The 144,179-nt window shown below is 42.8% G+C and overlaps 5 protein-coding genes across 9 annotated transcripts in view; 4 read left to right on the top strand and 1 right to left on the bottom strand.

The window, feature by feature from the left end:
- LOC110518388 (FH1/FH2 domain-containing protein 3-like) overlaps window positions 1-3,040 on the bottom strand; it is a 252,091-nt gene extending 249,051 nt beyond the window's left edge. For 2 of the 4 annotated variants that reach the window (XM_036937197.1, XM_036937203.1), the window contains exon 1: window positions 2,276-3,038. In XM_036937197.1, coding sequence (XP_036793092.1) covers window positions 2,276-2,440 — 165 coding nt within the window. In that variant the 5' untranslated portion in view covers window positions 2,441-3,038. Of the gene's footprint in view, window positions 1-2,275 lie in introns of all 4 variants that reach the window. The other 2 variants (XM_036937193.1, XM_036937201.1) reach the window with 2 other exon arrangements.
- Window positions 3,041-4,321: 1,281 nt separating this feature from the next.
- LOC110514444 (sodium-dependent neutral amino acid transporter B(0)AT1-like) lies at window positions 4,322-19,197 on the top strand. Its single transcript, XM_036937187.1, has 12 exons — window positions 4,322-4,716; window positions 10,796-10,936; window positions 11,093-11,230; window positions 11,524-11,705; window positions 11,884-11,994; window positions 12,253-12,365; window positions 15,683-15,811; window positions 16,150-16,306; window positions 16,634-16,838; window positions 17,086-17,245; window positions 18,313-18,475; window positions 18,724-19,197. The coding sequence occupies exons 1-12, from the start codon at window positions 4,512-4,514 to the stop codon at window positions 18,940-18,942; spliced, it is 1,923 nt and encodes a 640-aa protein (XP_036793082.1). The 5' UTR covers window positions 4,322-4,511; the 3' UTR covers window positions 18,943-19,197.
- A 2,198-nt stretch (window positions 19,198-21,395) lies between these two features.
- On the top strand, window positions 21,396-31,763 carry LOC110516599 (sodium-dependent neutral amino acid transporter B(0)AT1). Its single transcript, XM_036937181.1, has 12 exons — window positions 21,396-21,597; window positions 21,836-21,976; window positions 22,063-22,200; window positions 22,348-22,529; window positions 26,965-27,075; window positions 27,267-27,379; window positions 28,060-28,188; window positions 28,266-28,422; window positions 30,215-30,419; window positions 30,511-30,670; window positions 30,959-31,121; window positions 31,304-31,763. Exons 1-12 carry the CDS (start codon window positions 21,396-21,398, stop codon window positions 31,550-31,552), a joined length of 1,950 nt encoding a protein of 649 aa, XP_036793076.1. The 3' UTR covers window positions 31,553-31,763.
- Window positions 31,764-40,411: 8,648 nt separating this feature from the next.
- LOC110519098 (solute carrier family 40 member 1-like) lies at window positions 40,412-53,518 on the top strand. The gene is made up of 9 exons (XM_036937178.1): window positions 40,412-40,542; window positions 43,895-44,000; window positions 46,729-46,796; window positions 47,026-47,185; window positions 47,879-47,994; window positions 48,421-48,547; window positions 48,803-49,081; window positions 49,982-50,668; window positions 51,681-53,518. Exons 2-9 carry the CDS (start codon window positions 43,898-43,900, stop codon window positions 51,944-51,946), a joined length of 1,806 nt encoding a protein of 601 aa, XP_036793073.1. The 5' UTR covers window positions 40,412-40,542; window positions 43,895-43,897; the 3' UTR covers window positions 51,947-53,518.
- Window positions 53,519-71,234: 17,716 nt separating this feature from the next.
- On the top strand, window positions 71,235-130,263 carry LOC110535184 (rap guanine nucleotide exchange factor 5). 2 transcript variants are annotated; one of them, XM_036937174.1, is made up of 18 exons: window positions 71,235-71,765; window positions 86,295-86,434; window positions 87,229-87,341; window positions 108,883-108,961; window positions 109,776-109,923; window positions 110,138-110,235; window positions 114,023-114,053; window positions 115,455-115,533; window positions 116,132-116,281; window positions 117,643-117,740; window positions 117,985-118,107; window positions 118,330-118,508; window positions 118,827-118,917; window positions 122,709-122,759; window positions 123,182-123,269; window positions 124,796-124,860; window positions 125,012-125,066; window positions 125,677-130,263. In XM_036937174.1, the coding sequence occupies exons 1-18, from the start codon at window positions 71,574-71,576 to the stop codon at window positions 125,793-125,795; spliced, it is 1,899 nt and encodes a 632-aa protein (XP_036793069.1). In that variant the 5' UTR covers window positions 71,235-71,573; the 3' UTR covers window positions 125,796-130,263. The 2 variants fall into 2 exon arrangements, with proteins under 2 accessions (XP_036793069.1, XP_036793063.1); XM_036937168.1 differs by lacking the exons at window positions 71,235-71,765; window positions 86,295-86,434 and having other exon boundaries at window positions 86,459-87,341.
- Window positions 130,264-144,179: the final 13,916 nt, after the last annotated feature.

Raw genomic sequence — 144,179 nt, 5'->3', positions numbered from 1 at the left:
ACCAAATAGAAGCACGGAATTCAGAGTTGGAAGTCAAAGTTGTGCAAAGAACCACACGATGACAAGATGTCATACATAGTTTAGCGTTTAACTGTTACATTTCTTTCTTGCTTTGTTTGTTTGTCTTTTCACTAAAACCGCACAATAATATTGTCTTTCTCAGCGACCCCGTTAGACACCAAAGGGCACATTAGCCATTGTGTGGTTGTTGCATCAGTCCTCTACGACAGTGGTTCCCAACCTTTTTTTGGTTACTGTACCACCAACTGAATTTAGCTCTGCCCGGAGTACCACTGCAGCACCCGCTCATGTGTATTTTACCAGTAGGCCTATGGTCCTTGTACCCCTGGTTGGGAATCACTGTTCTACGGTAATAGAGTCATTGTTAGGTTGCAAAGGGAGTGTATATTGCTGTAAATGTACTAGGTTTACCAGTAAACTACAAGAATTTTGCTATCGTTCAAAGATTTTATGTAATCTGTCACAAGACATCTAGTGGCCCTTTTGGGTACTTCAGGTTATCTCAGGTGTCTAATTATCTCTGGTCCTCTCTCCGGCCTTATTCACAAGTAAAATATATGAAATAATTTAATAAGATGATTTTAAAACAGAAAATACAATGACAAAGCTGTAAAACATTCTCCTAAAAATAAACCATCAACTTAGTGAATATCATTGGTGTTTAATATGAGGGTTTCAGCATGAAATATCCTCTTTTGTTTTTACACACTTGTATTTATTTGACTATGGCGTCAACATGTATTAGTTGTGAATGTTTTGCCGTTAAACTGGTGGCAGGTGTGTGAGAAAAGTCAATGGTTGGAAGAGTTGCAGAGTTAATTGAAAATAATGCCATTCTTGATTAGATGCTTTTTAAAATTTAATTAGACCATTTTTATTTAAACCATATGGTCTATTTACTAGAAACTCATGGACAATATGGACACAGATATAAAAATGAATACTATATATATATATATATCTATATTTTGTTAAGTTATTCAAGTATAAATGACAAAGGTTACAATAGATTGCCATAGATGTTCTGTTAATTACCACATTCACAGAAGGTTCCGATAACGTTGGTGAATTACTGGTAGCTTTGCAACCCTAGTTGTGGTGAAGAGATCAGGTCAGCTAAACAGAGGTTTACTGTTGTGGTCACCATTTAACTAGTCTCAGAAATGCCAGACCTAGGGCAGCAGGAACATGGTTAATGTGGGCTAGGCAAGGCAACCGATCTGCCTAGGGAGAATACCATTTAACTAGTCTCAGCTGCTTGTCCCCCTGACCAAGGCCATGGCATGGCAGTCTAGTTCACACCCGTCCAATCTATAGGCTGTGTCCCAAATGGAAGCCAATCCCCTAGGTATGTAGTACACTTCTTTTGACCTAGTTCCTCTGAGTTATGGAATGCTGAATACCCTATGGGCCGTTGTCAAAAGAAGTGCTCTATATAGGGAAAAGGATGCTCTTTGGGACAAGGCCTAGGTCTGTCCATACATTCCAGCATGGTCCTCATCAGCTGTCCATGCATGCAGCGTTCCACCAGACTCCAGTGAATACCACACGCACACCGCCCATAAAACTAGTCCTCTGGCACAGTATTCATTGGTTGTTTACATTTTGGAAATGGTTTGAATTGACTGTCAAACCAATGATGTCTCATTCTCCCAGGCCGGTAGCATCAATCAAGAGGATGTTTACTTTACACCCATTAATGGTTTCTCCATACTGATTAGAGGAAAGTATTAATGCCACTGAGCTGTGGATTACATGCAGTCATTGCTATCGTGTGGAGTCATAGCCATGGATATCCTGTGTAGGCTGACCCAAATCACTGATGTACAGTACAGTACCCATCCTGAAACCTGTTAACAGTTGACTGGACTCTTGATTGGTTATGATTGGTTACATTTGGTCCTGAAAGAGATCAATATGTCCTCCATTTCAGAAAAAAATATTCTAGTCATTAACTTTTGTCATACTGACGACTCAGTGGTGCCAAAGCCTAAAACGTGAAAGTGAACACAGTAAAATAACTATGTTGACTAACAATTTTGAGTTAGGGATATGAGTTTGCAACAGTTACAATTGCATTATTATGTCACTACCATTGACATCACTGTGCTAGGACGTCAATATTGATATGACAATACAACCCAAATTGGCTACATTCTCCAATTTCTATGGATAGAAAAATTGCAAAGCATACAACAGAATTCAGTTGCCAGAACTAATAAAGACATACAACACTTGACAACACTTGACATACCTTGTGTGGGGCTTTGAGAAGCCTGTGGACTCCAGCAATCTGATTGATAAGGGGGATATCTTCCCTGAAAGTGTACTGAGGCGGTCTGGTCGGCTCAGGAAAATTGGTGCTGTTGAATGGATCAGTATCATCTAAGAACTGTACCCTGCATACAAACGTAGCCATGATGTTGTATCCATGCAAGATGTTTTCTTAGAACTCAGGTTTCAAAAAGTAGAAGCGCTCCGTCTGGAGAAATCCTTTGATATGACGCGCAACCCCGCGCCGGACTGCTGGTCCCAACAACAAATCCAAATCCACCGAGCCGTCAGGTTTTCTGCAGCAGGCAGCAAGTCCTGCTCTGCTCTCTCAATTATCGATGCACCCTCCTCTCCATTCGCCCCATACAGGCTCACACAAATAAAGACACTGAACGCCGTCACACGGTAATATAAATCCAGTATCCTTCGCCCTGTCCTGAAGACTTTTCCAGCTATTATTCTCTCGTTCAGAATAATGTCAATTGTGTAGCGATGAGAGGGACGGCAGTATCCAAGGGCATTGCAGGCAGCCAGGCAGGCAAGGTGCTGAAGCAGACTGCGCTGAAGACGGTACTGCTAGACTTGGCGTCTGACGGTAACGTTAGTGGGATAGGGACTCCCTCCTCCAGCGCAAACTCGGCCAGTAGCAGCAGACTGCGCTGAAGACGGTACTGCTAGACTTGGCGTCTGACGGTAACGTTAGAGGGATAGGGACTCCCTCCTCCAGCGCAAACTCGGCCAGTAGCAGCAGACAGCGCTGTCAGGGCGATGCAGAACGGGACCTTCACATTATATGCGTGTTGGTGACCTCCTGTGGCCGTGTGAAGAGAGGCTTGAAATACAATGCATTGTGGCCTGTAGCCTGTGGGGACAGTACAGTAGCTTACTGACCACAGATACTGAAACTTTGGAAGATTGTTGTTGTATGAATTGATTGGATAAAGGAAATTATAATATGTTACCTATATCTATAATTATATTAATAACAATGATGATTTGTTCTGGTTTTGTGTTGCCATGTTCAAATCAAAATCAAATCAAATTATATTTGTCACATGCCCGAATACAACAGTTTGTATTCTGTTGTATTCTGTTTATAACAGTTTGTTGTATTAATTACAAATGATTCCACTAGGTGGTTATAACTTTGGTAAGTAGTCAGGTGAGTGAACAGTAGGAGCATTGGGCCAGTAACCGAAAGATCACTGGATCGAATCCCCGAGCTGACAAGGTAAAATAAAAAAGTCCTTCTGCCCCTGAGCAAGGCAGTTAACCCACTGTTCCCTGGGTGTTGATGATGTGGATGTGGATTAATGCCCCTGAGCAAGGCAGTTAACCCATTGTTCCCTGGGTGCTGATGATGTGGATGTGGATTAATGCCCCTGAGCAAGGCAGTTAACCCACTGTTCCCTGGGTGCTGATGATGTGGATGTGGATTAATGCCCCTGAGCAAGGCAGTTAACCCACTGTTCCCTGGGTGCTGATGATGTGGATGTGGATTAAGGCAGCCACCCACACCTCTCTGATTCAGAAGGGGTTGGGTTAAATGCAAAAGACACATTTCAGTTGAATGCATTCAGTTGTACAACTGACTAGGTATCCCCCTTCCCTTTCTCATTCTGCTGAGCAATCAAAATACTGACTTTCTATAGATGAGAGACGGAAGGAACATGATTAAGGCCAGAGTTTTATCCTGACCATCAGACATGATCAAAGAAACACTCTGGGCCTAAACACGATTACTGATCTATAATCATAAACCATTTACCTGGCCATGCGTTTTACTGAGCTTGTTTCTTACACCTGAAGTTGATAACCTCTCTGACATTGCATGTTGAACCATATAGCCTAGAGGTTAAACATCACTATTTGACCCTCGGGTGCCATACACATTATTATCAGAAAGAGTGGATATACAGTAGGATATGAGATACAGGATGACTCTGTGCATCCCTGACACCTCCCTCTCAGATAATATATCAATTATTGTTGAACGTGTTGTTTTGGTTGAGTCACACTTGACAAGATAACTTCTCGTGTCACTCTTCAGCTTGGTAAAGCAATCATCTACTAAACAAGTTCAGCTGAAAGGCTGTTTTGCAAAGTTGGCAACCAGTTTTTCCACACCTCAGCTAGTGTTCCAGCTACCGGTTACCTAGAGACCAGCCACACCACCTGTCACACTGCTGAACCTGGCCATCTACACCCGAGGAACCATGAGACTACAGCTGCCCAACCCAGGCCTGGAAGACAGGATCCTGTCCCATGAGGAGCTGGACAAGCTGGAGACGGAAGAGGCTGGGAGGGGAGACAGGCCCAAATGGGACAACAAGACTCAATACATGCTCACCTGCGTGGGGTTCTGTGTGGGGCTGGGGAACGTATGGAGATTCCCTTACTTGTGCCAGAGTCATGGGGGAGGTAGGTGTTGTTGTGCTGTGGTGGGGTTGGACGGGCTGTGGTGTGGTTGAATGAGGTTTGCTGGGGTGTGCTGTGGTGTGGTGTGGTTGGATGGTTTGTGGTGTGGTTGGATGGGCTGTGATGGGGTTGGATGGTTTGTGGTGTGATTGGATGGTTTGTGGTGTGGTTGAATGGGGTTAGATGTGGTGTAGTGTAGTGTGGTTAGTTGGGGTGTGGTCTGGTGTGGTTGGATGGGGTTGAATGGGGTTTGGTGTGGTGTGGTTGGATGGGGTGTAGTGTGGTTGGATGGGGTAGGATGGGGTGTGAAAACATGTTTTTAGAAATGTTTGCAAATGTGTTGAAATATACAATTTATGTAAGTATTCACACCCCTGAGTCAATACATGTTAGAATCACCTTTGGCTGCAATTACAGCTGTGAGTCTTTCTGGGTAAGTGTTTTAAAGCTTTGGTTGGGCTGTGGTGTGGTGTGGTTGGATGGGGTTGGATTGGATGGGGTGTGGTGTGGTTTGGCTTGGTTTGGTTGGATGGTGTTGGAAGGGGTGGATGGGTTGTGCTGTGGTGTGGTTGGATGGGATCACTTGTATAGGGAAAGCTCATGTTCTTCTCTGATTTGCTTGATGTACAATCTGTATTTGGTGTCCGTGGGAAAATACTGATTTTGCTTTACTTTACAGTGTTCTTATTATTGTAGGTGCAGTTTAACACATATTCTAATTACACATTGCACACATTGTTCCACTGTTATCAGGTACATAAAGTGTACTTACAATACAATAAAAACACAGAACTAATGAGAACAGTGAAAAACATGTCTGCTGTTTATGTCACTAGTTTATGTGTAGTCTAACCATGGTGTTCTGTCTCTATGGAGTCTCCATGGTGATCTGTCTCTGTGGAGGCTCCATGGTGATCTGTCTCTATGGAGTCTTCATGGTGATCTGTCTCTATGGAGGCTCCGTGGTGATCTGTCTCTATGGAAGCTTCATGGTGATCTGTCTCTATGGAGGCTCCATGGTGATCTGTCTCTATGGAGGCTCCATGGTGATCTGTCTCTACGGAGGCTTCGTGGTGATCTGTCTCTATGGAGTCTCCGTGGTGATCTGTCTCTATGGAGGCTCCGTGGTGATCTGTCTCTATGGAGGCTCCATGGTGATCTGTCTCTTTGGAAGCTTCATGGTGATCTGTCTCTATGGAGGCTCCATGGTGATCTGTCTCTATGGAGGCTCAGTGGTGATCTGTCTCTATGGAGGCTCCATGGTGATCTGTCTCTATGGAGGCTCCATGGTGATCTGTCTCTATGGAGGCTCCGTGGTGATCTGTCTCTATGGAAGCTTCATGGTGATCTGTCTCTATGGAGGCTCCATGGTGATCTGTCTCTATGGAGGCTCCATGGTGATCTGTGTCTATGGAGGCTCCGTGGTGATCTGTCTCTATGGAGGCTCCATGGTGATTTGTCTCTATGGAGGCTCCATGGTGATCTGTCTCTATGGAGGCTCCGTGGTGATCTGTCTCTATGGAAGCTTCATGGTGATCTGTCTCTATGGAGGCTCCATGGTGATCTGTCTCTATGGAGGCTCCATGGTGATCTGTCTCTATGGAGGCTCCGTGGTGATCTGTCTCTATGGAGGCTCCATGGTGATCTGTCTCTATGGAGGCTCAGTGGTGATCTGTCTCTATGGAGGCTCCATGGCGATCTGTCTCTATGGAGGCCCCATGGTGATCTGTCTCTATGGAGGCTCCATGGTGATCTGTCTCTATGGAGGCTCCATGGTGATCTGTCTCTATGGAGGCTTCATGGTGATCTGTCTCCATGGAGGCTCCATGGTGATCTGTCTCTATGGAGGCTCCATGGTGATCTGTCTCTATGGAAGCTTCATGGTGATCTGTCTCTATGGAGGCTCCATGGTGATCTGTCTCTATGGAGGCTCCGTGGTGATCTGTCTCTATGGAGGCTCCGTGGTGATCTGTCTCTATGGAAGCTTCATGGTGATCTGTCTCTATGGAGGCTCCGTGGTGATCGGTCTCTATGGAGGCTCCATGGTGATCTGTCTCTATGGAGGCTCCATGGTGATCTGTCTCTATGGAGGCTCCGTGGTGATCTGTCTCTATGGAAGCTTCATGGTGATCTGTCTCTATGGAGGCTCCATGGTGATCTGTCTCTATGGAGGCTCCATGGTGATCTGTCTCTATGGAAGCTTCATGGTGATCTGTCTCTATGGAGGCTCCATGGTGATCTGTCTCTATGGAGGCTCCATGGTGATCTGTCTCTATGGAGGCTCCGTGGTGATCTGTCTCTATGGAGGCTCCATGGTGATCTGTCTCTATGGAGGCTCCGTGGTGATCTGTCTCTATGGAGGCTCCGTGGTGATCTGTCTCTATGGAGGCTTCATGGTGATCTGTCTCTATGGAGGCTCCGTGGTGATCGGTCTCTATGGAGGCTCCATGGTGATCTGTCTCCATGGAGGCTCCATGGTGATCTGTCTCTATGGAGGCTCCATGGTGATCTGTCTCTATGGAGGCTCCAGCACCACAAACACTGCATTTTATTAGCTGATGTAGTAATCTATTACTACTACTTATGCTGACAGGCCTTGTACAGGTGTTAAAGCTTGATTTACATCACACCTCTAGTCATAATGACTTGTCAATGACTGATGGAGAGGACATGCCTGGAGTCGATAGATAGATCCCAGGAAAAATATCTAACTGATTGTCAGTTAGTATAACAGACTAATTGCACTTTGCCCATGTCGCCAAACACATGATGCTACAGTGCCTTCAGAAAGTTTTCATACCCCTTGACTTATTCCACATTTTGTTGTGTTACAGCCTGAATTCAACTTTTTTTTTGAATTCACTATTCACAATCTACACACAATACCCCATAATGACAAAGTGAAAAAACGTTTTTAGAAATGTTTGCAAATGTGTTGAAATATACAATTTACATAAGTATTCACACCCCTGAGTCAATACATGTTAGAATTACCTTTGGCAGCAATTACAGCTGTGAGTCTTTCTGGGTAAGTCTTTTAAAGCTTTGCACACCTGGATTGTACAATATTAAAGTAAAATCTGTAACTAGCCCACTCAGGAACATTGAATGTCGTCTTGGTAAGCAACTCCAGTGTATATTTGGCCTTGTGTTGAAGGTTATTGTCCTGCTGAAAGGTGAACGTCTCCCAGTGTCTGTTGGAAAGCAAACTGAACCAGGTTTTCCTCCAGGATTTTGCCTGTGCTTAGTTCTTTTAGGTTTCGTTTTATCCTATAAATCTCCCCAGTCGATGACAAGCATACCCATACCATGATGCAGCCACCACCATGCTTGAAAAAAATGAAGAGTGGTGTTCAGGGATATTGGATTTTCCCCAAACATAACACTTTGTATTCAGGACATAAAGTTAATCCACATTTTTGCATTATTACTTTAGTGCTTTATTTCATACAGGATGCATGTTTTGGAATATTTTTGTTCTATACAATATTTTAGTTATTTTCACTATGTAAATGAGTTTATCATTGTGTAATGACTACAATGTTGTTGATCCATCCTCAATGTTCTCCCATCACAGCCATTAAACTCTGTAACTGTTTTAATGACCCTCCTGTTGAGTTCGTTTCATGTTAATTAATTCTGTGTTCCCTGTCCAAAATGACCACCCCATTATAGATGATTATAAATCCATAATAATACATATATTATCACCTAATGTTGTGTTAGATCTTTTTATAAACTTAAGTTCTTGTGAACATTACAAGTTTTGAACTTCTATTTGCTTTTTGTGGTCTGTTGGCCTCATTGCCCTGGGCACATACAACTAGTTTTTGGGTAGAATAAGCATAATGTATGGATTATTTTGACTATAACAAATACTCAGATAAAACATATTGTGCTATTTATCACAGACTACTTTGTGTCAAAGTGTAACAAGGACTCTCTCCTCCTCACCAGTGTCATGATCAAAGATATGATATAGAGCCTCACATACAGTATATCATTTGGTCATTGTGCTGCCACAGAATGAATTGTGATCAAGGCCTCAAAAAAGCTTTATATACCAGAGCTGCTAGAAAAGTTCAATATATTATTAAAACAATGTTGCGATTTTTTGTGAGAATTCCAACAGGTGTGGTTCCCTCGGGGGAAAGATTCTATTGGGGAAAGGTTCCTGTGGGGGTTGCCATGGAAGCCAAGAAGGGGAGTGAGGTGTGTGTGTGTGTGTGCTCACATGCATGTGGGGGTCTGGGAGAGGAAGTATGTCCATCTGATGAATGGGCATGTGCCTGAACCTAATTTTTTTATACACTAATTGTAGTCTCACCCATTCATGTCTAATGACCGGGAATATTTGACTGGGAACACCACAGGTGTACAAAAGTTCAATAAAACACCTCAAATGTTATGAAAATCATCAAAATGTATTTTTTGTGATCAGATGCCCTATGTGGACAAAGTCATGGAACCTCATGACAATCAGATTAAATGAACTACATTTTCAGAGAGAAACCTTGTAACTCTGTCAAATTCGGCCAGAACACAGCAGGAGGGTTAAAGTCCATTGCCCTCATGGTAAAATCCCTGAGCGGTTTCCTTCCTCTCCGGCAACTGAGTTAGGGAGGACACCTACATCTTTGTAGTGACTGGGTGTACTGATACACCATCCAAAGTGTAATTAATAACTTCACCATGCTCAAAGGGATATTCAATGTCTGCTTTTTTTTGTATCTTTCTACCAATAGTTGCCCTTCTTTGCAAGATATTGTAAAAAGTCGCTGGTCTATGTAGTTGAATCTGTTTTTGAAATTCACTGCTCGACTGAGGAACCTTACATATGTGTGGGGTACAGAGATGAGGTAGTCATTAAAAAAATCATGTTAAACACTATTATTGTAGAGTCCATACAACTTATTGTGACTTGTTAAGCACATTTTTACTGCTGAACTTATTTAGGCTTGCCATAACAAAGGGCTTGAATTCATTTGTAAGAATTTCACAAAACATAATTTCACTTTGACATTATGAGGTATTGTGTGTAGGCCAGGGACACAACATCTCAATTGAATCCCTCTAAAATTCAGGCTGTAACACAACAAAATTTGGAGAAAGTCAAGGGGTGTGAATACTTTCTGAAGACACTGTATATCCATCTACTGTATTGTTGGCAAACACAGAGAAGACTATTTATAATGGTTATACACTAATGAGGGATGTAACTACAACATGGGCTCTCCTGTGCCGACCCAGGGTAGATCGGGTGCTTTAGCCCAGTAAAATCCACCCAGTGTGATAATTGTAATGAAACACCCCCGCTCTTATCTTATCTAAATACAGAGAGAGAGCCTAAATGGACTTACGGTAACATCCCATCACGTTCCATGGAAAACGTTTGACTACAAGCGAATGACAGATAAGGACTGTTAAGGCAGATAAAGACTGTTATCTACTGAAGATTGCTGATGGACAGGAAAGTGTTTGTTGTGAACTGAGGGATAATCACCTGCACATTGAACCACCAACACCATCACTATCCTGTGCCACAGTAAATCCTTTACTTCAGCCATTCCTGCCTGCAACAGGTGCATTGACTTGTCTCCGTAAAAGGACATCAGTGTTATGTGATTCACAAGTGGTTTTATTGTTTCTCTCCATCTGTTTCTCTCCATCCTTTTTTTGCCAGTATGTTTAGATAGACAGGTATGTGTATCGATGAGCCCTGTGTTTTTATCCAAACCCAAGTACAGGTGTTTCATATTTACATTTGAACCTTTATTTAACTAGGCAAGTCAGTTAAGAACAAATTCTTAGCCTATCGGGGAACAGTGGGTCAACTGCCTTGTTCAGGGGCAGAACGACAGATTCTTACCATATTAGCTTGGGGATTCGATCCAGCAACTTTTCGGTTAATGGCCCAACTCTCGAACCACTAGGCTACCTGCCACCCCTATATATGATACAGAAGACTTGTAATATACACTCCATTACATCTGCAGGTGTCTGTATGTCATGAGATGTCAGTAAGAGTCATGGATATTTACCAATGATTTAAGAGCTTTGATTGTGGCCTCTTTGTTCTCAGGTGCATTCATGATTCCTTTCCTGATCCTACTGGTTCTAGAAGGTGTTCCCCTGCTCCATCTGGAGTTTGCTATTGGTCAACGTCTAAGGAAAGGCAGTTTAGGCGTGTGGTCAACAATTCATCCTTACTTAGCTGGAGTTGGTAAGCAACACTTTCCCTATCTCTGGTCCAGGGCAAATACATAAGGTGCAGTTTGCTGCATGTAAGCAGCAGGTAAACGCCCCGGGACCAGAGCTACACGTGATGCTTCAATAAACCTTGAGTCATCATGGACTCACTGCTCTGTGTTCTTACCAGGCATAGCGTCCATGTTTGTTTCTTTGATGATCAGCCTGTACTACAACACCATCATGGCCTGGGTGATGTGGTACTTATTTAACTCCTTCCAAGAGACGCTGCCTTGGAGCCAATGTCCCCTCAATTACAATCTAACAGGTAAGAGTTCAGTACAGACACCGTCTCCATGCAAGATTGGTAAAAATGAGATATCAAATTAAATCAAATCTTATTATTCACATGTTCTGAATAGAACAGGTGTAGACCTTACAATGAAAGGCTTACTTACGTACTATGACTGAACATGGTCTGCATCCTAAATGCCACCCTATTCCCTATAATGCAATACTTTTGCCCGGGTCAAAAGTATTGCACTATGTTTGAATCATCAAGTCATGTATGTCTAATTATAATAATGTATTATTCGTAAATTCTTTACCTAAATGTCTCAGGCCTGGTGTCAGAGTGTGAGCAGAGCTCCCCAGTGGACTACTTCTGGTACAGAGAGACGCTGAACACCACCCCGGACATTGGTGCGAACGGGGGTCTGCAGTGGTGGATGGTGCTGTGTCTGGTCAGTGCCTGGGCCGTGCTCTATATCTGCATCATCCGAGGCATCGAGACCACTGGGAAGGTAGAGCAGCTCTATCTATCTGAGATGACGTTCACATTTATATCCAATTATGACCAATAACAATGGATGAACATTGGAAAATGGACAAATAAAATAGCATAAAGGTAGTTTTATGTTATCATGTCTCAGTGATACAAATGAAGGTATAGTGAAATCCCTGTCTCCCCTCTCCTCATAGGCTGTGTATGTCACCTCAACGCTGCCCTACGTAGTGTTGAGCATTTTCCTGATCAGAGGTCTGACTTTGAAAGGCTCTTTGAGTGGAGTTGTGTTTCTCTTCACCCCGAACGTAAGTCAAGTGTTGTGGTCCAAATGGCAACCTATTCCCTATATAGTGTACTACTTTTGACTACAGCCATATGGGCCCTGTTTAAAAGCAGTGCACTTTACAGGGAATAGGATGCCATTTGGGACACTGTTACACTAAACAAAAAACCTCACGCTAAAAGATATGTAAACCCATCCCTGAACTGACATCAGATAAATAGGTCATATATAAATCAGGTAAATCTGATTCATGGGACAAAACGTTGTGTTGTTGTCCCAGTTGACAGAGCTGACCAACCCAACTACCTGGCTGGATGCAGGTGCCCAGGTGTTCTATTCCTTCTCCATAGCATTTGGTGGACTCATCTCTTTTTCGAGCTACAACTCTGTGCAGTAAGTCACAATCAACCATCTAAACTACTATTGTTTAATCAATGTATTATATATTTTAGGGAAAAAAAGTGGTTTACTATGTTGTATTGGGACACTTTTGAATTGTGTTATAAAGCCCGACAACTGTGCCAAAATAGAGCGTTATGGTGTCCATATTAGGACATGCTCAGTCTCAGCAACTGGGTCTCGATCCCGCCCTGTGCAACTGGGTTCTGGACTTTCTGACTTGACGCCCCCAGGTGGTGAGGGTAGGAAACAACATCTCCATCCCGCTGATCCTCAACACAGGCCCCACAAGGGTGCGTTCTCAGCCCTCTCATGTACTCCCTGTTCACCCACGACTGCGTGGCCATGCACGCCTCCAACTCAATCATCAAGTTTGCAGAAGACACTACAGTGGTAGGCTTGATTACCAACAATGACGAGACGACCTACAGGGAGGAGGTGAGGGCCCTCGGAGTGTGGTGTCAGGAAAATAACCTCTCACTCAAAGTCAACAAAACAAAGGAGATGATCGTCGACTTCAGGAAACAGCAGAGGGAGCACCCCCTATCCACATCGACGGGACAATAGTGGAGAAGGTGGAAAGTTTTAAGTTCCTCGGCGTACACATCACGGACAAACTGAAATGGTCCACCCACACAGACAGCGTTTCTTCAGGAGGCTGAAGAAATTTGGCTTGTCATCGAAAATACTCACAAACTTTTACAGATGCACAATCGAGAGCATCGGGTCGGACTGTATCACCGCCTGGTACGGCAACCGCTCCGCCCACAACCGTAAGGCTCTCCAGAGGGTAGTGAGGTCTGCACAACACATCACCGGGGGCATACCTGCCCTCCAGGACACCTACACCACCCGATGTCACAGGAAGGCCATAAAGATCATCAAGGACAACAACCACCCGAGCCACTGCCCGTTCACCCCGCTATTATCCAGAAGGCGAGGTCAGTCCAGGTGCATCAAAGCTGGGACCGAGAGACTGAAAAACAGCTTCTATCTCAAGGCCATCAGACTGTTAAACAGTCATCACTAACATTGAGTGGCTGCTGCCAACATGCTGACTCAAATCTCTAGCCACTTTAATAATGGAAAATTTATGTAATAAATGTATCACTAGCCACTTTAAACAATGCCACTTTATATAATGTTTACATACCCTGCATTACTCATCTGATATGCACACCAATATCTCTACCTGTACATGACCATCTGATCATTTATCACTCCAGTGTTAATCTGCAAAATTGTAATTATTCGCCTACCTCCTCATGCCTTTTGCACACAATGTATATAGACTCTCATTTTTTTCTACTGTGTTATTGACTTGTTAATTGTTTACTCCATGTGTAACTCTGTGTTGTCTGTTCACACTGCTATGCTTTATCTTGGCCAGGTCGCAGTTGCAAATGAGAACTTGTTCTCAACTAGCCTACCTGGTTAAATAAAGGTGAAATAAAAAAAAGAAAAAAAATAATATGTATATACTGTACTCTATAGCGTCTACTTCATCTTGCCAATGCCGCACAGCCATCGCTCATCCATATATTTATATGTACTGTCGTGTCTTTGCTATGCCGGATGAAGTGATATGACATGCTATTTTATAAAATAATTTCTCTTTAACTAATATTACCTGATTAAACTAATCGTGTAAATGTAATTAACTAGAAAGTCGGGGCACCACGAAATAATGTTAAGAGAGCTGTTATCTTCTGAATAAACTCTTAAAGACCTGGTAATCTTTTACCTCAATAGCAGTCCATCATTATTCGTCACCTTATTCAGTCTCATCTGAAAATCGTAAATTCTTCACGAACCCTGGCTAACAAGTTGAATCAGCAATACAACATTTGGTTTAATTATTTCTTTACTAAATACCTAAATAATCACACAGAATTACATATACACAGGATGGATCATACATTGATTACTAATTATGTCATGCAAGAAAATGTCCCTGGTGGACGGAACCGGTATGACGGCTGGTTACACAAAGAAAGGGGGTTGGGTTTGAATGAAAGCAGGGGAAGACTGAGGAACAAAATGTTTGGGTCACTATCGGACCTCGTGAAGCTATGCTATCGTAAATACAGAATCTTATGCATTCTAAATAACCACTCATTTGGAGAAGGAAAATGCAAGAAATATTTACTCTGAGCTGCGCTTCGATAGATTGGTCGTAGATGGAAGGCTGGGTTGCCCAGCAGGGATCTCTTGTCCTCTCAAGAATGTCTGGTGGTAAAGTGGATACGTTGTAGGACCATCGTTGTGTGGTAGAACAAATACTTTGTCCGTCCTTTCCTAGCCCACGTTTACAACTGCTGCTGCTAACTCAACGGCTAGGAGGTAACACTTCTTTAATAAATAAGAGTTCAAAGTTCATACCAGGTTGCCATACTATACGCTCATGCTATATTCTGGCTGGTATAGTCGAAATTCATCCTTCCGGCGTGTCGATCGTCACCTCCACGTTGAAATCCACCCTTTTTAAGGTATGAACAGCAGTCCTCGCGTCACTGGGAACACGATGCTAATTTTGTTAGTTTATTGTCGTTCAACCGTTTGCAACCAGAGCTCACACTGAGGTTGGCTTAGTTCTGTAGTTGATATTAGCCCTTTTAACGTATGGACAGCAGTCCTCACATCCTTGGGAACAACAAAATTACATTTTCGTGAAGGGCCTTATGTAGTGGTGGGAGAGAAGGTTGTAGGTTCATAGTTTGAAGGTTCATAGTTTACAACCAACGTCTGTTCACTTGGGCACTGAGTGAGCAGAATTGTTACTTCATAACAACCATTCTCTCATTTTCTCATGATAATTAGGATGTGTAGACTTTCCAAGATACAGTTTATGTCATCCTGTCATCAGTAACAATGTCTCAGATGACAACTGATCTGACATCATATTCTTTAAGTACCAACGCATATTTTCAGCTGGTTGGATTACCGAAATATGATTCTGTTCCCCACCCTTTTGATGTTACCAGACTCTCTCTATGTTAACAAAGGGCTTTCCAACAGTCACATCTGTAGAGTAGAGAGAGGAAAGGGGGGAAGGTATTTATGAGGGTCATAAACCTCACCAACAGGGCAACGTCATGACAGTACACATTCTTATTCATTCCTTTACACTTGTGTACAGTATATAAGGTAGTTGTTGTGAAATTGTTAGATTACTTGTTAGCTGTTACTGCACGGTCGGAACTAGAAGCACAAGCATTTCGCTACACTCGCATTAACATCTGCTAACCATGTGTATGTGACCAATAAATTTGATTTGATTTGAGCAGGACGTTGTTGTTTTTGATCCCCAGTAACAACTGTGAACAGGATGCAGTGATCATCTCTGCCGTCAATGGCTTCACCTCCGTCTACGCTGCAACCGTCATCTACACCATCATTGGCTTCAGAGCCACAGAGAGATTTGACAACTGTCTTGGCGGGTAGGAATCTACCCGTCTCTGTAGATGACATGTTCCTACTACAGTACTCACTGCATCCGATATGATATGAGTACAGTTGCCAAAATTCGTCACCTTTCCCAAAATTCCCAGGTTTTTCAGAAATCCCAGTTGGAAGAGTTGTAGAATCAGGATGGGATAAGCAGGACATCTGGGAACCACGATTTCTGTCAAATCTGGGAATTTTGCAACCCTACATGTACCTAACAGTGCCCCCTACCTCCGATATGACAGTATGATAGCCAATGTGACATAGTTAGATGTAATGTTACCACGAAAGAGGCCATGACGTCAACTCATTTTCCACAATGATTCTGTAGAAATATCCTGGCGCTGCTGAATACATTTGATCTCCCCGAGGGAAACGTCACTGAGAGCAACTATGATCAGGTTCTCCAGAGTCTCAATGGAACATATCCAGAGGTCATTCAGGGACTCAACTTGAAGACCTGTGACTTGAACACTTTCCTCAGCGAGGTATGACTTTTAGGGCTGGTTTCCCAGACACAGATTAACCGTAGTCCCGGACTAAAAAGCATGCTCAATGAGATTCTCCATTGAAAGTGATTTTTAGTCCAGCAGTAGGCCTAATCAGTGAATGGGAAACCAGAGTTTTAAAGCTAAGCTAAGGTCTCTTACATACATGCTCCACAAGCTTTTCATTTCATCGTATAAATACTGACAATATAAGAATATTATTTTAGCTTGACTATATGGCAATGGCAATCCCAAAGGGAACTATACACTGAATATCCTAGTCCTATACAGTGTAGTAACACTCCTTCTCTATGTGTCCTGATGCAGGGGGTTGAAGGAACTGGTCTGGCCTTTATCGTGTTCACAGAGGCCATCACTAAGATGCCTGCATCTCCTGTTTGGTCAGTCTTGTTCTTCATCATGCTCTTCTGTCTCGGCCTGTCCTCCATGTTTGGCAATATCGAAGGAGTTCTGGTACCACTTCAGGACCTGGGGGTTTTCCCCAAGAGTTGGCCCAAGGAGTCCACCACAGGTGAGACAAGAGCTGGGAAAGACTGGGACCGTACATCAGCTCAGACAACACACCAGCCCATTAATTTCCTTCGGACCAAAATCCCACATTGGTCTAAAGATGGACCAGCCTATCTTTCATTTGCTCGAACTGCCCCATGGCCAGTCTGTTTCTGGACAAGAGCAATCCAGACCTATTTTCTCCAATGTTGAGAGATTGAAACCTCTTTATTAAATATCTTTAACTCATGTTCTTTATTCTGTTACAGGGATAACATGTGTCCTCTGCTGCATTGTTGGACTGATATTTGTCCAAGGCTCAGGGAACTACTGGCTGTCACTCTTTGACAGCTTTGCTGGTTCCATTCCTCTGCTGATCATTGCATTCTGTGAGATGGTCGGGGTTGTGTACCTCTATGGTATTGATAGGTGAGTAATAAATTAATTCTGTGAGATGGGCGGGGTTGTGTACCTCTATGGTATTGATAGGTGAGTAATAAATTAATTCTGTGAGATGGGCGGGGTTGTGTACCTCTATGGTATTGATAGGTGAGTAATAAATTAATTCTGTGAGATGGGCGGGGTTGTGTACCTCTATGGTATTGATAGGTGAGTAATAAATTAATTCTGTGAGATGGGCGGGGTTGTGTACCTCTATGGTATTGATATGTGAGTAATAAATTAATTCTGTGAGATGGGCGGGGTTGTGTACCTCTATGGTATTGATAGGTGAGTAATAAATTAATTATGTGAGATGGGCGGGGTTGTGTACCTCTATGGTATTGATAGGTGAGTAATAAATTAATTCTGTGAGATGGGCGGGGTTGTGTACCTCTATGGTATTGATAGGTGAGTAATAAATTAATTCTGTGAGATGGGCGGGGTTGTGTACCTCTATGGTATTGATAGGTGAGTAATAAATTAATTCTGTGAGATGGGCGGGGTTGTGTACCTCTATGGTATTGATAGGTGAGTAATAAATTAATTCTGTGAGATGGGCGGGGTTGTGTACCTCTTTGGTATTGATAGGTGAGTAATAAATTCAAATGAATACAGCTTCAGGAATGTTTTTCCAACAGTCTTGAAGGAGTTCCCACATATGCTGAACACTTGTTGGCTGCTTTTCCTTCACTCTGCGGTCCAACTCATCCCAAACCATCTCAAGTGTGTTGAAGTCAGGGGACTGTGCCTTTTAGAAAAACATTCCTCATGAAGCTGGTTGAGAGAATTACAAAAGTGTGCAAAGCTGTCATCAAGGCAAAGGGTGGCTACTTTGAAGAATGTAAAATATTAAATATATTTAGATTTCTTTAACACTTTTTTGGTTACTACATGATCCCATATGTATTATTTCATGGTTTTGATGTCTTCACTATTATTCTACAGTGTAGAAAGTAGTAAAAATAAAGAAAACCCTTGAATGAGTATGTGTGTCCAGACTTTTGACTGCTACTGTATAATAACAATCGTTTTGTGTCTCTCTCTCTCTGTACCAGGTTCAACGATGATATTGAGTTCATGATCGGCCACAAGCCCAACTTCTTTTGGCAGATCACATGGAGATTTCTCAGCCCCGCCATCATGCTTGTCATCTTTGTGTTCTACTTTATCACTAAAGTCACCGAAACGCTCCTATATAAAACCTGGAATCCTGAATCGGTACGGTTTTTGCTCTGTCAATTCTATAAATCTGTTGAAATCAAAACATCCAAATTGCAACACATACATGTATCTGTCATTTGTTTTTAGGCCTCTTAACATACTACTCACAAACAAAGATTTCCCACATGCCTATGTTTACATGTATAGCTCCACTATTCACATAATCTCCATCTGGTACAGTACTGTACATTACAGTGACAACACGGACATACTAAAAGCCTTATACCATTCATCTTCCGTTACAGGAAAACTTCCCTACATTGGAGGAGAAGCCCTATCCAGCCTGGATCTATGTAATAATCTTTATCCTGGCAGGGATACCCAGTCTAGCTGTGCCTGGCACTGCTCTCTTCAGATGTTTACGGAGGAAGAGAAGTAGAAAGTCTGAACAGCAAGAGCTCAAAACAGTCTGTAACCAAATGGACGTGAACGACAAGGCTCAGGATGGAGAATCCCGTACCTGATTACCCGTATTAACTCACCACCAATAAAAACTAAAGAAAAACAAAGCCTTTAATGTATATTAATTTTCATAAACGTATGTACTGTTATAATTTATTAATCATTGTTTCTTTCATTTCTTTCATTCTGTAAAGTGTGTTGTGATTTGATTTGAATCTGACCGAGATATTTTTAGCATAGTATTGCTGTAGAACTTGTACACTGATTTGTCTATGAATGAAAACTGTCGTATCTGAGGATGCTTCTTAGATCGAGGACTCCGGACACCCAAGCACATTTTAGTATTTCATTGTAACTTAGAATAACATTACAGGAATGTAGCTGGCACAAGCTACCTGAGGCCTCTTGAGGTTAAAGCAGACATTAAAGGGCTACGGATAGTGGGAAGCAAACTACATATTGAGTCAATACTGCCATCTATTGGTAAACATAATACTTAACATACACTGAGTGTACAAAACATTAAGAACACCTGCTCTTTACATGACACAGACTGACCAAGTGAAAAATATGATCTCTTTTTCATGTCACTTGTTAAATCCACTCCAACTCAGTGTAGATGAAGGCGAGTTGACAGGTTAAAGAAGGATTTTTCAGCCTTGAGACGTGGATTGTGTGTGAGCCATTCAGAGGGTGAATGGACAAGACAAAATATTTAAGTGCCTTTGAACAGGTTATGGTAGTAGGTGTCAGGCACACCGGTTTGTATCAAGAACTGCAACGCTGCTGGGTTTTTCACACTCAACAGTTTTCCCTGTGTATTTTTTATTTATTTTACTAGGCAAGTCAGTTAAGAACAAATTCTTATTTTCAATGACGGCCTAGGAACAGTGGGTTAACTGCCTGTTCAGGGGCAGAAGGACAGATTTGTACCTTGGACAGATTTGTACCTTGTCAGCTCGGGGATTTGAACTTGCAACCTTCCGGTTACCAGCCCAATGCTCTAACCACTAGGCTACCCTGCCTAGTGGCCTAGTTGTATCAAGAATAGTTCACCACCCAAAGGACTTCCAGCCAACTTGACACAACTGTGGGAAGCATTTAAGTTAACATGGGCCAGCATCCCTGTGGAATGCTTTCAACACCTTGTAGGATTCCATGCCCCAGCGAATTGAGGCTGTTCTGAGGGCATACTTTCATTCCGCAGTACTAGAGGGCAGAGTTAGCTATTCAACTGAAGTCATAAATTAGTCCTCTTAAAATGTAGTTCTCATTATTTCTTGCTGTAGTTTTTTATGAATCTCCACTGTTTCTGCGACTCTGTATTAGCTTGCTCTTACGAGGATTTAGGTTCAGTTGTTACGAGGGTTTAGGTTCAGGTCGTTACGAGGGTTTAGGTTCAGGTTGTTACGAGGGTTTAGATTCAGGTTGTTACGAGGGTTTAGGTTCAGGTTGTTACGAGGGTTTAGGCTCAGGTTGTTACGAGGGTTTAGATTCAGGTTGTTACGAGGGTTTGATTCAGGTTGTTACGAGGGTTTAGGTTCAGGTTGTTACGAGGGTTTAGATTCAGGTTGTTACGAGGGTTTAGGTTCAGGTTGTTACGAGGGTTTAGGATCAGGTTGTTGTTTCTAAAAGGGTAGCATGCCCATCCTCCAACTAAATATTTCCTAATACATTTCAACTTATTTGATGGAGTTGATTGCATGATTGATTCTAATATGATGCCATTTCAATATGAATGGATATTGCTGTCAGGCCTGAGAGTCAATAGATGGAGGTGACTGGTCTGACCATGGATGTGCTGTACAGAGTCCACATGGGTGAGTTGGGAGGCTGCCCTCTTGAGATAAGTGTGTAGATGGTATATTTAAGCAATAAGGCCCGAGGGGGTGTGGTATTGGGCCAATATTCCCAGGCTAAGGGTTGTTCTTAGGCACCATGGCAACGCGGTAAAAAGCAATGTTCTGATATACCACGGCTTTGAGCCAATCAGCATTCAGGGCTCGAACCACCCAGTTTATAATAATTCTTATGCGATGATCAAATCAAAACTTTGTGGATACAGAGAATCCACATGAATAACTCAGATAAAACAGCTAAAGTACTCGGTACAGTAACCAACAATAACATAATGATCCTCACCATCACAACCACCATCTAATAGGAGTTAGTTTTACTCTATAGAGAAGAACCCGACAGTATATTGGATACAAATAACAATGTTGAATGTTGAACCTTCATTGGAATTTATATCACTCATAAACGAGTCATAGAGATCGTTATCAGAGGCTAATGGCTATAGATTACCATGGTGTACTAGCAAGAGGCATACGGAATGGGGTTGTAGGCGTGTGCAATACGCCTCACATCCATCCAAGACATTGATTATAATCGGGAACAGTTTGCCCTTATTAATAGCCTCCTTTGAACAGTGGATTACACATTCATGGGACTCCATAGAAAGTAGTCATATTTTCCATTTGTATTGAGCCTGTCCATCTGCGTGGAAGGAACCATGAGGTGTTTACAGGTATCCAACCAAGGCCTGGAAGAAAGGATCCCTTCCTATGAGGAACTGGAAAAGCTGGAGAATGAGGAGGCTGGGGACAGACCCAAATGGGACAACAAGGCCCAGTACATGCTAACTATCGTAGGTTTCTGTGTGGGACTGGGGAACGTCTGGCGCTTCCCGTACCTTTGCCAGAGCCATGGGGGAGGTAGGTGTTGTTGAATGTGTTGTTGAGGAGTAGGGTTGCAGAATAGCAGTAACTTTCCTAAAATTCATGGGTTTTCCAGAAATCCTGGTTTGAAGATTCCCTTAATACAGAGGGGAATAAGTAGGAAATACGGACATTTTGGGAAAGTTACTGTAATTTTGCAACTCTGTGTTTCTTTATGTACATACAACAGCAACAGATAACCTCTCCTCCACCCTGCTTCCTGTTCTGTTCTCAGGTGCATTCATGATTCCTTTCCTGATCCTACTGGTTCTAGAAGGTGTTCCCCTGCTCCATCTGGAGTTTGCTATTGGTCAACGTCTAAGGAAAGGCAGTGTAGGTGTCTGGTCTGCCATCCATCCATACTTGACTGGCATTGGTAAGCAAAACACTCCATAGGAATTTAGACATGGGTAAAAATGGACCAAATCTCATTGGGCCACGGTGTTGTGTTGTGTTCCATAGGCATTGGTTCCATGTGTGTGTCCTTTCTGGTCAGCCTGTACTACAACACCATCATGGCCTGGGTGATGTGGTACTTCTTTAACTCCTTCCAAGAGACGCTGCCTTGGAGCCAATGTCCCCTCAATGCCAACATGACAGGTAAGGCATCCATAGATAGCTAAGTTATCATGATGGAAAATGATTCACTTTATACACACCCCTTATTTCTTTACCTGTAACTCTGTCTTCAATTGCATCATTCTATTGTATTTTGCCATGTGAATGAATGAAATGAACTTTCCCCAGGCCTGGTGTCAGAGTGTGAAAGAAGCTCTCCAGTGGATTACTATTGGTACAGAGAGACCCTGAACACCACTCCAGACATAGATAACACAGGTGGGCTACAGTGGTGGATGGTCCTATGCCATGTGTCTGCCTGGGCGTTGCTGTTTATCTGCATAAGTCGAGGCATTGAGACTACTGGGAAGGTACGGCATAACCTCTGCACAGCAAATCACTTTCTAATACTAAAGCAGCAGCAGCTGTCAATGTCAAAATGATCAAGGTTATGTTTATAGGCATTTGATTATTGAAGCGCTGAATCAAGGTTTCCTTTTTAGGACATTATAGCCATATACAAAACAATACAGAATGATTTGTTTTACTATACTGAACAAAAATATAAATGCAGCATGCAACATTTTCAACAATTTTACTGAATTATAGTTCATATAAGGAAATTAATTAATTGAAATAAATTCATTAGGCCCAAATCTATGGATTTCACATGACTGGGCAGGGGCAGGGGGCAGGGGGCAGGGGCCCAGCCAATTACATGTATATTAAGCCGATTGGGCATACTGCCATATTCTCTAAAATGACATAAAGGCTTATGGTAGAGAAATTATCATTCAACTCTCTGGCAACTGCTTTGGTGGACATTCCTACAGTCAGCATGCCAATTGCACGCTCCCTCAAAACTTGAGACATCTGTGGCATTGTGTTGTGTGACAAACCTGCACATTTTAGAGTGGCCTTTTATTGTCCCCAGCACAAGGTGCACCTGTGTAATGATCATGCTGTTAATTAGCTTCTTGATATGCCACACCTGTCAGGTGGATGGATTATCTTGGCAAAGGAGAAATGCTCACTAACAGGGATGTAAACAAAATGTGTGCATAAAATTGGACAGAAATAAGCTTTTCGTGTGCATGGAACATTTCTGTGATCTTTTATTTCAACTCATGAAACATGGGACCAACTCTTTACATTCTGAGTCTATATTTTAGTTCAGTTTATATATTGATGCAATAAAGCATGTTACCATAGCACTCAAATGACCCAGCTGTTTTTAATAACGGCTTTGTTGACCTTTCTGACACCCCTTCGACAGTGTAAACAGTTGTAGACAGTGTTCACGTTCTAATTTGAACGTATTTTATATATTTGTATTATATATGGTATTATATATTGTATATACAGTGTATGTCACCATGGTGCAATCCTGGACATACAATTGTTGTAGTTTGTAGTTTATTTGAAAATACCAACTTTTCAAACACTCGTGGTAGACAAATATGGTTTATATAGAGTTTCAGCTAAAAGACAAACACATTTAGTATTTTGATTACCTCTCAGAAAACCAAATAATATTTGAAGGTATTTGAATATATGGCTGTCAAATATTTTATGAAGAATCCAAAAATTATAACAGTTAGTTGAATTAGTCAACATATTTTATTATAAGCAAGTGGTTTGTAGGACTCTTAGATATGAGTCTTAATTTAGCCTATAACCTAGAATGAAATACACGAGGGACAAGGAATCACCTCAACATTAGACTAGACCATATTTGAAGCTTTAAACTAACAAATATATTTTCATAATGAGTAAGACATAAGGTAATCCAGTAACACATGACATTACGTTTTACTTGTGTACTTGTGTAGTAACTTTGTCATTATTACAACAAGAACATTGTTGTTAAATTTGAGTTGATTTATAATTGAATAATAATGGAGTTATGACATAAGTGGAATAAGGAACAGTCACTATTCCTCTTGTGTAAAGTAGTTACAAAAACACTCAGGTCACTGCTATGCGATTAAAATGCAATTGACAAAGTATTGTGTAACAATAAGCTAATAAAATGTTGTTCCAAAAGTAATTAAAGTTTATTACACAGGTACAAGAACAGTTTCATGTTAAATGTTACTGAGAAAGCTAACAGTAACAAAATACGTCCATATAAGTGTCGAAAGGAAACTAAATGTCCCAACTACAGACAACACAGGTGGAAAATCATGTTAGTTTGTATTCTGAGTAAACGATCCCTTTAAAGATGGTATCGTGTGTGTTTGAAAACAAGAACACTTGCCCTCAGATGGACAAAGAGGTTCGAAGTTGTTTTTTCTAAGCGTTCAACTTGCTGTTAGCAATGTTTGCAAATGGCTTTGAATTACTCTGCAGTGTTTTCAGGTGTCATAAAATGAATTGCAGCTTTCGACCTTTTCAGTGGCATGTTGAAGAATCATTCAGTGGTTGAGCGTCACCACGTATTTATTCTTATCTGTACAAAATATCATTGGTTAATTGGTTTGACTTGATTTTGTGCACCTGGGGCAATGGACATACAGGAGAATGTACATTTACAAAATGCTTAGATAGAAATGTATCGTGTAGATCAAATATATGACTGTCCGATAAATTGGAATAGTATGGGTCATTGTGTGTTGTCTATTCATTCTATTTCTGCCAAGAGTGTGCAAAGCTGTCATCAAGGCAACGAGTGGCTATTTGAAGAATCTCAAATATAAAATATATTTTGATTTGTTTAACCATTTTTTTGTTACTACATGATTCCATGTGTGTTATTTCATAGTTTTGATGTCTTCACTATTATTCTACAATGTAGAAAATAGTAAAAATAAAGAAAACCCCTTGAATGAGTAGGTGTTCTTAAACTTTTGACCGATAGTGTACGTATGTCACTATTTGGAGTCCATTTTAGCATATTTTCTATAATAGCACACAAAACAGTAACTGTCCAACTTCCTAAAAGCATTCCTCTCTCCTCCCATTAGGCTGTGTATATCACCTCAACATTACCCTGTGGTCTCCTCCCATTAGGCTGTGTATATCCCCTCAACATTACCCTGTGGTCTCCTCCAATTTGGCTGTGTATATCACCTCAACATTACCCTGTGGTCTCCTCCCATTAGGCTGTGTATATCACCTCAACATTACCCTGTGGTCTCCTCCCATTAGGCTGTGTATATCACCTCAACATTACCCTGTGGTCTCCTCCCATTAGGCTGTGTATATCCCCTCAACATTACCCTGTGGTCTCCTCCCATTAGGCTGTGTATTTCACCTCAACATTACCCTGTGGTCTCCTCCCATTAGGCTGTGTATATCACCTCATCATTACCCTGTGGTCTCCTCCAATTAGGCTGTGTATATCACCTCAACATTACCCTGTGGTCTCCTCCAATTAGGCTGTGTATATCACCTCAACATTACCCTGTGGTCTCCTCCCATTAGGCTGTGTATATCACCTCAACATTACCCTGTGGTCTCCTCCCATTAGGCTGTGTATATCACCTCAACATTACCCTGTGGTCTCCTCCCATTAGGCTGTGTATATCCCCTCAACATTACCCTGTGGTCTCCTCCCATTAGGCTGTGTATTTCACCTCAACATTACCCTGTGGTCTCCTCCCATTAGGCTGTGTATATCACCTCATCATTACCCTGTGGTCTCCTCCCATTAGGCTGTGTATATCCCCTCAACATTACCCTGTGGTCTCCTCCCATTAGGCTGTGTATATCACCTCAACATTACCCTGTGGTCTCCTCCCATTAGGCTGTGTATTTCACCTCAACATTACCCTGTGGTCTCCTCCCATTAGGCTGTGTATATCACCTCAACATTACCCTGTGGTCTCCTCCCATTAGGCTGTGTATATCACCTCAACATTACCCTGTGGTCTCCTCCCATTAGGCTGTGTATATCACCTCAACATTACCCTGTGGTCTCCTCCCATTAGGCTGTGTATATCACCTCAACATTACCCTGTGGTCTCCTCCCATTAGGCTGTGTATATCACCTCAACATTACCCTGTGGTCTCCTCCCATTAGGCTGTGTATATCACCTCAACATTACCCTGTGGTCTCCTCCCATTAGGCTGTGTATATCCCCTCAACATTACCCTGTGGTCTCCTCCCATTAGGCTGTGTATTTCATCTCAACATTACCCTGTGGTCTCCTCCCATTAGGCTGTGTATATCACCTCAACATTACCCTGTGGTCTCCTCCCATTAGGCTGTGTATATCACCTCAACATTACCCTGTGGTCTCCTCCCATTAGGCTGTGTATATCCCCTCAACATTACCCTGTGGTCTCCTCCCATTAGGCTGTGTATATCACCTCAACATTACCCTGTGGTCTCCTCCCATTAGGCTGTGTATTTCACCTCAACATTACCCTGTGGTCTCCTCCCATTAGGCTGTGTATATCACCTCATCATTACCCTGTGGTCTCCTCCCATTAGGCTGTGTATATCCCCTCAACATTACCCTGTGGTCTCCTCCCATTAGGCTGTGTATATCACCTCAACATTACCCGGTGGTCTCCTCCCATTAGGCTGTGTATTTCACCTCAACATTACCCTGTGGTCTCCTCCCATTAGGCTGTGTATATCACCTCATCATTACCCTGTGGTCTCCTCCCATTAGGCTGTGTATATCACCTCAACATTACCCTGTGGTCTCCTCCCATTAGGCTGTGTATATCACCTCAACATTACCCTGTGGTCTCCTCCCATTAGGCTGTGTATATCACCTCAACATTACCCTGTGATCTCCTCCCATTAGGCTGTGTATATTACCTCAACATTACCCTGTGATCTCCTCCCATTAGGCTGTGTATATCACCTCAACATTACCTTATGTGGTGCTGACCATCTTTCTGATCAGAGGCTTGACCTTGAAAGGCTCCTTGAATGGAGTGAAGTTCCTCTTCACCCCAGATGTGAGTAGTTTACATTACTATCATCAAACAAAAGTATTTATTCAAAGTATATGATATTTCAAGTTCAGCCACAGATCCAGATCCACAAAGAGTGCATCTAAGGCCTTTTAGCTAGCATTAATATATGAGGTAGTATGATAGAATCAAAACGACACTCCTAACAACTTTTCTATGGGTGTGTGTTTCTCCAGATGAATGAACTAATGAACCCAACGACTTGGCTTGATGCGGGTGCCCAGGTTTTCTATTCATTCTCTTTGGCCTTTGGAGGTCTGCTGTCTTTCTCCAGCTACAACTCAGTGCAGTAAGTCCATACTGCTTGCTAATAACTACTAAATGACTTGTTGTTCACAACCCAGTTGAGACATTAAATCAATTCAAAATGTATCATATCTTGTACATAACCACTGCAAACTTAGGACCCAGTCCTACCTACCTCAAAGTGTGCAAGCTTAACTTTCATCGTAAAATATTTTTAGCCAAGATTTATGCAAAAGTTAAAGTGATGGTGCAATATATCTAGTTTAGATTCAGCCCTTATGGCTGGTTTCTGATGGGGTACGACAGTTGAACTAGATTCAACCATTATGGCTGGTTTCTGATGGGGTACGACAGTTGAACTAGATTCAACCATTATGGCTGGTTTCTGATGGGGTACGACAGTTGAACTAGATTCAACCATTATGGCTGGTTTCTGATGGGGTACGACAGTTGAACTAGATTCAACCATTATGGCTGGTTTCTGATGGGGTACGACAGTTGAACTAGATTCAACCATTATGGCTGGTTTCTGATGGGGTACGACAGTTGAACTAGATTCAAACCTCATTGCTTGATTCTGATGGGTAATCATAAATGTTATTCTTCAAGAATAAAAAATGGATTTACCAATTCCAGATTGCTCCTTTAATGTGGTCTATTTCTCCAGTAATAACTGTGAACAGCCATTCCAGATTGCTCCTTTAACGTGTTCTATCTTTCCAGTAATAACTGTGAACAGGATGCAGTCATCATCTCTATCGTGAACGGAGCCACTGCTGTCTACGCTGCAACAGTCATTTACACCATCATTGGCTTCCGAGCCACAGAGAAGTTTGATGACTGTATTTCTGGGTATGTACCTATTCCAGAATTAAACTAGAGTTGTTGCATGAAGATATGAACTACCCTCTAAATACATGTTTTTGCAGAAATATCCTGACCCTGCTGAATACATTTGATCTCCCAGAGGGCAACGTCACTGAGAGCAACTATGATCAGGTTCTTCATAGTCTCAATGGAACATATCCAGAGGTCATTCAGGGGCTCAACTTGAAGACCTGTGATTTGAATTCTTTCCTTAGTGAGGTGATTCATTCATTTTTATGAAATGGTACCTGAATGTAAAATGTTACCAATACAGTTGAAGTCGGAAGTTTATATACACTTAGATTGGAATCATTAAAATTCGTTTTCAACCACTCCACAAATTTCTTGTTAACAAACTATAGTTTTGGCAAGTCGGTGAGGACATCTACTTTATGCATGACACAAGTAATTTTTCCAACAATTGTTTACAGACAGATTATTTCACTTATAATTCACTGTATCACAATTCCAGTGGGTCAGAAGTTTACATACACTATGCCTTTAAACAGCTTGGAAAATTCTAGAAAATTATGTCATGGCTTTAGAAGCTTCTGATAGGCTAATTGACATCATTTGAGTCAATTGGAGGTGTACCTGTGGATGTATTTCAAGGCCTGCAAACCCAGTGCTTCTTTGCTTGACATCATGATTGACATCATGATTAAATCAAAAGAAATCAGCCAAGACCTCAGAAAAAATATTTTAGACCTTCACAGGTCTGGTTCATCCTTGGGAGAAATTTCCAAATGCTCCACGTTCATCTGTACAAACAATAGGACATAAGTATAAACACCATGGGACCACGCAGCTATCATACCGCTCAGGAAGGAGACGCATTCTGTCTCGTAGAGATGAACGTACTTTGGTGCGAAAAGTGCAAATCAATCCCAGAACAACAGCAAAAAACCTTGTGAAGATACTGGAGGAAACCGGTACAAAGTATCTATATCCACAGTAAAACAAGTCCTATATCAACATAACCTGAAAGGCCCCTCAGCAAGTAAGAAGCCACTGCTCCAAAACCGCCATAAAAAAAGCCAGACTACGGTTTGTAACTGCCCATGGGGACAAAGATCGTACTTTTTGGAGAAATGTCCTCTGGTCTGATGAAACAAAAATAGAACTGTTTGGCCATAATGACCATCGTTATCTTTGGAAGAAAAAGGGGGAGACTTGCAAGCCAAAGAACATCATCCCAACCGTGAAGCAGGCAGGGTGGCAGCATCATGTTGTGGAGGTCCTTTGCTGCAGGAGGGACTGGTACATTTCACAAAATAGATGGCATCATGAGGAAGGGGAAATTATATGGATATGTTGAAGCAACATCTCAAGACATCAGTCAGGAAGTTAAAGCTTGGTCACAAATGGGTCTTCCAAATGGACAATGACCCCAAGCATACTTCCAAAGTTGTGGCAAAATGGCTTAAGGACAACAAAGTCAAGGTATTGGAGTGGCCATCACAAAGCCCTGACCTCAATCCTATAGAACATTTGTGGGCAGAACTGAAAAAGCGTGTGCGTGCAAGGAGGCCTAAAAACCTGACTCAGTTACACCAGCTTTGTCAGGAGGAATGGGCCAAAATTCACCCAAATTATTGTGGGATGCTTGTGGAAGGCTACCCGAAATATTTGACCTAAGTTAAACAATTTAAAGGCAATGCTACCAAATACTAATTGAGTGTGTGTAAACTTCTGACCCACTGGGAATGTGATGAAAGAAATAAAAACTGAAATAAATAATTCTCTCTACTATTATTCTGACATTTCACATTCTTAAAATTAAGTGGTAATCCTAACTGACCTAAAACAGGGAATTTTTACTAGGATTAAATGTCAAGAATTGTGAAAAAATTATTTTAAATGTATTTGGCTAAGGTGTACGTAAACTTCCGACTTCAAATGCATTTGTATAAGATTTGGTGAGATGGATACAACACAAGTGGAGTATATGAAGCTTAAATATATCTTAGTTGCTAGGCTTCTGATTCATTCTCTCCTTGTCTTGGTACAGGGGGTTGAAGGAACTGGTCTGGCCTTTATCGTGTTCACAGAGGCCATCACTAAGATGCCTGTATCTCCTGTTTGGTCAGTCTTGTTCTTCATCATGCTCTTCTGTCTCGGCCTGTCCTCCATGTTTGGCAATATCGAAGGAGTTCTGGTACCACTTCAGGACCTGGGTGTTTTCCCCAAGAGTTGGCCCAAAGAAGCCATCGCTGGTGAGATGAGACAAAGACATATGTCCCTTACACCATTTTGAAGGATGGAGATCCCTTTGTTAAATATCTTTATCTTCTTCTTCTGTTACAGGGATAACATGTGTCCTCTGCTGCCTTGTTGGATTAATATTTGTTCAAGGCTCAGGGAACTACTGGCTGTCCCTCTTTGACAGCTATGGCGGGTCCATTCCTCTGCTGATCATTGCATTCTGTGAGATGGTCGGGGTTGTGTACCTCTATGGTATTGATAGGTGAGAATCAAATTCATTCAGTGAGATGTTGGGGGTTACGTTACTCTATGGCATTGAAAGGTGAGTAATGCATTAATCCAGTGAGATGTTGGGGGTTACGTTACTCTATGGCATTGAAAGGTGAGTAATACATTCATTCAGTGAGATGTTGGGGGTTACGTTACTCTATGGCATTGACAGGTTAGTATTGAAACAAAATTCTGTTGATTAACATGGTCCTTACATTCACCGTAGATTCATTAGAGTCTGGGCACTAATGAATGTTGACTATGTATGTTATTCAAACAGGTTCAACGATGATATTGAGTTCATGATCGGCCACAAGCCCAACCTCTTCTGGCAGATCACATGGAGATTTGTCAGCCCCGCCATCATGTTTGTCATCTTTGTGTTCTACTTTATCACTAAAGTCCAAGAAACACCCATGTACAAAGCCTGGAATCCTGAATCGGTAACGTTTCACTTTGTTGTCAGTGGCCAAATTAGTTATGAAATGAGGAGATTTCCCCTTGCATAATAGTAAATCAACTTGCATGCACATGTTCTCTATTGGGTGTTTGAAAGGATCTCACTAGACATTGGCATCAGTAGCCTATAAACACACTTAACAAGGTTATTACTGTTTCTTCACAGGACAACTTCCCTACATTGGAGGAGAAGGAATATCCAACCTGGATCTTTGCTATAATCTTCATCCTGGCAGGAATCCCAGGTCTTTCTGTACCTCTTACGGCTATTTACAAATGTTTGAGGAACCGCTGCTGCAAGAAGGATAATGAGTTTAAACAAGATGACTTAAACACTATTGCCAAGCAAGTTCAACTGACGGATGAGGCTACCAAGAACAAACCAGACATCCCAGAGACAGCAGATGGAAGATAGTGATCAAATCACTAGCCAATTGTTGTTTTCATGACAGGCCTCCATTTATTTCCTTCATGCCACTGATAGCTGAAAGGAGTAGATACGTTTGATAGTTTTACAAGGTTGTATGGATGAGGTATGACAGAAAAGCCATCAGAGCTTACATTGATTGACACATTGTTGTAATTTTTGTGCTGAAAAGTCAACATTAAACTAAATTATATCCTTTGTTCTTGTTATGTTCTTGTTATAGTATAGTCCACGGGGATTACCATTCAGTGTGTAGTTCTGGTCTTGCTATAGCATAGTCCTCGGGGATTACCATTCAGTGTGTAGTTCTGGTCTTGCTATAGCATAGTCCTCGGGGATTACCATTCAATGTGTAGTTCTGGTCTTGCTATAGCATAGTCCTCGGGGATTACCATTCAGTGTGTAGTTCTGGTCTTGCTATAGCATAGTCCTCGGGGATTACCATTCAGTGTGTAGTTCTGGTCTTGCTATAGCATAGTCCTCGGGGATTACCATTCAGTGTGTAGTTCTGGTCTTGCTATAGCATAGTCCTTGGGGATTACCATTCAGTGTGTAGTTCTGGTCTTGTTATAGCATAGTCCTCGGGGATTACCATTCAGTGTGTAGTTCTGGTCTTGCTATAGCATAGTCCTCGGGGATTACCATTCAGTGTGTAGTTCTGGTCTTGCTATAGCATAGTCCTCGGGGATTACCATTCAGTGTGTAGTTCTGGTCTTGCTATAGCATAGTCCTTGGGGATTACCATTCAGTGTGTAGGGCTGGTCTTGCTATAGCATAATCCTCGGGGATTACCATTCAGTGTGTAGTTCTGGTCTTGCTATAGCATAGTCCTCGGGGATTACCATTCAGTGTGTAGTTCTGGTCTTGCTATAGCATAGTCATCGGGGATTACCATTCAGTGTGTAGTTCTGGTCTTGCTATAGCATAGTCCTCGGGGATTACCATTCAGTGTGTAGTTCTGGTCTTGCTATAGCATAGTCCTTGGGGATTACCATTCAGTGTGTAGTTCTGGTCTTGTTATAGTATAGTCCTCAGGGATTACCATTCAGTGTGTAGTTCTGGTCTTGCTATAGCATAGTCCTCGGGGATTACCATTCAGTGTGTAGTTCTGGTCTTGCTATAGCATAGTCATCGGGGATTACCATTCAGTGTGTAGTTCTGGTCTTGCTATAGCATAGTCCTCGGTGATTACCATTCAATGTGTAGTTCTGGTCTTGCTATAGCATAGTCCTCGGGGATTACCATTCAGTGTGTAGTTCTGGTCTTGCTATAGCATAGTCCTCGGGGATTACCATTCAGTGTGTAGTTCTGGTCTTGCTATAGCATAGTCCTCGGGGATTACCATTCAGTGTGTAGTTCTGGTCTTGCTATAGCATAGTCCTTGGGGATTACCATTCAGTGTGTAGTTCTGGTCTTGTTATAGCATAGTCCTCGGGGATTACCATTCAGTGTGTAGTTCTGGTCTTGCTATAGCATAGTCCTCGGGGATTACCATTCAGTGTGTAGTTCTGGTCTTGCTATAGCATAGTCCTCGGGGATTACCATTCAGTGTGTAGTTCTGGTCTTGCTATAGCATAATCCTCGGGGATTACCATTCAGTGTGTAGTTCTGGTCTTGCTATAGCATAGTCATCGGGGATTACCATTCAGTGTGTAGTTCTGGTCTTGCTATAGCATAGTCCTCGGTGATTACCATTCAGTGTGTAGTTCTGGTCTTGCTATAGCATAGTCCTCGGTGATTACCATTCAATGTGTAGTGCTGGTCTTGCGACTTTGGGCTAATAAATATTCCAGATAATTTACTGATTATTTATGGAATAACGAATGGATCAGATTTATTTGATTCATCTGGTTATCTTGTTCAAATGAATCTGAAAGGGGCACCATTAAGGGTTGCTTATAGAGAGACTTTTGAATGAACTCCATCAGTAGTTATCATTAAACTTTACAGTGTTAATCCTATCAACAATATAATCATTTTTACCATGTTCTCATTCTGAACAGTCGTCGAGTGTCTGGAACCTCAAGAACTCAATAGCTCGTAAAGTAACACAATGCCACAAATAATTCATTTAAGGTTTTATTTACTAGACTAAATCAGGTGGAAAATGAGGTAGTTAAAGATACAATATAAAAGCAGGGTATAAGGAGATACAACACAGTTATTGAGGTGAGAATCTCCACAGGTCGATATGAATGAACTTCCATACTCAAGTCAGGCAGTACAACAGAATATTCACAGGATTTTTGAGAATGACTTGATCTTAGTAATTGAAAGAGACAATGAGAAAGGGGTTCACCAACACATTCTTTCACAACCGTGACCTTATAGAGAGCTTCACCAACCAGGAATAGACAATGAACTGGGCAATCAGTTAGCATCCGAATGTGGACAATGCCGGGACAGTATTGAATATGGGCTCGTAAATTCGACCAGCCGTCTTACAATTACTCAATGACTTCCACCACGTCACACACAACGCCACTTTCAGAGGAATTTGTGAATGCAATTGGTTATGTACTTGAATGCCGATGTTGCCTGACCAAGTGGATTCCTCGAGGATGTGATGGAGAAAAAAAACGTCCATTGTCCTCTTCTCTTGACAGTAGTGATATGAGGCCAACAGGCCAAAAATAGCTCACAGCCAAAGGAGTGAGTCCCACTTCTCTCTCTCGCGCAGTCCTCCGTCCTCAGTCCCGGAAGGTAAAGTCTATTAGAGTTGTTTTCATTCTTTCTCTGATCCAGGTCGGGATGTATTGTGAAGTCAGTCCTCCGTCCTCAGTCCCGGAAGGTAAAGTCTATTAGAGTTGTTTTCATTCTTTCTCTGATCCAGGTCGGGATGTATTGTGAAGTCAGTCCTCCGTCCTCAGCCCCGGAAGGTAAAGTCTATTAGAGTTGTTTTCATTCTTTCTCTGATCCAGGTCGGGATGTATTGTGAAGTCAGTCCTCCGTCCTCAGTCCCGGAAGGTAAAGTCTATTAGAGTTGTTTTCATTCTTTCTCTGATCCAGGTCGGGATGTATTGTGAAGTCAGTCCTCCGTCCTCAGTCCCGGAAGGTAAAGTCTATTAGAGTTGTTTTCATTCTTTCTCTGATCCAGGTCGGGATGTATTGTGAAGTCAGTCCTCCGTCCTCAGCCCCGGAAGGTAAAGTCTATTAGAGTTGTTTTCATTCTTTCTCTGATCCAGGTCGGGATGTATTGTGAAGTCAGTCCGTTGGTCTTGAATGAGAAACAGTGCGTTTCGCAGGATGCCCTCGGGGATGATTGCTTCCATCTGCGTAGGATACTTTTTCATTGATCGGTATTTGGTTTCCAAGGAGATGGGATCATTCGTCCAATGGGCCGCACCTCGCAGAAACGTGGTCTTGTCGTCTGTTAGTAAGTCCTATAATTTATAGGGATACTCACAGAGTGCGTGCTTATGATAGGCATCATGGGACCGCCCTGTGTATTCTAAGGATTCAGCATATCCCTGTTCTCTGTGAAAAACCTGACATCTCCTCATAAGTGCCCACAGCATGTTCCTACTGCACAAAACACAGTTCACCAATCTCTAGGATAACTGCATTATTCAAGATGGTGGGAGTATTGATAGGGGAGTTCTAGATGCAACATGCCATTGATTACTATGACAAAATGATAACCATTGTCATGTATTTATTATACCACAGAGCCTGGCCCAGTTGCAACTTCTACTGGCAGATAAAAAATAATATGTTTTATTGTCACATACACCGGATAGGTTCAATGAATGTCTTGTTTTACAGGGTCAACCATAGTAGTAAGGCACCCCTGGACTAAATTCAGTTCTAGTGCCTTGCTCAAGGGCACAACGACAGAGTTTTCATCTTGGGTATTCGAACCAGAGACCTTTCAGTTACTGATGCAACGCTCTAACTGCTAGACTACCGGCCGCCTTCATGGAGGCTGATCAGTCCCTTCACGTTCGTAATTTTTGTCTTCTACTTCGATGACACAGTCCCTGAGGTATCCTGAATTTGTAATATTCCCTCTAAACATAATAAGCAGTTAAACTACAGGGTTTTGAGATGTAGAAACTGATTGAAAACACATTAAGATATTGATGTCACAATCGACAATACCAGATTACATTCACAGGTTATGTTAGATACACAAGTCAGTGCATTGCTCCAGTTCATGTTGATAGACTAGCTCATACTGAGACTTTCTTTGTAGGAAAACTGTACCTATTAATGATTTTTATTTCGTTTCCCTTTCGGTAAATTTGTCTTGCAAATTTGGAGTTGAAGCCATATCCAGACTGGATCTACAGTGATCTACAGTCAGTGGTGTAGAGAGGAGTAGGCAGGAGGCAGTCACAGGTTTAGAACTACTGGTCCTTAGTTTAAGGACCATAGATCAAAGCAGGACGAAACCCAAACGCTGTTGTGCTCAAAATCTATCTTCATAAACAAAAAGGCACAGGGCGAACCCAAAGTGCAACATATAAAGTACTCAGGAAATAGTAGGAGAAATTCCTCTCAGGAAAACAAGTAACATTTACAATGACCCACAAAGACAAATGGCAGAGGGAGTATATATACAGTCATAGAGTGGGGATTGGAACCAGGTGTGTGTAATGATGACGAGACAGGTCCAGGGTTGATGAGTGAAGGATGTTTGCCAGCAGTAGGTTCGGCAGAAGCTAGAAGGCCAGCTACGCTGAATGCCTGAGCTGGACAGAAGGGGGAGCCAAAGCAAAGGCTGGTGTGACAGTACCCTCCATCCGAGGCGCTGCTCCAGCAGCGGGGCACTGCTGACCTCGGGGACAACCCCGGAGACGCTGTGCGCGTCGGTCAGGACGACGCCTGTGGAAGTCCCGAATGAGAGAACGATCCAGAACGTGATGTGCCGGAACCCAGCATCGATCTTCGGGACCGTACCCCTCCCAGTCGACCAGGTACTGGAGAAGCCCTCCAACAGGCTGCGGATGGAGTATGCCGGGGCCCCCTCGACGTGCAAGGGAGGGGGAGGTGCGTCGTGGGGTCCAGCACTAGCCAAGGGCCCAGCTGCTACCGGCCTGAGGAGAGATACATGAAATGAGGGTGAGATACGGTAATTGATGGGGAGTAGTAATCTGTACGTCACCTCATTGACTCTCCTCAGGACTTTGAATGGGCCCACAAACCCATGGGCTCAGCTTTTGGCAGGGCAGGTGGAGGAGCAGGTCCTTCGTAGAAAGCCAGACCCTGTCACCGGGATGAAAGACCAGGGCCCCACTGCGGCCTGCGCCCTCTGCTGGAGACGGGTGTGCGCGGTGTTCCATTCCTCCTTGGCAACAAAAAAAACCATTGAATGAGTAGGTGTGTCCAAACTTTTGACTGGTACAGTACATATTTTCAACACCTAGCAAGTCCAACCCAGTTTACTATGGATGGAAATTAAGTTAGTATTTTTCAGACCGGGCTAGTAGAAAATGTGCCAAACTGGCACACTGGCGAGTGACATTTTGGACCCGGGATAGTAGAATTTTAGGTCTACTAGCCCTGCTGGCCAGCACCAAAAATACTATAAAATTCCATCCAATCACAGTTTGTTGTGGTAATTGTGTGTCTTCTACTGTACAGAGGGTAGTGCGTACGGCCCAGCTACAGTGCCTTGCGAAAGTATTCGGCCCCCTTGAACTTTGCGACCTTTTGCCACATTTCAGGCTTCAAACATAAAGATATAAAACTGTATTTTTTTGTGAAGAATCAACAACAAGTGGGACACAATCATGAAGTGGAACGACATTTATTGGATATTTCAAACTTTTTATATATACAGTATATATATATATATATATATATATATATGTATATATATTTTTTGTCAGGGACCATGTACAACATGCCATCGCACCAGATTTAGCTAGATACAGTGCCTTGCGAAAGTATTCGGCCCCCTTGAACCCTGCGACCTTTTTGCCACATTTCACACAGCACACATTACTAGTGCTTTTCTGATTAAAAGTTAAGTCTGCTTTCAAAGATGCTTTCCTGGTCCCTTATATCATTGGTGTTTGAGGGCCTTGGAGCTGGCGATTGTAGTTTATGCTTCCAGTACTAAATTCATTCTCTGATCCTTTGATTGGTTGGACAACATGTCAGTTCATGCTTCAAGAGCAGTTTGGAGGATGTCCTCCGGAAGTTGTCATAATTACAGTGTAAGTCTATGGAAGGGGAGAGAACCAAGAGCCTCCTAGGTTTTGTATTGAAGTAAATGTACCCAGAAGAGGACGGAAGCTAGCTGTCCTCCGACTACACAATGGTGCTACCCTACAGAGTGTTGTTGAGGCTACTGTAGACCATTGCAAAACAGTGTGTTTTAATCAATTATTTGGTGACGTGAATACGGTCCTCCCCTTCCTCCTCTGAGGAACCTCCACTGGGTATATTAAACTTGTGCTATTGATCCTACTTAAACTGTGTCAAGGGGTCATCTCTTGCGCAACTCAGCATGGGGGAATGTGAGTTTAGATTAAAGCCACAATCTGGAGTTACTGAGGAAGATGGTCCTCCCCTTCCTCCTCTGAAGAGCCTTCACTGCTATAGACATACCATTCAAGCTCCTTCAGACTCCAAAACAATCTACCGAATGTTCTCAGCTTTTCTAATATCTGGTGGCCTAGCTGGTCTAGCGGTAATGCCAGTGTCAGCATAGGTTACAAATCTGGCCTTTACTGCCCTGTGACTCAAACTCTCTCTAGCATTCCCCACTGTCGTCCCCTCTCGCTCTCTCTGTTTAATACATTCAGAAAATACATACAAATATACATTTAAGAAAATAGTAATAAAATAGAACCAGTCATGGATAATCATGTATTTATCTGTTTGTTTTATTAGGGTTGATGTGCCTCCTTCACTGTGGCTCTGATCTTTACCATGGGCTCAGGAAACTACTGTCTGGAGATCTTCAACAGCTATGTAGGATCCCTGCCTCTACTCATCATAGTCTTCTTTGAGATCATCGCTGTGGTTTACATCTATGGGATAAACAAGTGAGGTCTACTCAATTTATGTGTTTTTTCCATCTATAAATGATCTCACTTCTGAACAAGCTCAATCTCAAGCGCAAAGATAACAAAATAGTATAAAATCTTCAACTCATCTGAGAATGTTTCTTTGTTCTCAGGTTCAGTGATGACATGGAGTGGAGGACGGGGCGAAGGCCCAACATTTTCAGGCCATGTGCAGAGTGATCAGCCTTCTGATGCTGCTGATGGTCTTCCTGGCTTACGTGGTTGTCCAGGCTGAAACTCAACCCACTTACGCTGCATGGAACCCTGACTATGTAAGAGACATCTTTTGTTGCATGTTGATGCATGTTGCAATGTTGCATCACTTCATGCTGAACTAGGACAAGATACAGATAACAATACATTATGATATTACTTCATGTTTAATCCAGTCATTTTACATCCAATAAACGCGATCGATGCAAACTTCACATATTTTTAGATGAACTGGGTAAAGAAACATCCTCTCCTTTCAATAGGTCCACTTCACCATGGCTGAGTTGCAGCCCTATCCCACTGGGTGTCTGCTGTGTGATGCTGTCTGCTCTCCCCTGTGTCTCCATCCCTCTAGTGGCCCTCTACAGATTCACCCTCTTCCTGAAGAAACATGTCATGGACAGAGGCAATCATAACCCCCTTTTAGAATGACACTTAAGTTCAGAGACATGTAGAACAACGAAGGAGAAGAATACTTAATCCATATCAGGCAGAAGTGTGTCTTCTGCAGTACTCAACTCCTCTGATACGCATACGCACACACACACACACACACACACACACACACACACACACACACACACACACATTCCCGATAGGGTACTTAGTGGTGAATTAAGGGTCATAATTTTGACCTGCACTCTACAGTAAAACAACACTCACTATCATAATCTTTCTGTGGAATTATTTATCCCTTTCAGTTTTTAATTACCTTCTCGCTTTCAAAACATAATTACTTATTGCTACATGGTCAGAAGGCCAATGATATTGATCAAATTGATAGGTTCGTTTTAAGGAAATAAACCTTATGTAATTGTTATGATTCAACAGTGTTTGAGCACTATTTTTTACTCCCACAGCTTCCTGCTTTTTGCATGGCATGTGTGGCTTGTTATTGGTGAGACTGATGCAAGAGGACCAGTAGGCAGCCAAGTTCATCACTGCACAATTATGTCCATGTGAAAAGACAGAGGCCGACTGTATCTACTGTAAATAAAGAAAGACACAGAACGGAACTAAATACGGAAAGCTCCTTACATCCTCTGTTTGATGTGCCAATATTTGTCATAATGAAAATGTGTAATGTGTAATGATCATGCTGTTTAATCAGATTATTGATATGTCACACCTGTCAGGTGGATGGATTATTTTGGTAAAGGAGAAATGCTCACAAAGAGAGATGTAAACACATTTGTGCACAACATTTGAAAGAAATACGATTTTTGGGAGTATGGAACATTTCCGGGATCTTTTATTTTAGCTAATGAAATATGGGATAAAGACTTTTACATTTTCTGTTTATATTGTTGTTCCGTATAACTTACATACTGTAAAGAACTTTTGCGTTATTTGTTATGGCTTCATGTTATCACTGGTCAAGTTTTGTCAGAACTCAATTGGTCTCTTGTGTGCGCGTGTGCGTCTGTGTGTGGGTTTTTGTCTGTGTGTGCATGTGTCATACGAGTGACACGGTTATCCTTTCTGTGGTGCGGGGGGACAGAGATATTGTCCCCTCATTGTCACGTGCTTTGGAATACTCTGGCTGCTTTTGTTGTCCCTCGTTCTGCTTTTCTGGCACTTTCATACAATGGTGCATTTTTACACACTGATTCTATCAAGCCTTTCATACTACTATAGCTTGAATTCCAGCTCTCCGGAAAGAGGAGCATCTCCATGTAGGATACATGGCAAAAGACACCTCATCAAGGAGCACCAGCAAGGATTCACCCTAACATCAGAGCCAAGGTGATGTTGGGATTGTTTGAGAAATGTCTTGAGATATGTCAATATATTTTTTTTACATGTAGGATTGGAAATGTTGGCTTGGTTTTGCTCTGCAGTTTAGTACAGCACATCGATGCACAATGCTAGAAATGCTCAAATGTATTTGTTTTCAGGGCTTTAAGTTGTGTTTAAAATGTGTGTTTAAAATGTGTGATCCTGTCTTCCTGAGGTAGAGTATGTTATTGCCAGATTTGAGGTAAACAGAATGTGTACCCTGCTGCAGATGATTTGACCTGATGACCTATGGGAGCCATCTCATATGTAGGCCTCAGAATCTGAACTGCAAGTCATGTTCAATAACACTGAAATACTATTTGAATTCATTTCAGACGAGCAAAGCACAATTAATTTGAGAACAACATTTGCGGTGTGATGTACTTTCTGGTTGACAATATTTTGTCTGAGACGTTTATCTGAGATGGTTTCTGAGTTATAAAGGATAAGGTACAAGATGACTGGTGGCACTAAGATAATTAACATGAGGGTTTATGAATCAGAATCCATCCGGTGTCTGTCACTGAACATAATCTGATCTGGTCAAATGCAACCAGATACTGACTTCAACAGATGAACATGTTAGACATGGTTGAGGCTTAATAAGATGCCCTTTAACTTCATGTCAACAAACCTTTCTTAAATCTGTCATTTAAATGCTGATGTGATGTTAAAAGGAATTGAACTTCTAAAGCAAGGGTGTCAAACTCATTCCATGGAGAGCCAAGAGTCTGCTGATTTTTGGTTTTCCTTTCAATTAAGACCTAGACAACCAGATGAGGGGAGTTCCTTACTAATTAGTGACCTTAATTCTTCAATCAAGTACAAGGGAGGAGTGAAAACCTGCAGACACTCGGCCCTCCATGGAATGAGTTAGACACGTGTTCTAAAGAATATGTTCAATGAGTTTCGGGTTTTCTATTACTAGTGAATTCCCTTAGGACTCTGAAATGCACCCACACACCTTTATTAAACAGACTATTGAGTTGAATAGACCCATTCTTAATACTACTAGTTATATTGAGTTGAGTAGACCCATTCTTAATACTACTAGTTCTATTGAGTTGAGTAGACCCATTCTTAATACTACTAGTTATATTGAGTTGAGTAGACCCATTCTTAATACTACTAGTTCTATTCTAGTTCAATTGAGTTGAGTAGACCCATTCTTAATAATACTAGTTCTATTGAGTTGAGTAGACCCATTCTTAATACTACTAGTTCTATTCTAGTTCAATTGAGTTGAGTAGACCCATTCTTAATAATACTAGTTCTATTGAGTTGAGTAGACCCATTCTTAATACTACTAGTTCTATTGAGTTGAGTAGACCCATTCTTAATACTACTAGTTCTATTGAGTTGAGTAGACCCATTCTTAATAATACTAGTTCTATTGAGTTGAGTAGACCCATTCTTAATACTACTAGTTCTATTGAGTTGAGTAGACCCATTCTTAATACTACTAGTTCTATTGAGTTGAGTAGACCCATTCTTAATACTACTAGTTCTATTGAGTTGAGTAGACCCATTCTTAATAATAATAGTTCTATTGAGTTGAGTAGACCCATTCTTAATAATACTAGTTACAATCGGAAGTTTACATACACTTAGGTTGGAGTCATTAAAAGTCCACACATTTCTTATTAACAAACTATAATTTTCATGACAAGTAATTTTTCCAACAATTGTTTACAGACAGATTATTTCACTTATAATTCACTGTATCACAATTCCAATGGGTCACAAGTTTACATACACCAAGTTGACTGTGCCTTTAAACAGCTTGGACAATTCTAGAAAATGATGTTATGGCTTTAGAAGCTTCTGATAGGCTAATTGACATAATTTTGAGTTAATTGGAGGTGTACCTGTGGAATTATTTCAAGGCCTACCTTCAAACTCAGTGCTTCTTTGCCTGACAACATGGTTAAATCAAAAGAAATCAGCCAAGACCTCAGAAAAAAATGTGTAGACCTTCACAAGTCTGGTTCATCCTTGGGAGAAATTTCCAAACGTCTGAAGGTACCACATTCACCTGTACAAACAATAGTAAGCAAGTATATTACACACCATGGGACCACTCAGCCGTCATACCGCTCAGGAAGGAGACGCGTTCTGTCTCCTAGAGATGAACATACTTTGGTGCGAAAAGTGCAAATCAATCCCAGAACAACAGCAAAGGACCTTGTGAAGACGCTGGAGGAAACAAGTTCAAAAGTATCTATATCCACAGTAAAACGAGTCCTATATTAACATAACCTGAAAGGCAGCTCAGCAAGGAAGAAGCCACTGCTCCAAAACTACGATTAAAAAAAAGCCAGACTACGGTTTGCAACTGCACATGGGGACAAAGATCGTACTTTTTGGAGAATTGTCCTCTGGTCTGATGAAACAAAAATAGAACTGTTTGGCCATAATGACCATCGTTATATTTGGAGGAAAAAGAGGGATGCTTGCAAGCCGAAGAACACCATCCCAACCGTGAAGCACGGGGGTGGCAGCATCATGTTGTGGGTGTGCTTTACTGCAGGAGGGACTGGTGCACTACACAAAATACATGGCATCACGAGGGAGGAAAATTATGTGGATATGTTGAAGCAACATCTCAAGACACAAGACAGTCAGGAAGTTAAAGCTTGGTTGCAAATGGGTCTTCCAAATGGACAATGACCTCAAGCATACTTCCAAAGTTGTGGCAAAATGGCTTAAGGACAACAAAGTCAAGGTATTGGAATGGTCATCACGAAGTCCTGACCTCAATCCTATAGAAATTTGTGGGCAGAACTGAAAAAGTGTGTGCGAGCAAGGAGGCCGACAAACCTTACTCAGTTACACCAGCTCTGTCAGGAGGAATGGACCAAACTTCATCCAACTTATTGTGGGAAGCTTGTGGAAGGCTACCCGAAACGCTTGACCCAAGTTAAACCTTTATAAGGCAATGCGACCAAATACTATTTGAGTGTATGTAAACTTCTGACCCACTGGGAATGTGATGAAATAAATAAAAGCTGAAATAAATCTCTACTATTATTCTGACATTTCACATTCTTAAAATAAAGTGGTGATCCTAACTGACATAAGGAAGGGAATTTTCACTAGGATTAAATGTCAGGAATTGTGAAAGACTGAGTTTAAATGTATTTGGCTAAGGTGTATGTAAACTTTCGACTTCAACTGTATGTTCAAGTTCAGTTGAGTTGAGCAGGCCCATTCTTAACTCTACTAGTTCCATTAAGTTGACAAGACCCTTCTGGATTCTTGTACAGTAGTTGTATGACCTCTGACCCCTTACCGGTGACCTGGTTTGGACTCTGTACAGGCAATGTCCCTGCGAGCAGACGCAGCCCAGTGTGGAGGGGTGGTGGTGGAGCTTGAGTCTGATGACATCAGGGAGGCTCGAGCCAGGAAGGCCAGGAGTACATCAGGTCAGCTCGTCTATTGCGGGAGTGGAGAGAGAGAGATGACCAGGAGTTTACCCTGACCTCATGACCTGACAATACAACTACACAGCTATTACTTAATGATGATGTAACAACACGTTGTGATTGTCGGAACCACAGTGTTACATTTATATAGGTATTAGAGCAATTCAATATAAAGTGCTAGGTGTAAGAGCAACTTAATGTAAAGTGCTAGGTGTATGAGCTACTTAATGTAAAGTGTTAGGTGTATGAGCTACTTAATGTAAAGTGTTAGGTGTTAGAGTAACTTAATGTAAAGTGTTAGGTGTAAGAGCTACTTAATGTAAAGTGTTAGGTGTTAGAGTAACTTAATGTAAAGTGTTAGGTGTTAGAGTAACTTAATGTAAAGTGTTAGGTGTATGAGCTACTTAATGTAAAGTGTTAGGTGTACGAGCTACTTAATGTAAAGTGCTAGGTGTATGCGCTACTTAATGTAAAGTGTTAGGTGTAATGAGCTACTTAATGTAAAGTGTTAGGTGTATGCACTACTTAATGTAAAGTGTTAGGTGTAAGAGCTACTTCATGTAAAGTGTTAGGTGTAAGAGCTACTTCATGTAAAGTGTTAGGTGTACGAGCTACTTAATGTAAAGTGTTAGGTGTATGAGCTACTTAATGAAAAGTGTTAGGTGTATGAGCTACTTAATGTAAAGTGTTAGGTGTTAAAGTAACTTAATGTAAAGTGTTAGGTGTTAGAGTAACTTAATGTAAAGTGTTAGGTGTTAAAGTAACTTAATGTAAAGTGTTAGGTGTATGAGCTACTTAATGTAAAGTGTTAGGTGTTAAAGTAACTTAATGTAAAGTGTTAGGTGTTAGAGTAACTTAATGTAAAGTGTTAGGTGTTAAAGTAACTTAATGTAAAGTGTTAGGTGTTAGAGTAACTTAATGTAAAGTGTTAGGTGTATGAGCTACTTAATGTAAAGTGTTAGGTGTATGAGCTACTTAATGTAAAGTGTTAGGTGTACGAGCTACTTAATGTAAAGTGCTAGGTGTATGCGCTACTTAATGTAAAGTGTTAGGTGTATGAGCTACTTAATGTAAAGTGTTAGGTGTATGCGCTACTTAATGTAAAGTGTTAGGTGTAAGAGCTACTTCATGTAAAGTGTTAGGTGTAAGAGCTACTTCATGTAAAGTGTTAGGTGTACGAGCTACTTAATGTAAAGTGTTAGGTGTATGAGCTACTTAATGTAAAGTGTTAGGTGTATGAGCTACTTAATGTAAAGTGTTAGGTGTTAAAGTAACTTAATGTAAAGTGTTAGGTGTTAGAGTAACTTAATGTAAAGTGTTAGGTGTTAAAGTAACTTAATGTAAAGTGTTAGGTGTTAAAGTAACTTAATGTAAAGTGTTAGGTATAAGAGCTACTTAATGTAAAGTGTTAGGTGTTAAAGTAACTTAATGTAAAGTGTTAGGTGTTAAAGTAACTTAATGTAAAGTGTTAGGTGTTAGAGTACCTTAATGTAAAGTGTTAGGTGTTAGAGTAACTTAATGTAAAGTGTTAGGTGTTAAAGTAACTTAATGTAAAGTGTTAGGTGTTAGAGTACCTTAATGTAAAGTGTTAAGGAGAATGAGCCACTAAACGTAAAGTGTTAGGTGTTAGAGTAACTTAATGTAAAGTGTTAGGTGTACGAGCTACTTAATGTAAAGTGTTAGATGTTAAAGTAACTTAATGTAAAGTCTTAGGTGTTAGAGTAACTTAATGTAAAGTGTTAGGTGTACGAGCTACTTAATGTAAAGTGTTAGGTGTTAGAGTAACTTAATGTAAAGTGTTAGGTATAAGAGCTACTTAATGTAAAGTGTTAGGTATACAAGCTACTTAATGTAAAGTGTTAGGTGTTAGAGTAACTTAATGTAAAGTGTTAGGTATAAGAGCTACTTAACATAAAGGGTTAGCTATAAGAGCTACTTAATGTAAAGTTTTAGGTGTACGATCTACTTAATGTAAAATGTTAGGTATAAGAGCAACTTAATGTAGCGTTTAGTTGTAAGAGCTACTTAATGTAAAGTGCTAGGCATAAGAGCTACTTAATGTAACGTGTTAAGTATAAGAGCAACTTAATGTAACGGGTTACAGTAGGTGTAAGATAACTTAATGTAAAGTGTTAGGCATAAGAGCTACTTAATGTAAAGTGTTAGGTGTAGGCGCTACTTAATGTAAAGTGTTAGGTGTAAGAGCTACTTAATGTAAAGTGTTAGGTATAAGAGCTACTTAATGTAAAGTGTTAGGTGTACGAGCTAATTAATGTAAAGTGTTATGTGTACGAGCTACTTAATGTAAAGTGTTAGGTGTTAGAGTAACTTAATGTAAAGTGTTAGGTATAAGAGCTACTTAATGTAAAGTGTTAGGTGTACGAGCTACTTAATGTAAAGTGTTAGGTGTACGAGCTACTTAATGTAAAGTGTTATGTATAAGAGCTACTTAATGTAAAGTGTTAGGTATAAGAGCTACTTAATGTAAAGTGTTAGGTGTAAGAGCAACTTAATGTAAAGTGTTAGGTGTAAGAGCAACTTAATGCTTTTGTTTTCTGATCAGAACACATCCTGGTCCTAAATATGTTCAGACATACTCTGATGCCCAGTGCTTAATGTTAGGTGGTTTTCCAGCTATAGATGCAGAATGTGTCCTGTAGACTCATAATGATGTTATCTCTGGTTATTGTTCATGTTACTGTGTGTCTCTGTTGAACATACTCACCAGGGTCAGCCCTCATCTACCTCAGGGGCCCTAAATTCCTGATCTACGTCAGTGGGGCACTGTCCATGTGGGTAAGAAGCCTTTTCATGTAACAACAATGGGTAAGGGAGCTACAAAGCCATACCGGCTGGACACTATAAGGTTTATGTCATCAACCTGGTAGTGTCTTGCAAATCAATGAAAGATGGACATACTTTACATTTCTCTATATGCCCTTTACCCCTAGAAAGAGTAAAAAGCTAAAAGCCAAAAGCTGAAAACGTTCTTCTCCGTCATGATGACTATTTGTCTTCCTAATAGGGTGACCGTATGTGGCACTTTGCCATTTCGGTGTTCCTGATCGAGCTGTATGGACGGAACCTGCTGCTGACCGCAATATTCGGCTTGGTGGTGGCGGGGTCAGTGCTGCTGTTAGGGGCGTTGATTGGAGACTGGGTTGACCGCAACCCCAGGAACAAAGGTTAGACTAACAATCATTTATATTTACAGCTATAGGGACTGACATCTAGTCCCAAATGGCACCCGAAAGGTACTGCAATATAATAGGGAATAGGATGCTATTTGGGATACAGTCCTAATTGCCTGCCTCCCTGCCTCACATGGGCACTCTGCAGTTCAAACAGTAACAAAGTTGCATCCTACCACTATTTGGGTAAATTGCTGAGGGATTTGGCTGGATAAATGTAACCACTCACAAATTCATAGATAGAGCTATGGATGCAAGTACTGACCATCCATGAGACGAACATTATAGTTTGAATCATGTTTTTAAGCTATACAGAGTTAGTTTACAATTACAAAGTAAAACAAGCGTATATTTGGGGATCTAATGGGGTACAACAGATGATCTAAGCTCATGAGTCATTTATAAGTAATAGTATTTTAGAATCAATGGCTATATATCACTACTTTAAAAGTCCATAAAATGAATGTACTATGGCCACTGCAGAATGCCCCTTTAAGACCAATCATACATTTATGGTTCTGTAGAAGTCTTTATGGTTCTCTGAAATGAATGTACTATGGCCACTGCAGAATGCCCCTTTAAGACCAATCATACATTTATGGTTCTGTAGAAGTCTTTATGGTTCTCTGAAATGCATTGTCCCAGACTATTTTAGAGTCTTAGTTTCTTCTCCTTCCTTGGTTTTAGTGGCGCACGCATCCTTGTTGGTTCAGAACATTTCAGTGACGGTGTGTAGCATTGTGCTGATGTTGGTCTTCTTATATAAACAGTGGATTGAGAGCATTTGGGATGGCTGGTTAACTGTGAGTATATTTTTCATTTTCTCTCCCATACTGTCTAAACTCTCATGATGTGAACCAACAGTATGTTTTGGAATCAGATATGGATTGAAATAGTATTTGTATCCTTTCAAAGACTTTATCTGCACTTGATTGAGTTTGCCCGGTGCAATGGAACCAATGGAATAGTCCTAAAATGACAAACCCCACCCATCCAGTGCTCCAGGCATGCTCCATCAAACGCTCAATGTATTTGAAAGAAAATGAATACTATTTAAACCCAGGTCTGTTGAGAATCAGGCTAGATATATTATTGCAAACTGCTGTGACGGTTGCTGTTTCACCTGCACTGTTCTGTGTCCATGTTGTTGTTGCTGCTGCTGTTCTGAGCCTCCTGCTGCTCTGTGCTGTCATGTGTAGTAACGTGTTGCATCACAAAACTTACACAAGGTGGTTTGTTATACGGTGGTGATCGTCCTGGCAGATGTGGCTAACCTAGCAAGCACAGCGCTGACCATCGCCATCCAGAGGGACTGGATTGTGGTTATCACTGGATACAACCGGGGGCACCTCGCCGGTGAGACTGGCAGACCTGCCACACGCTATTACATCACGAGGGATTGTTGTTTCTGTTTCGGCTGCTGAACTGGCTGCTGGTTAAAGCACTTCAAGGTTATCAGACACTCTATGTATTTAGTTTATCTAGGATGTATCACATGCATTACAACAGAGGCCGTTTGATAATGTAGCCATTAGTAAAGCTGGTAACACAGATACCATATCACCACAACCAAACTAAACCCTGTACCTTTTGGTTGATTCTCATCTGAAGGGATGAATGCTACCATGCGGCGCATCGATCAGGTGACCAACATCCTGGCACCGCTGGCGGTGGGACAGGTCATGACCCTGGCCTCCAACGTGATAGGCTGCGGTTTCATCCTGGGCTGGAACCTGGTCTCCCTCATCGTGGAGTTTATCTTCCTGTCCCGGGTCTACCGCATTGTCCCGGCGCTGTCCGTCAAACCACCTGCGCCCGAGGACGGCCAGGCCTCCCTAGAGAGACCAGCAGAGAGGACGGAGGGACTGGTGGAGAGGAGGGGGTCACAAGGTCAGTGTCCTGTTGTCCTGGTCACTGTGTGACTACTTCAGTAGTTGAGTTGGTAAAGTCAAGAATAGTGGATCTTCCAACCTGTTTCATCCAACTTTACAGTGAAGCATAGCTTTACTTTACAGTAAAATTGAATGAAATCGGCTGTTTCCAGCTACAATTGTCAGTAGAGTATTGTTAGTAGCATGACTGATGCTTGTCCTCTCAGTAGAGTATTGTTAGTAGCATGACTGATGCTTGTCCTCTCCCTCTCAGTAGATCATTGTTAGTAGCTTGACTGATGCTTGTCCTCTCAGTAGATCATTGTTAGTAGCATGACTGATGCTTGTCTTCTCCCTCTCAGTAGAGCATTGTTAGTAGCATGACGGATGCTTGTCCTCTCCCTCTCAGTAGATCATTGTTAGTAGCATGACTGATGCTTGTCCTCTCAGTAGATCATTGTTAGTAGCATGACTGATGCTTGTCCTCTCAGTAGATCATTGTTAGTAGCATGACTGATGCTTGTCCTCTCAGTAGATCATTGTTAGTAGCTTGACTGATGCTTGTCCTCTCAGTAGAGCATTGTTAGTATCATGACTGATGCTTGTCCTCTCCCTCTCAGTAGAGCATTGTTAGTAGCATGACTGATGCTTGTCCTCTCAGTAGAGCATTGTTAGTATCATTACTGATGCTTGTCCTCTCCCTCTCAGTAGATCATTGTTAGAAGCTTAACTGATGCTGGTCCTCTCAGTAGATCATTGTTAGTAGCTTGACTGATGCTTGTCCTCTCAGTAGATCATTGTTAGTAGCATGACTGATGCTTGTCCTCTCAGGAGATCATTGTTAGTAGCTTGACTGATGCTTGTCCTCTCAGTAGATCATTGTTAGTAGCTTGACTTATGCTTGTCCTCTCCCTCTCAGTAGAGCATAGTGAGGTGGTGACATCAGCCCCGGGCCTCAGTGATGACGACATGAGCCTGAACCTCAAGGAGGTCACCAACCTGCCTCTGTGTTTTGGACGCTTCCGCTGGCTGCTGAGCACCTGTAAGGACGGCTGGAGGGCCTACTACCGCCAGGATGTCTTCCTGGCTGGGATGGGCCTGGCCTTCCTCTACACAACTGTCCTGGGCTTCGACTGCATCACCACGGGCTACGCCTACACCCAGGGCATCAGTGGCTCCCTGCTCAGTCTGCTGATGGGGGTCTCGGCTATAACAGGCCTCATGGGCACCATCATGTTCACCAAGCTGAGGAAGGCCTACGGTTTAGTCAACACAGGCATCATCTCCAGCTGTCTCCATCTTTGCTGTCTGCTGCTGTGTGTGTGTTCTGTGTTCGCCCCCGGCAGCCCCATGGACCTCCGCCTGCTCAGGCCCTTCCTGGACGCCAACTCAACGTTGTCGGCGGCCGGGGGGATGGTGGAGGGCCAGAGGCAGAAACACACCTACCCGATGCGGGGTGGCATTAATCAGCCGCTGCTGCCCGACCGCTCGTCCATCCACTGGACCAACAACACGGTGCTGTTTGAGAATATGCCATCAGGCATGGAGCCAGACTCCTACATCTCTATAATCCTGCTGTTCTTGGGGGTCATCACAGCACGCATCGGTGAGTAAGAGGGACGAGCAGACCCAGGCCCTTCACAATTGGATTGAGTTGCTGATCCACAGCTTAACAATAGCTACTGTATTATGCATGTTTCTAACCTAGGCTGTGGGTATTCAGTTATTTTGAAACTCAACAGTAAATTAGTTCAAATAGTGTTGGAAGATAATCATTTTTGTATTATACCGGAATATTTTTACCAGTTTTGATGACAGAGTGTGGGGGTCTATCTATATAGACTATAGTTTTTATTTATTTATTTTTATTTCATCTTTATTTAACCAGGTAGGCTAGTTGAGAACAAGTTCTCATTTACAACTGCGACCTGGACAAGATAAAGCAAAGCAGTTTGACACATACAACAACACAGAGTTGCACATGGAATAAACAAAACATAGTCAATAATACAGTAGAACAAAAGAAAACAAAGTCTATATACAGTGAGTGTAAATGAGGTAAGATAAGGAAATAAATAGGCCATGGTGGCGAAGTAATTACAATATAGCAATTAAACACTGGAGTGATTGATGTGCAGAAGATGAATGTGCAGGTAGAGATACTGGGGTGCAAAGGAGCAAAATAAATACCAGTATGAGGATGAGGTAGGTAGATAGATGGGCTGTTTACAGATAGGCTAAGTACAGGTGCAGTGATCTGTAAAATGCTCTGACAGCTGGTGCTTAAAGCTAGTGAGGGAGATGTGAGTCTCCAGCTTCAGAGATTGCAATTCGTTCCAGTATAGTATAGTATAGTATAGTGGTCAATCTGTATAGATCATAGTCTAGTAGTCAATCTGTATAGACTATAGTATAGTGGTCAATCTGTATAGACCATAGTGTAGTAGTCTATCTGTATAGACTATAGTATAGTGGTCAATCTGTATAGACCATAGTGTAGTAGTCTATCTGTATAGACCATAGTCTAGTAGTCTATCTGTATAGACTATAGTATAGTGGTCAATCTGTATAGACCAAAGCAACCACTGACCATTGTCTGTGTATCCTGTGTGTTCCAGGTCTGTGGTCCTTTGACCTGACCGTGACCCAGCTGCTTCAGGAGAACATCTGTGAGTCAGAACGTGGTGTGGTCAACGGGGTCCAGAGCTCCATGAACTACTTGATGGACCTTCTCCACTTCATCATGGTCATCTCTGCTCCGCAGCCCCAGCACTTTGGCATCCTGGTCATCATCTCTGTACTGTTCATCACCACAGGACACACAATGTACTTCCTATACGCACGCAAAGCCAAGAGGAAACCTGCTGGATGCCTGGACACGTAGGGAGGCGGTGCGGCTTTCCGCGACAAAGCATGTGCCCAAAGACTCCACTCTGCCTGCGCCTGCCTGTGAAATGAATGTCTCTTCTCTCTTGTTCCCTCTGCGCTCTCATTGCTAGGCAACAATACAATACTGTAACACTCCTTCCCCACCATCCAGCCATTCATTCATTACAGCACAACACAGCAACTGTCTGTCGTGTCCTCCCCAACCTGGTTGCTATCTCCCTGCATGGTCAGGTGTAGTACGGCCAAGTGCTAAGGTACAGTAACAAACTAGAACTCAGGTAAACTAAAGTAAGATCCACCTTTTCCCTTCTGTACATAGGTTGAGGTGGTCGCAACAGATGCGGTGTTGGTCCCCTACCGTGGTAGGTTCTCCCACCTTAGTGTTGGTCCCATACCGTGGTAGGTTCTCCCACCTTAGTGTTGCTCCCATACCGTGGTAGGTTCTCCCACCTTAGTGTTGGTCCCCTACCGTGGTAGGTTCTCCCACCTCAGGAAAAGGGCACAGAGGGCAGGCTGAGGCAGCAGCAGCAGAACACGCCTTTCCAGACATTTTGGATTACTGCAAGACCTTCATTATGGCAGTCTGTTGACCGTCTCAGAGTTGGGATGGGAATTGGATGGATGGATGGATGTATTTTTCTAACCCTCACACAGTAAAGAACTGGGCCTGGTGAAGCAGGTGACAGTAACAAAAAGAAGAAGAAACGAGACTTAACAACTTTAACAAGTGGCAAACATGTTACTGCTCCGTCCACTTGGAAATCCAGGAAGTCCAAAAGGAAAACTAAAGGGAAGTTGGTGTCAGGTTGTGAGATACTGAACATTATAAAGGAGACCCCCTTGATGGACAGAAGAGAGAGGCTGTAGTGTCTTCTTCTCCTGGTCTGTTTCTCTGTGGATGAATCAGGCAGACATGTGCCTATTGATTAACACATGACATCATTAAAAAAAGATAGAATTTAAACCGGATCGCAGGAACATATCATAAGAACATAAAGATAGTAAGAAAAAAACAACATGCATTGAAATCAGAGGAAACCAAACGGACCATAATTGCTTGTGTACTTAGATAACTGAAAATAGCTTCCAAATTGTAAATGCTTTCCCTTCACATAGAAACAGAGTGATTTAATGCAGTTTGACAAATTCATAGCAAACAGATTTAGACTTCCTCTTTTATTTTGTGACCTGTTTTGAGATCAGTGTTTAGTAGATTGATAGGTCTATATGATTCTGGAATAAGGCAGTGTTGTATTACACTAGAACACCTACGCATCCTGTTTCCTTGTTGTTCTCATGAACTAAAACCTTACCTCAGTACAGTACAAGAAAACCGTGTTTGAAAAACTGACTTGGACATGTCTCTCAGCTATGTACAGCCATCTCCTTTCTGTACAGTGGTAATCCCATCAAAGTTGATCTCGTTGCCATGCAAACAGCACCACATCACAATTTATTTGTTTTTCTATCATATTTTCCTGTGGCGTATTGTTCACTTACATCTATAATTTGTTGTCCCTTTCTGTTTCAGACTGTTATTTATGATGACAATAAACACGGATTAAGATGTCTTGGTATTTTGACTTGAAATGTTTTGTTACCAACATTTCCCTCTTCACCAAAGCTCATTACGAACTGATTTGGATGTCTAAAAGTCATAGTTATGACGAGTCCAGGGGGTTTCTGGGAGCTTTTCAGTCACGAGTTCCGTAAATTTCCAATAATTCTGAGAGCACATGAATGCAGCATCATAAACGACAGTCAGTATACAGTTCATGTACTGCACTACGTTTCATCCAGGAAGAGGCTCCAAAACGCCCCTCACTGCCAAGCACCAAACAGGTCTGCCTCTGACCCTACCCAGTCCCAGTTAATCCCCTCCATAAATAAAGAAGAATAGGCTGCCTCATGACTCTAACAATATTAATAAAGGCACCATTTCAACCTTCCTGAGTTAATGTTCTAGTTGGATCCTTTCCCAGATCATAGGCTACCTCATGACTCTAACAATATTAATACTGCCTGTCCCTTGTGGATCTTGTGCATATTTAATGGTGACATTTCCCAGATCTTGGCTCCCATACTGGCATAAGGCATTAGAGATTCTGCTGACGGGATCTTACTGAGCATTTTGACCGCTGGAGAGAAGACAGGATGTTCAGAAATAGAACCACAGGTGAAGCCCCGTCCCCAATTAATCAGGAAATAGGACGTAGGCCTAGTGCCACCGCTTAGTGCCATCTCTCGCTCTATATCACAGAGCGAGAGAGAGAGAGGGAGAGAGAGAGGAGAGAGAGAGAGAGAGAGAGAGAGAGGAGAGAGAGAGAGAGAGAGGAGAGAGAGAGATGAAGAGCAAAAAGATAGAGAGAGATGAAGAGGGAGAGGGAGAGATAGAGGGAGAGATAGAGAGGGAGAGATAGAAAGATAGACAGAGAGAGAGGGGGAGAGAGAGGAAGAGGAAAAAGGAAGAACAGGAGGAGATCAGGCTGTGGCAATTATCTCAACACTTTTCTTTGTAATTTGCCTGAGGCAAATTCACCTGCAATGACTCTCATGGCCAGCAGAGGTCAATGTCACTCTGGGATGTCAAGTACAAAAAATCTCAAAGTAAAGCTGTCAATTGGGATTGCTTCAGGCAGTGTGCAATATCACCCAACAATATACCCAATTTAATGCTGGAGTGGATTCTCACAGGTGCTAAACTCTCAGGGGCTGTCACGAGCTGTCAGAGGTGATTATTCTGGTCAGGGATGGATTTATCTTCGGGACACAGACTAACGAGGCCTTGCATGTGGACTATCCAATAGCCTATGTTCTGTTCAGTTTGAGAAGGAGAGTGTGAAGATCATGAGGAGGACCGGAGGTCAACTTTTATAGCTTGCCATTACTATAAATGATTTTATTAAAAACAATATGTTTCTTACCCATGATGTATTTATCGGAGTTATTGACCTCACAATAAGACAGATTCAAGTAACTCACATCGTGGTGCTGAAACTTGAAGCAGCAGCCGCAGCACAATCAATCAGAAATGGACAGCTCATAGTGCTGAAAGAAGGCAAATTCAAGCAGTCATAATTCATTTAAACCATCTTCATTTGAATTAGACTTTACTAACAACAAGAGGGCTTTGTGTTGAAGACTATTTCTTCCTATTTAAGAAAAAGGAGGTAGGCCTACCTGTTTGACAAACAAAATTAGGCTTTTGACTGCTATATCCATTAATTTGTAGGTCAATTCCTCCACCAACCATGCACTCTTTAAATAGCCTACCTGTCAGTTGAAGGGCTGTTAAGATAAAACCAAGACACCAATTGAGAGGGTGTGAGAGGGTATGAGAGGGTATGAGAAGGTATGAGAGGGTATGAGAGGGTATGAGAGGGTATGAGAAGGTATGAGAGGGTATGAGAGGGTATGAGAGAGTATGAGAGGATATGAGAGGGTATGAGAGGGTATGAGAGGGTATGAGAAGGTATGAGAGGGTATGAGAGGGTTTGAGAGGGTATGAGAGGGTATGAGAGGGTATGAGAGGGTATGAGAATGTATGAGAGGGTATGAGAGGGTTTGAGAGGGTATGAGAGGGTATGAGAGGGTATGAGAAGGTATGAGAGGGTATGAGAGGGTATGAGAGGGTATGCCATAGGCCTACTTTTTGTTAAAGAAAATGTCAAAAAGCACACGCCTCCACTTTTTATCTTACGGATACGATTATGTAAAGTGATCTATTTGATCCGTAATGCTTTATGATAGAAATATGTATGTGACTCCAATGCATATGGGGATATCATTGTTTACTTTCTTTGACATTCAGAGTCCGAGCTACAACCTTCTATAACCGAGGAGACAAAAAATTGACTTTGTTTTGGAAGTAATCTAATTCTGTTACAATCAAATTTTTTAGTTATTCACTTTCTGTATGTAAAATAGAAGATGTTTAAACCCAGACAGCTTTTAGAGAAACACTTGGGACCTTCTCTCATTGTGTTAAACCACAGAAGAAGAGTAGCCAGCAGTTAAAGCTTACATTTTTCTGCGTCGGTAGGTTCTACTCTGTCCGGGGTGGAAAGGTAAGCCTAACTTTTGAAAGTACCATGTTCAGATTCCTAATGGCTTCTCAGATGTAATTATTTGCAAACAGGAACAGTTTCATTGCAAACAAGACACACTGATTTGGCATTGGAGAAATATGACAAGATGAACACACTCTGTCCATTCTTGGCCTGTAATTTGGGTAATGTGTGTGGGCAATCTTCTGGCCCGCAGCCTGGGCACAATCAACATTCCTGGGCTGCCATGTAATGCTTCCTGGATGAAGAGCAGTTTGTAAAACTGCATATCTAAGACTGGCCTGTCCAAGAAGTGAGGGTAAATGGTGAACATGTTCTCTGCTATCCACTTTATGCTTGGTTTATTGTTTTGGATACAGACAAGGGCATTTTGTTTCAAGCGTTCGTTCGGGGAGGGTTTAGGTCAAATATATTTTTGCTGAAGGGAGGGCCAATCCACTTTCATTTCAGAGAGATCTGACTTTCTCCATGTAACGCTTATTCTAAATAACTTCAACAGCAGGGTTAGATTACGGTCTTAGACCAATGATGTACTGTAACCAGTGAACACAGCAGGGTTAGATTACGGTCTTAGACCAATGATGTACTGTAACCAGTGAACACAGCAGGGTTAGATTACGGTTTTAGACCAATGATGTACTGTAACCAGTGAACACAGCAGGGTTAGATTACGGTATTAGACCAATGATGTATTGTAACCAGTGAACACAGCAGGGTTAGATTACGGTTTTAGACCAATGATGTACTGTAACCAGTGAACACAGCAGGGTTAGATTACAGTCTTAGACCAATGATGTACTGTAACCAGTGAAACACAGCAGGGTTAGATTATGGTTTTAGACCAATGATGTACTGTAACCAGTGAAACACAGCAGGGTTAGATTACAGTCTTAGACCAGTGATGTACTGTAACCAGAGAACACAGCAGGGTTAGATTATGGTTTTAGACCAATGATGTACTGTAACCAGTGAAACACAGCAGGGTTAGATTACGGTTTTAGACCAATGATGTACTGTAACCAGAGAACACAGCAGGGTTAGATTATGGTTTTAGACCAGTGATGTACTGTAACCAGAGAACACAGCAGGGTTAGATTATGGTTTTAGACCAGTGATGTACTGTAACCAGAGAACACAGCAGGGTTAGATTATGGTTTTAGACCAGTGATGTACTGTAACCAGTGAAACACAGCAGGGTTAGATTACGGTTTTAGACCAGTGATGTACTGTAACCAGTGAACACAGCAGGGTTAGATTACGGTTTTAGACCAGTGATGTACTGTAACCAGTGAAACACAGCAGGGTTAGATTATGGTTTTAGACCAATGATGTACTGTAACCAGTGAACACAGCAGGGTTAGATTATGGTTTTAGACCAGTGATGTACTGTAACCAGGGAACTTGAAACTGCACTTGCACACTAGCACTGTTGTACTTTGTGTAGTTTATTTAATGATCTCGAGGATTATGTGCTGATGGTTTCGGTTTCTCTCTCTCTCTCTCTCTCTCCCCTGCCTTAGAAACTGTGTCAGTATCAGTATATGAAGTCAGTGGGGACGTTCCAAATGGCACCCTATTCCTTATATAGTAGTGCACTTTATAGGGAATAGGGTGCCGTTTGGGATGCACAGATTGCTGTCCTTGGTGCTTTGTCTCAGGGAGGAAACCTTCACCAGGAGGGATAAGGAAGGGAAGGTGAAGAGAATGGATAAGGAAGTCAGTTTGGTTTTAGATTCCTTTCCCTCTGAGTGACTTCACCAGTCCTGACTAGCCTGCACCCACGTCACATGATCACCCTGACATGTCTCCACCTGTTCTATGCTTTTCTGTTTTTAAATCATGAATAATAAACAATCATTTTAAATCATAAATTAGTACTTTCTGGAATCTGGTGTTGCCTCAATATTCATGTCAGAGTACAGCAAGTGTCAGGATAAGTTCAAAGTGGTAAGCTACTGAACAGACAGACAGACTGTAATGTCTTTCGTTCTCAACCCTCAATTCGTTCCCGACCCCCAGGTTGTAGATGTGAAGTCTTAAAGAAGCGATGTGCTGCAGAGGGTGAGGACATTCTCTCTCTGTGTCTCAAAATGGCACCCCAGTATAAACACAATACAACGACTAAACACATGGACCTATGGTCAAAACAAGTGCACTACATAGGAAATAGGGTGCCATTAGATATGTAGTGTCTGTCTCTTTAGATTGTGTTTGTCTCCAGACAGGCCTAAGGAGAAGCTCCACAGGGAGGGGGAGTGTGTCCAGGGAGATACTTCACATGAAGGTCCCGGAGAGACTCCATCCACAGTGAAAAGAGGCGTGCTAGGATGTATTGAAAATTACGCCGCACAGCTTCCACAAAATGTCACTTTCAAACTATGAATTTGTGGCTAATTGAGCTTAAAACATTAATTTAGCTCATAAATGATGTATGTATGAGCTACAAATTGACACATCCAGCCCAAAGCGAGAGGTTAAAAAAATACTTTAATCACTGAAATGTAATTATTCACTGGAGGAAAGATACAGTCTCACATTCACTCCAATACTAACTGTTGAGGAATGGCTTGGCGTATCTAGACTCATGCCATTGCAGGGATAAACACTTTATGTTAGAATGCTTGGTATGTCATTTTAGGAACATGTATCCAAGATGGATGTTTTACACCCAAAAATGTTCACACGGAAATCTATTTTAACTCCCTAATCTGATTTTGATTCAATCATCCTCACTGCCATTTTAACACACAGTTATGGTATAGACTAAATATACAAAACATTAGGAACACCTGCTGTTTCCATGACACAGACTGACCAGGTGAATCCAGGTGAAAGCTAGGATCCCTTATTGATGTCACTTGTTAAATCCACTTCAGTCAGTGTAGATGAAGGGGAGGAGACGGGTTAAAGAAGGATTTTTAAGCCTTGAGCCATTTGAGATATGGATTGTGTATGTGTGCCATTCAGAGAGTAAATGGGCAAGACTAAATATATAAGTGCCTTTGAACAGAGTATGGTAGTACAGTAGGTGCCAGGTGCACTGGTTTGTGTCAAGACCTGCAACACCGCTGGGTTTTTCCACACTCAACAGTTTCCCGTGTGTATCAAGAATCGTCCACCACCCAAAGGACCTTCAGCCAACTTGACCCAAATGTAGGAAGCAATGGAGTCAACATGGGCCAGCATCCCTGTGGAACGCTTTCAACACCTTGTAGAGTCCATGCCCCGATGAATTGAGGCTGTTCTGAGGGCACAACTCAATAATAGGAAGGTGTTCTTAATGTTTTGTACACTAAGTGTACTTATGGTACTTGATTAAGTCAGCACATGGTCTACCACATCTAAGACATACAAGTTAGACTGTGTTAATTAAGAGGGTAGTAATGATATCATTGTGGCTCTATAGTTAGACTGTGTTAATTAAGAGGGTAATTATAATATCCTTGTGGCTCTATAGTTAGACTGTGTTAATTAAGAGGGAAGTAATGATATCCTTGTGGCTCTATAGTTAGACTGTGTTAATTAAGAGGGAAGTAATGATATCCTTGTGGCTCTATAGTTAGAATGTGTTAATTAAGAGGGTAGTAATGATATCATTGTGGCTCTATAGTTAGACTGCGTTAATTAAGAGGGTAGTAATGATATCATTGTGGCTCTATAGTTAGACTGTGTTAATTAAGAGGGTAGTAATGATATCATTGTGGCTCTATAGTTAGACTGTGTTAATTAAGAGAGTAGTAATGATATCATTGTGGCTCTATAGTTAGACTGTGTCAATACAGAGAGTAGTGGCTCTATAGTTAGACTGTGTTAATTAGGGGGGGGGGGGGGGGGGTTGTAATGATATCCTTGTGGCTCTATAGTTAGACTGTGCTAATTAAGAGGGTAGTAATGACATCCTTGTGGCTCTGTAGTTATACTTGGTAAGGATCCGACCCTTTTTTTCAATCTTCGCCTAAAGTTACATACCCAAATCTAACTGCCTGCCTTCAGGCCCTGAAGCAAGGATATGCATATATCCATATTTAAAAGGAAACACTTTGAAGTTTGTGGAAATGTGAAATTAATGTAGGAGAATATAACACAATAGATCTGGTAAACGATAATACAAAGTTTTTTTGTTGTACCATCATCTTTGAAATGCAAGAGAAAGGCCATAATGTATTATTCCAGCCCAGGTGCAATTTAGAGTTTGGCCACCAGATGGCAGCAGTGTATGTGCAAAGTTTAAGACTGATCCAATGAACCATTGCATATATGTTCAAAATGTTGTATCAAGACTGCCCAAATGTGCCTAACTGGTTAATTAATACATTTTCAAGTTCATCATTATGCACTCTCCTCAAACAATAGTATGGTGTTATTTCACTGTAATAGCTACTGTAAATTGTTAGATTAACAACAACAATTCTTAGATTACTGTAAATTAGATTAAGAATTTAAGCTTTCTGCCCATATCAGATATGTCTTTGTTCTGGGATTTTTTTAGTTACTTACAGCTCCATTCTAATCACATTAGCCTACGTTAGCTCAACCGATCCCAGGACACCGATCCCATAGAGGTTAATTAAGAGGTGGTAATGATATCCTTGTGGCCCTATAGTTAGACTGGTCAAAATGAGTGCACTATGTAGGGAATAGGGTGCCATTTGAGACAAAGGGCTCTGCATTTGCATGAATACCTGGGGGATATGGCATAGTCTTTTCCTCATCCTCCACTGAGTCTGCTCACAGACTACTCCTCCTCTTCCTCCACTGAGTCTGCTAACAGACTACTCCTCCTCATCCTCCACTGAGTCTGCTCACAGACTACTCCTCCTCTTCCTCCACTGAGTCTGCTCACAGACTACTCCTCCTCATCCTCCACTGAGTCTGCTCACAGACTACTCCTCCTCTTCCTCCACTGAGTCTGCTCACAGACTACTCCTCCTCATCCTCCACTGAGTCTGCTAACAGACTACTCCTCCTCTTCCTCCACTGTGTCTGCTCACAGACTACTCCTCCTCATCCTCCACTGAGTCTGCTCACAGACTACTCCTCCTCATCCTCCACTGAGTCTGCTAACAGACTACTCCTCCTCATCCTCCACTGAGTCTGCTCACAGACTACTCCTCCTCTTCCTCCACTGAGTCTGCTCACAGACTACTCCTCCTCATCCTCCACTGAGTCTGCTAACAGACTACTCCTCCTCATCCTCCACTGAGTCTGCTCACAGACTACTCCTCCTCATCCTCCACTGAGTCTGCTAACAGACTACTCCTCCTCATCCTCCACTGAGTCTGCTCACAGACTACTCCTCCTCATCCTCCACTGAGTCTGCTAACAGACTACCTACAACATTGTAGAACATTGTTCTACTGAGGAAACACTTGATGAGCAAAGTGTTTCCTCAGACAATCTATTGGGTGGGTAGTGTTTCCTCAGACAAACTATTGGGTGGGTAGTGTTTCCTCAGACAAACTATTGGGTGGGTAGTGTTTCCTCAGACAAACTATTGGGTGGGTAGTGTTTCCTCAGACAATCTATTGGGTGGGTAGTGTTTCCTCAGACAAACTATTGGGTGGGTAGTGTTTCCTCAGACAAACTATCGGGTGGGTAGTGTTTCCTCAGACAAACTATCGGGTGGGTAGTGTTTCCTCAGACAAACTATTGGGTGGGTAGTATTTCCTCAGACAATCTATTGGGTGGGTAGTGTTTCCTCAGACAAACTATTGGGTGGGTAGTGTTTCCTCAGACAATCTATTGGGTGGGTAGTGTTTCCTCAGACAAACTATTGGGTGGGTAGTGTTTCCTCAGACAAACTATTGGGTGGGTAGTGTTTCCTCAGACAATCTATCGGGTGGGTAGTGTTTCCTCAGACAAACTATCGGGTGGGTAGTGTTTCCTCAGACAAACTATCGGGTGGGTAGTGTTTCCTCAGACAAACTATCGGGTGGGTAGTGTTTCCCATAGCACTCGATCTTGCCGAGAGACTCAGAGAGCCCTTAACAGTTTAATTCACATAAACCCACTTGTTTATGTCACAAACAATATGAATGACGTAATAACATGATGCCTTGTCAAAACTGTGGTAAACACACATTACTTGACTCATAGTGAGACCAGTACACTTAGCATGCATCTGATGTTATCCTCTGCTTTAGTAATGTTGTCATTTTATGGGATTTTAGCAAGTTATCTGCTTATGACAATAGCCATTTGTTACTCTCAGCAACCGGCGATGCAGCCAACCTGACACACATGATCACCTTTGGCATAAAGGGCCACAACAGCAAACCAATACCTATGGGGATATAGGAGTTAATGACAGGTGTCTGCTGCTTGAGGATACCTCAACACCCCCGTTCCCCTTCCATTCCCCTTGGACACTCTGGCCTGACTGAGGTGACAGCGTATCTGACTTCCCATCTGGAGGAAAATGATGTATGGGATGCATTTGTATTCATTGTGCAGCTGACGTTCCTCCTCAGCCCGTAACCGCTGAGGGACAGCCCTTCTAAAGACTAGCTGATCTGTCTGGTTAAGAAGGAGACTTTAAACCAAGGCTCTAGCGATGAAGTCCTTGTTTTGTTCCTCCAGTAAAAAGCAGATAAATGAATGTTTCAAGTTTTTATTTGTCACATGAACCAGTTCAGTGAAATGCTTAACTTGCAATCCCTGCAGTATTCAATATCAAAATAGTATAACTAACAAAACATATACAGTATAAACATTTTAAAAAACATTAGAAATTAGAGAAGAGATGAATGTGCTGTGTAGTCTATCTGTGCGTCCCAAATGGCACCCTACTCCATATACATAGCACTATGAACCCTGATCAAAAGTAGTGCACTAAATAGGGAATAGGGTACAATTTGAGACACAGCCTATAAATGTAGTAGAAACGTCCAGTTATGGATTCTCAAAGAGAAGGATGGGAGGACACCTGCCAATTCCTCGTGGCTTTGGAAGAACAAAAAGGAACATATCCTCATGGAACTCAACTGAAGCTCACATGGTGGAGGATGCAGGGAGGATACCCCTTCTGATACTGGAGACCAGAGAAGAGAACAGGGGTATTTCTCATTTAGCTTTTGTGTGCATCAGCAGTTTTCTTCCTGTACAGTTGAAGGGCTTTGCTACGACCCAGTCAACTATCACAGTACAGTTGAAGGGCTTTGCTAAGACCCAGTCAACTATCACAGTACAGTTGAAGGACTTTGCTAAGACTCAGTCAACTATCACAGTACAGTTGAAGGGCTTTGCTAAGACCCAGTCAACTATCACAGTACAGTTGAAGGGCTTTGCTAAGACCCAGTCAACTATCACAGTACAGTTGAAGGGCTTTGCTAAGACCCAGTCAACTATCACAGTACAGTTGAAGGGCTTTGCTAAGACCCAGTCAACTATCACAGTACAGTTGAAGGGCTTTGCTAAGACCCAGTCAACTATCACAGTACAGTTGAAGGGCTTTGCTAAGACCCAGTCAACTATCACAGTACAGTTGAAGGGCTTTGCTAAGACCCAGTCAACTATCACAGTACAGTTGAAGGGATTTGCTAAGACCCAGTCAACTATCACAGTACAGTTGAAGGGCTTTGCTAAGACCCAGTCAACTATCACAGTACAGTTGAAGGGCTTTGCTAAGACCCAGTCAACTATCACAGTACAGTTGAAGGGCTTTGCTACGACCCAGTCAACTATCACAGTACAGTTGAAGGGCTTTGCTAAGACCCAGTCAACTATCACAGTACAGTTGAAGGGCTTTGCTAAGACCCAGTCAACTATCACAGTACAGTTGAAGGGCTTTGCTACGACCCAGTCAACTATCACAGTACAGTTGAAGGGCTTTGCTAAGACCCAGTCAACTATCACAGTACAGTTGAAGGGCTTTGCTAAGACCCAGTCAACTATCACAGTACAGTTAAAGGGCTTTGCTAAGACCCAGTCAACTATCACAGTACAGTTGAAGGGCTTTGCTACGACCCAGTCAACTATCACAGTACAGTTGAAGGGCTTTGCTAAGACCCAGTCAACTATCACAGTACAGTTGAAGGGCTTTGCTAAGACCCAGTCAACTATCACAGTACAGTTGAAGGGCTTTGCTAAGACCCAGTCAACTATCACAGTACAGTTAAAGGGCTTTGCTAAGACCCAGTCAACTATCACAGTACAGTTAAAGGGCTTTGCTAAGACCCAGTCAACTATCACAGTACAGTTGAAGGGCTTTGCTAAGACCCAGTCAACTATCACAGTACAGTTGAAGGGCTTTGCTAAGACCCAGTCAACTATCACAGTACAGTTGAAGGGCTTTGCTAAGACCCAGTCAACTATCACAGTACAGTTGAAGGGCTTTGCTAAGACCCAGTCAACTATCACAGTACAGTTGAAGGGCTTTGCTAAGACCCAGTCAACTATCACAGTACAGTTGAAGGGCTTTGCTAAGACCCAGTCAACTATCACAGTACAGTTGAAGGGCTTTGCTAAGACCCAGTCAACTATCACAGTACAGTTGAAGGGCTTTGCTAAGACCCAGTCAACTATCACAGTACAGTTAAAGGGCTTTGCTAAGACCCAGTCAACTATCACAGTACAGTTGAAGGGCTTTGCTAAGACCCAGTCAACTATCACAGTACAGTTAAAGGGCTTTGCTAAGACCCAGTCAACTATCACAGTACAGTTAAAGGGCTTTGCTAAGACCCAGTCAACTATCACAGTACAGTTGAAGGGCTTTGCTAAGACCCAGTCAACTATCACAGTACAGTTGAAGGGCTTTGCTAAGACCCAGTCAACTATCACAGTACAGTTGAAGGGCTTTGCTAAGACCCAGTCAACTATCACAGTACAGTTGAAGGGCTTTGCTAAGACCCAGTCAACTATCACAGTACAGTTAAAGGGCTTTGCTAAGACCCAGTCAACTATCACAGTACAGTTGAAGGGCTTTGCTAAGACCCAGTCAACTATCACAGTACAGTTAAAGGGCTTTGCTAAGACCCAGTCAACTATCACAGTACAGTTGAAAGGCTTTGCTAAGACCCAGTCAACTATCACAGTACAGTTGAAGGGCTTTGCTAAGACCCAGTCAACTATCACAGTACAGTTGAAGGGCTTTGCTAAGACCCAGTCAACTATCACAGTACAGTTGAAGGGCTTTGCTAAGACCCAGTCAACTATCACAGTACAGTTGAAGGGCTTTGCTAAGACACAGTCAACTATCACAGTACAGTTAAAGGGCTTTGCTAAGACCCAGTCAACTATCACAGTACAGTTGAAGGGATTTGCTAAGACCCAGTAAACTATCACAGTACAGTTGAAGGGCTTTGCTAAGACCCAGTCAACTATCACAGTACAGTTGAAGGGCTTTGCTAAGACCCAGTCAACTATCACAGTACAGTTGAAGGGCTTTGCTAAGACCCAGTCAACTATCACAGTACAGTTAAAGGGCTTTGCTAAGACCCAGTCAACTATCACAGTACAGTTGAAGGGCTTTGCTAAGACCCAGTCAACTATCACAGTACAGTTGAAGGGCTTTGCTAAGACCCAGTCAACTATCACAGTACAGTTGAAGGGCTTTGCTAAGACCCAGTCAACTATCACAGTACCGTTGAAGGGCTTTGCTAAGACCCAGTCAACTATCACAGTACAGTTGAAGGGCTTTGCTAAGACCCAGTCAACTATCACAGTACAGTTGAAGGGCTTTGCTAAGACCCAGTCAACTATCACAGTACAGTTGAAGGGCTTTGCTAAGACACAGTCAACTATCACAGTACAGTTGAAGGGCTTTGCTAAGACCCAGTAAACTATCACAGTACAGTTGAAGGGCTTTGCTAAGACCCAGTCAACTATCACAGTACAGTTGAAGAGATTTGCTAAGACACAGTCAACTATCACAGTACAGTTGAAGGGCTTTGCTAAGACCCAGTCAACTATCACAGTACAGTTGAAGGGCTTTGCTAAGACCCAGTCAACTATCACAGTACAGTTGAAGGGCTTTGCTAAGACCCAGTCAACTATCACAGTACAGTTGAAGGGCTTTGCTAAGACCCAGTCAACTATCACAGTACAGTTGAAGGGCTTTGCTAAGACCCAGTCAACTATCACAGTACCGTTGAAGGGCTTTGCTAAGACCCAGTCAACTATCACAGTACAGTTGAAGGGCTTTGCTAAGACCCAGTCAACTATCACAGTACAGTTGAAGGGCTTTGCTAAGACCCAGTCAACTATCACAGTACAGTTGAAGGGCTTTGCTAAGACACAGTCAACTATCACAGTACAGTTGAAGGGCTTTGCTAAGACCCAGTAAACTATCACAGTACAGTTGAAGGGCTTTGCTAAGACCCAGTCAACTATCACAGTACAGTTGAAGGGCTTTGCTAAGACCCAGTCAACTATCACAGTACAGTTGAAGGGCTTTGCTAAGACCCAGTCAACTATCACAGTACAGTTGAAGGGCTTTGCTAAGACCCAGTCAACTATCACAGTACAGTTGAAGGGCTTTGCTAAGACCCAGTCAACTATCACAGTACAGTTGAAGGGCTTTGCTAAGACCCAGTCAACTATCACAGTACAGTTGAAGGGCTTTGCTAAGACCCAGTCAACTATCACAGTACAGTTGAAGGGCTTTGCTACGACCCAGTCAACTATCACAGTACAGTTGAAGGGCTTTGCTAAGACACAGTCAACTATCACAGTACAGTTGAAGGGCTTTGCTAAGACCCAGTCAACTATCACAGTACAGTTGAAGGGCTTTGCTAAGACACAGTCAACTATCACAGTACAGTTGAAGGGCTTTGCTAAGACCCAGTCAACTATCACAGTACAGTTGAAGGGCTTTGCTAAGACACAGTCAACTATCACAGTACAGTTGAAGGGCTTTGCTAAGACCCAGTCAACTATCACAGTACAGTTGAAGGGCTTTGCTAAGACTCAGTCTGCTCTGGCACATATCATACTGAGAATGAATGTCCTTGTTTTAGTCTGCTCTGACACATATCATACTGAGAATGAATGTCCTTGTTTTAGTCTGCTCTGACACATATCATACTGAGAATGAATGTCCTTGTTTTGGTCTGCTCTAGCACATATTTGCACATCAGTCTATATGTAATTACACAGGGCTCCAGACAAGCTTCATTTGAGCAGTTAAAGTCTGATTTGACACATCCATGAATCTGAGGCTAGGGGGTCTTTTCAATCATGAAGCTGAAGGGTTAAGGATTCCGCAATAGAAAACGTTAAGGTAATTTCCTATTGACTGTTGAATTTCCGTTTAACCTGAATGCAGCCTCCGCTAAAAAGTGTGAGCGTTGCCTTTCAATTTCAATCACGCCGAAAAGCTGAAATTCCGCGACGCGGATTGAATAGAGCCCTATATATTTATATAATGTCTGGTAATAGGAGCAGTAAGCAAAGACATTCAAATGAAGTTTATTAATAAATGTCATGGTCTTTTAAACGGGAAATATGTCCATATATCCTACCACACTCTATCAAGGAGCACATCTTTCTCTGTTCCCGCTACGATCAAATTATAATTTGTCCTGTCACTTTTGTTTTTCAAATGTCCTATGTAGAGTTAATTCAAACATTTCCCAGGACATAGACATACAGTGCCTTGCGAAAGTATTCGGCCCCCTTGAACTTTGCGACCTTTTGCCACATTTCAGGCTTCAAACATAAAGATATAAAACTGTATTTTTTTGTGAAGAATCAACAACAAGTGGGACAAAATCATGAAGTGGAACGACATTTATTGGATATTTCAAACTTTTTTAACAAATCAAAAACAGAAAAATTGGGCGTGCAAAATTATTCAGCCCCCTTAAGTTAATACTTTGTAGCGCCACCTTTTGCTGCGATTACAGCTGTAAGTCGCTTGGGGTATGTCTCTATCAGTTTTGCACATCGAGAGATTGAAATGTTTTCCCATTCCTCCTTGCAAAACAGCTCGAGCTCAAGGAGGTTGGATGGAGAGCATTTGTAAACAGCAGTTTTCAGTTCTTTCCACAGATTCTCGATTGGATTCAGGTCTGGACTTTGACTTGGCCATTCTATCACCTGGATATGTTCATTTTTGAACCATTCCATTGTAGATTTTGCTTTATGTTTTGTATCATTGTCTTGTTGGAAGACAAATCTCCGTCCCAGTCTCAGGTCTTTTGCAGACTCCATCAGGTTTTCTTCCAGAATGGTCCTGTATTTGGCTCCATCCATCTTCCCATCAATTTTAACCATCTTCCCTGTCCCTGCTGAAGAAAAGCAGGCCCAAACCATGATGCTGCCACCACCATGTTTGACAGTGGGGATGGTGTGTTCAGCTGTGTTGCTTTTACGCCAAACATAACGTTTTGCATTGTTGCCAAAAAGTTCAATTGTGGTTTCATCTGACCAGAGCACCTTCTTCCACATGTTTGGTGTGTCTCCCAGGTGGCTTGTGGCAAACTTTAAACAACACTTTTTATGGATATCTTTAAGAAATGGCTTTCTTCTTGCCACTCTTCCATAAAGGCCAGATTTGTGCAATATACGACTGATTGTTGTCCTATGGACAGAGTCTACCACCTCAGCTGTAGATCTCTGCAGTTCATCCAGAGTGATCATGGGCCTCTTGGCTGCATCTCTGATCAGTCTTCTCCTTGTATGAGCTGAAAGTTTAGAGGGACGGCCAGGTCTTGGTAGATTTGCAGTGGTCTGATACTCCTTCAATTTCAATATTATCGCTTGCACAGTGCTCCTTGGGATGTTTAAAGCTTGGGAAATCTTTTTGTATCCAAATCCGGCTTTAAATTTCTTCACAACAGTATCTCGGACCTGCCTGGTGTGTTCCTTGTTCTTCATGATGCTCTCTGCGCTTTTAACGGACCTCTGAGACTATCACAGTGCAGGTGCATTTATACGGAGACTTGATTACACACAGGTGGATTGTATTTATCATCATTAGTCATTTAGGTCAACGTTGGATCATTCAGAGATCCTCACTGAACTTTTGGAGAGAGTTTGCTGCACTGAAAGTAAAGGGGCTGAATAATTTTGCACGCCCAATTTTTCTGTTTTTGATTTGTTAAAAAAGTTTGAAATATCCAATAAATGTCGTTCCACTTCATGATTGTGTCCCACTTGTTATTGATTCTTCACAAAAAAATACAGTTTTATATCTTTATGTTTGAAGCCTGAAATGTGGCAAAAGGTCGCAAAGTTCAAGGGGGCCGAATACTTTCGCAATGCACTGTATCTGATATTGGCAGAAAGCTTAAATTCTTGTTAATCTAACTGCAGTGTTCAATTTACATTAGATATTACAGTGAAAGAACACCATGCTATTGTTTGAGGAGAGTGCTTAATTTTGAACAAGAAAAGCTATTCATCAACAAATTAGGCACATTTTAGCAGTCTTGATAAAAAACATTGAACAGAAATGCAATGGTTAATTGGATAAGACTAAAACTTTGCACATACACTGCTGCCATCTAGTGGTCAATATCTAAATTGTACCTGGGCTGGAATAATACATTATGGCCTTTCTCTTGCATTTCAAAGATGATGGTACAACACAATACAAAAGAACGGTTGGCTTTTTCTTTCTATTATTTTTATCAGATCTATTGTGTTATATTCTCCTACATCCCTTTCACATTTCCACACACTTCAAAGGGTTTCCTTTCAAATGATACCATAAATATGCATATCCTTGCTTCAGAGCCTGAGCTACAGGCAGTTAGATTTGGGTGTGTCATTTTAGGCAAAAATTGGAGAAAAAAAGTTGCGGATCCTTAAGAGATTTTCTACGGCAATTAAATAAATATCAATTTACAAATGAGACCTACTCAGCCATCATCACATGCATCCCGGTGGGGTTCTGTAGGAGCTAGGGTGTGGAAAGGACTTTCAATTTCACTCACACCCAACTCTTCAGTCTGGCCCACCTATTCAATAACAGAAAGTACAGAACGGAGCAAGGACAGGACGAGCAAAACGGCAGACCAACCTGTGACAGACCAACCTGTGACAGACCACCCTGTGACAGACCAACCTGTGACAGACCACCCTGTGACAGACCAACCTGTGACAGACCACCCTGTGACAGACCACCCTGTGACAGACCACCCTGTGACAGACCACCCTGTGACAGACCAACCTGTGACAGACCACCCTGTGACAGACCAACCTGTGACAGACCACCCTGTGACAGACCACCCTGTGACAGACCAACCTGTGACAGACCAACCTGTGACAGACCACCCTGTACAGACCAACCTGTGACAGACCACCCTGTGACAGACCAACCTGTGACAGACCAACCTGTGACAGACCACCCTGTGACAGACCAACCTGTGACAGACCACCCTGTGACAGACCAACCTGTGACAGACCAACCTGTGACAGACCACCCTGTGACAGACCAACCTGTGACAGACCACCCTGTGACAGACCACCCTGTGACAGACCACCCTGTACAGACCAACCTGTGACAGACCACCCTGTGACAGACCACTCTGTGACAGACCACCCTGTGACAGACGCCCCTGTGACAGACCACCCTGTGACAGACCAATCTGTGACAGACCACCCTGTGACAGACCACCCTGTGACAGACCACTCTGTGACAGACCACCCTGTGACAGACCACCCTGTGACAGACCAACCTGTGACAGACCACCCTGTGACAGACCACCCTGTGACAGACCAACCTGTGACAGACCACCCTGTGACAGACCACCCTGTGACAGACCAACCTGTGACAGACCACCCTGTGACAGACCACTCTGTGACAGACCACCCTGTGACAGCAGCACTGAACGTTCTATCAACTAAAATGTCTTGCTCTGTCGGTCATAGTTGGAAAGTGAACCCAGATTCGTCCACTGTGTTTACCTCTGTGTTCTCTCAGGGGGTCCAAACCCCCCCTACCTTCCCCTGTCTACCCCCCCCCCCCCCCACCCCCCCAGTGTTCACCCACCCAGGCCCAGTCCATCTCAGACAGCATGGACAGGGGGAGGTAGAGATAGTGGAACTTCCTCTGCAGGGGCTGGTCTTGAGTGGTTTACCAGATGTTTCCTGATCCCCTCTCTCCCTCTCTCTCTCTCGCCCTCCCTCTCTCCATGTCTCTCCCCCTCTCTCTCTCCCTCCCTCCCTCTCTTCCTTCCTTACTTCCCTCCCCTCCCTCTCTTTCCCTCCCTCTCTCCCCTCCCTCTCTCCCCTCCCTCCTTCCCCAACAGTGAAAGGGAAGGGAAGGAGGCAGTAGCAGTCAGTATCTCTCTCCCTCTGGATCTAAGCATATAGAACACAGGCACCTGGAGTCCTTGCTGTTTCACAGCCCTCTCTATCTCTCTATTTCTATATATCTGCAGGCCAACCAGAGAGCCAGCCGGAGCTGTTGTTGGTGCTTCTACAGGGATCTGCTTTGGCTCAGTGAGAGGAGGCCGTAACTCACCTGCGCTCACAGACACACACACAGAGACAAACAGCCAGACAGACACACACTCAAGGTTTCCTGGCCCATCCCCCACACACACACCTTTGGAGTGCACTGTGAGAGAGGAGGAGAGGAGTACACCGTGCTGGTTCTACTCTATAGTAATGTCGTGGGACTGTGGCCTGAAGTACATGTTCTCTGTGTCCCCGGCGCTGAAGCCGGGGGGTGTGTGTGCCCTGCACGACAAGGAAGACCTGTCCCATCTGGAGATGGTCCAGAGACTGGCCAAGGACGGATGTCGCTTCCTCCAGAATCACAACAACAGCAGCAAGGCCGCCCCGGAGAGGACAGCAGAGGTGAGAGACAACGTCGCGCTGCATTCACAGAATATTAACACTGTGACAGAGCTAGAGAAATCATCACACTCTCAAACACTGTGACAGAGTTAGTCTAGAGAAATCATCATACTCTCAAACACTGTAACAGAGTTAGTCTAGAGAAATCATCACACTCTCAAACACTGTGACAAAGTTAGTCTAGAGAAATCATCACACTCTCAAACACTGTGACAGAGTTAGTCTAGAGAAATCATCACACTCTCAAACACAGTGACAGAGTTAGTCTAGAGAAATCATCACACTCTCAAACACTGTGACAGAGTTAGTCTAGAGAAATCATCACACTCAAACACTGTGACAGAGTTAGTCTAGAGAAATCATCACACAGGGAGTGGTGCTCTATAGGGAGTGGTGCTTATAGAGGGAATGGTGCTCTAGAGAGAGTGGTGCTTATAGAGGGAGTGGTGCTCTAGAGGGAGTGGTGCTTATAGAGGGAGTGGTGCTCTAGAGAGAGTTGTGCTCTAGAGGGAGTGGTGCCCTAGAGGGAGTGGTACTTATAGAAGGAGTGGTGCTTATAGAGGGAGTGGTGCCCTAGAGGGAGTGGTGCTTATAGAGGGAGTGGTGCTCTAGAGGGAGTGGTGCTCTAGAGGGAGTGGTACTTATAGAGGGAGTGGTGCTTATAGACAGAGTGGTGCTCTAGAGGGAGTGGTGCTCTAGAGGGAGTGGTGCTTATAGAGGGATTGGTGCTTATAGAGGGAGTGGTGCTTATAGAGGGAGTGGTGCTCTTCCAAGATGGCGTAGCAGTGAAGACGCGTTTTGTTCGTGTCTTGTGCACTTTTGTATTTTTCGTATTTTTTGTATATATATATATTTCAATTTTATTTTCCATCTATTTTCGATTTTTAATTCAACTATACCTTCCGGTAACCTGCCTCACCCAATGTGATACGGTATCGCTATTATTTTTTATTTTAGAACACATTCAAGAACCTCCAGAAGCTAACCAGCTAATTAGCTATTCAGTCATTGTTAGCCACTGCTAGCGGCTTTTACCTTCTGCACAGATACCAGCCCTGTTCTTAGCCTGGATAATACTTGCCAGTCTACCAGTATCGTACTGTATCTCCACAACAACGCCGGATTCCTGCCGTAATCCCTGGACCACTACTTCTGAACTTCACAGCTAGCTTGCAGCTAGCTAGCTCACCGTGGCACCCAGTACCGAAGCTATCCCTGAGGCCCACCTCCCGGCCTACTCAGCTGTTCACCCGAACCCCACTCATACACGGCTAGAGCCCAATACTCCACCGGATCCTTGCTGTAAACTCTGGACCTTGGCACCGGATCACCGCTGCTACCGATTGGCTATAGTGACTAACACCACTGCCACGAAGCTAGCACCAGTTAGCCGTGAGCCAGGCACATCTCCCGGCCAGGCAAACTAAATTCTACAATACCTCTTTCGCCATCTGGCTTGGATTCTCTGTCGACACGGCGCCCCGCCGCACCACCACGACTGGTCTGCCGATGAATACTCCCTCTATAAGCACCACTCCCTATATAAGCACCACTCCCTCTATAAGCACCACTCCCTCTATAAGCACCACTCTCTCTAGAGTACCACTCCCTCTATAAGCACCACTCCCTCTATAAGCACCACTCTCTCTAGAGCACCACTCCCTTTATAAGCACCACTCCCTCTAGAGCACCACTCCCTCTAGAGCACCACTCTCTCTAGAGCACCACCATTCATCCAAATGATCTTAACTTGTCATCTGGTATTATTGGATGGTTCATATCCGGTAATGCCTCTGCCCGGAGGATCTCTCCAGGTACAGGGTTGGAGTGAAAACCTCCCGGAGGGCATCTCCAGGAACAGGGTTGGAGAACCCTGCCCTAGTGAACCAAGCCTATTGCCTGCCCACTCACTTGTTATTCTGAGAACTAGAAGGATCTAGAGGGGAGTATTATTAAGTCCTACGTAACACTCCATTCAGTTACCTTGGAATACACCTACTGTAAGAGCTATATGGCAAATGATTGACAAACGTCTAGCTAGCTACTGTGACTGCCTTATTAACCTGTTAAAAACAAATAGATTCATTTTGTTCCTAACTACCGTTTACTTAGAACCATCATAATGTCAATACCGTTAACTGAATCCAGTGTTATTGGGTGGTTAAGAGCGCTCACTCAATTTTGTGTTAAAATCCAACAGCCTATTAGAACACCTGAGAGGAGGTGGTGTCCTGATTGGCTAGCTCGGTGTAGAGTGAAGTTGCCACTAGATGCTGATCTCAGGAAAATGTAGCATTTTGCCCACTCATGGTTAAGGTCAGGACTGGGGGAGCGAAGCTGATCCTAGGTCTGTACCTAGAACCACCCTGGAGCGCTGAGTCCATGATGGCCTCAGTTCTTCCCTTCCTGCCTGGCCAGCTGTGTTTCTATCAGTGCAGCAGAACGACACAGCAACAATGGCAGGAAGAGTTGACGTAAGTTCCACAGGCCCCTGGCTGGCCCCACCGTGGGCTGGCCCCTCAGTCTCCCCACCATGCCAAGACATTGTGTTGGTTTCAGGGTGGATTTCAATGCTGTAGGTCCCTGACCTTTTCTCTAAAACACTGGGGATGAGTCCCAAACTGCACCTTTTCCCCTATATAGTGCACTACGATTGACCAGAGCCCTATGGACCCTGGTCAAAGTACTGTAGGTCACTATATAGGGATCCATTTGGGACACAGCCTGGAGCAGGGTTGGTTACTGTAACCCTGCTTGTCATAATTCACCACAATGAATGTGACTCTACTGTACACCGTAGCATGGCCTTAAATGCCATCTTAGATGTGATAACAACACCTCCTTGTCGTTGTGTCGTTTCAGTAAATGTCACCTTCTTATTCAATAGGACTAACTCTTCTACGTCAAGTGGGTGTCTCAAGTAGGGCTGTGCCCTCAAACCTATTTTTATTCTCAACCTTATTAATATAGCCCACATCAAAAGAAAGGAGAAAATGTTTTGTTTTGTTGGTGGGATCTGAGTATGACCAAGAGGCAAAGATCTGAGTTGGTTTATGTCATTGAAAATAAGAATTTGTTCTTAACTGACTTCCCTTGTTAAATAAATTTTAAAAAGTGATGTGATGCTTCTTGAAAACTTTACAGCTTGACTAATCCTTAAAGGAAAATACCACTCAAAAAGATGTTTTTATTACAGGATCTGTCTTGAATGTGGTCTGAATGCTAAAGCAACATGCTCTGAAATGCAGGTAGAAAAACATTTCCTTCGTGAAGAATAATAATGTATTCTACACCTCTTCTAGTCTGTTACCGTTGTCGTTCTATGCCTTGCATGTTCAGGGGCAGCTGTGTACTTCTCTCTGTGTATACTCGTATTGCTACCTCTAACGCCGTTGTAACCTATAGCATCTACATAGAAAATGCTTTGCTGAGCATTTTTTATTCCTAGCCTACCAGGACAAATCCATTTTGAACACAGAGATAACTCTCCACAGTAAAGTACATACAGTATCTTAGCACTAAAGCCAGTGTCCTACATGTTGTTGTGAATGGGTGATTTTTCATGTCTGCCAGCACAGCATAATGTATGGTACTGATTATGAGACTTGTCATCTTCACTAGGAAGCCTGTGTTGATATGGAAGGTTATTGCTGCCTGGTCGTAAATATTCCACAAGCTTATGTTTCCCTATGTTAGATAGCTCCTATGTTTCCCTATGTTAGATAGCTCCTATGTTTCCCTATGTTAGATAGCTCCTATGTTTCCCTATGTTAGATAGCTCCTATGTTTCCCTATGTTAGATAGCTCCTACGTTTCCCTATGTTAGATAGCTCCTATGTTTCCCTATGTTAGATAGCTCCTATGTTTCCCTATGTTAGATAGCTCCTACGTTTCCCTATGTTAGATAGCTCCTATGTTTCCCTATGTTAGATAGCTCCTATGTTTTCCTATGTTAGATAGCTCCTATGTTTCCCTATGTTAGATAGCTCCTATGTTTTCCTAAAGGAACAGTGGATCAATGTTTTGATCATCCAACACAGTCTTCTTTGTTTTCTTGTTCATTGTATTTTTTTTGTCCACTTGCAGAACAGAACAGTTTGAGATAATGTGCAGATGTCATGTTTATCTATGTTCATCACAGAGCCAATTCCTAGAGAAGGACTGGAGGTTAACGGCCTAAGCAGGAATTTGAGTAACTCACTTCTGGATAGTAACCCAGGCAGACTTGTGTCACATCACATCAGTAAAAAACCACTTCTTCTACAGACCTCTGATGTAAACACTTCTCAGTGGGAGAGAGAATTATATGTGTATCTGTGTTCTATCAAGACCCCGGAGGTCCTGCTGCGGACTTCATAGCGAACATGTTTGAGCTGCCTCAGCCGTGGTTACACAGAGAATGCCAACACATCCCTTAAGCCTGCACAGTGCCTCTGAACGGGAGAACAGCGTCTGGAGTGTTTCCATTTAGAAAGCTGTTACTACCCTGACTTAAAATGTTAAGTGCTATCAACTTATCAAACGTACGTTTTATCAGCTCAACTTGATTTCTTCGGATTTGACATAACTTAAGCAGTCATTTTTTACATTTGAAATAACTAAGCAAGCCAACAGAGGGAGCTTCACTGCTTAGCCACAGTAGTGGGTTAGGAGTTCAGCCAAACTGGACGTGACCTATCAGGGTCTAAGTGATGGATAGTGTTTCTCCTCCACAGTGTTTATGTTAGGAAACATTCTAGTGGTACTGGAGGTCACCTCCACCACTTCTACAGGAACACTGTGTCCCAGAGAGAGAGAGAGAGAGAGAGGAGAGAGAGGAGAGAGAGGAGAGAGAGTTGCACTCTGCCTCATTAAAAGCATCCAGTCTGGAGTGGAGGCCAGTGCCATTGTTTATAAATGGACACTTGTGGTCAAAGGCCAGCCCATCCACAGAGTAGCACAGCAGCTGCAAAGATGTGATCAATAACTGTTTTTTTTTTTTGGGGGGGGGGGGGGCACGCCTGGCCTGATGCTGGTTGACTGGTCAGAGGCACTCTCTGATTTCTGATTCTACTCCCGAGTTTGGTTTACTGTTCAAGGTGCCATAGCACGAAATACAGTATCTGTCTTTAAGGTTGTTGTTTTTTTAGAGCAGGGGTTCTCAAACGTTTTGGGGCCTTTTGTGATAGCAAATTCTTCAAGAAGCATTGCCTGATGTGAACCATGCCTCGAACAAAAGAGACCTCAGAAGACTGTTGACTTGCATAAAGCTGGAAAGGGTTACAAAAGTATCTCTAAAAGTCTTGATGCTCATCAGTCCACAGTAACGTGACACGTCATGCACTGCCAAGCTGTTGACTGCTGTGGATCAGTGGATAATCTGATGATGTTAAAAACTTTCCAACCTGTGGTTGGAAACGTACATGAGGTGACATCCCCATGTAGGTTTCAGATGAAGTAAGCCTTGTCCGAGCCAGAATGCCCCATAGGGACAGGAGCCCCTGTACAGGGCACTAGTCTGTCACAGCCCCTGTACAGGGCACTAGTCTGTCACAGCCCCTGTACAGGGCACTAGTCTGTCACAGCCCCTGTACAGGGCACTAGTCTGTCAAAGCCCCTGTACAGGGCACTAGTCTGTCACAGCCCCTGTACAGGGCACTAGTCTGTCAAAGCCCCTGTACAGGGCACTAGTCTGTCAAAGCCCCTGTACAGGGCACTAGTCTGTCACAGCCCCTGTACAGGGCACTAGTCTGTCACAGCCCCTGTACAGGGCACTAGTCTGTCAAAGCCCCTGTACAGGGCACTAGTCTGTCAAAGCGCCTGCCACAGGGTTCATAGAAAGCAGCTGTGTTGTTAAGCTTTCATCATGGTGTGAAGCAGGATGCCGAGAAGCACAGCCCTCAGATTCTGGGAAACTGTTATGTTCTGCAAATCCCACCTTGACTCACTGCCTGCATCCCAAATGGCACCATATTCCCTACATAGTGTACTGCTTTTCACCAAAGCCCCATCAAAAGTATTGCACTATGTAGGGAATAGGGTGTCCTTTGGGACACAGTCACTGTACTGTGTAAGGAACTGCCAATAACATTACCATTAATGGTCTTTTTGGATACGCGTGAAAAAGTCCCTCCCTGTAAGATCTGCGTCAGAGACCTTTTCCCTATACAGTGCACTCCCTTTGACGAGGGGAGATGGGCTGCCATTTGGGAGTCCAGATCTGATTGTGTGATTTTTGTACTGCCTGTGTTGGGGAAAGTGCTCTGCTCATTGATGGACAGCTTTTTACTGATGTGGATGTGCATTCGTTTGTGCATGTGTGTGTGTGTGTGGCCATGCTTTGGGATCAGTTGAAGTGTGTCAGGAAGTGGTGCTGTGCTGAAGGTCCCTGGATGCCTCAGTGCAATAGTCAATTAGAGCAGAAAACTGCAACCACTTCCAGCCTGTCTGCCTGCCTAATGGCATGCAGAGGCTTGTGTGTGTGTGTGTGTGTGTGTGTGTGTGTGTGTGTGTGTGTGTGTGTGTGTGTGTGTGTGTGTGTGTGTGTGTGTGTTTGTGTGTGTGTGTGTGTGTGCGTGTGGCATGCAGTAGACTCCTCATTATGTAATACTAAGTACTCCAGTCCAGACCCAGCAGTGTCAATCATTCAATGGGCACCAATTACTCCAGCTGCAGACATGATTAGAATGTGCATGGCTACTGTACTCTACCATCTATTAATCTACTGTACTCCACCACCTATTAATCTACTGTACTCTACCACCTATTAATCTACTGTACTCTACCACCTATTAATCTACTGTACTCAACCATCTATTAATCTATTGTACTCTACTATCTATTAATCTAACATACTCTACCATATATTAATCTACTGTACTATACTATCTATTATCTACTGTACTCTACCATCTATTAATCTACTGTACTCTACTATCTATTAATCTATTGTACTCTACTACCTATTAATATATTGTACTCTACTACCTATTAATCTACTGTACTCTACCATCTATTAATCTACTATATATTAATCTACTGTACTCTACCATCTATTAATCTACAGTACTATACTATCTATTAATCTATTGTACTATACTATATATTAATCTATTGTACTCTACTACGTATTAATCTACTGTACTCTACCACCTATTAATCTACTGTACTCTACCATCTATTAATCTACAGTACTATACTATCTATTAATCTATTGTACTCTACTATATATTAATCTATTGTACTCTACCACCTATTAATCTACTGTACTCTACTATCTATTAATCTACTGTACTGTACCATCTATTAATCTAACGTACTCTACCATCTATTTATCTATTGTACTCTACCATCTATTAATCTACTGTACTCTACCATCTAGTAATGTACTGTACCCTACCATCTATTAATCTAACATACTCTACCATCTATTAATCTATTGTACTCTACCACCTATTAATCTACTGTACTCTACTATCTATTCATCTACTGTACTCTACCATCTATTAATCTACTGTACTCTACCATCTATTAATCTACTGTACTATACTATCTATTAATCTATTGTACTCTACTACGTATTAATCTACTGTACTCTACTATCTATTGTACTCTACTACCTATTAATATATTGTACTCTACTACCTATTAATCTACTGTACTCTACCATCTATTAATCTACTGTACTATACTATCTATTAATCTACTGTACTCTACCATCTATTAATCTACTGTACTCTACCACCTATTAATCTACTGTACTCTACCACCTATTAATCTATTGTACTCTACTACGTATTAATCTACTGTACTCTACCACCTATTAATCTATTGTACTCTACTACGTATTAATCTACTGTACTATACTATCTATTAATCTATTGTACTCTACCATCTATTAATCTATTGTACTCTACTAGGTATTAATCTACTGTACTCTACCACCTATTAATCTATTGTACTCTACTACGTATTAATCTACTGTACTATACTATCTATTAATCTATTGTACTCTACCATCTCTTAATATATTGTACTCTACCATCTATTAATCTACTGTACCCTACCATCTAGTAATGTACTGTACTCTACCATCTATTAATCTACTGTACTCTACCATCTATTAATCTACTGTACTCTACCATCTATTAATCTACTGTACTCTACCATCTATTAATCTACTGTACTCTACCATCTATTAATCTACTGTACTCTACCATCTATTAATCTACTGTACTCTACCATCTATTAATCTACTGTACTCTACCATCTATTAATCTACTGTACTCTACCATCTATTAATCTACTGTACTCTACCATCTATTAATCTACTGTACTTTACCACCTATTAATCTACTGTACTCTACTATCTATTAATCTACTGTACTCTACCATCTATTAATCTACCATCTATTAATCTACTATATATTAATCTACTGTACTCTACTATCTATTAATCTATTGTACTCTACTACCCATTAATATATTGTACTCTACTACCTATTAATCTACTGTACTCTACCATCTATTAATCTACTGTACTATACTATCTATTAATCTAACATACTCTACCATCTATTAATCTACTGTACTCTACCATCTATTAATCTATTGTACTCTACCATCTATTTATCTATTGTACTCTACTACGTATTAATCTACTGTACTCTACCACCTATTTATCTATTGTACTCTACTACGTATTAATCTACTGTACTCTACCACCTATTAATCTACTGTACTCTACTATCTATTAATCTATTGTACTCTACCATCTATTAATCTACTGTACTCTACCATCTATTAATCTACCATCTATTAATCTACTATATATTAATCTACTGTACTCTACTATCTATTAATCTATTGTACTCTACTACCCATTAATATATTGTACTCTACTACCTATTAATCTACTGTACTCTACCATCTATTAATCTACTGTACTATACTATCTATTAATCTAACATACTCTACCATCTATTAATCTACTGTACTCTACCATCTATTAATCTATTGTACTCTACCATCTATTTATCTATTGTACTCTACTACGTATTAATCTATTGTACTCTACCACCTATTTATCTATTGTACTCTACTACGTATTAATCTACTGTACTCTACCACCTATTAATCTATTGTACTACACCACCTATTAATCTATTGTACTCTACTATCTATTGTACTCTACTACGTATTAATCTACTGTACTCTACCACCTATTAATCTATTGTACTCTACCACCTATTAATCTATTGTACTCTACTATCTATTGTACTCTACTACCTATTAATCTACTGTACTCTACTATCTATTGTACTCTACCAGCTATTAATCTATTGTACTCTACCACCTATTAATCTATTGTACTCTACCACCTATTAATCTATTGTACTCTACTATCTATTGTACTCTACCAGCTATTAATCTATTGTACTCTACCACCTATTAATCTATTGTACTCTACCACCTATTAATCTATTGTACTCTACTATCTATTGTACTCTACTACCTATTAATCTACTGTACTCTACCACCTATTAATCTATTGTACTCTACTACGTATTAATCTACTGTACTATACTATCTATTAATCTATTGTACTCTACCATCTATTAATCTATTGTACTCTACTAGGTATTAATCTACTGTACTCTACCACCTATTAATCTATTGTACTCTACCATCTATTAATCTACTGTATTCTACTATCTATTAATCTATTGTACTCTACTACCTATTAATATATTGTACTCTACTACCTATTAATCTACTGTACTCTACCACCTATTAATCTACTGTACTGTACCATCTATTAATCTACTGTACTCTACTATCTATTAATCTATTGTACTCTACTATCTATTAATCTACTGTACTCCACCACCTATTAATCTACTGTACTCTACCATCTATTAATCTACTGTACCCTACCATCTAGTAATGTACTGTACTCTACTATCTATTAATCTACTGTACTCCACCACCTATTAATCTACTGTACTCTACCACCTTTTAATCTACTGTACTCTACTATCTATTAATCTATTGTACTCTACCATCTATTAATCTACTGTACTCTACCATCTATTAATCTACTATATATTAATCTACTGTACTCTACCATCTATTAATCTACTGTACTCTACTATCTATTAATCTATTGTACTCTACTATCTATTAATCTACTGTACTCTACCATCTATTAATCTACTGTACTATACTATCTATTAATCTACTGTACTCTACCATCTATTAATCTACCATCTATTAATCTACTGTACTCTACTATCTATTGTACTCTACTACCTATTAATATATTGTATTCTACTACCTATTAATCTACTGTACTCTACCATCTATTAATCTACTGTACTATACTATCTATTAATCTACTGTACTCTACCATCTATTAATCTACTATATATTAATCTACTGTACTCTACCATCTATTAATCTACTGTACTCTACTACCTATTAATATATTGTACTCTACTACCTATTAATCTACTGTACTCTACCATCTATTAATCTACTGTACTCTACCATCTATTAATCTACTGTACTATACTATCTATTAATCTACTGTACTATACTATCTATTAATCTATTGTACTCTACCATATATTAATATATTGTACTCTACTATCTATTAATCTACTGTACTCTACTATATATTAATATATTGTACTCTACTACGTATTAATCTACTGTATTCTACCACCTATTAATAATGTGCATCCCAAATGGCACCCTATTCCCATCCCCCCACCCATATGCCTCTGGTCAAAAGTAGTGCACTATACAGGGAATAGGGTACTATTCTGTCTCTGTATCTACTGCCCAAATATCACCAACTTTACTGAATGTCAAATGCTTCAACTATTCATTTAATTGGTTTATTATGCAAACTGTATACTTGTCAGAAATCCTCATGCATGGCTGCTTGCAAAACTGACATGTTCAGACATCCGATGAGAGAAATAATGAGATGGAATGGAGGAGAGATGTAGAATCACTAGTCCTGGTTCAACCAGTCCATTACAATCACCATTACAGGTCCATTACAATCACCATTACAGGTCCATTACAATCACCATTACAGGTCCATTACAATCACCATTACAGGTCCATTACAATCACCATTACAGGTCCATTACAATCACAATTACAGGTCCATTACAATCACCATTACAGGTCCATTACAATCACCATTACAGGTCCATTACAATCACCATTACAGGCCATTACAATCACAATTACAGGTCCATTACAATCACCATTACAGGTCCATTACAATCACCATTACAGGTCCATTACAATCACAATAACAGGTCCATTACAATCACCATTACAGGTCCATTACAATCACCATTACAGGTCCATTACAATCACCATTACAGGTCCATTACAATCACAATTACAGGTCCATTACAATCACCATTACAGGTCAATTACAATCACCATTACAGGTCCATTACAATCACCATTACAGGTCCATTACAATCACCATTACAGGTCCATTACAATCACCATTACAGGTCCATTACAATCACCATTACAGGTCCATTACAATCACCATTACAGGTCCATTACAATCACCTTTACAGGTCCATTACAATCACCTTTACAGGTCCATTACAATCACCATTACAGGTCCATTACAATCACCATTACAGGTCCATTACAATCACAATTACAGGTCCATTACAATCACCATTACAGGTCCATTACAATCACCTTTACAGGTCCATTACAATCACCATTACAGGTCCATTACAATCACCATTACAATCACCATTACAGGTCCATTACAATCACCATTACAGGTCCATTACAATCACCATTACAATCACCATCACAGGTCCATTACAATCACCATTACAGGTCCATTACAATCACCATTACAGGTCCATTACAATCACCATTACAGGTCCATTACAGGTCCATTACAATCACCATTACAATCACCATTACAGGTCCATTACAATCACCATTACAGGTCCATTACAATCACCTTTACAGGTCCATTACAATCACCATTACAGGTCCATTACAATCACCATTACAGGTCCATTACAATCACCATTACAGGTCCATTACAATCACCATTACAGGTCCATTACAATCACCATTACAGGTCCATTACAATCACCATTACAGGTCCATTACAATCACCATTACAGGTCCATTACAATCACAATTACAGGTCCATTACAATCACCATTACAGGTCCATTACAATCACCATTACAGGTCCATTACAATCACCATTACAGGTCCATTACAATCACCATTACAGGTCCATTACAATCACCTTTACAGGTCCATTACAATCACCTTTACAGGTCCATTACAATCACCATTACAGGTCCATTACAATCACCATTACAGGTCCATTACAATCACCATTACAGGTCCATTACAATCACCTTTACAGGTCCATTACAATCACCATTACAGGTCCATTACAATCACCATTACAGGTCCATTACAATCACCATTACAATCACCATCACAGGTCCATTACAATCACCATTACAGGTCCATTACAATCACCATTACAGGTCCATTACAATCACCATTACAGGTCCATTACAATCACCATTACAGGTCCATTACAATCACCATTACAATCACCATCACAGGTCCATTACAATCACCATTACAGGTCCATTACAATCACCATTACAGGTCCATTACAATCACCATTACAGGTCCATTACAATCACCATTACAGGTCCATTACAATCACTTACAGGTCCATTACTATCACCATTACAGGTCCATTACATTCACCATTACAGGTCCATTACAATCACCATTACAGGTCCATTACAATCACCATTACAGGTCCATTACAATCACCATTACAGGTCCATTACAATCACCATTACAGGTCCATTACAATCACCATTACAATCACCATTACAGGTCCATTACAACCACCATTACAGGTCCATTACAATCACCTTTACAGGCTATTTTGTTGAAGAATACTATTTTTGTGTGTTTATGTATTCGTTTTCCAGTATTCATCCACTCCCTCTACTAATCCCTAATGCTCTCTGAGGTAACTGAACAGTGATTTCCATCTGGTATTTATGCATCCGTGTGTGTTTGTGTTTGTGTTTGTCCAGTTATGACCCAAACAGCTACAAATGGTTGAATGTGACTTCCTTTTCCCAGTTCCCACAACCCCCCACTACACTTCCCTTGCACATCATCCCAACCTCGACTCCTAAAAGGGCCTTCATGTGTCCCTCGGTTTCCACTCCAGCCAATATCCCCCGGCCTAATTGGTTCAATTAGTTACTTCCCCTTCGTCTGCATTGGTGCCGGTGTTAAACCCTCTATGCAGATTATAGTGGTGATGTAACTCTCTTTCTAATTTACACACCCTTCAACACATTATTGTCTTATTGAACCAATGGTATTGATAAAGATAATGTACTCTTGATTAGGACTTAAGGGGAAAAAAACAACACAACACAACACACACACACACACACACACACACACACACTTTCATTGCCTCTTAGTCTCTTAGTCTAATCTAGAGCGACACTAGCAATAACCTCGTAATATTATTTAACACCATTATCTGGGACAGTTACTACTACAATATCCCAATTCAACCCATGGGTATTCCCACAGAGTGAGTGGACTGCATAATCTGACTACTACTGAATATACATGATGTACTGTATAGTAATTGATTTTGCTTCACAACTTATTCTGCTCTACTGCATGTGAGGAACAGTCATAAGTTGTAGTTGTTGTTGTGGTAATTGTCTCAGTGGGTTAAACTGCTATCCTTGACCCATGACTACATGAGACTGGGTGGCCAGAGGACAGGCATTCACAGCAGAGGAGTTTGTTGTTCCTGTGTGGGTGGAAAGAGAGGGGGTAGGGGAGCGAGGGAGGAACAGTGAAGGGGGGATGGAGTGAGAGAGAGAGAGATGAGTGTTTTCCCTATGTGCCTGAAGGCTGGGAAAGATTGATAACACTCTGGTGATTAACTGACATTGCCGTCGCGGTGTGTGTGTGTGTTCCTGCGTGTGAACGTGTCTTCTGCACCAGTCCCTATCTCTCTTCCTTATGAAACCCTCACACAGAGCACACAGGGGTGAAATTAGAAAACCCAGAGCTGTCTCCTCTGAGGCCAACAGCAAACCCTTTAAAGCCAGTGTTTTTACTCCACACTAAGACCTGCTCCTCACATAAAACACATCCAAAGTGTTACGGAGTGTTACGGAAGACAGATAAATCATGGTCTAAACAGCATTCATATCCTCTAAAGAACAATTGTTCATTAAAATATGCTTTCAATTGATTGTAAATACAATTCCTGACTGGGGTTTACTGATAAAAAAATGAATGAATGATTATTGTAATCTATGGAGAGGGTCTTTCATTCAGAGGACTGGATGTGACAGGGCTATTGTGATGGAAATCAGTGGGATGCGGTGAGAGGAAAAGAAAAGACAGGGAATCTCCTTAGTGATTATGCTCCTCCCTCCCTCCCTCCCTCCCTCCCTCCCTCCAGGCCCACAGTGACGAGGCAGTCCGTGTATGTTTGCGGGAGCGGGGCCAGGAGGTGCTGGTGCTCCAGAGAGTGTCGTCACAGCGGCCAGCCCCCTCCGCATCGACCAGGGGAGGGGGGAGACCCGAGGAGGGGGACAGGAGGTAAGCCTCTGTCTCTCCACTTTCACCCCTCCCTCTCATTCTCTCTCTTTCCTCCCTCCTTCTAGTCCTTCTCCTCCTCAGTCTCCACACACACACACACACACACTTCTAAACACAGGCGGCGTGTGCTTGCATTGCAGCTCACAGCACACAGATGGATGGAGCTAGCGTGTGTGTGTGAGAGAGAGTGAGTTAGCCGGGAGTGAGCCGTAGCTGGCTGACTGGCTGACTGGCTGTGCAGACACAGGGGAGAGTGTCACCGTCTCAGGCTGGGTGTGGAGAACTCTCTCTGGGGTAGGGAGACCACAGGACCAGGGTTCTCCCAGGGCTCTATAGCAGCTGCAGCAGGTGGACAGCTAGCCGGATGGGCCAATGGGTGGCTGAGGGAAGGCATGCAGCAGTAACCACGGCAACAGTGGTAACAGTGGTACCGGCTGTAAGGGGCACAGGGACATGCTGAGGATGGGCACTCGGCCGCGGCAACCCCCGGACCTGCGGCAGCGGGAGGAGGGCAGGCTGCTGGCAGCGGTGGCTCTGGTGGAGCAGGAGGAGGATGAGGATGAGGAGGAAGACTCAGAGGAAGGCAGCAGTGGAAGCGGGGGCAGTGACAGCGCCAGCCGGGCAGAAGAAGGGGCCAAGGCCACCAAAGTCCCCACCTTCGATGTCCCCTACTTCCGCTACATAGACGAGGAGGAGTCAGAGGGAGAGGGGGATGGAGAGGAGGTGTGGAGCAGCAGTCGCTCTCTGTCCTCCATCGAGGACGACTCGTCCAGTGACAGTGTTGTCTCTGACAGGTACGTGGTGGTGTCAGGGACCCCAGAGAAGATCCTAGAACACCTGCTGTCTGTCTTGAGGCTGGACAACCACCGTGATGACCAGGGGAGCACACAGCAGATCAAGGAGTCAGGTCAGTCACTTACCCCCCCAAATCAATATGTTTGGCCTCTGGCTACTACTTTTAATCTATGTTAAACTATGTTAATCTATGCTAAATTATGTGAATATTTTTAAAGCGGCGTGAGAGAGATAGACTGTTCATTTTTTATTGTATATTTCACTTTTGTTTATTATCTATTTCACTTGCTTTGGCAATGTTAACATGTGTTTCCCATGCCAATAAATCCCCTTAAACTGAAGAGAGAGAGAGAGAGAGAGAGAGAGAGAGAGAGAGAGAGAGAGAGAGAGAGAGAGGAGTGTCTCTTACTAAAGAGGGATCTTTGACTATGTATGGTGATGAGGAAATAGGGTGATAGAGAAAGAGAGAGAGAATAGATTGAGAGAGATAAAGTGAGAGATGCAGGCTGCTCCTGGGAGAGTGATATATAGAGTGGTGGTAAATGGGAGAAGAGAGGTGGGAGGCTGATATATAGAGCAGTGGGAGATGAAAGAAAGGAGATGGGAGAAGGGAAGCTGATATATAGAGCAGTAGGAAATGGGAGAAGGGAGACTGATATATAGAGCAGTGGGAAATGGGAGATGGGAGGCTGATATGTAGAGCAGTGGGAGAAGGGAGGCTGATATATAGAGCAGTGGGAGATGGGAGGCTGATATGTAGAGCAGTGGGAGAAGGGAGGCTGATATATAGAGCAGTGGGAGAAGGGAGACTGATATGTAGAGTAGGGAGAGATGGGAGAAGGGAGGCTGATATGTAGAGCAGTGGGAGATGGGAGAATAGAGATGGGAGGCTGATATGTAGAGCAGTGGGAAATGGGAGAAGGGAGGCTGATATATAGAGCAGTGGGAAATGGGAGAATGGAGATGGGAGGCTGATATATAGAGCAGTGGGAAATGGGAGAAGGGAGGCTGATATATAGAGCAGTGGGAAATGGGAGAATGGAGATGGGAGGCTGATATATAGAGCAGTGGGAAATGGGAGAAGGGAGGCTGATATATAGAGCAGTGGGAAATGGGAGAATGGAGATGGGAGGCTGATATATAGAGCAGTGGGAAATGGGAGATGGGAGGCTGATATATAGAGCAGTGGGAAATGGGAGAAGGGAGGCTGATATATAGAGCAGTGGGAAATGGGAGATGGGAGGCTGATATATAGAGCAGTGGGAAATGGGAGAATGGAGATGGGAGGCTGATATGTAGGGCAGTGGGAGAAGGGAGGCTGATATATAGAGCAGTGGGAGAAGGGAGAAGGGAGGCTGATATATAGAGCAGTGGGAGAAGGGAGGCTGATATATAGAGCAGTGGGAGATGGGAGAAGGGAGGCTGATATATAGAGCAGTGGGAGAAGGCAGGCTGATATATAGAGCAGTGGGAGAAGGGAGGCTGATATATAGAGCAGTGGGAGATGGGAGAAGGGAGGCTGATATATAGAGCAGTGGGAGAAGGGAGGCTGATATATAGAGCAGTGGGAGAAGGGAGGCTGATATATAGATCAGTGGGAGAAGGGAGGCTGATATATAGAGCAGTGGGAGATGGGAGAAGGGAGGCTGATATATAGAGCAGTGGGAGAAGGGAGGCTGATATATAGAGCAGTGGGAGAAGGGAGAAGGGAGGCTGATATATAGAGCAGTGGGAGAATGGAGATGGGAGGCTGATATATAGAGCAGTGGGAGAAGGGAGGCTGATATATAGAGCAGTGGGAGAAGGGAGGATGATATATAGAGCAGTGGGAGAAGGGAGGCTGATATGTAGAGCAGTGGGAGAAGGGAGGATGATATATAGAGCAGTGGGAGATGGGAGAAGGGAGGTTGATATATAGAGCAGTGGGAGAAGGGAGGCTGATATATAGAGCAGTGGGAGATGGGAGAAGGGAGGCTGATATATAGAGCAGTGGGAGAAGGGACAAAGATGCAGCCGGTCCAAGATGAGTTCCCTATCAGGTTACCTGCTCCATACCTTGCTTCTGCCAGACCACATCATTGCTCATTCTGATGAGTAAGTGTGTGTTTGTGGCTTCACTGAACTGATCTGAACACCTAGACCTTTTCCAGAGAGGGTTCTAGAATCACGAGCAAATGCAGGAAGCAGTGTAGAGGACTATCAGGAAATTGTGATTTTTGGGTCAATTTGATGTTCAGATCGGGTTTCTATCAGCAGGAGATAGGGACTCAGCTCTGTATGTCCCAATGAGACACTGATCGCCTGTCAAAGATTCTTCATACAGGAACTCCAGAGTCCATTCAGTCCTGGCTCCTCTAAACTAGTCATCTCTCTCTCCTCTCCCTCCCTGTTTTCACCCCCTCCCCTCGCTCTCTCTCTGTTCAATCTGCAACCCTGCTAATGCTACTGTTGGGGCCCTGGGCGGCTCTCACTGCTCCCTCCAGAATAACAAAGGGGGGAGATCATACGGGATAATATGGAATCTCAGCTTCACTAAAAACCATGCAACTATAAAATATTGTCTCTACTAAACCTGTCACGAGGAGATGGAGATGGTGGTGTTCTGATGAGAAGTCATTAGCTTCACGCAGGCAGCCGGCCATGAGAAGACTATAATGCTGTGTTCCAAATGGTACCCTGTTCTCTAAGTAGTGCACTACTTGGGGAATAGGGTGCCATTTAGGACGTCGTAGTCAATGTGTTGGGGGTTGATGATAAGCAGAGCTAATATAAATATCCTCATATATAATTGATATCACAATGAAGTGAAAAGAACAATCTTTACAAATATAATATTCAAGCTGCTATTGCTGTTGAGGGTTAGTTCCCAGATACCTAGGCTAACCGAGACATTATAAAGATATCTTTCTGCCAGAGAGCACTTCTTTTAAAGAACACTACAGGCATGTTTGAGGAAGATGTGATTTTTAAAATATTTTTATTTAACTAGGCAAGTCAGTTAAGAACAAACTCTTATTTTCAATGACGGCCTAGGAACAGTGGGTTAACTGCCTGTTCAGGGGCAGAACGACAGATTTGTACCTTGTCAGTTTAGGGATTTGAACTTGCAACCTTCCGGTTATTAGTCCAACACGCTAACCACTAGGCTACCCTGCCACCCCATGAGCTGATAATATAATGTACAGCTCTACACACCATTGTATTCTACTATATACTATATTCCAGTGGTATTCAGAGTCGGGGTAATGACCCCTGTTGGGGTCATGGGGAAACTACTTTGGGGAACAAAGAAATAAGAGTACAGATTACTGTATGGGACAATATACACGTTTTTGAGATAATAATGACACATTTAATTTTATTGAGTTTATTGGTTTCTTTTCATTTTGAAGATAATTTTTTGATGTAAAAACCTAAATGTACCGATTTTAAGGTTGCGTCATTAGATTTGGGGTGGGGTCTCGAAAAGTTATGGGATCCCAGCTGAAACAGTTTGAATACCACTGCTCTTGTCTAATGTAGTACACTATGAAGGGAATAGGGTGCATGTGGGATACACTATAAAAGGGAATAGGGTGCCATGTGGGATACACTATAAAGGGAATAGGGTGCATGTGGGATACACTATGAAGGGAATAGGGTGCATGTGGGATACACTATAAAGGGAATAGGGTGCATGTGGGATACACTATGAAGGGAATAGGGTGCATGTGGGATACACTATAAAGGGAATAGGGTGCATGTGTGATACACTATAAAGGGAATAGGGTGCATGTGTGATACACTATAAAGGGAATAGGGTGCCATGTGGGATACACTATAAAGGGAATAGGGTGCCATGTGGGATACACTATAAAGGGAATAGGGTGCATGTGGGATACACTATAAAGGGAATAGGGTGCATGTGGGATACACTATGAAGGGAATAGGGTGCCATGTGGGATACACTATAAAGGGAATAGGGTGCATGTGGGATACACTATAAAGGGAATAGGGTGCATGTGGGATACACTATAAAGGGAATAGGGTGCCATGTGGGATACACTATGAAGGGAATAGGGTGCCATGTGGGATACACTATGAAGGGAATAGGGTGCCATGTGGGATACACTATGAAGGGAATAGGGTGCCATGTGGGATACACTATAAAGGGAATAGGGTGCATGTGGGATAACCTATAAAGGGAATAGGGTGCATGTGGGATACACTATGAAGGGAATAGGGTGCCATGTGGGATACACTATGAAGGGAATAGGGTGCATGTGTGATACACTATAAAGGGAATAGGGTGCCATGTGGGATACACTATAAAGGGAATAGGGTGCCATGTGGGATACGCTATAAAGGGAATAGGGTGCCATGTGGGATACACTATAAAGGGAATAGGGTGCATGTGGGATACACTATAAAGGGAATAGGGTGCATGTGGGATACACTATAAAGGGAATAGGGTGCCATGTGGGATACACTATAAAGGGAATAGGGTGCATGTGGGATACACTATGAAGGGAATATGGTGCATATGGGATACACTATAAAGGGAATAGGGTGCATGTGGGATACACTATAAAGGGAATAGGGTGCATATGGGATACACTATAAAGGGAATAGGGTGCATGTGGGATACACTCTAAAGGGAATAGGGTGCATGTGGGATACACTATAAAGGGAATAGGGTGCCATGTGGGATACACTATAAAGGGAATAGGGTGCATGTGGGATACACTATAAAGGGAATAGGGTGCATGTGGGATACACTATAAAGGGAATAGGGTGCATGTGGGATACACTATAAAGGGAAAAGAGTGCCATGTGGGATACATCCATCGCTCAGTGTTTTGGGTAGGGTTCGTACTTGCCTTCTCTCCCTGAGCCAAACCTCTGAGTGCTGCTATTGATTCCCCCTCAGCACAGATTCACTCATTACCAGAAAGTACACGTCACAAAACAAACAAACAAACAAAGTCCAACTGGAACATTGTGTTACCATCTACTTAACGAGAGAAGAGATTGTTAACAAAGAAGATTGATGATTTGGTTTGAGGTCTGTCCTGTTCGCTAACGAGCAGACTGATTCTTAACCCGTAAGGCGTTGCAATTCTGCTTCTTTGGAATCAAATGGCATCCTATTCCCTATAGTGCACTACCGTTGACCCAAGCTCTCTTTAAAAGTAGTGCACTACAAAGGGAATAGGGGAACATTTGGGACACATAAATAGTAGGCCTACATTATTTTTCATGTGTTATTTTTAATAACCAGACCACTGTGATTGTAAGCCTTCATTATGAATCTATGTAATTGCTCTCTGGTGTATTGTCAGAGATGACTACTGGTGTATTGTCAGAGATGACTACTGGTATATTGTCAGAGATGACTACTGGTATATTGTCAGAGATGACTACTGGTATATTGTCAGAGATGACTACTGGTGTATTGTCAGAGATGACTACTGGTGTATTGTCAGAGATGACTACTGGTGTATTGTCAGAGATGACTACTGGTATATTGTCAGAGATGACTACTGGTATATTGTCAGAGATGACTACTGGTATATTGTCAGAGATGACTACTGGTATATTGTCAGAGATGACTACTGGTGTATTGTCAGAGATGACTACTGGTGTATTGTCAGAGATGACTACTGGTGTATTGTCAGAGATGACTACTGGTATATTGTCAGAGATGACTACTGGTATATTGTCAGAGATGACTACTGGTATATTGTCAGAGATGACTACTGGTATATTGTCAGAGATGACTACTGGTGTATTGTCAGAGATGACTACTGGTGTATTGTCAGAGATGACTACTGGTATATTGTCAGAGATGACTACTGGTATATTGTCAGAGATGACTACTGGTATATTGTCAGAGATGACTACTGGTATATTGTCAGAGATGACTACTGGTATATTGTCAGAGATGACTACTGGTACATTGTCAGAGATGACTACTGGTATATTGTCAGAGATGACTACTGGTACATTGTCAGAGATGACTACTGGTATATTGTCAGAGATGACTACTGGTATATTGTCAGAGATGACTACTGGTATATTGTCAGAGATGACTACTGGTATATTGTCAGAGATGACTACTGGTATATTGTCAGAGATGACTACTGGTATATTGTCAGAGATGACTACTGGTATATTGTCAGAGATGACTACTGGTACATTGTCAGAGATGACTACTGGTACGTGGTCAGAGATGACTACTGGTATATTGTCAGAGATGACTACTGGTATATTGTCAGAGATGACTGACTACTGGTATATTGTCAGAGATGACTACTGGTATGTGGTCAGAGATGACTACTGGTATATGGTCAGAGATAAATGCTTATTGAAATGCATAGCTGGGATGCTTGTTGTATAATGGGAAAGTAAATCTGGTTTGACCTGAGTGTTTGGATGAAGTCATGGCTATTGTATGATAGATTTGCATGCACATGCTACAGTAATAATAATAATCGTACACTTACAATTGTACTTACGTATTCATTCCACATTAGCTTTCTCTTCCAAGTAACTTCACTTGTAGGGAGAATATGAATAGATAGCAATGCCCATAGTACATAGAGATATAGATGAATAACATCAACGTACAGTTTCTCCTGCAATTTGCATGAAATCCATTTTTATCTTCTGGAGTGCCTCTTTCTCTCCTTCCCTGATTAAGTGGAAGATGTGGACTGTGTCCTCAACTAATCTCTCCCTGGTCAAGTTCTAGTGGTGGTAACAGGGGCTGTGGGCCTATCTGGGCTGTGTTCAGTGAAGTAAAGGCAGACCAGAGTCTGTGTCCCTTAGCACCCTATTCCCTATGTAGCGTACTACTTCTTCCCTGCACTATAAAGGGAATAGGGTGCCATTTGGGACACAGAGAAATTGACTGACCGTTGGTTAATAGAATAGAGTCCATGTCCCCAGGCCATTCACTGATCCTTTAGACTGCCTCAGCATGAAAACAGTAAGGAGGACGACCTGAGCTCTTATTGTAGTGAACTGTGAGTAATATTTATAATGTAAGAGATATTTCCAGCATGGCTAGACTTGCAAAATGATGGTAACTTTCCTAATATTCCCAGGAATTCTGGTTGAAGGACTCCTGACTTCCGGCTTCTGTCCTCCTGAATCCAGAACCTTTCCAACTGGGATTTCAGGAAAACCTGAGAATTTTACAAGCCCAAGCATTGCTCAGCCCATAGCCTATTCTTTCCTTTACTGTGGTCTCCTAAAGCTTCTTAGGGTTAGGCCCCTTTTTTCTCCACTTCCTGTCTGAATTACATGCCCAATGTAAACTGCCTGGAGCTCAGGCCCTGAAGCCAGGATATGCATATAATTGGTACCATTGGGAAGAAAACACTTTGACGTTTGTAGAAATGTAAAATACTGTAGGAGAATATAACACAATAGATTTGGTAGGAGAAAATCCAAAGAAGAACCAACCGGAACTTTTTTTTTTTGGAGAGACCATCCTCTTAGAAATGCAAGAGTAAGGTCATATTGAAAATTAGCTCCCTGGATGCAATTCCTATGGCTTCCCCCGGGTGTCAGCAATTTATGTTCAAGGTTTCAGGCTTGTAACTTCAGAAAAAATTAAGAAATATCAGTTTTAGCAGAAGGACTCAGTCTTGGAAATTTGTGTTTGCGTGCACTATAAAGACAATACGCACCTGTTAAAATCTGTTTCCTAATGAACATACTTTTTTCTGTAATAAATATTATAGTTTGATTATATTTTAGGGTATCTGAGGAGTAAATAGAAACATATTTTGACTTGTTGAAACAAAGTTTAGGGTGTAGATTTTCGGATTCCTTTCTCTGCATGTTGAACGAGTGGATTTCTCAAATCGATGGCGCCAACGAAACACTTTTTGGGATATAAAGAAGGACTTTATCTAACAAAACGATACTAGATGTTATAGCTGGGACCATTCGGATGACAAATCAGAGGAAGATTTTCAAAAAGTAAGTGAATGTTTAATTGTTATTTGTGAATGTATGAAACCTGTGCCCGTGGAACAATATTTGAACGTGGGGCGCCGTCCTCAAACAATCGCATGGCATGTTTTCGCTGTAAAAGTTACTATAAATCGGACAGTGCAGATAGAATAACAAGAATTTAAGCTTTCAGCTGATATAAGACACTTACATGTACAGTGGGGAGAACAAGTATTTGATACAGTGCCGATTTTGTAGGTTTTCCTACTTACAAAGCATGTAGAGGTCTGTAATTTTTATCATAGGTACACTTCAACTGTGAGAGACGGAATCTAAAATCCAGAAAATCCCATTGTATGATTTTTAAGTAATTAATTAGCATTTTATTGCATGACATAAGTATTTGATACATCAGAAAAGCAGAACTTAATATTTGGTACAGAAACCTTTGTTTGCAATTACAGAGATCATACGTTTCCTGTAGTTCTTGACCAGGTTTGCACACACTGCAGCAGGGATTTTGGCCCACTCCTCCATACAGCTTCTCCAGATCCTTCAGGTTTCGGGGCTGTCGCTGGGCAATACGGACTTTCAGCTCCCTCCAAAGATTTTCTATTAGGTTCAGGTCTGGAGACTGGCAAGGCCACTCCAGGACCTTGAGATGCTTCTTACGGAGCCACTCCTTAGTTGCCCTGGCTGTGTGTTTCGGGTCGTTGTCATGCTGGAAGACCCAGCCACGACCCATCTTCAATGCTCTTACTGAGGGAAGGAGTTTGTTGGCCAAGATCTCGCGATACATGGCCCCATCCATCCTCCCCTCAATACGGTGCAGTCGTCCTGTCCCCTTTGCAGAAAAGCATCCCAAAAGAATGATGTTTCCACCTCCATGCTTCACGGTTGGGATGGTGTCTTGGGGTTGTACTCATCCTTCTTCTTCCTCCAAACACGGCGAGTGGAGTTTAGACCAAAAAGCTATATTTTTGTCTCATCAGACCACATGACCTTCTCCCATTCCTCCTCTGGATCATCCAGATGGTCATTGGCAAACTTCAGACGGGCCTGGACATACGCTGGCTTGAGCAGGGGTCCTTGCGTGCGCTGCCAGATTTGAATCCATGACGGCGTAGTGTGTTACTAATGGTTTTCTTTGAGACTATGGTCCCAGCTCTCTTCAGGTCATTGACCAGGTCCTGCCATGTAGTTATGGGCGGATCCCTTACCTTCCTCATGATCATTGATTCCCCACGAGGTGAGATCTTGCATGGAGCCCCAGACCGAGGGTGATTGACCGTCATCTTGAACTTCTTCCATTTTCTAATAATTGCGTCAACAGTTGTTGCCTTCTCACCAAGCTGATTGCCTATTGTCCTGTAGCCCATCCCAGCCTTGTGCAGGTCTACAATTTTATCCCTGATGTCCTTACACAGCTCTCTGGTCTTGGCCATTGTGGAGAGGTTGGAGTCTGTTTGATTGAGTGTGTGGACTGGTGTCTTTTATACAGGTAACGAGTTCAAACAGGTGCAGTTAATACAGGTAATGAGTGTAGAACAGGAGGGCTTCTTAAAGAAAAACGAACAGGTCTGTGAGAGCCGGAATTCTTACTGGTTGGTAGGTGATCAAATACTTATGTCATGCAATAAAATGCAAATTAATTACTTAAAAATCATACAATGTGATTTTCTGGATTTTTGTTTTAGATTCCGTCTCTCACAGTTGAAGTGTACCTATGATACAAAATGACAGACCTCTACATGCTTTGTAAGTAGGAAAACCTGCAAAATCGACAGTGTTTCAAATACTTGTTCTCCCCACTGTAAATTATTAAAATCCATAACATTTCTGATTATTTATTTGAATTGCGCGCCCTCCAGTTTCACCGCTAGCGGGACTCCTATCTCTGACATTGCAGGATTACAATAGTTATTGCCATTGGACCTCTCCATCCATACGAGTTGGATTTTCTCTTTTTAATGTCATATCTTTGGTACAAGCAGGGAGACTCATTTCAGGATGTCATGGTACTATTGTAGCCATCTTCTCATAGAAGATAACTTGCCCTGTTTAGTGGGTATTAATATGTATTATGGATACTGCTGTCCCATCCTACAGCTCAGTGGGTATTAGTGTTTATTATGGATACTGCTGGCCCATCCTACAGATCAGTGGGTATTAGTGTTAATTATGGATACTGCTGGCCCATCCTACAGCTCAGTGGGTATTCGTGTTTATTATGGATACTGCTGGCCCATCCTACAGATCAGTGGGTATTAGTGTTTATTATGGATACTGCTGGTCCATCCTACAGCTCAGTGGGTATTAGTGTTTATTATGGATACTGCTGGCCCATCCTACAGCTCAGTGGGTATTAGTGGTCACCCTAGTGGCTCAGCGGTCTAAGGCACAGCATCTCAGTGTTAGAGGTGTCACTACAGACAACCTGATTCAAATCCAGGGTTGATCACAACAGTGATTGGGAGACCCAACGGCGGTGCACAATTGGCCCAGCGTCGTCTGGGTTTCACCAGTGTAGGCAGTCATTGTCAATAAGAATTAGTTCTTAACTGACTTTCCCAGTTATAAATAAAGGTTACAAAAAAAATAAAGTGTTTTTCTGGACACTCCTCAGACTGGGGTCAGTTCAGGGTTATCTGGAAAGAACAGACACAAGAGATGTAATGTAGTACCAGCAGCACACGAGGTGTGTGTGTGTTTCTCTTTTTAATGTAATATTAATAAGAGACTCATTTCAGGATGTCTTGGTACTATTGAACTAAATGTGCCACTAGAGCAGAGTGCGTCATACTGTAGAGAAGTACATGATGGGAAGCAGAACCTGCTAATGAACTAAGCCTCTTGCTGAGTCTAGCCCCATCCCATAATTAAATATTCATTGGCTGGTTTAGGCATCCTATTCCCTATAGTGCACCGCTTTTGGCCAGGTGCCAATTAAGACGCAGTAGTTTTTTTAACTCATAGAAGGCAGGCTTGGTCTGCTCAGCGGGTAGTAGTGTTAATTATGGATACAGCTGGCCCATCTTACAGATCAGTGGGTAGTAGTGTTTGTTATGGAGACTGCTGGCCCATCCTACAGCTCAGTGGGTAGTAGTGTTTATTATGGATACAGCTGGCCCATCCTACAGCTCAGTGGGTAGTAGTGTTAATTATGGATACTGCTGGTCCATCCTACAGCTCAGTGGGTAGTAGTGTTTATTATGGATACAGCTGGCCCATCCTACAGCTCAGTGGGTATTAGTGTTAATTATGGATACAGCTGGCCCATCCTACAGCTCAGTGGGTAGTAGTGTTTATTATGGATACAGCTGGCCCATCCTACAGCTCAGTGGGTATTAGTGTTTATTATGGATACTGCTGGCCCATCCTACAGCTCAGTGGGTATTAGTGTTTATTATGGATACAGCTGGCCCATCCTACAGCTCAGTGGGTAGTAGTGTTTATTATGGATACTGCTGGCCCATCCTACAGCTCAGTGGGTAGTAGTGTTTGTTATGGATACAGCTGGCCCATCCTACAGATCAGTGGGTATTAGTGTTAATTATGGATACTGCTGGCCCATCCTACAGCTCAGTGGGTATTAGTGTTTATTATGGATACAGCTGGCCCATCCTACAGCTCAGTGGGTAGTAGTGTTTATTATGGATACTGCTGGCCCATCCTACAGCTCAGTGGGTAGTAGTGTTTGTTATGGATACAGCTGGCCCATCCTACAGCTCAGCGGGTATTAGTGTTTATTATGGATACTGCTGGCCCATCCTACAGCTCAGTGGGTATTAGTGTTTATTATGGATACTGCTGGCCCATCCTACAGCTCAGTGGGTATTAGTGTTTATTATGGATACAGCTGGCCCATCTTACAGCTCAGTGGGTAGTAGTGTTTATTATGGATACTGCTGGCCCATCCTACAGCTCAGTGGGTATTAGTGTTTATTATGGATACTGCTGGCCCATCCTACAGCTCAGTGGGTATTAGTGTTTATTATGGATACAGCTGGCCCATCCTACAGCTCAGTGGGTAGTAGTGTTTATTATGGATACTGCTGGCCCATCCTACAGCTCAGTGGGTATTAGTGTTTATTATGGATACTGCTGGCCCATCCTACAGCTCAGTGGGTATTAGTGTTTATTATGGATACTGCTGGCCCATCCTACAGCTCAGTGGGTATTAGTGTTTATTATGGATACAGCTGGCCCATCTTACAGCTCAGTGGGTAGTAGTGTTTATTATGGATACTGCTGGCCCATCCTACAGCTCAGTGGGTATTAGTGTTTATTATGGATACTGCTGGCCCATCCTACAGCTCAGTGGGTATTAGTGTTTATTATGGATACAGCTGGCCCATCCTACAGCTCAGTGGGTAGTAATGTTTATTATGGATACTGCTGGCCCATCCTACAGCTCAGTGGGTAGTAATGTTTATTATGGATACTGCTGGTCCATCTTACAGCTCAGTGGGTATTAGTGTTTATTATGGATACTGCTGGCCCATCCTACAGCTCAGTGGGTATTAGTGTTTATTATGGATACTGCTGGCCCATCCTACAGCTCAGTGGGTAGCAGTGTTTATTATGGATACTGCTGGCCCATCCTACAGCTCAGTGGGTATTAGTGTTTATTATGGATACTGCTGGCCCATCCTACAGCTCAGTGGGTATTAGTGTTTATTATGGATACTGCTGGCCCATCCTACAGCTCAGTGGGTAGCAGTGTTTATTATGGATACTGCTGGCCCATCTTACAGCTCAGTGGGTATTAGTGTTTATTATGGATACTGCTTGCCCATCTTACAGCTCAGTGGGTATTCGTGTTTATTATGGATACAGCTGGCCCATCTTACAGCTCAGTGGGTATTAGTGTTTATTATGGATACTGCTGGCCCATCCTACAGCTCAGTGGGTATTAGTGTTTGTTATGGAGACTGTTGGCCCATCTTACAGCTCAGTGGGTATTCGTGTTTATTATGGATACAGCTGGCCCATCTTACAGCTCAGTGGGTATTCGTGTTTATTATGGATACTGCTGGCCCATCCTACAGCTCAGTGGGTATTCGTGTTTATTATGGATACTGCTGGCCCATCCTACAGCTCAGTGGGTATTAGTGTTAATTATGGATACTGCTTGCCCATCCTACAGCTCAGCGGGTATTAGTGTTTATTATGGATACTGCTGGCCCATCCTACAGCTGAGTGGGTATTAGTGTTTATTATGGATACTGCTTGCCCATCCTACAGCTGAGTGGGTAGTAGTGTTTATTATGGATACTGCTGGCCCATCCTACAGCTCAGTGGGTAGTAATGTTAATTATGGATACTGCTGGCCCATCCTACAGCTCAGTGGGTATTAGTGTTTGTTATGGATACTGCTTGCCCATCCTACAGCTCAGTGGGTATTAGTGTTTATTATGGATACTGCTTGCCCATCCTACAGCTCAGTGGGTAGTAATGTTTATTATGGATACTGCTGGCCCATCCTACAGCTCAGTGGGTAGCAGTGTTAATTATGGATACTGCTGGCCCATCCTACAGCTCAGTGGGTAGTAATGTTAATTATGGATACTGCTGGCCCATCCTACAGCTCAGTGGGTATTAGTGTTTGTTATGGATACTGCTCAGACTGGGGTCCGGTCAGGGTTATCTGGAAAGAACAGACACAAGAGATTTAATTTTAATGTAATTTTAGTCACATCTGCACAAGAGGTGTCTGTGTGTGTGAGTGTGTGTGCATTAGTGTATGCGTGTGTGTGTGTGTTCTTGCACATCATACAAGATGTGTGTCTGGGTCTTGGGAGTTGTCTACTGTAGTAGCCAGTACCAGTATGCAGTGTTTTAGTGTGTGTGTGTGTGTTGAACGTAGCTCTGTGTGCATGTTTCTCCTCATAAAGAGCTGAGTGACTGATGTGTCTACAGCTGTATGCTGTGCTGTGGATTAACATAATGACGTGAGGGTGGGAGTAGTGTTCTGTGGAGCTGAACGCAGCACACAAAGCCCTGGGAAGTATGTGTGAAATTAAAGGGGAGAATGTACAATACTGGGCTGTGAGGCACACTTACACAGAGCTGGGGAGGGAAGACATTCTGACTAATAGGATTTGAACAGCTTGTCTTTGCTCTGTGGCCTGGCGGCATGGCATCCATTCTGGAAACACACACACGCTCACAGGTATGCACACACACACACACACACACACACACACACACACACACACACACACACACACACGCACGCACACACACAGGCATGCACAGACACACACACACACACACAGGCATGCACAGACACACACACACACACAGGCATGCACAGACACACACACTCACAGGCATGCACAGACATACACACACTTGCAGGCATGCACAGACACACACACACACACACACTGACAGGCATGCACAGACACACACACACACACTCACAGGCATGCACAGACACACACACACACTGACAGGCATGCACAGACACACACACACACACTCACAGGCATGCACAGACACACACACGCTCACAGGCATGCACAGACACACACACTCACAGGCACGGGCACTCTCCTTCCTCTCAATGACTTGCATAACTTGGACGATCAGTTCTGGCCCTGCACGACACAGAATGTCAACCCGCCCCAAGCTTTTGGACTTCCAAATGTCTTCTTCTCCTGTTTCCTACGTAATAATAGTTTCCGGGACACTCAAGACCTAAATATGTAGTTACAAACAAACAAACCTATTACAGTTTTTACAATCATTTTGGCACTAATTTCAGAATCGTGTGGTCATTTTCAAAACTCTAGACACAAAACTCAAAACGGTCATCACTTGTAACACAGGCTGTCCAATGTTCAAAACATTGCATTGTGCATTCACATCTTTAGAAACCTTGCACTTGCAGACTCATTGGTTCAAATAACTAATTTATCATGAAATACCATAGGAACATTCATTTAAATCCCCCACACACAAGATACCAATAGTTTCACTGTGTAGCTGTTCATAAAATCATTAAATATTGTAGTACAAAATCACAACATAGGTTTCTTTGAATCAAATAAAAAATGATTAGCTACAAAAATATATAAAAAAATACAGTAAAACGTCAACTGCAGTGTTCCTCACCTGGCTTACTGTAAAACATCACTGCAGTGTTCCTCACCTGGCTTACTGTAAAACATCACTGCAGTGTTCCTCACCTGGCTTACTGTAAAACATTACTGCTGTGTTCCTCACCTGGCTTACTGTAAAACATCACTGCTGTGTTCCTCACCTGGCTTACTGTAAAACATCACTGCAGTGTTCCTCACCTGGCTTACTGTAAAACATCACTGCAGTGTTCCTCACCTGGCTTACTGTAAAACATCATAGCAGTGTTCCTCACCTGGCTTACTGTAAAACATCACTGCAGTGTTCCTCACCTGGCTTACTGTAAAACATCACTGCAGTGTTCCTCACCTGGCTTACTGTAAAACATCACTGCTGTGTTCCTCACCTGGCTTACAGTAAAATGTCAACTGCAGTGTTCCTCACCTGGCTTACTGTAAAAAGCAAAACAAAGGATTGATTACTGTACTTCTATATTGCCCTCAACCCCGTCTTGTGGATTTGGCCATAGGTTCTCATCCACATCACAATGGATGTTTTCATTAGCCAAACATCTTGGGAAGAATCTTCAGGGCATGGTGATGTCATTGCATGTGTCATCCATGGCCTGGAGAAGGGTGGCTTGTTTGTGAGGGCGCCTATTGTTACGGTTTTCTAGGTGTGAAGGAGAGTCGGACCAAAATGCAGCGTGTAGATTGCAACAGTTACTTATCATTTTGAGCAGTGGTATCAATTGATAGTTAGATCATTGTAATGAAATGAATAGACAGTCATCTCAGATGTAATGTGTGAATAGACAGTCATCTCAGATGTAATGTGTGAATAGACAGTCATCTCAGATGTAATGTGTGAATAGACAGTCATCTCAGATGTAATGTGTGAATAGACAGTCATCTCAGATGTAATGTGTGAATAGACAGTCATCTCAGATGTAATGTGTGAATAGACAGTCATCTCAGATGTAATGTGTGAATAGACAGTCATCTCAGATGTAATGTGTGAATTGCATTTTGAAATGGTAATACTTTGATGTTAAGTTGTGTCATTTTGAACAGGTGATTTTAGTTCAATGAACAAATGATCTTAGCTTTATGTGTATTGTATCCAAGCAATTGGAAAAAGTGTTAAGAGTTTTGAAAAATGTGCAGTTTTGATCATTGGTTGTGAGTTTTGTGTCTAGAGTTGTGAAAAATGACACCAAGGTCCCGAAATTAGTGCCAAAGTGATTGTAAAAAACTGTAATTCCACTGACAAACACAGCAAATAGTCATTGACTAGTTCTCTGATGAGATCCCTTGAAATTCCTCTCAAATGGAACAGTTTATTTTCACAATGGTGCACGTTCACCAAAGAAACACAACAAATGATTAAAACCCCACCATGAATTGATTTTCTAGCTGGGTTGGTATATTCACATTGACCAATCTGTTCATCAGATCACGTTCAGAGACATTGTTTATAATCAAATCAAAGCATATATCTAGGAATGACGTCCTGTAATCTGGAGATGTCTGCACACAAGGACGCAGCAACGTCAATGTTGCTTGTGAACACATTAAAGCAGTGGGTTAAGACTGAGCACACATCAGATTGCCACAGCAGCATTGGAAATATAATTTGATTTAGAGCATCGACTGCACCAGCAGTTAGAGAGTCAAGCAGCAGGTTGACAATGTATTGCCTTATCTTCCCCGGTACTTCCTGTAGCAGACAGAGAACAGCCCAGTATACAGTAACGTGAGGCTACGGGGGAAGGAGAAAGTCATTGGGCATAGCTGAAGTATCCAGGGAGCAAATGAAAATGCAACAATCATCATTGGAAAGCGTGTGAGTCATTACCTGAGTAATGACTAGGAGGTCAGGACCAGTAGAAAGATCAACTCACACACATTGAGATCCTCTCTCTCCTCTCTCTCTCTGTCAACCTGTGTTCCAATCCTGTGTTCATTCATTCCCTAGATGGGCCCTGGTCAACAGTAGAACACTAGGGAATAGGTTGCCATTTGATATGTGTTCTAGAGTCATTTTCACATTGCACAAGGATCTTTCACTGATAGTTAGGAGTCATTACTTTCACTGGGTGAGACCTGTCACTATCTAATTAAAAATCCTTTTGCCTTAATGATTTCTTTAAGCCAATGTGCTTTTGCATATTTATATCACAACACTGGGACATTGTTTAGGGGATATATATATTCATAAATTCTCTGCATGGGGGATGCTTTTCTCAATGATTATATTCATATATTCAAATGTTACTTTTTTCTCCACAATGCATTGGGGTTGCCAGATTGGTTCTTATTTTGTGTCCATCCACAGGTTTGCTAATATGTTTTACACATTGCTCACTGAAGACATTCATTTCAATAGACAATGTAGTGATTGAAAACCTCTGTGGTGTTCTTCCAGGTCAGTAGTAAATGAGCTGGACACAGTGTGAACACAGAGAGGCTGTAGGTGGAGCAGAGAGCTGGACACAGTGGGAACACAGAGAGGCTGTAGGTGGAGCGGAGAGCTGGACACAGTGTGAACACAGAGAGGCTGTAGGTGGAGCGGAGAGCTGGACACAGTGTGAACACAGAGAGGCTGTAGGTGGAGCAGAGAGCTGGACACAGTGTGAACACAGAGAGGCTGTAGGTGGAGCAGAGAGCTGGACACAGTGTGAACACAGAGAGGCTGTAGGTGGAGCAGAGAGCTGGACACAGTGTGAACACAGAGAGGCTGCAGGTGGAGCAGAGAGCTGGACACAGTGTGAACACAGAGAGGCTGTAGGTGGAGCAGAGAGCTGGACACAGTGTGAACACAGAGAGGCTGTAGGTGGAGCAGAGAGCTGGACACAGTGTGAACACAGAGAGGCTGTAGGTGGAGCAGAGAGCTGGACACAGTGGGAACACAGAGAGGCTGTAGGTGGAGCAGAGAGCTGGACACAGTGTGAACACAGAGAGGCTTTAGGTGGAGCAGAGAGCTGGACACAATGTGAACACAGAGAAGCTGTAGGTGGAGCAGAGAGCTGGACACAGTGTGAACACAGAGAGGCTGTAGGTGGAGCAGAGAGCTGGACACAGTGTGAACACAGAGAGGCTGTAGGTGGAGCAGAGAGCTGGACACAGTGTGAACACAGAGAGGCTGTAGGTAGAGCAGAGAGCTGGACACAGTGTGAACACAGGAAGGCTGTAGGTAGAGCAGAGAGCTGGACACAGTGTGAACACAGAGAGGCTGTAGGTGGAGCAGAGAGCTGGACGGCGTTGGAGCCAACCGTAACAGGCGGTGGGAGGAGTTTAGAGAAACACGTTACAAAAGATGTCAGAGGGTGGAATTCACTTTTCACTTTACATTTTTTAAATTTATGAGCACATTTTTGTATGGTCTGCATCTTTGAAGTAGACTACTGACACTTGAAGGTAGCTTTAATGATTATACAATCTTGGTTTGGTCATTCATAATTTAAAATGTTTAATAAATGTATTCAATTTATTAATACATTAATTAATGAATAAATTCTAAAGTACTTTAGTAAAAATACTTTAAAGTGCTACTTTAGTAAGTTCGGTTTTTTGAAGTATCTGTAATTGACTTTACTATTGTCACGTTCGTTGAATGGAGGGGACCAAGGCGCAGCGTGATATGAATACATGTTACTTTTAATAAAGACGGACACTAAAAAAACTATACAAAATAACAAACCAAACGTGACGCTGTAATATAAATGTACAGTCAACTAGACATAGACATTAACCCACAAATTACCCAAACAATATGGCTGCCTAAATATGGTTCCCAATCAGAGACAACGATAAACAGCTGCCTCTGATTGAGAACCACTCCAGACAGCCATAGAGATACATAACACCTAGACTAGTAAACACCCATAGACATGCAAAACCCCTAGACAGGGCCAAAACACATACATCACCCATGTCACACCCTGACCTAACCAAAATAATAAAGAAAACAAAGAATACTAAGGTCAGGGCGTGACAACTATTTATAATTTTGGCAACTTTTACTACACTACATTCATAAACAAAATAATGTACTTTTTACTCCATACATTTCCCTGATACACAAAGTACTTGTTACATTTTGACAGGAAAATGGTCCAATTCACACACTTATCAAGAGAATATCCTTGGTCATCCCTACTGCCTCTGATCTGGCTGACTCACTAAACACACATGCTTTGTTTGTAAATTATGTCTTGGAGTGTTGGAGTGTTGGAGTGTTGAAGTGTTGAAGTGTTGGAGTGTTGGAGTGTTGGAGTGTTGGAGTGTTGGAGTGTTGGAGTGTTGAAGTGTTGGAGTGTTGAAGTGTTGAAGTGTTGGAGTGTTGAAGTGTTGGAGTGTTGGAGTGTTGGAGTGTTGAAGTGTTGGAGTGTTGGAGTGTTGAAGTGTTGGAGTGTTGGAGTGTTGGAGTGTTGGAGTGTTGGAGTGGAGTGTTGGAGTGTTGGAGTGTTGAAGTGTTGGAGTGTTGGAGTGTTGAAGTGTTGGAGTGTTGAAGTGTTGGAGTGTTGGAGTGTTGGAGTGTTGGAGTGTTGGAGTGTTGGAGTGGAGTGTTGGAGTGTTGGAGTGTTGAAGTGTTGGAGTGTTGAAGTGTTGGAGTGTTGGAGTGTTGAAGTGTTGGAGTGTTGAAGTGTTGGAGTGTTGGAGTGTTGAAGTGTTGGAGTGTTGGAGTGTTGAAGTGTTGAAGTGTTGGAGTGTTGAAGTGTTGGAGTGTTGGAGTGTTGGAGTGTTGGAGTGTTGAAGTGTTGGAGTGTTGGAGTGTTGAAGTGTTGGAGTGTTGAAGTGTTGAAGTGTTGGAGTGTTGAAGTGTTGGAGTGTTGGAGTGTTGAAGTGTTGGAGTGTTGGAGTGTTGAAGTGTTGGAGTGTTGGAGTGTTGGAGTGTTGAAGTGTTGGAGTGTTGGAGTGTTGAAGTGTTGGAGTGTTGGAGTGTTGAAGTGTTGGAGTGTTGGAGTGTTGAAGTGTTGGAGTGTTGGAGTGTTGGAGTGTTGGAGTGTTGGAGTGTTGGAGTGTTGAAGTGTTGGAGTGTTGAAGTGTTGGAGTGTTGGAGTGTTGGAGTGTTGAAGTGTTGAAGTGTTGAAGTGTTGGAGTGTTGGAGTGTTGGAGTGTTGAAGTGTTGAAGTGTTGGAGTGTTGGAGTGTTGGAGTGTTGGAGTGTTGAAGTGTTGGAGTGTTGAAGTGTTGAAGTGTTGAAGTGTTGGAGTGTTGAAGTGTTGAAGTGTTGAAGTGTTGAAGTGTTGGAGTGTTGGAGTGTTGGAGTGTTGAAGTGTTGGAGTGTTGGAGTGTTGAAGTGTTGGAGTGTTGAAGTGTTGAAGTGTTGGAGTGTTGAAGTGTTGGAGTGTTGAAGTGTTGGAGTGTTGGAGTGTTGAAGTGTTGGAGTGTTGGAGTGTTGAAGTGTTGGAGCGTTGGAGCGTTGGAGTGTTGGAGTGTTGGAGTGTTGGAGTGTTGAAGTGTTGGAGTGTTGGAGTGTTGGAGTGTTGGAGTGTTGGAGTGTTGGAGTGTTGAAGTGTTGGAGTGTTGAAGTGTTGGAGTGTTGGAGTGTTGGAGTGTTGAAGTGTTGGAGTGTTGAAGTGTTGGAGTGTTGGAGTGTTGGAGTGTTGAAGTGTTGGAGTGTTGAAGTGTTGGAGTGTTGAAGTGTTGGAGTGTTGAAGTGTTGGAGTGTTGGAGTGTTGAAGTGTTGGAGTGTTGGAGTGTTGAAGTGTTGAAGTGTTGGAGTGTTGAAGTGTTGGAGTGTTGAAGTGTTGGAGTGTTGAAGTGTTGGAGTGTTGGAGTGTTGAAGTGTTGAAGTGTTGGAGTGTTGGAGTGTTGGAGTGGAGTGTTGGAGTGTTGGAGTGTTGGAGTGATGGAGTGTTGGAGTGTTGGAGTGGAGTGTTGGAGTGTTGAAGTGTTGAAGTGTTGAAGTGTTGGAGTGTTGAAGTGTTGGAGTGTTGAAGTGTTGAAGTGTTGGAGTGTTGAAGTGTTGGAGTGTTGGAGTGTTGAAGTGTTGGAGTGTTGAAGTGTTGGAGTGTTGGAGTGTTGGAGTGTTGGAGTGTTGAAGTGTTGAAGTGTTGAAGTGTTGAAGTGTTGGAGTGTTGGAGTGTTGAAGTGTTGAAGTGTTGGAGTGTTGAAGTGTTGGAGTGTTGGAGTGTTGGAGTGTTGAAGTGTTGGAGTGTTGAAGTGTTGGAGTGTTGGAGTGTTGGAGTGTTGAAGTGTTGGAGTGTTGAAGTGTTGGAGTGTTGGAGTGTTGGAGTGTTGAAGTGTTGAAGTGTTGAAGTGTTGAAGTGTTGAAGTGTTGGAGTGTTGGAGTGTGCCCCTGTCTATCCGGCAGTACAATAAAAAAAACAAGACATTTTTCTGTCTGTTTTGCTTAATATTATGAATTTGAAATTATTTATACTTTTACTTTTACTTTTGATACTTAAGTATATTTAAAACCAAATATTTTTATATTATATTATATACTTTTACACAATTAACATTTTACTGGGTGACTTTCACTTTTACTTGAGTCATTTTCTATGAAGTTATCTTTACTTTTACTACAGTATTACTATTGAGTACTTTTTCCACCACTGAGTTTTAGCCAGTTCTATTGGATGCTGTTGTAAATTATGTGTTTCCTGTTTTACAGAGCCTCTCCTGGATGACTTCCTGCTGACATACCTGGTGTTCATGTCAACCAGTGATCTGTGTCAGGCTCTCCTGGGACAATATCCTTTTACTTCAGGCTGTAGTGGTCACCTGTAGAATATAGTACACCACCCTAACCTCTAGACTACAGTACACAACCCTTACCTCTAAACTACAGAACCTTACCTCTAGACTACAGTACCTTACCTCTAGACTACAGAACCTTACCTCTAAACTACAGTACCTTACATCTAGACTACAGTACACCACCCTTACCTCTAGACTACAGTACCTTACCTCCAGACTACAGAACCTTACCTCTAAATTACAGTACACAACCCTTACCTCTAGACTACAGTACCTTACCTCCAGACTACAGTACCTTACCTCCAGACTACAGTACACCACCCTTACCTCTAGACTACAGTACCTTACCTCCAGACTACAGTACACAGCCTCTTACCTCTAGACTACAGTACCTTACCTCTGGACTACAGTACCTTACCTCTAGACTACAGTACCTTACCTCTAAACTACAGTACCTTACCTCTAGACTACAGTACCTTACCTCCAAACTACAGTACCTTACCTCTAGACTACAGTACACCACCCAACTCTAAAGTTACTGACTGTACCACACACACACACACACACACACACACACACACACACACACACACACACACACACACACACACACACACACACACACACACACACACACACACACACACCCCTCACCCTTAAACCCACTACACACATACACCTCCAACTTGGAAAAATTAAAAATAGTGGTGTTGATCCTGTTGGCCAAGCTAATGTCAATACACACAAAGCCTACTTACTGAGAGTCCTCTCTCCTGCTGTGCTGATGCCTTAACTCACAAAGCCCACCTATTGTTCTAAGAGACACCACCGGGGGAAAGAGGAAGGGAAGGAGGTTCTGGACAGGAAACGTCAGGTCCTGCACCTGGTGACACAGTGGACAACACTGTACAGGGACTTCCTACGAGAAGACGAGCATGTTAAACTCTTCATGAAGGTATGCTGGAGCGAGGGAGGAGAAGAAGAAGGGATATCATAGCCTGTTTCCAGATCTGTTGTGCTTTCTTTCAAACTCTAGTCATTTATAAGGAGTTGGCAAGACAAATGTGGGGCCAGGCTAAGGATATGGGACAGTGAGATGACCCTAAAATAAGTGATATCATGATGATACGGGAGGGTAAAAACAGACATTAGATGTCTTTGTGTTTCAGACATTGTATCGTTTCCTCCTGGATGACCTGTATGAGTATCCAACTCTAGAGAAGGAGCAGAAGGACCTGCAGAAACTCCTGCGGCTGCATCGCAGACAGTGAGTGGCCATAGAAATTGAAGATTAATTAGTTATACTATATGACCAAAAGTATGTGGACACCTGCTCGTCGAACATCTCATTACAGAATCATGGGCATTAAAATGGAGTTGCCCCCCCCCCTTTTGCTGCTATAAAAGCCTCCATGCTTTCCACTAGATGTCGGAACATAGCTGCGGGGACTTGCTTCCATTCAGCCACACAATCATTAGTGAGGTCGGGCACTGATGCTGAGCGATTAGGCCTGGCTCACAGTCGGCGTTCCAATTCTTCTGAAAGGTGTTCGATGGGTTGAAGTCAGGGCTCTGTGCAGGCCAGTCAAGTTCTTCCACACCGATCTCGACAAACCATTTCTGTTTGGACCTCGCTTCGTGCATTGGGGCATTATCATGTTGAAACAGGAAAGGGCCTTCCCCAAATCGTTGCCACAAAGTTGGAAGCACAGTATCGTCTAGAATGTCATTCTATAATGTAGCGTTAAGATTATCCTTCATTGGAACTAAGTGGCCTAGCCTGAACCATGCAAAACAGCCCCAGACCATTATTCGTCCTCCACCAAACTTTACAGTTGACACTATGCATTGGGGCAGGTAGCGTTCTCCTGGAATCCGCCAAATCCAGATTAGTCTGTCGGACTGCCAGATGGTAAAGCTTGATTCATCGCTCCAGAGAACGTGTTTCCACTTCTCCAGAGTCCAATGGCGGCAAGCTTTTCAACACTCCAGCCGATGCTTGGCATTACACATGGTGATGTTAGGCTTGTGTGCAGCTGCTTGGCCATGATAACCCATTTCATGAAGCTCCCGACGACCAGCTCTTGTGCTGCCATTGCTTCCAGAGGCAGTTCGGAACTCAGTGGTGAGTGTTGCATTCGAGGACAGACAATTTTTAAGAGCGACTGTCACTGCCATCGAAAGAAGTGGACCAAAGTGCAGCGTGGTGAGCGTTCATTTTCCTTTCATTTAAAATGTCGCCAACAAACGAAGACACAACCGTGAAGCTTACAGGGCTATAGTGCCACTAACAAAAGTAAACTTCCCACAATGACAGAAGGGAAAAAGGCTGCCTAAGTATGATTCCCAATCAGAGACAACGATAGACAGCTGTCCCTGATTGAGAACCATACCCGGCCAAAACATAAATACAAAAACATAGAAAACAGAACATAGAATGCCCACCCAAATCACACCCTGACCAAACCAAATAGAGACATAAAAAGGCTCTCTAAGGTCAGGGCGTGACAGCTACGCGTTCTGTGAGGTTGTGTGGCCTACCACTTCGCGGCTGAGCCATTGTTGCTCCTAGATGTTTCCACTTCACAATAACAGCAAGTTATTGCAAGCAAGTCAACAGCAGTTGACCAGGGCAGCTCTAGCTGGGCATACATTTTAACTAACTGACTTGTTAGAATGGTGGCATCCTATGACGGCCCCATGTTGAGCTCTTCAGTAAGGTATTTCTACTGCCAATGTTTGTCTATTGAAATGGCTGTGTGCTCAATTTTATACACTTGTCAGCAACAGGTGTGGCTGAAATAGCTGAATGCACTAATTTGAAGGGGTGTCCACATACTGTTGTAAATATAGTGTATTTATGTGTAATGTATGCGTGGATTATTTCTCCTAAGTGTGTATTCCAAACATGTAGCTGATAAACAGGAAATGTGACTTTGTGTGCATATCAAATGGCACCATTTCCCCTGTATAGTGCACTAATTCTGACCAAAGCCCTATAGGCCTATCACCCTACTCCCTATTGGCCTGTAAAGGGGTTGTGTTGTTGTCCCTGTTTGGGGCTATGTTGTTGTGCTGTTTGGGGAGTGTGTTGTACTGTTTGGGGCTGCGTTGTTGTACTGTTTGGGGCTGCGTTGTTGTCCTGTTTAGGGTTGCGTTATTGTACTGTTTCGGGCTATGTTGTTGTACTGTTTGGGGCTGTGTTGTGCTGTTTGGGGCTGTGTTGTTGTGCTGTTTGGGGCTGTGTTGTTATCCTGTTTGGGGCTTTGTTGTTATCCTGTTTGGGGCTGTGTTGTTGTGCTGTTTGGGGCTGTGTTGTTATCCTGTTTGGGGCTGTGTTGTTGTGCTGTTTGGGGCTGTGTTGTTATCCTGTTTGGGGCTGTGTTGTTATCCTGTTTGGGGCTGTGTTGTTGTGCTGTTTGGGGCTGTGTTGTTATCCTGTTTGGGGCTGTGTTGTTGTGCTGTTTGGGGCTGTGTTGTTATCCTGTTTGGGGCTTTGTTGTTATCCTGTTTGGGGCTGTGTTGTTGTCATGTTTGGGGATGTGTTGTTGTCCAATTTGGGGCTGTGTTGTTGTGCTGTTTGGGGCTGTGTTGTTGTCCCTGTTTGGGGATGTGTTGTTGTCCCTGTTTGGGGCTGTGTTGTTGTCCCTGTTTGGGGCTGCGTCGTTGTACTGTTTGGGGCTGTGTTGTTGTGCTGTTTGGGGCTGTGTTATTGTGTTGTTTGGGGCTGTGTTGTTGTACTGTTTGGGGCTGTGTTGTTGTACTGTTTGGGGCTGTGTTGTTGTGCTGTTTGGCGCTGTGTTGTTTTCCTGTTTGGGGCTGTGTTGTTTTCCTGTTTGGGGCTGTGTTGTTGTCCTGTTTGGGGCTGTGTTGTTGTCCCGTTTGGGGCTATGTTGTTGTCCAATTTGGGGCTGTGTTATTGTGTTGTCTGGGGCTGTTTGGTTGTGCTGTTTGGGGCTGTGTTGTTGTGCTGTTTGGAGCTGTGTTGTTGTCCCTGCTTGGGGCTGTGTTGTTGTCCCTGTTTTGGGCTGTGTTGTTGTCCTGTTTGGAGCTGTGTTGTTGTCCCTGTTTGGAGCTGTGTTGTTGTCCCTGTTTTGGGCTGTGTTGTTGTCCTGTTTGGAGCTGTGTTGTTGTCCTGTTTGGAGCTGTGTTGTTGTCCCTGTTTGGGGCTGTGTTGTTGTCCCTGCTTGGGGCTGTGTTGTTGTCCCTGCTTGGGGCTGTGTTGTTGTCCCTGCTTGGGGCTGTGTTGTTGTCCCTGTTTTGGGCTGTGTTGTTGTCCTGTTTGGGGCTGTGTCGTTGTCCCGTTGGGGTATGTGTTGTTGTGCTGTTGGGGTCTCAGACCCTTGAGACAGAGGGTGAGGAACTCAGAGACACATAGGAAGAATATCTGGGAAAGCACAAGTTGTGACAGAGAGGCCTGTTGTTCCATTTCTACTGTTGGTTCTCTTATTGCCAATAGCGTTGAGGATTCCTTCCTTGTTGACAAACGCACACATCCAAGAACACCCAGAATATAGAACATGGTGTCCATCGAGTGGAACACATCCCATGTCAACCCTCCTCCCTCCTCCCTTCCTTCTCCTCACCTACTCCCTCCCAACCAAATTCACATAGAAATGTGAGTTATAGATCTGTTATTATAATTGGAAGCAAGTCTAAGGGGTGGTAAATCATTTCTATGCTTCCCGTTCATGAGATTAGTTTCCGCGTCTTCCTTTGGGTTTTGTACAGCAGCTTCAAACAGCTGAAAATACTATATTTTTGGTTGTTGAAATATATTCCACAGCGGTTTAGATGGTACAATGATTCTCTACACTATACATCGCTTGTTTTGTCACATAGACTGAAATTAGGGAAACTCTTTGAATGTTAGCAACCAGGAAATGGTGGACCGATTTCTACATATTGCACCTTTAATCAGGACCATGACTCATGTCACCTAACCTTGACTAATCTAGTTGATTGATGTAAAATCACAGTACTACCAGGTTACTAGTTGATTGAAATGGTTCATGTCTCATGGTCTAATTGTTTGATTTTGTTTCTCTCTCCAGTACAGCGGAGGAGTATTCACCCCACAGAAAGGTAAGAGGCCAAACTACATGAGATGAGTATTCACCCTACAGAAAGGTAAGAGGCCAAACTGCATGAGAGGTAATGGAGCTATTATATGACTCACAGGAGGCTGCTGAGGGGAGGACAGTGAATGGAATAGCATCAAACACATGGAAACCATGGAAACCATGTGTTGGATGTTTTTATTTTTAATTTTATTTCACCTTTATTTAACCAGGTAGGCTAGTTGAGAACACCTTTATTTAACTAGGTAGGCTAGTTGAGAACAAGTTCTCATTTACAACTGCGACCTGGCCAAGATAAAGAAAACTGTGCGACACAAACAACAGAGTTACACATGGAATAAACAAGCGTACAGTCAATAACACAATAGAAAAAAACAAGTCTATATACAGTGTGTGCAAATGGCGTGAGGAGGTAAGGCAATAAATAGGCCATATTAGTGAAATAATGACAATTTCTGTAACGGTTTTCTAGGTGTGAAGGAGAGTCGGACCAAAATGCGGCGTGTAGATTACGATTCATGTTTAATGACGAACACACTAAACACAAACAATAAACGTAACGAAAACCGAAACAGCCTATACTTGTGTAAACTAACACAGAACAAGGACATCAGGACACTAAGGACAATCACCCACGAAACACCCAAAGAATATGGCTGCCTAAATATGGTTCCCAATCAGAGACAACGATAAACACCTGCCTCTGATTGAGAACAACTTCAGACAGCCATAGACCTCCCTAGAACACCCCACTAAGCTACAAACCCAACACACCACATACAAAAACCCATGCCACACCTTGGCCTGACCAAATAAATGAAAATAAACACAAAATACTTCGACCAGGGCGTGACAATTTAGCAGATTAACACTGTACTTGATACCATTCCACTTATTCCACTCCAGCCATTACCACGAGCCCATCATTGTTGGACAGGGTTTCCCAGCTGGTGGCCCACAGGCCATTTTATTTGGCCCCCAAGTTTTCTGACTTAAAACTCCAGCAAATCAGCTGGTTTTTCATTTTGTAAACCTGTTAGAAAGTGCTTCCATGCATAATAGAGATAAATACATTCATGTGATTGAATACAAATGAAAACCAGGTTTGAAATGATGTTTTAGTAAAATATTATATCTGTTTGGGGCTTCTTGCGGTCAATTTGCAGTCTACAAATGATCATCCCGTCAATAAAAAAATGGGCTCGTGGCTGAATCTAGTTGAGGATCCCTGCTGTGTTTACATTTGAATAGCCAGGTTTCCTTAAAGCCTGTTTACAACAGTTTGGGTCATTAAATACTATTGTCCTCTTGTTTCCTGTAGAAACCACAAGAGTCCAAAAGAGTTAGAATGTTTTCTCACACAGTATGAATGTGTTCTGAATTCTCTGTATGTCCCTGCATTTAGAGCAAAGCTCTTTCCCATCAGCTGAGCCTGAAAGAGAACGTGCTCCCGACCAGAGGAACACAAAGGGAGACCAGGGAAGGTGAGTCGATCCTCAAATCTGTCTGCTTCCCAAATGGCACCCTATTCCCCATATAGTGCACCACTTTTGAGCAGGGCTCTATGGCCATTTGGGATGCAGCCCCTGTCTTTGTATTTCTTCTTCCTACATTCCTCCCAGCATGCATTGTTTCCACAGTTTGTGTCGGCTGATGACGTTCTGTATAGAGCATCTCAGAGCCATTCTTTTTAAGGTAGCAAGCACTGTGAGGAGACAGAGTAACAATGGGAATCCTTGAGGCTGGGCAGAATGAGACTTTTCTGAACAATGATATTCCCAATGCTTTCATGTTCAATGATGTCAGTACATGAGGTGATGCATGTGAATTATGACATCATTGAACATGAAAGCATTGGGAATTTCATTGTTCAGAAAAGTCTCAGTCTGTCCAGCCTCTTCACACACATCACCTCATGTACCACTCTATGTATCAGGTTAGCCATTTGAGAACACCCATGAGTTGACCATTCAAATTGCTATGGTCAGTAGTTCCAACTCCATTCTATTCATTCTACTTCTATGGATAAACAGTGTTCTCTTTCTCTCTGTCTCTGGTTCCTTCCTTCCTCTCCCTCCTCAGTGTTGTGTCATGTGTACGTGAGCATGGACTCATATCTGAGTGTGAGGAGCCTGGCCAGTGTTGTGGCCCAGGGGCTGCTGCAGGAGGTGGCTGAGAGACTGGATGTCCCCCTGGAGGAGCTGGTCCTGCTGGCTGTCACCTACCCTGGAGGTATCTAATCTAATCTAACCCTAACCCAACCATACACAACACACTGGGGGAGCTGGTCCTGCTGACTGTCACCTACCATGGAGGTATCTAATCTAGTCTAACCCTAACCTAACCATACACCTACCCTGGAGGTGTCTAATCTAACCCTAAGCTAACCATACCTAACCATACACAACACACTGGGGGAGCTGGTCCTGCTGACTGTCACCTACCCTGGAGGGATCTAGTCTAACCCTAACCTAACCATACACAACACACTGGGGGAGCTGGTCCTGCTGACTGTCACCTACCCTGGAGGTGTCTAATCTAACCCTAAGCTAACCATACCTAATACAACACAACACACTGGGGGAGCTGGTCCTGCTGACTGTCACCTACCCTGGAGGTGTCTAATCTAACCCTAAGCTAACCATACCTAATACAACACAACACACTGGGGGAGCTGGTCCTGCTGACTGTCACCTACCCTGGAGGGATCTAATCTAACCCTAACCTAACCATACACAACACACTGGAGGAGCTGGTTCTGCTGGCTGTCACCTACCCTGGAGGGATCTAATCTAACCCTAACCTAACCATACACAACACACTGGAGGAGCTGGTTCTGCTGGCTGTCACCTACTGTGGAGGTATCTAATCTAACCCTAACCTAACCATACACAACACACTGGGGGAGCTGGTCCTGCTGGTTGTCACCTACCATGGAGGGATCTAATCTAACCCTAACCTAACCATACACAACACACTGGAGGTAATTGTCCTGCTGGTTGTCACGTACCCTGGAGGTATCTAATCTAATCTAACCCTAACCTAACCATACACAACACACTGGGGGAGCTGGTCCTGCTGACTGTCACCTACCCTGGAGATATCTAATCTAACCCTAAGCTAACCATACCTAATACAACACAACACACCTACCGTGGAGGTAACTAACCACAACTTAACACATGTGGATTCACCAGAGTTTCAATGGTCTGTCTGTCTGACCGCCTGCTTTTCGAAATCATATGAAATCTACTGGTTCTGTTCTACTACTGTAGAACAGAACCAGCCCTACACTCACTGACTCCTGTAGAACAGAACCAACCCTACACTGACTGACTACTGTAGAACAGAACCAACCCTACACTGACTAACTACAGTAGAACAGAACCAACCCTACACTGACTGACTACTGTAGAACAGAACCAACCCTACACTGACTGACTACAGTAGAACAGAACCAACCCTACACTAACTGACTCATGTAGAACAGAACCAACCCTCCACTGGGACGCTTATCTACCCCAGATAGCAGGTGTCACGCTGGCTGACATATTTATAATGGCTGTGCTGTGTGTGATGCTTCCTCTCTCCAGAGAAACTCCTCCTGAAGCCTCAGGACAGGCTCTACTCTGATTCGCTGACAGCAGTGGGGAGGCTGCACGTGTGCAGAAAGGACCTGAGTGAAGTCATGGTAGGAATCACAATGAGTCCACTTCAATGCAGTTCCTCAGCAGGCTACAATGTGAATGAATCGAGCAGAGATGACAGTCCTCAGGCCTCCTATCAAGCTACTTCTGCATTTGGTTTATCACATTATATTCCTGATTCCTACTGCATATGCTTCCAGCCTATATCCCACAGGGTCATATCACATCAGAAAATAACATGTTCTTACATGCCCCAACAGAACATAACATATTCCTTTCTCCTCTCAGAGCCCGTTCACAGACAACGCAGAGCTACAACAGAGGTCAGCTCGCATGCTGAGTATGAACACATGGGACGTGGCTGTCACCCTTACAAACTTTGACTGGAGTGTCTTCAACTCAATACATGAGGTCCGTGACATCATCTTTAGTCCATCACCGACACTATGCATGCGTCCCAGTTGGCACCCGATTCACTATAGTGCACCTTTTTACCAGGGCCCATAGAGCTCTGGTCAAAAGTAGTGCGCTATAAAGGGAATAGGGTGCCATTTAGGATACAGTTAAAGATATTAGTGATTCAAAGCTTTCTACAAGCTCACCCGTGTCCTGTCCTGTCTCTCTCCACTACAGCAAGAGCTGGTGTACTTCACATTCAGCCGTCATGCCAGCAGCGGCCACACGGTGGCGCTGGAGCTGCTGCTGCAGCGCTGCAATGAGGTACAGCTGTGGGTGATGACAGAAGTCCTGATGTGTCCTACGCTCTGCAACAGAGTCCAGCTCATCAAGAAGTTCATCAAAATCGCTGCCCAGTGAGCTCTCTTCTCTTCTCTTCTCTTCTCTTCTCTTCTCTTCTCTGACACAACATAGTGGGCTCCAGCATTTAGAGCAGAGTTGTTACATCCTCAAAATGTAATGTCTTCTTCTACAGAAGTAGAGCAGTATGATTGGTCCATTTCACTAAGGGCCCAATACTTCAACGACAGAACTCTGCATAACACTCTATTATAGTGAGGTCTGCATGGAAAGGATGCCCCCTCCTGTGGTTTAGTGAGGAATTACAGTTTGTATTTCTGTATCATCACTGTATGAAGCTGGTGTTAACAGTGTGTCACTCTTTATTTCCTCAGCTGTAAAGCCCAGAGGAACCTCAACTCTTTCTTTGCCATCGTTATGGGTCTGAACACCGCAGCAGTTAGCCGCCTCAGTCAGACCTGGGAGGTCAGTGTTTGTCTGCTTCTGTATGTGTGACTATGATGTCTTTTAAGCTTTTCAGATAAACTGGTCTTGATTGTCTTTTGCCAAGGGACAGTTTGAAATGTACTGTTTAGATCAAAATAGGAGAGAGTTGTCAAACTTTTTGTTGTTGCTTTGAGGATTATTTTATTTGAGATTTCTTTGGCACAGGGGAGGGTAGTGTGTTTTTATTGGGCAGAGGGGAGGGTAGTGTGTTTTTATTGGGCAGAGGGGAGGGTAGTGTGTTTTTATTGGGCAGAGGGGAGGGTAGTGTGTTTTTATTGGGCAGAGGGGAGGGTTGTGTGTTTTTATTGGACAGAGGGGAGGGTAGTGTGTTTTTATTGGGCACAAAGGAGGGTAGTGTGTTTTTATTGGGCAGAGGGGAGGGTAGTGTGTTTTTATTGGGCAGAGGGGAGGGTAGTGTGTTTTTATTGGGCACAGAGGAGGGTAGTGTGTTTTTATTGGGCAGAGGGGAGGGTAGTGTGTTTTTATTGGGCAGAGGGGAGGGTAGTGTGTTTTTATTGGGCAGAGGGGAGGGTAGTGTGTTTTTATTGGGCACAGAGGAGAGTAGTGTGTTTTTATTGGGCAGAGGGGAGGGTAGTGTGTTTTTATTGGGCACAAAGGAGGGTTGTGTGTTTTTATTGGGCAGAGGGGAGGGTAGTGTGTTTTTATTGGGCAGAGGGGAGGGTAGTGTGTTTTTATAGGGCAGAGGGGAGGGTAGTGTGTTTTTATTGGGCAGAGGGGAGGGGAGGGTGTTTTTATTGGGCACAGAGGAGGGTTGTGTGTTTTTATTGGACAGAGGGGAGGGTAGTGTGTTTTTATTGGGCAGAGGGGAGGGTAGTGTGTTTTTATTGGGCAGAGGGGAGGGTAGTGTGTTTTTATTGGGCAGAGGGGAGGGTAGTGTGTTTTTATTGGGCAGAGGGGAGGGTAGTGTGTTTTTATTGGGCAGAGGGGAGGGTAGTGTGTTTTTATTGGGCAGAGGGGAGGGTAGTGTGTTTTTATTGGGCAGAGGGGAGGGTAGTGTGTTTTTTTATTGGGCAGAGGGGAGGGTAGTGTGTTTTTATTGGGCAGAGGGGAGGGTAGTGTGTTTTTATTGGGCAGAGGGGAGGGTAGTGTGTTTTTATTGGGCAGAGGGGAGGGTAGTGTGTTTTTATTGGGCAGAGGGGAGGGTAGTGTGTTTTTATTGGGCAGAGGGGAGGGTAGTGTGTTTTTATTGGGCAGAGGGGAGGGGAGTGTGTTTTTATTGGGCAGAGGGGAGGGTAGGGTGTTTTTATTGGGCACAGGGGAGGGTAGTGTGTTTTTATTGGACAGAGGGGAGGGTAGTGTGTTTTTATTGGGCAGAGGGGAGGGTAGTGTGTTTTTATTGGGCAGAGGGGAGGGTAGAGTGTTTTCATTGGCCACAGAGGAGGGTAGGGTGTTTTCATTGGCCACAGAGGAGGGTAGGGTGTTTTCATTGGCCACAGAGGAGGGTAGGGTGTTTTTATTGGCCACAGAGGAGAGTAGTGAGTTTTTTCCCTGATTTACATTCACCATTTTGTAGGTTTTACTATATAATGTCTTCCATATAGCCATGTTTCCTCATCTGCTTGCATGCACCTCTCCTATATCAAGGTGTTTTGGTACTTCCCTTATGCACTATGCCTTTCTACACTCTTACTAAACCATAGGTCAATGTCGTCTAACAGTCAACTGTCTAACCTGCCCTCTATTCATAGTGACTATAGTAGTAGATGAATCATATATAGTCTACCACTCAGCTGTCTAACCTGCCCTCTATTCATAGTGACTATAGTAGTAGATGAATCATATATAGTCTACCACTCAGCTGTCTAACCTGCCCTCTATTCATAGTGACTATAGTAGTAGATGAATCATGTTCAATATAAATCCACTCGATAGAAGAGTAGCTGAGAGGCATCATTACTTCATGAAAGAACAGTGAAGACATGAAAGATGCAGCTCAAAAAGCTCCCCTATTGATCTTGTTAAGGGACAATACAGTTATCCTACCTAGATTACTGGACCCTACTACACCATAATACAATGAAAAGTTGCATCACTGTATTCAATTGAGTACAGTTCTACTCTAGGCTGTAAACTGAAAATGCCATTTGAATAATGGCTCAAAAGCTGTGTTATTTGAATGTTTCATTCCATGGATCAGTTATGGGTCTACTCTGGACAGATTCTAGAAAAGGCACAGTAGCAGGCCAGTCTGGCTGGATTTTTACTTCTGATGCTGATCATCATTCTCCTAAGTCTTCTTCACGTAGGCCTGTGCTCCCAGCAGGCCCAGTTATTCAGGGAAACTGAACACGCGTTCGGCCTCCTTTCTCATCTATTTCTAGACCTAGAAGCTAACGCCTAAATATAGTCGCAATGTTTCAGTCTGAAAACGCTACTTCAAAAGTCTCCTGTAGGCTACCTGCTCACATCCATCCACTCCACTATACACCCAGTGTACAAAACATTAGGAACACCTTCCTAGTATTGGGTTGCACCCAAGTTTGCCCTCAGAACAGACTCAATTCGTCGGGGTATGGAGTCTACAAGGTGTCCAAAGCGTTCCACAGGGATGCTGGCCCATGTTGACTCCAATGCTTCCCGCAGTTGTGTCAAGTTGGCTGGATGTCCTTTGGATGGTAGACCATTCTTGATACACACAGGAAACCGTTGATTGTGAAAACCCAGAAGCATTGCAGTTCTTGACACACAAACTGGTGCGCCTGGCACCTACTACCATACCCTATTCAAAGGCACTTAAATATATTTTGTCTTGCCCATTAACCCTCTGAATGGAACATACACAATCCATGTCTCAATTGTCTCATGGCTTAAAACTCCTTCTTTAACCTGTCTCCTCCCCTTCATCTACTCTGATTGAAGTGGATTTAACATGTGACATAAATAAGGGATCATAGCTTTCAACTGGATTCACCTGGTCAGTCTATATCATGGGAAGGGCAGTTCCTATTGTTTTGTACACTCAGTGTAGTTCCAGCATCTTAACTGTGCAACGGCCATTCATCAATGGAAAGCGACATCTGTTACAAAACAGCATAAAGTTGAAGGACATTCGTAGATTGTGAAGCCAAGCCTTCGATACTGAGTAAGTCTACAAGGTAGCGGGGATGTATTCTCTGTCAGATAGACATTCTCTACTTGATTGTGGAGTTGAAAACACAATCCATGATGATAAACGCTCAGTCAGTAAGCAGTATGCATTTATGCATTTCATATTGGTTGTGTGTGGTGCATTGGCACAGAAACCTGTTGGTGGAAAACACAGGAGGTTGGTGGCACCTTAATTGTGGAGGATGGGCTTACGGTAATGGCTGGAGCAGAATTAGTGGGATGGTATCAAATGCATGATTTCCATGTGTTTGACAACATTCCATGTTCTCCGTTCCTGGCTATTGTTATGAGCCGTCCTCCCCTCAGCAGCCTCCACTGGTGGAAAATTCATTGCAAATATTTTATACAATTATAAATATAGCATCAAACTGTTAGAAATCTGATTTCCCCTTAGCTGATCATTGTCTGCTGCCAGCTCTGATTGTAGCGTAATGAGACAAGCAGGGAGAGTGAGCTCGTCCTTGGTGGTCGACAAAGTGGATATCCACGGTTATAAACACAGGGTCGCTACAGGGATTGTTATTTCTGGTGGTAATAATATTGTATGAGGAGGGTGTGCACACTGTTTCACAGGACAAGGAGGAGGTCTGAGTCGACCCAGTAAATGTTGTGGCAACTAAACCTGTTTTTCTTTCCATCAGAAAGTTCCAGGAAAATTCAAAAAACTGTTTTTGGAACTGGAGATGTTGACAGTAAGTTCATTATGTTTTATTGTGTAGAGATCCTGTAATAATGAATGGGACTATACATGGAATTATGTGTTGTACGTTTAGTACTAGGAACATATTGGGTCATCTGGTCATTAAATAGGCTACATGTTTTCACTGTTGAGTTAATAAAAGCAGGAGGCTTTATTAATTATCACTAGTTCTGGTCATCTTGGGACATAGTAACAGATGTTAAGGGGTTGTGAGGGCTTCTGTAGTGCACATGTTCGAGTCCCAAAAGGCACCATATGCCTTACATAGTGCACTCCTTTTGACCTGATCCCTATGGGCCCTGGTCATAAGTATTCACTATATAGGGAAGATGTTGGCATTTGGGACGCAACAGACCACGTTTCTCCCCAAAGACAAGCGTCACACATCACATCTGTCTCAACATGTCTTCACAGGACCCCTCTCTCAACCACAAAGCCTACAGGGACGCTTTCAAGAAGACCAAGACGCCCAAGATCCCATTCCTTCCTCTGCTACTGAAAGGTGCCTAGACTCAGAAAACACTGCATGTTACTGTCATCACTGCCTCCTGAACCCTGCAGTGGTCTGTAATGTTACTGTCATCACTGCCTCCTGAACCCTGCAGTGGTCTGTAATGTTACTGTCATCACTGCCTCCTGAACCCTGCAGTGGTCTGTAATGTTACTGTCATCACTGCCTCCTGAACCCTGCAGTGGTCTGTAATGTTACTGTCACCACTGCCTCCTGAACCCTGCAATGGTCTGTAATGTTACTGTCATCACTGCCTCCTGAACCCTGCAGTGGTCTGTAATGTTACTGTCATCACTGCCTCCTGAACCCTGCAATGGTCTGTAATCTTACTGTCATCACTGCCTCCTGAACCCTGCAGTGGTCTGTAATGTTACTGTCACCACTGCCTCCTTAACCCTGCAGTGGTCTGTAATGTTACTGTCATCACTGCCTCCTGAACCCTGCAGTGGTCTGTAATATTACTGTCATCACTGCCTCCTGAACCCTGCAGTGGTCTGTAATCTTACTGTCATCACTGCCTCCTGAACCCTGCAGTGGTCTGTAATCTTACTGTCATCACTGCCTCCTGAACCCTGCAGTGGTCTGTAATGTTACTGTCATCACTGCCTCCTGAACCCTGCAGTGGTCTGTAATGTTACTGTCATCACTGCCTCCTGAACCCTGCAGTGGTCTGTAATGTTACTGTCATCACTGCCTCCTGAACCCTGCAGTGGTCTGTAATGTTACTGTCATCACTGCCTCCTGAACCCTGCAGTGGTCTGTAATGTTACTGTCATCACTGCCTCCTGAACCCTGCAGTGGTCTGTAATGTTACTGTCATCACTGCCTCCTGAACCCTGCAGTGGTCTGTAATGTTACTGTCATCACTGCCTCCTGAACCCTGCAGTGGTCTGTAATGTTACTGTCATCACTGCCTCCTGAACCCTGCAGTGGTCTGTAATCTTACTGTCATCACTGCCTCCTGAACCCTGCAGTGGTCTGTAATGTTACTGTCACCACTGCCTCCTGAACCCTGCAGTGGTCTGTAATCTTACTGTCATCACTGCCTCCTGAACCCTGCAGTGGTCTGTAATATTACTGTCATCACTGCCTCCTGAACCCTGCAGTGGTCTGTAATCTTACTGTCATCACTGCCTCCTGAACCCTGCAGTGGTCTGTAATCTTACTGTCATCACTGCCTCCTGAACCCTGCAGTGGTCTGTAATGTTACTGTCATCACTGCCTCCTGAACCCTGCAGTGGTCTGTAATGTTACTGTCATCACTGCCTCCTGAACCCTGCAGTGGTCTGCAATGTTACTGTCATCACTGCCTCCTGAACCCTGCAGTGGTCTGTAATGTTACTGTCATCACTGCCTCCTGAACCCTGCAGTGGTCTGTAATGTTACTGTCATCACTGCCTCCTGAACCCTGCAGTGGTCTGTAATGCAGACAGAAATATTGTGAGCTGAACTTAAATCAGGATCGACGAACTAGCACTCCATATTTGAACTCTGCTACATTGTTCCCTTTCTCTTAGATATCACTTTCATTCACGAGGGCAACAAAACGTTTCTCGATAACCTGGTGAATTTTGAAAAGCTGGTAAGTCGCTTCAGTATGACGGAAGGGGTTGAACATGTCAGTGCACCCAGTGTTTCTTCAACTGTAGACAGTCTATAACGCAGAAACCAGGTCATCTAAAATATGTGATGGATGTGTATTTGATGTGTATGGTGTCCATCTCCTCTTGCAGCACATGATAGCCGACACGGTGCGTCTCATCAGACACTGTCAGGAGGATCACATGGGTGGGTGAAGTGTGTGTGTGTGTGTGTGGTCTTACTCTCACACAGTCTTAGATCAGCAATGACCATCAACTTTGATGAGCTATCCTTGAACCTCCATACTCATGTCATTACTGACACGCAGTAGACAGGTCACAGTGTTGACTTTCTACAGTCAGCCACTATAACACAGTAGACAGGTCACAGTGTTGACTTTCTACAGTCATCCACTATAACACAGTAGACAGGTCACAGTGTTGACTTTCTACAGTCATCCACTATAACACAGTAGACAGGTCACAGTGTTGACTTTCTACAGTCAGCCACTATAACACAGTAGACAGGTCACAGTGTTGACTTTCTAAAGTTGTTGTACAGTAAAGATGACTCAACTACAGCAGTCATCAGAATAACAGTATCCAATTAGATCATCAGTTCATCAATAACAACATATGTTACTATAGTAAATTGATTGAGTCATTAATGCTGAGAACCCCCTACGGTACACAGCCACTCACAGTAATGAAGACTGTGTACCAACAACTATCTTCTGTCATGGATAATTCTCTGTGTGTGTGTGTGTGTGTGTGTGTGTGTGTGTGTGTGTGTATTTACTGTGTGGTTTACCTCCTAGGGAACGGGATGCCCCAGAAGAGCAGTCCGGAGGTGCAGGCCTATGTCGACTACCTTCACGTCATTGACAATCAGCAGACTCTGTTTGAACTGTCCCACAGACTGGAACCCCGTGTGTAGATAGACCACATACACTCTCTGAGCCTGCCTCCCTCCACCCCTCGAAGTCAGACCACCAAGGAGAAGGGTACCAACTAGTCTCTGGAAACACCTCTCAGGACTCATAGAGAGACATGGGTTGGCCAACTCTACAGAGCCCAGCTCTAACACACACACACACACACACACACACACACACACACACACACACACACACACACACACACACACACACACACACACAGGATTCTATTAATCAGTTGCTCACACAGCAGGACTTGATGAGTTGAATTAGGTGGGTTAATGCAGGACTGGAACAAAAGCCAGAGGGTTAGGGTTGGCCAGAGCCAACAGAGAGATGACTGTGTGGCGCTGGCCAACCACTAGATGGCGCCAAAAGGCATACTGGAATACTGAGCAACGATGGAGCAGAGGTAACCAAAGAGCTTCTCAGTTTAACAAATAGATCTGGACCCATATTGATCAAAGGATCCCCGAGTAGGAGTGCTGATCTAGGATTTGTTTAGCCTTTTGGATCGTAATGAATGGACAGGGACCTAGATCAGAACTCCTACTCAGTGATGTCCTGGTAGATAAATAGGTGGATAAACTTGGATTGCTGGTCGCAGTGAAAAAAGTAATGCTTCCTATTCTTTCAATGCATTTTTCTGCAAAATGTGGGTACATTGTTGGGGCCCTCCCCCCAAAAAGGTGGGTACATTGTTGGGGCTCTCCCCCCAAAAAGGTGGTTACATTGTTGGGTCCCTCCCCCAAAAAGGTGGTTACATTGCTGGGGCCCTCCCCCCAAAAAGGCGGTTACATTGTTGGGTCCCTCCCCCAAAAAGGTGGGTACATTGCTGGGGCCCTCCCCCAAAAATGTGGGTACATTGCTGGGGCCCTCCCCCAAAAAGGTGGGTACATTGCTGGGACCCTCCCCCAAAAATGTGGGTACATTGCGTTTACCCTCCACTACACCAGTGATCCTACTCTGAGACTCTTTATGAACATGGACCCTGCTTCAGTCACTCTGTATTGATAGCTTCAGGTTGTTGTTATCTGCTTCCAAACAGGTGACCACTCCCAGATTATCTATCTACACACAATGAATGAAAGCATCAACCTTCTGGGGACTTCTGGGGACTCTGAACACCAGGACACTACACTTGACAGACCTCCAGTGCATGACCACCACACACTAGACTGCTGTTAAGCTAAATGGTTTTAAACAACAATATTGAAAAGTGTGTGTGTGTGTGTGTGTGTGTGTTGCATAAATGTCACTTCCGAATACTGAAAAAAAGATCATTCAAAATATTTCAGAGTAAAGTGTGAGGTAATAAAACCTTCCTCGACAGCAGAAGGGTTTTGTTACAGGTATAGATAATGTAATAAACCATCCTCAACAGTAGAAGGGTTATGTTACAGCTATAGATAATGTATTAAACCATCCTCAACAGTAGAAGAGTTATGTTACAGCTATAGATAATGTAATAAACCATCCTCAACAGTAGAAGGGTTATGTTACAGATAATGTATTAAACCTTCCTCAACAGTAGAATTGTTATGTTACAGTTATAGATAATGTAATAAACCATCCTCAACAGTAGAAGGGTTATGTTACAGTTATAGATAATGCAATAAACCATCCTCAACAGTAGAAGGGTTATGTTACAGTTATAGATAATGTATTAAACCATCCTCAACAGTAGTAGAACGGTTATGGTCACAGTTATAGATAATGTAATAAACCATCCTCAACAGTAGAAGGGTTATGTCACAGTTATAGATCATGTAATAAACCATCCTCAACAGCAGAAGGGTTATGTCACAGTTATGGATAATGTAATAAACCATCCTCAACAGTAGAAGGGTTATGTTACAGTTATAGATAATGTAATAAACCATCCTCAACAGTAGAAGGGTTATGTTACAGTTATAGATCATGTAATAAACCATCCTCAACAGTAGAAGGGTTATGTCACAGTTATAGATCATGTAATAAACCATCCTCAACAGCAGAAGGGTTATGTCACAGTTATGGATAATGTAATAAACCATCCTCAACAGTAGAAGGGTTATGTTACAGTTATAGATCATGTAATAAACCATCCTCAACAGTAGAAGGGTTATGTTACAGTTATAGATCATGTAATAAACCATCCTCAACAGTAGAAGAGTTATGTTACAGCTATAGATAATGTAATAAACCATCCTCAACAGTAGAAGGGTTATGTTACAGATAATGTATTAAACCTTCCTCAACAGTAGAATTGTTATGTTACAGTTATAGATAATGTAATAAACCATCCTCAACAGTAGAAGGGTTATGTTACAGTTATAGATAATGCAATAAACCATCCTCAACAGTAGAAGGGTTATGTTACAGTTATAGATAATGTATTAAACCATCCTCAACAGTAGTAGAACGGTTATGGTCACAGTTATAGATAATGTAATAAACCATCCTCAACAGTAGAAGGGTTATGTCACAGTTATAGATCATGTAATAAACCATCCTCAACAGCAGAAGGGTTATGTCACAGTTATGGATAATGTAATAAACCATCCTCAACAGTAGAAGGGTTATGTTACAGTTATAGATAATGTAATAAACCATCCTCAACAGTAGAAGGGTTATGTTACAGTTATAGATCATGTAATAAACCATCCTCAACAGTAGAAGGGTTATGTCACAGTTATAGATCATGTAATAAACCATCCTCAACAGCAGAAGGGTTATGTCACAGTTATGGATAATGTAATAAACCATCCTCAACAGTAGAAGGGTTATGTTACAGTTATAGATAATGTAATAAACCATCCTCAACAGTAGAAGGGTTATGTTACAGTTATAGATCATGTAATAAACCATCCTCAACAGTAGAAGAGTTATGTTACAGCTATAGATAATGTAATAAACCATCCTCAACAGTAGAAGGGTTATGTTACAGATAATGTATTAAACCTTCCTCAACAGTAGAATTGTTATGTTACAGTTATAGATAATGTAATAAACCATCCTCAACAGTAGAATTGTTATGTTACAGTTATAGATAATGTATTAAACCATCCTCAACAGTAGTAGAACGGTTATGGTCACAGTTATAGATAATGTAATAAACCATCCTCAACAGTAGAAGGGTTATGTCACAGTTATAGATCATGTAATAAACCATCCTCAACAGCAGAAGGGTTATGTCACAGTTATGGATAATGTAATAAACCATCCTCAACAGTAGAAGGGTTATGTTACAGTTATAGATAATGTAATAAACCATCCTCAACAGTAGAAGGGTTATGTTACAGTTATAGATCATGTAATAAACCATCCTCAACAGTAGAAGGGTTATGTTACAGTTATAGATAATGTAATAAACCATCCTCAACAGTAGAAGGGTTATGTTACAGTTATAGATCATGTAATAAACCATCCTCAACAGTAGAAGGGTTATGTTACAGTTATAGATAATGTAATAAACCATTCTCAACAGTAGAAGGGTTATGTTACAGTTATAGATAATGTATTAAACCATCCTCAACAGTAGTAGAAGGGTTATGGTCACAGTTATGGACTTAGCTGGTGGACTTAGATGTTTGGTCTTAGCTGTGGACACTCAGAGACGTAGCTTGAGGCATCAGATCCTTTGCCTGTCATGTCTCTGTATCTGCACTATGAAGAAACAGCAATACACCAAGTCGACACTTTTGCCTTTGAACATTCTTGTCCAGTTAAAACGCCTTTGCCTTTTTCTTTCAGTGGCAGTATTAGTTAATCTTCTAGAAACGGCTAATAAACTGTACATGTCTATGAGCCATCCACCTGCAGGATGTTGTGTCCTGTTCTAGAGAATCCTCTTGGTGAATGTTTCAGTGGTTTAGAAAAGAGATCAGACCCTGATATAGAGGTTCTTCAGTAGCACCACCAGTTCTCCTGTTGTGGATTCCCCTGATGTGTAATGTGTGTATCACAGAGATGAAACACTTCTATATCTATGGTGTGTATAGTGTTTTGAGGCAGGTCATGTACTATAGATTCCATCTATATACTGTAGTATGTTGTGCGTTCCCTGGTTGGACATGGAGATTTGGAGAAGTATTTATTATTATGATAATAGACTTATTTATTTGCTCGTTGTGCACTACTTTTGACCAGGTAGTGTACTATGTAGGGAATAGGGTATCATTTGTGTCCTTTTTACCTGCCGTGGGGTTCCAATAGGTCAGGACCTGGTCTGCATGACGTGGTAAAGCCATGGATCGACCACCAAGTATAATATGCATGGAACAAAAAGCATTTCCTTGTGAAGTAGTGCTTTTCTACATGTCGCTACAACGCCCAAATCAGCATGTACTAACAAATATTATTTCAGAAAGGGAAACAAAAGCAATACCAAGTCACTGCTCTTCTCTCTCATCACTCTTTATGCTTTTCGTTTTTTACAGTCATTTTCAAATGTTAAATAATAAATGAAATGTTTTGTTGTATGAATACAGTGTGTTGAGTTTCTTTGGAAAGACGTGCGGATACATAGTTAAACTCAGAGAAATGCAGAGGCACCGCAGAACTGAGACGAGTGAGATGCAAGACGTCGTTCTCACCGTCGCACAGCGTCTGCACATGTGCAAAGGGTTCCTTCACGCTGATTCATAATCTGAAACTACTATCTCATGGTCAAGCCATGAACACAGACGTTGACGTCAACACTTAACTCATTTTTTTTTGTTTCATGTTTCGTAACTAAAATACAACATGCTCTCTCAGAAATAATGCCTTAAAATTTCAGTCCTCATCCTCAAGGTTGCTCTTTCACCAAACAAAAATCTATCAAATATCACTATCTGCTCACTTTGCATGGAGCCTAGTACAACAACAAACAAGACCAGCTTTACTCCAGTTCCCTAAAAGCATCTGTGCCCCAGCCCGATGCCCTCATTGGCCTTAACCAGGTGCCCTGTGTGGCCTTTAACATGCCTCTCTATGACATTCCCCCTGCTGGGCCAGGCTGTACACCCTGCCATTTCCTCCCCAACATCCTGGGCACCCCCTCATTTTCCCGTCACATAATCACTGCCTAGCTGCCGCCGCCGCACGCTAATGGGGGGAAGAGAGGAGGCAGATGAAGACCTAGGCTGTGTCCCAAACGGCACCCTATTCTCTATATAGTGCACTACTTTTGGATTACTTCGGGTCCAAAGTAGTGCACTATGTAGGGAGGGAATAGGTTGCCAATTTGGGACACAGCCCTAGAGCGCGGAGGGAAGGCTTCACATCCCCGTGGAGGATACAACAAACCCACAGAATCAATCTTCCATCTGCTGGCTGTTCTGTTGTTGTAGCCTGACAGTGTAGAAGCCACTTTGGCTCCCAGGAAGGAATTAAGTGCAAGACAACAGCTATTTGCGTCGGAGTGCGTTGGGTGCTGGGTGAGAAGACAGAATCCTTCTATGTGGGACTCCAACTAAAGATTACCGTGGTGACGTTAATTGGTGAATGTGCTCATAGAAGTGTGTAATTTAATGAGTTTAACAACACAAAATGTGCGTCAGTCATATCCGTTTCACACAGGTGTGTGATTTTAAAGGCCCAGTGCAGTCAATAACTAGATTTTACTTGTGATTTTGTATATATTTCCACACTGTGAGGTTGGAATAATACTGTGAAATTGGGAGAATTATGATAATTAACTTTTAGTGAAAGAGCTGTTTGAAAAGACCTCCTGAAATGTCAGCTTGTGTGGCTGGGTGTTTTTTTTGGACCGCCTGGTGACATCACCATGCTGTATAAGTTAATAGACCAATAACAAAGAGTTTGTCCTCCTCTCTGCCAATAACAGGACATTTTCAGGTTACACATCCCTCCCATTAGGCTCCTCCAATTATGACCCTCTCTCAGACCACTCCCAGACAGTCCTAGCAAAATGATTGCTTGAGAAATTGCATTTTGCTAAGACAGTAAGAAGCAATTTTTGTTTATTTTTTACCATTTAAATAAGGTACATAAATGTTACCCAGAAATGATTTTGATATTGAGATACAAATGGCTGCAGTGGAGTACTAAGGAACAAGGCCAACAGACGCCGTAGTCTTTATCTGCAGCAGGCAACTGTCATCTCATCAGCTTGAGGCGTCTTTGTGATTTTACCACCACCTCCCACCTTCCCGAGCCACAACACCCCGTATACATCAGCAATGTCAAACAATAATATTGATCATCTTTAAACTGAACATTATGAAATGGTTAGTTATACAGGTATGTAGTTGATTATCATTATTGCATGGGCTACTAGTTTAATCTCTGTGGAGCTGCATGCTCTTTTCTATGTGAAGATAAAAAAATAAAAAATCCTCTCTGGGTGAGAATACGATCAGAACCTTGACTGTGAACCCTGGGTGATATTTCATCATAACACATACAGTAGAGCTCCAGAGAGATCCATCACCAACACTGACATTATGCCTCCCGCCTGGGGGCTTTGGTGAACCTCAAAGGGCACACTATTCTCTATATAAGCCCCATATGGGCCCTGATCAAAATGAGTGCACTATATAGGGAATAGGGTGCCATTTGGGACACTGTCTATGACTCAATGACAGTACAATCAAACTACTGACCCCATGTTTAGAATATTTGGGTTATGGGTTGTTGTTGTTTGTTCATCTAGTTAATCTAGCTCATCATGAACGTCAACTTCACTTGCTACATTTCCCCTCCTCTCTGGATCACATGATCTTGTTGTTGTCTGCTCATTCTGTGTGTGGTTTAATTCAGTCCAGAGAGCTTGATAACCAGACTCTATAACACAGAGCACAGAGAAATCAAGGAGGGCTGGTCTAATCTGTAGCTGCTCTTCATAGAGAGGTATCAGTGGGATCTACATCGCCATGCCCTGAATGAATTACACCAGTCTGTTAGTATTCTGTCTCTGGTGTACTAAAAGGTCAATGTCAAACGCAGCTCATTTAGAAGTCAATAGGCGCCGTGCACACATCTCCTGGGAATGCCAGGCCTGGGACTCTGCTCCAGACGCTATTGTGTATCATTCAGTTAGCTGACCTTCCAATGAAATATGCTCTCCATACTGAATTACATGGTCCAAGTAGAGGCATAAGTTCCCGACAAATCCTGCTCCCTATTGGGTAGTAATTCAAACATATTCATGTACACCAACAAGTAAATATTGTGTTAAATTCCTCCTTGTTCATATTGACATTTTCATTTACATTGGTGTAATACTGAAAGTGATTAAAAAATACATACAGAGAAAAGTATGTCAGTTATTACTTATATAACATATACATAAGTACTTTTTAAAATCCTAGCTTGTTATCACCAACATCACCAACAAACTATCAGGGTCCGAACACACCAAGAAAGTCGTGAAGAGGGCACGACAACGCGTTTTACCCTAGATGGCTCGTACCCCAACTAAACAAGGGCCAAGCTTCCTGCCATCCAGGATCTATATGCCAGGCAGTATCAGAGGAAGGCCCCAAAAAAATTCAAAGACTCCAAGCACCCATTTCATAGACTGCTCTCTCTGCTCCCGCACACCAAGCAGTACCGGAATGCCAAGTCTAGTTCCAAAAGACTCCTTAACAGTTTCTACCCCCAAGCTATAAGACTGCTGAACAATTCATCAAATGGCCACCCAGACTATTTGCATTGACCCCCCCCACCACCACCCCTTGATTTTACACTGCTTCTACTCACTGTTTATTATCTATGCATAGTCACTTTACCTTCACCTATATGTACCTTGACTAACCTGTACATTGACTCGGTACCGGTATCCCCTGTATATAACCTCATAGTTATTTTATTGTCTTACTTTTTTTTTTACTTTAGTTGTTTAGTAAATATTTTCTTAACTCTATTTTCTTAAAACTGCATTGTTGGTTAAGGGCTTGTAAGTAAGCATTTCACCGTAAGGTCTACAGTTGTTGTATTCAGCATTTCACGGTAAGGTCTACAGTTGTTGTATTCAGCATTTCACGGTAAGGTCTACAGCTGTTGTATTCAGCATTTCACGGTAAGGTCTACAGCTGTTGTATTCAGCATTTCACGGTAAGGTCTACAGCTGTTGTATTCAGCATTTCACGGTAAGGTCTACAGCTGTTGTATTCAGCATTTCACGGTAAGGTCTACAGCTGTTGTATTCAGCATTTCACGGTAAGGTCTACAGTTGTTGTATTCAGCGTATGTGACACATACAAATTGTTTGATTTATAGGTTACACCATAATACCTCCCTACATGACACAGCATGGAACACTATGCTGCTCTATCAATCAATCACTTGTCCTTGTGCTGTGTCAGTGGTTAGATCAGTGTTTCCCCTAGATTATTTTCCAGATGGCGCGTACCTCAACAAACAATGGCAGGGGAAGTATGTGACATACTTTATCAACAGCAGACTTGCAGGATGCCTGATAAATCGAAATAAGTTTGCCGTTATGGAGTTACTGCTGTCTGTTTAGAAAGAAATGTAATAATTCAGAATAGCCAACTACAGTGGGGCAAAAAAGTATTTAGTCAGCCACCAATTGTGCAAGTTCTCCCACTTAAAAAGATGAGAGAGACCTGTAATTTTCATCATAGGTACACGTCAACTATGAGAGACAAAATGAGAAAAAAAAATCCAGAAAATCACATTGTAGGATTTTTTATGAATTTATTTGCAAATTATGGTGGAAAATAAGTATTTGGTCACCTACAAACAAGCAAGATTTCTGGCTCTCACAGACCTGTAACGTCTTCTTTAAGAGGCTCCTCTGTCCTCCACTCGTTACTTGTATTAATGGCACCTGTTTGAACTTGTTATCAGTATAAAAGACACCTGTCCACAACCTCAAACAGTAACACTCCAAACTCCACTATGGCCAAGACCAAAGGACACCAGAAACAAAATTGTAGACCTGCACCAGGCTGGGAAGACTGAATCTGCAATAGGTAAACAGTTTTTAATCCTAGTAGAACGTCCCTGTCTTAGGTCAGCTGGGATCACCACCTTATTTTAAGAATGTGAAATATCAGAATAATAGTAGAGAGAATTATCTATTTCAGCTTTTATTTCTTTCATCACATTCACAATGGGTCAGAAGTTTACATACACTCAATTAGTATTTGGTAGCATTGCCTTTAAATTGTTTAACTTGGGTCAAACGTTTCGGGTAGCCTTCCACAAGCTTCCCACAATAAGTTGGGTGAATTTTGGCCCATTCCTCTTGACAGAGCTGGTGTAACTGAGTCAGGTTTGTAGGCCTCCTTGCTCGCACACACTTTTTCAGTTCTGCCAACATGTTTTTTTTTAACCCCCTTTTCTCCCCAATTGCGTGGTATCCAATTGTTAGTAGTTACTATCTTGTCTCATCGCTACAACTCCCGTACGGGCTCGGGAGAGACGAAGGTCGAGAGACATGCGTCCTCCGAAACACAACCCAACCAAGCCGCACTGCTTCTTAACACAGCGCGCATCCAACCCGGAAGCCAGCCGCACCAGTGTGTCGGAGGAAACACTGTGCACCTGGCGACCTGGTTAGCGTGCACTGCCTACGGCCCGCAACAGGAGCCGCTAGTGCGCGATGAGACAAGGATATCCATACCGGCCAAACCCTCCCTAACCCGGACGATGCTAGGCCAATTGTGCGTCGCCCCCACGGACCTCCCGGTCGTGGCCGGCTGCGACAGAGTCTGGGCGCGAACCCAGAGTCTCTGGTGGCACAGCTAGCACTGCAATGCAGTGCTGCCAACAAATTTCCGATGGGATTGAGGTCAGGGCTTTGTGATGACCACTCCAATACCTTGACTTTGTTGTCCTGAAGCCATTTTGCCACAACTTTGGAAGTATGTTTGTGGTCATTGTCCATTTGGAAGACCCATTTGTGACCAACTTCTTGACTGATGTCTTGAGATGTTGCTTCAAAATATCCACATAATTTTTCTACCTCATGATGCCATGTAATTTGTGAAGTGCACCAGTCCCTCCTGCAGCAAAGCAGCCCACAACATGATGCTGCCACCTCCGTGCTTCATGGTTGGGATGGTGTTCTTCGACTTGCAAGCCTCCCCCTTTTTCCTCCAAACATAACAATGGTCAGTTCTATTTTTGTTTCATCAGACCAGAGGACATTTCTCCAAAAAGTATGATCTTTGTCCCCATGTTGCAAACCGTAGTCTGGCTTTTTTTATTGCGGTTTTGAAGCAGTGGCTTCTTCCTTGCTGAGCGGCCTTTCAGGTTATGTCAATATAGGACTCGTTTTACTGTGGATATAGATACTTTTGTACCTGTTTCCTACAGCATCTTCACAAGGTCCTTTGCTGTTGCTCTGGATTGATTTGAACTTTTCGCACCAAAGTACGTTCATCTCTAAGAGACAGAATGCGTCTCCTTCCTGAGCGGTATGATGGCTGCGTGGTCCCATGGTGTTTATACCTGCGTACTATTGTTTGTACAGATGAGAGTGGTACCTTCAGGCATTTGGAAATTTCTCCCAAGGATGAACCAGACCTGTGGAGGTCTACAAATTCTTTTTTTCTGAGGTCTTGACTGATTTCTTTAGATTTTCCAATGATGTCAAGCAAAGAGGCACTGAGTTTGAAGGTAGGCCTTGAAATACATCCACAGGTACACCTCCAATTGACTCAAATGATGTCAATTCGCCTATCAGAAGCTTCTAAAGCCATGACATACTTTTCTGGAATTTTCCAAGCTGTTTAAAGGAACAGTCAACTTACTGTATGTAAACTTCCGACTTCCATTATCTTTGTACACACTTTCTATTTGGTTTTTCATCATTTCGTCAATTTACAATGAAAGTGTTTTTTTCATACCGAAAATGTGTGAAAAAAATAAATCCTCCCGTGACCAACTTGGACTCCCGACTCTTAGTTTGGGAACCACTGTATTATAAAACGGGTAGTATAATAAACTCACTGTAAAAGTGTTTTCACAAAAATTATGTGTCATTAAAGATGAAGATGATTTGCTTCAATTTTTTTTACATCTTTTACACACACCAAAAAATGTATAAGGTTGAAAATAAGCAAACTGAATTTTTTCCAAACAGAGCAGAATTGAGTCAACTAACTTTTTTCTGGAGGTATTCAGAAGTACTATCAATGAGGTAACCTCAGTTGTCTTGGAGGCAGGATCATGGAACATCCTTTTCAGGAAGTGTTTTTCAAGACAATAGAGTTTAGCATGTTTTGTGTTCATCCACAGCTGTAGGGTCATTTATATCCTGGAGTCTCCGTCAGGACGAAGGCCTGCACAGAACCTCAAGGTCAACACACACACACACACACACACGAGGAAGGCCTACACCACACAGAACCTCAAGGTCAACACACACACACACACACACACGAGGAAGGCCTACACCACACAGAACCTCAAGGTAAACACACACACACCCCGAGGAAGGACTACACCACACAGAACCTCAAGGTAAACACAGAAGGTCTTCTTGGTATGAGAGGTCATCATGATTAACATAGTCATTAATAATGGATGTAAAGCCTGACAGAATTTATCGTAGATTATTTAGGCATGATAAGTTATTGCAATGAATATGTGAATAGATATCACGCGGCAGAGCAGGATTTCAACACCAAGAGACATATATCTGTCAATAGAAAAACTTCCTGTAGTATAATAAATATCTTTATCCCAGCCAATCACAGTCCGCCATATTGTGCGGTGAACCGCACCACAGGAGAATAATAATGCAAAACGTCTGTGATTCATTAAGAGAGATCAATGTTTCTTTTAGACACAGTTCTCTAGGATCAATACCCCTCTGGCTGCTAGCAGTTGTATTGATCTCATCTAGTCCTGTTCTCTCTCTCTCTCTCTCTCCTCCCACAGGAATCATTGTCAGATGCTATTAAGGAGCCCTGTAAAATATTTAAATATCTCATTGGTGAGGCCTTATCCCTTTAATCATCTGTTTAAAGATCACATCTGCCTGTCAAACGGCTCCCTAATTCACTATGTAGTGCACTACTTTTGACCAGGACCTATAGCGCACTACATAGCAAATAGGTTGCAATTTGGGACCCAAAACAGAGTCCTCTCTCTCTCTCTCTTTCTGCAGCGTCATGGTGATGAGCCACTTCATTGATCTTGGACACCTCCAAATTCTTCAATGAGCACCATCGTGTTGAATGTGTATTTTCAGATTACACCTCAACTTTCACTGCTTGAAGATAGTTAGAGAATCAGCTTCCAAGAAAGTGTTTCCACTGTCTATCTGGGTTATGTTTATTGTGGCACACGAGGGAACACCTCTTTCCCTTTCATTACGCCTTTTTTTCTGTTGGCTTCCTGGTGAACACACTCCTAGGCTCTACAGTGTAGGTGGACTTGGCTGAGGACTGGAGTAAAAAAAACAGAACAACCAGCTCTGCTTACTGTGTTCTGTTTCAACTGACACTGACTGTTACTGTGTTCTCTACTGACCCTGACTGTTACTGTGTTCTCTACTGACCCTGACTGTTACTGTGTTCTCTACTGACCCTGACTGTTACTGTGTTCTCTACTGACCCTGACTGCTACTGTGTTCTCTACTGACCCTGACTGTTACTGTGTTCTCTACTGACCCTGACTGTTACTGTGTTCTCTACTGACCCTGAATGTTACTGTGTTCTCTACTGACACTGACTGTTACTGTGTTCTCTACTGACCCTGATATTTACTGTGTTCTCTACTGACCCTGACTGTTACTGTGTTCTCTACTGACCCTGACTGCTACTGTGTTCTCTACTGACCCTGACTGCTACTGTGTTCTCTACTGACCCTGACTGTTACTGTGTTCTCTACTGACCCTGACTGTTACTGTGTTCTCTACTGACACTGGCTTTTACTGTGTTCTCTACTGACACTGGCTGTTACTGTGTTCTCTACTGACCCTGATATTTACTGTGTTCTCTACTGACCCTGACTGTTACTGTGTTCTCTACTGACCCTGATATTTACTGTGTTCTCTACTGACACTGGCTGTTACTGTGTTCTCTACTGACCCTGATATTTACTGTGTTCTCTACTGACCCTGACTGTTACTGTGTTCTCTACTGACACTGGCTGTTACTGTGTTCTCTACTGACCCTGACTGTTACTGTGTTCTCTACTGACCCTGACTGTTACTGTGTTCTCTACTGACCCTGCAAGTAACTGGGAATTACAGTTATCAATCAATCCCTCCCTCTCCTGTCTCGTTGGTGGTGTTGACTGTGAGTCTGTTTCCCCAGGTGAGGTCTCTGACCTGTTCAGTGTGAAGGAGGTGGATGGTATTGTAGCAGGGGGAGGACCGAGGTCCAGGGGCTGGGCCTGCTGGACACCAGAGACGACTGCTGGAGGTTTTTCATCGACCAAGTCCGACTCAAACTCAAGGTCCAGTTCAGTAAGACACTTGACTCTTTCTAACCTGTAGGTAGTCTGCTTCCTGTAAATTCCCCTCAGAATCTAGAGGGAGACAGTCAGTTAAGACACGGCTCCTTGAATTGTGCCCTGTTGAATGGTTGTTATGGTTAGATGCCTTGCCAGAGCGACAGAGACACAGGGGGCTAAAGGAGAGGAAAGAAAGAGTCAGACAGTGCACATGTTCCAGGTCCAGCTAATCCATCCATGGACCCCGACAGGCCTCTACTGGGGTGTCCTGTCTGTTAGATCCAAACTCAGGTTGTGGCTCACTGCACATGTCAGACATGCCCCACAACGGACTGAAAGAGAAGGAGAGAGCGAGAGATGGAAAGAGAGGGAGAGGGGGGGGAGAAAGAGAGGAAGGATGGAAGGAAGGAATGTGAGTGAGAGGGAAAGAGAGAGGGAGGTAGAATGGACAGGCTGCCAGTTTGTCTCACTCTATTAAAAGAGGATGTTTCCTATTTGGTTGCATCTGCCATGTCAGTGGTCTATGACTGCGTGTGTGTTGTCATACAGTATGTGCATTTGGGCATACATCCTTTTATGTCTGTGTTGGGCAATGTGCACACATATGTGTCTGTGTGTTTACCATGTCTGCCAAAAGTGTCTGGTGGTTAGCCACCCAGAGCCCCGTCTCTCCCAGGGCCTGTATGTTCATGGCTTTGTGGAGTACAGGGTGCTGTTTGGGACGCAACCGCAATGAACATAGTAGGACCATATGGGCCTCCCTATGGGGCCTGGTCAAAAGTAGTGCACTAAATAGGGAATAGGGTGCCTGCCATGTGTCCATGTCTGAACCTCACTTCCTTCTTCCTGCCATGCGGATGGTGTCTCTCTCTAGCTGGTTCTGTGTCTGTCTCCTGTGGGCAGTGCCCTGTGTCTCAGGGCCCGTCTCTTCCCTGCCCTGGTCCACTGCACCACCATGGACTGGTTCCACCGCTGGCCCCCTGAGGCCCTGCAGTCTGTCAGCCTCAGGTTCATCCAGGAGACTGAGGACATTGAGGTGAGGCCTGGTAGCTACTAGACAGCTTCATTAAATGTACCGGACACTTTCAACAAGGTACTGTAGTCTTCTTTACCAGGCCTGAGCTCAGTCTGTAGTCTTGTTTACCAGGCCTGGGTTCAGCCTGTAGTCTTCTTTACCAGGCCTGAGCTCAGTCTGTAGTCTTCTTTACCAGGCCTGAGCTCAGTCTGTAGTCTTCTTTACCAGGCCTGAGCTCAGTCTGTAGTCTTCTTTACCAGGCCTGGGTTCAGTCTGTAGTCTTCTTTACCAGGCCTGAGCTCAGTCTGTAGTCTTCTTTACCAGGCCTGAGCTCAGTCTGTAGTCTTCTTTACCAGGCCTGGGTTCAGTCTGTAGTCTTCTTTACCAGGCCTGAGCTCAGTCTGTAGTCTTCTTTACCAGGCCTGAGCTCAGTCTGTAGTCTTCTTTACCAGGCCTGGGTTCAGTCTGTAGTCTTCTTTACCAGGCCTGGGTTCAGCCTGTAGTCTTCTTTACCTGGCCTGGGTTCAGCCTGTTTTCCATTTCTTTCAAATAATTTGAAACGGGTACAAAATTCATCATTCATTTTGAGTGATTTTCGAAACTATGTGAAATGTGTTTTACACAGCTCAGATCTGTTCCAGTAGATGAATGACACCACAAGGCCGTGTAGTTGTACTGATGTGATGGTGTTTTACACAGCTCAGGTCTGTTCCAGTAGATGAATGACACCACAAGGCCGTGTAGTTGTACTGATGTGATGGTGTTTTACACAGCTCAGGTCTGTTCCAGTAGATGAATGACACCACAAGGCCGTGTAGTTGTACTGATGTGATGGTGTTTTACACAGCTCAGGTCTGTTCCAGTAGATGAATGACACCACAAGGCCGTGTAGTTGTACTGATGTGATGGTGTATTACACAGCTCAGATCTGTTCCAGTAGATGAATGACACCACAAGGCTGTGTAGTTGTGCTGATGTGATGGTGTATTACACAGCTCAGGTCTGTTCCAGGAGATGAATGACACCACAAGGCCATGTAGTTGTACTGATGTGATGGTGTTTTACACAGCTCAGGTCTGTTCCAGTAGATGAATGACACCACAAGGCCGTGTAGTTGTACTGATGTGATGGTGTTTTACACAGCTCAGATCTGTTCCAGTAGATGAATGACACCACAAGGCCGTGTAGTTGTACTGATGTGATGGTGTTTTACACAGCTCAGATCTGTTCCAGTAGATGAATGACACCACAAGGCCGTGTAGTTGTACTGATGTGATGGTGTTTTACACAGCTCAGATCTGTTCCAGTAGATGAATGACACCACAAGGCCGTGTAGTTGTACTGATGTGATGGTGTTTTACACAGCTCAGATCTGTTCCAGTAGATGAATGACACCACAAGGCCGTGTAGTTGTACTGATGTGATGGTGTTTTACACAGCTCAGGTCTGTTCCAGTAGATGAATGACACCACAAGGCCATGTAGTTGTACTGATGTGATGGTGTTTTACACAGCTCAGATCTGTTCCAGTAGATGAATGACACCACAAGGCCGTGTAGTTGTACTGATGTGATGGTGTTTTACACAGCTCAGATCTGTTCCAGTAGATGAATGACACCACAAGGCCGTGTAGTTGTACTGATGTGATGGTGTTTTACACAGCTCAGGTCTGTTCCAGTAGATGAATGACACCACAAGGCTGTGTAGTTGTACTGATGTGATGGTGTTTTACACAGCTCAGGTCTGTTCCAGTAGATGAATGACACCACAAGGCCGTGTAGTTGTACTGATGTGATGGTGTTTTACACAGCTCAGATCTGTTCCAGTAGATGAATGACACCACAAGGCCGTGTAGTTGTACTGATGTGATGGTGTTTTACACAGCTCAGGTCTGTTCCAGTAGATGAATGACACCACAAGGCCGTGTAGTTGTACTGATGTGATGGTGTTTTACACAGCTCAGATCTGTTCCAGTAGATGAATGACACCACAAGGCCGTGTAGTTGTACTGATGTGATGGTGTTTTACACAGCTCAGGTCTGTTCCAGTAGATGAATGACACCACAAGGCCGTGTAGTTGTACTGATGTGATGGTGTTTTACACAGCTCAGATCTGTTCCAGTAGATGAATGACACCACAAGGCTGTGTAGTTGTACTGATGTGATGGTGTTTTACACAGCTCAGGTCTGTTCCAGTAGATGAATGACACCACAAGGCCATGTAGTTGTACTGATGTGATGGTGTTTTACACAGCTCAGGTCTGTTCCAGTAGATGAATGACACCACAAGGCCGTGTAGTTGTACTGATGTGATGGTGTTTTACACAGCTCAGGTCTGTTCCAGTAGATGAATGACACCACAAGGCCGTGTAGTTGTACTGATGTGATGGTGTTTTACACAGCTCAGGTCTGTTCCAGTAGATGAATGACACCACAAGGCCGTGTAGTTGTACTGATGTGATGGTGTATTACACAGCTCAGATCTGTTCCAGTAGATGAATGACACCACAAGGCTGTGTAGTTGTGCTGATGTGATGGTGTTTTACACAGCTCAGGTCTGTTCCAGTAGATGAATGACACCACAAGGCTGTGTAGTTGTACTGATGTGATGGTGTTTTACACAGCTCAGATCTGTTCCAGTAGATGAATGACACCACAAGGCCGTGTAGTTGTACTGATGTGATGGTGTTTTACACAGCTCAGATCTGTTCCAGTAGATGAATGACACCACAAGGCCGTGTAGTTGTACTGATGTGATGGTGTTTTACACAGCTCAGGTCTGTTCCAGTAGATGAATGACACCACAAGGCCATGTGGTTGTACTGATGTGATGGTGTTTTACACAGCTCAGATCTGTTCCAGTAGATGAATGACACCACAAGGCCGTGTAGTTGTACTGATGTGATGGTGTTTTACACAGCTCAGATCTGTTCCAGTAGATGAATGACACCACAAGGCCGTGTAGTTGTACTGATGTGATGGTGTTTTACACAGCTCAGGTCTGTTCCAGTAGATGAATGACACCACAAGGCCGTGTAGTTGTACTGATGTGATGGTGTTTTACACAGCTCAGATCTGTTCCAGTAGATGAATGACACCACAAGGCCGTGTAGTTGTACTGATGTGATGGTGTTTTACACAGCTCAGGTCTGTTCCAGTAGATGAATGACACCACAAGGCCGTGTAGTTGTACTGATGTGATGGTGTTTTACACAGCTCAGATCTGTTCCAGTAGATGAATGACACCACAAGGCCGTGTAGTTGTACTGATGTGATGGTGTTTTACACAGCTCAGATCTGTTCCAGTAGATGAATGACACCACAAGGCCGTGTAGTTGTACTGATGTGATGGTGTTTTACACAGCTCAGGTCTGTTCCAGTAGATGAATGACACCACAAGGCCATGTAGTTGTACTGATGTGATGGTGTTTTACACAGCTCAGATCTGTTCCAGTAGATGAATGACACCACAAGGCCGTGTAGTTGTACTGATGTGATGGTGTTTTACACAGCTCAGATCTGTTCCAGTAGATGAATGACACCACAAGGCCGTGTAGTTGTACTGATGTGATGGTGTTTTACACAGCTCAGGTCTGTTCCAGTAGATGAATGACACCACAAGGCCGTGTAGTTGTACTGATGTGATGGTGTTTTACACAGCTCAGATCTGTTCCAGTAGATGAATGACACCACAAGGCCGTGTAGTTGTACTGATGTGATGGTGTTTTACACAGCTCAGGTCTGTTCCAGTAGATGAATGACACCACAAGGCCGTGTAGTTGTACTGATGTGATGGTGTTTTACACAGCTCAGATCTGTTCCAGTAGATGAATGACACCACAAGGCCGTGTAGTTGTACTGATGTGATGGTGTTTTTGATCTGGATTTTTTCTCTGTGGTCTATGTTCAAATCAAATCAAATCAAATGACATTTTCTCACATGCGTGGAATACAACTGGTGTAAACTTTACCGTGAACTGCTTTCTTACGAGCCCATCCCAACG

Source organism: Oncorhynchus mykiss, chromosome 2 (assembly GCF_013265735.2).
Source record: "Oncorhynchus mykiss isolate Arlee chromosome 2, USDA_OmykA_1.1, whole genome shotgun sequence".
NCBI lineage: Eukaryota > Metazoa > Chordata > Actinopteri > Salmoniformes > Salmonidae > Oncorhynchus > Oncorhynchus mykiss.
The sequence above is the reverse complement of the archived record's forward strand: the minus strand, read 5'-3'. Positions and strand labels throughout refer to the sequence as shown.

Coding starts and splice junctions, on each gene's coding strand:
- LOC110516599 (XM_036937181.1), top strand. CDS start 21,396: ATGAGGTGTTTACAGGTATCCAACCAAGGCCTGGAAGAAAGGATCCCT. Junction 21,977..22,062: donor TCCATACTTGACTGGCATTG/GTAAGCAAAACA, acceptor TGTGTTCCATAG/GCATTGGTTCCATGTGTGTG. Junction 27,076..27,266: donor AGTTCCTCTTCACCCCAGAT/GTGAGTAGTTTA, acceptor GTGTTTCTCCAG/ATGAATGAACTAATGAACCC.
- LOC110514444 (XM_036937187.1), top strand. CDS start 4,512: ATGAGACTACAGCTGCCCAACCCAGGCCTGGAAGACAGGATCCTGTCC. Junction 12,366..15,682: donor TCGAGCTACAACTCTGTGCA/GTAAGTCACAAT, acceptor TTTGATCCCCAG/TAACAACTGTGAACAGGATG. Junction 18,476..18,723: donor AAACCTGGAATCCTGAATCG/GTACGGTTTTTG, acceptor CTTCCGTTACAG/GAAAACTTCCCTACATTGGA.
- LOC110535184 (XM_036937168.1), top strand. CDS start 86,888: ATGCTGAGGATGGGCACTCGGCCGCGGCAACCCCCGGACCTGCGGCAG. Junction 115,534..116,131: donor ACAAAGGGAGACCAGGGAAG/GTGAGTCGATCC, acceptor CTCCCTCCTCAG/TGTTGTGTCATGTGTACGTG. Junction 125,067..125,676: donor CTGTCAGGAGGATCACATGG/GTGGGTGAAGTG, acceptor TTTACCTCCTAG/GGAACGGGATGCCCCAGAAG.
- LOC110519098 (XM_036937178.1), top strand. CDS start 43,898: ATGTCCCTGCGAGCAGACGCAGCCCAGTGTGGAGGGGTGGTGGTGGAG. Junction 47,995..48,420: donor TTTGGGATGGCTGGTTAACT/GTGAGTATATTT, acceptor AACTTACACAAG/GTGGTTTGTTATACGGTGGT. Junction 50,669..51,680: donor GGTCATCACAGCACGCATCG/GTGAGTAAGAGG, acceptor TGTGTGTTCCAG/GTCTGTGGTCCTTTGACCTG.